The sequence below is a fragment of the Manis pentadactyla genome, chromosome 3 (assembly GCF_030020395.1).
Source record: "Manis pentadactyla isolate mManPen7 chromosome 3, mManPen7.hap1, whole genome shotgun sequence".
NCBI classification, from domain to species: domain Eukaryota; kingdom Metazoa; phylum Chordata; class Mammalia; order Pholidota; family Manidae; genus Manis; species Manis pentadactyla.
Window position 1 is genome coordinate 127,759,868 of NC_080021.1, and position 123,465 is coordinate 127,883,332.

Below are 123,465 nucleotides of genomic sequence, written 5' to 3' on the forward strand. Positions count from 1 at the left end.
GTCACTCTTAGAGGGAAATACATAGCAATACAGGCCTACCTCAAGAAACAAGAGCAATCTCAAATAAATAGTCTAACTCACATTAAAGAAACTAGAAAAAGAAGAAAAAATGAAACCCAAAGTTAGTAGGAGGGACATACTAAAGATCAGAGCAGAAAAAAATAATACAGAGAAGAATAAAAGAGTAGAAAAAATAATGAAACTAAGAGCTGGTTGAGAAGATTAAAAAAAAAAATAGATAAACCCCTAGCCAGACTTAATAAGAAAAAAAGAGAGAGTACACAAATAAAGAAAATAAGTAACAAAGAAGGAATAGTCACAACAGACACCAGATAAATACAAAGAATTATTAGAGAATGCTATGAAAAATTATATGCCAACAAATTGGGCAACCTAGAAAAAATGGTCAGATTCCCAGAAAAATACAACCTCCTAATATTGACCCAGGAAGAAACAGAAAATCCAAACCAATCACCAGCAATGAAATTGAATTGGTAAAAAAAAAAAACTCCCCCACCAAAGAATACCAGGACCAGATTGCTTAACAGTTGAATTCTACCAAACACTTAAAGTAGAGCTAATATCCATTCTTCTTAAAGTATTCCAAAAAGTAGAAGAGGAGGAAATACTTCTCAAAAAAACTTATTTTTTGAGACCAGCATCATTCTAATACCAAAGTGAGAAAAAGAAACCACAAAGAAAGAAAATAACAGACCAATCCCTATGAATATAGATGCAAAAGTCATCAACAAAATATTAGCAAACCAAATTGAAAAATACATAAAAAAGATCATCCCACATGACCAAGTGAGATTTATTCTAGGGATTCAAGGATGGTATAATATTGTAAATCAATCAGTATGACATATCACATTAACAAAAAGAAAGATAAAAACCACATGATCATCTCAATAGATGCTAAAAAAGCATTTGACAAAATTCAACATCCACTCATGATAAAAACTCTCAAAAAAATGATTTTAGAGGGTATGTACTTCAACACAAAAAGGCCATTTATTACAATACCACAGCCAACATCATCTTAATGGTGAAAAGCTGAAAGCTTTTCCTCTAAGATTGGGAACAAGACAAGGATGTCCACTCTCACCATTTTGATTCAACAAAGTACTATAGGTCCTAGCCACAGCAATAAGACAATACAAACAGATAAATGGCATCCAAATTGGCAAAGAAGAAGTTAAATTGTCACTATTTACAGACAACATCATATTATACATGGAAAACCCTAAGGACTCCACAAAAAACCTATTAGAACTAATAAGTGAATTCAGCAAAGTTGCAGGATACAAAATTAATACACAGAAATCTGTTGTATTCCTATATACTAACAATGAATTAGCAGAAAGAGGAATCAGAAAAACAACTCTGTTCAAAATTGCATAAAAAAGAATAAATACTGAGGAATATACCTAACCAACAATGTGAAAAGCCTATACTCTGAAAACTACAAGACAATCATGAGAGAAATTAAAGGAGACACCGATAAATGGAAATCTACCCCATACTCATGGATAGGAAGAAAGAATATTTTCAAAATAGCCATCTTGCCTAAAGCAATCAACAGATTCAATACAATCCCTATCAAAATACCAACAGCATTCTTCAACAAACTAGAACAAATAGTTCTAAAATGCATATGGAACCACAAAAGACTCCAAATGACCCCAAATAGCTAAAGAAATCCAGAGAAAGAAAAACAAAGCTGGGGGGATTACACTCCCTGACTTCAAGCTCTACTGCAAAGCTACAGTAATCAAAACAATATGGTACTGGCATAAGAACAGACCCATGGATTAATGGAAGAGAACAGAGAGCCCAGATATAAACCCACACATATTGTCAATTAATATACAATAAAGGAGTCATGAATATACAGTGGGGAAATGACAGCCTGTTCCATAACTGGTATTGGGAAAACTGGACAGTTACATGCAAGAGAATGAAACTGGATTGCTGCCTAACTCAATATAAAAAGTAAACTCTAAATGGATCAAAGACCTGAATGTAAGTCATAAAACCATAAGACTCATAGAAGAAAACAGGCAAAAATCTCTTGAACATAAGTATATGAGCAATTTTTTTCTTGATACATCTCAGGCAAGGAAAACAAAATTAAAAAATGAACACATGGGACTATATCAAAATAAAAAGCCTCTGTACAGCAAAGGATACCATCAGCAGAACAAAAAGGCAACTTACAGTATGGGAGAATATATTCATAAATGATTTATCTGATAAGGGGTTAACATCCAAAATATATAAATGAGTTCATAGGCCTCAACACCAAAAAATAAAATAACCCAATTAAAAAGTGGACTAAGGACCTGAACAGACATTTCTCCAAAGAAGAAATACAGATAGATGGCCAACAGGCACATGAAAAGATGCTCCACATTGCTAATCATCATGAAAAGTCAAATCAAAACCACAGTGAGATATCACCTCATACCAGTCAGAATAAGCATTATCCAAAGAGAAGAAATAACAAGTGTTGGTGAGGATATGGAGAAAGGGGAATCTTCCTACACTGTTGGTGGGAATGTAAATTGGTGCAGCCACTGTGGAAAGCAGTATGGAGGTTCCTAAAAAATTAAAAATAGAAATACCATTCAACCCAGTAATTTCACATCTAGGAATTTACCCAAAGAAAACAAAATCCCTGACTCAAAAAGATATATGCACTCCTATTCTTATCGCTGCATTATTTACAATAGCCAAGATATGGAAGCAACAATAGTTGTACATCAATAGATGAATGAATGAGAAGACATGGTACATATACACAATGGAATATTATTCAGTCATTAAAAAAATCATACCATTGCAGAGAAAAATGGAAATTTCTGACCAGGGTACTTGCCTGGCCTTAATATCACCCACTGTGTACACAGAAAGCCTATTTGCATATCTATGGGCAGCAGGATGTTTACTGGGGACAGAGTGGCTGGTCAGTCATGGGAATACCAACTCAGGGGAGGAGTGGAGAGGAAACACCCATTGTTTTCTCTGCTCAGTTCCTGGTAGGAAACTGGTCAGGCATCTACCAGTCACCACAGAGACTTACCCACAGAGTTCCTTCAGGTGCTAGGGGTGGGGAAGTAGAAAGTGGATAAGGGAAGTCTGGAAGGGGAGCCAAGAGAGAATGGAGGCTGACAGAGGGGAGCCCTAGAGCCCAGGTGCCACTAAACAAAAGCAGTAAGGAGACTGAGCCACCAGCAGGAGGCAGTGTCTAGGAAGAGAAAAGGAGAAGTGGAGAGCTTGCAGGGGCGGGGGATGGGTAGAGAGAGAAAGCAGAAGAGAGAAGCTGCACAGCCCTAATGCTACTAGAGGATTAAGCCTCAGGCTGGGGAGCAGCAAACAGGCACAAGAGACTGGGATGTCTTGGCCAACTTGTACATATCTGGGTGGATGGGACTCTACCACTTGAATTACTGCTGTGCGAATAAAGCTGGGTGAGAATGAGTCCCTTTTAACCTCACCAATTTGTTCATGTCTTTATTCAGTCTCAGAAAATTCACAGTGAACTTGCCTGGAGAGGGGAACCCCCTCCTCCTGGAGCAATAGCCATTTGCAATAACATGGACAGATCTAGAGAGTGAGAGTACTATGCTTATTGAAATAAGCCAGGTGGAGAAACACAAATACCATATGATTTCCTTATTTGTGAATGTAAATACAAAGCAAAATAGGATGAACAAAACAGCAGACTCATAGACACTGAGAAGGGACTGATGATTACCATGGGGAGGGACTGGGGTGGGTGAGTGGGGAAGTTGAGGGGGATAAAGGGACACAAAAATTCTCAGTAATAATGTAGGTCACAGGTGTAGGAGTATAGCATGGAGAATATAGCCAATGATTTGTAACATCTTCCTATGTTGACAGATAGTAGCTGAACTAATGGGATTGAGGTAACTATTGAACCACTGCGCTGTATACTTGAAACTAATATGAGTATATATCAGTAAAAAAAAAAAAAAGGAGAGAGTGCTATCAACAACTGTACACCAACAAACTGGATGACCCATATAAGATGGACAAACCCCTAAATCACAAAATCCACTGAGACTAGACCACAAAGAAATAAAAAATCTGTACAGACCTATAACTAATAAGGAGAATGAATCAATAATGAAAAACCTCACAAGGAAAAGTTCTGTACCTGATGGTTTCACTGGTATATTCTACCAAACATTTAAAGAGTTACAACTAATCATTCTCAAACTATTTTTAAAAATAGAAGAGGAGGGGGAGGAGCCAAGATGGTGGCATGAGTAGAGCAGCGGAAATCTCCTTCCAAAACCATATATATTTTTGAAAATACAACAAATACAACTATTCCTAAAAGAGAGACCAGAAGATACAGGACAACAGCCAGGCTACATCCACACCTGCGAGAACCCACCGCCTCATGAAGGGGGTAAGATACAAGTCATGGCCTGGCAGGACCCGAGCATGCCCCTCACCCTAGCTCCCTGGCAGGAGGAGAGGAGTAGGAGTGGGGAGGGAGAGGGAGCCCAGGATTGCTGAATACCCAGCCCTAGTCATCCGCACCGGGAGTGCAGACACACAGTGTGTGGTGTGCTGGATACTAGGGAAATGGGACAGTAAAACCTGTGAGCAGGTCCCTGCAGCTGGTGCCCCTGGGACAAAAGAAAAGCGAGTGCTTTTTGAAAGTCTTAAAGGAACAGGGGCCTCAAAGCTGGACAGAAGCGTCTCGGCGCACTCAGCCCAGCAGCTGGGAATCCTGGGGAACTCCAGGTGCCCTAAACCCCTGGGCATCAGCGCAGCTTGGAGGATACTCAAAGAAATAAACAGCCTCCCACATGTTCCCCCTCTGGTGTGGCCCCACCATAGCGGAGTAGCAGCCTGAGATCAGCCATGCCCAGAGCAGCCAAGCATAGTTTCCTCTGCAGCCGCCCAGGTCAGACTCAGAGGCCCTGTTGACGTGCAGCTGCCCAGCACAAGCCGCTAGGGGTCGCTGTTCTCACAGGAGAGGAAGGCCACAAACTAGCAAGAAGGGATGTTCTCCCAGCTGACACACGCACCAACTCCCCACAACTACATCTATCGCCATGAAAAGGCAGAAGAATTTGATCCAGACCAGAATAACTGAGACAATGCCTGAGAAGGAGCTTGGGGAGATAGACCTAACCAATCTTCCTGAAAAAGAATTCAAAATAAAGGTCATAACCATGCTGATGGAGCTGCAGAGAAAAATGCAAGAGCTAACCGAGAAAGTAGGGAGGGAGACTACAGAAATAAAACAATCTCTGGAAGGACTTAAAAGCAGAATGGATGAGATGCAAGAGGTCGTTAATGGAATAGAAACCAGAGAACAGGGATGCAGAGAAGCTGCCGCAGAGACAGATAAAAGGATCTCCAGAAATGAAACAATATTAAAAAAAACTGTGTGACCAATCCAAATGGAACAATATCCGCATTATAGGGGTACCAGAAGAAGAAGAGAGAAAAAGGGATAGAAAGTATCTTTGAAGAAATAATTGCTGAAAACTTCCCCAAACTGGGGGAGGAAATAGTCGATCAGACCACAGAAGTACACAGAACTTCCAACAGAAGGGACCCAAGGAAGACAACACCAAAACACATAATAATTAAAATGGCAAAGATCAAGGGCAAACACAGAGTTCTAAAGGCAGCTAGAGAGAGGAAAAAGGTCACCTACAAAGGAAAACCCATCAGGCTATCATCAGACTTCTCAACAGAAACCTTATAGGCCAGAGGAGAATGGCATGATATATTTAATGCAATGAAACAGAAGGGCCTTGAACCAAGAATACTGTATCCAGCACGATTATCATTTAAATAAGAAGGAGGGATGTATTTTAGAGGGACTGCTCTAAATGGGAGCACTCCTAAGGCTAAATAGATGTCACCAGAGAAAATAAAATCACAGCAAAGAAATCAGACCAACCAAATACTAACTAAAGGCAAAAAATAAAATTAACTACCCAGAAAAGCAGTCAAAGGAAACACAAAAGAGCACAAAATAAAACACCCAACATATAAAGAATAGAGGAGGAGGAATAAGAAGGGAGAGAAATAAAATAACATCAGACAGTGTTTATAATAGCTCAATAAGTGAGTTAAGTTAGACAGTAAGATAGTAAAGAAGCTAATCTTGAACCTTTGGTAACCACGAATCTAAAGCCTGCAATGGCAATAAGTACATATCTTTCAATAATCACCCTAATATAAATGGACTGAACGCACCAATCAAAAGACACAGAGTAACAAAATGGATAAAAAAACAAGACCCATCTCTATGCTCCTTACAAGAGACTCACCTCAAACCCAAAGACATGCACAGACTAAAAGTCAAGGGATGGAAAAAGATATTTCATGCAAACAACAGGGAGAAAAAACCATGTGTTGCAGTACTACTATCAGACAAAATAGACTTCAAAACAAAAAAAGTAACAAGAGATAAAGAAGGACATTATTTAATGATAAAGGGGGCAGTCCAACAAGAGGATATTACCATTATAAATATATATGCACCCAACACAGGAGCACCAGCACATGTGAAACAAATACTACCAGAATTAAGGAGGAAATAGAATGCAAAGCATTCATTTTAGGAGACTTCAACACACCACTCATTCCAAAGGACAGATCCACCAGACAGTAAATGAGTATGGACACAGAGGCACTGAACAACACACTAGAACAAATGGACCCAACAGACATTTATAGAACTCTACATCCAAAAGCAACAGGATACACATTCTTCTCAAGTGAGCATGGAACATTTTCCAGAAGAGACCACATACTAGACCACAAAAAGAGCCTCAGTAAATTCAAAAAGATTTAAATTCTACCAACCAACTCTTCAGACCACAAAGGTATAAAACTAGAAATAAATTGTACGAAGAAAACAAAAAGGCCCACCAACTCATGGAGGTTTAACAACATGCTCCTATATAATCAATGCATCAATGACCAAATCAAAATAGAGATCAAGCAATATATGGAAACAAATGACAACAACAACACAAAGCCCCAACTTCTGTGGGAGGCAGCGAAAGCAGTTTTAAGAGGAAAGTATATAGCAATCCACACATATTTAAATAAGGAAGAACAATCCCAAATGAATGGTCTAAAGTCAAAATTATCAAAATTTGAAAAAGAACAAATGAGGCCTAAGGTCAGCAGAAGGAGGGACATAATAAAGATAAGAGAAGAAATAAACAAAATTGAGAAGAATAAAACAATAGAAAAAATCAATGAAATCAAGAGCTGGTTCTTTGAGAAAATAAACAAAATAGATAAACCTCTAGCCAGAGTTATGAAGAGAAAAAGAGAATCAACACACATCAACAGAATCAGAAATGAGAAAGGGAAAATCATGACAGACCCCACAGAAATACAAAGAATTATTAGAGAATACCATGAAAACCTATATGCTAACAAGCTGGAAAACCTAGAAGAAATGGACAACTTCCTAGAAAAATACAACCTTCCAAGACTGACCCAGGAACAAATAGAAAATCTAAACAGATCAATTACCAGCAATGGAACTGAAGCAGTAATAAAAAAACTACCCAAGAACAAAACCCCTGGGACAGATGGATTTACCTCGGAATTTTATCAGACATATATAGAAGACATAACACCCATTATCCTTAAAGTTTTCCAAAAAACAGAAGAGGAGGGAATACACCCAAACTCATTCTATGAAGCCAACATCACCCTAATACCAAAACCAGGCAAAGACCCCACCAAAAAAGAAAACTACAGACCAATATCCCTGATAAACGTAGATGCAAAAATACTCAACAAAATATTAGCAAACCAAAATCAAAAGTACATCAAAATGATCATACATCATGACCAAGTGGGATTCTTCCCAGGGATGCAAGGATGGTACAACATTCGAAAACCCATCAACATCATCCACCACATAAACAAAAAGAAGGACAAAAACCACATGATCATCTCCATAGATGCTGAAAAAGCATTCGACAAAATTCAACATCCATTCACGATAAAAACTCTCAACAAAATGGGTACAGAGGGCAAGTACCTCAACATAATAATGGCCATATATGATAAACCCACAGCCAACATCACACTGAACAGCGAGAAGCTGAAACCTTTTCCTCTGAGATCAGGTACAAGACAGGGATGCGCACTCTCCCCACTGTTATTCAACATAGTACTGGAGGCCCTAGCCACAGCAATCAGACAAAACAAAGAAATACAAGGAATCCAGATTGGTAAAGAAGAAGTTAAACTGTCACTATTTGCAGATGACATGACATTGTACATAAAAAGCCCTAAAGATTCCACTCCAAAACTACTAGAATATCGGAATTCAGCAAAGTTGCAGGACACAAAATTAATACACAGAAATCCGTGGCTTTCATAAACACTAACAATGAACTAATAGAAAGAGAAATCAGGAAAACAATTCCATTCACAATTGCATCAAAAAGAATAAAATACCTAGGAAGAAACCTAACCAAAGAAGTGAAAGACCTATACCCTGAAAACTACAGGACACTCTTAAGAGAAATTAAAGAAGACACTAACAAATGGAAACTCATCCCATGCTCTTAACTGGGAAGAATTTACATAGTCAAAATAGCCATCCTGCCCAAAGCAATATACAGATTTGATGCAATCCCTATCAAATTACCAACAGCATTCTTCAACAAATGGGAACAAATAGCTCAAAAATTCATATAGAACTGCCAAAGACCCCAAATAGCCAAAGCAATCCTGAGAAGGAAGAATAAGGTGGGGGGGATCTCGCTCCCCAACTTCAAGCTCTACCACAAAGCGACAGTAATCAAGACAATTTGGTACTGGCACAAGAACAGAGCCACAGACCAGTGGAATAGAATAGACAGTCCAGACATTAACCCAAACATATATGGTCAATTAATATACGATAAAGGAGCCATGGACAATCAATAGGGAAATGACAGTCTCTTTAACAGCTGGTGCTGGCAAAACTGGACAGCTACATGTAAGAGAATGAAACTGGATCATTGTCTAACCCCATACACAAAAGTAAATTCGAAATGGATCAAAGACCTGAATGTAAGTCATAAAATTATAAAACTCTTAGAAAAAAACATAGGCAAAAATCTCTTGGACATAAACATGAGCAACTTCTTCATGAACATATCTCCCCAGGCAATGGAAACAAAAGCAAAAATGAACAAGTGGGACTATATTGAGCTGAAAAACTTCTGTACAGCAAAAACACCATCAATAGAACAAAAAGGCATCTTACAGTATGGGAGAATATATTCATAAATGGCAGAGCCAATAAAGAGTTGACATCCAAAATGTATAAAGAGCTCACGCACCTCAACAAACAAAAAGCAAATAATCCAATTAAAAAATGGGCAGAGGAGCTGAACAGACACTTCTCCAAAGAAGAATTTCAGATGGCCAACAGACACATGAAAAGATGCTCCACATCACTTGTCATCAGAGAAATGCAAATTAAAACCACAATGAGATATCACCTCACACCAGTAAGGATTGCCACCATCCAAAAGACAAACAACAACAAATGTTGGTGAGGTTGTGGAGAAAGGGGAACCCTCCTACACTGCTGTTGTGAATGTAGTTCAACCATTGTGGAAAGCAATATGGAGGTTCCTCAAAGAGATCAAAATAGAAATACCATTTGACCCAGGAATTCCACTTCTAGGAATTTACCCTAAGAATACAGCAGCCCAGTTTGAGAAAGACAGATGCACCCCTATGTTTATTGCAGCACTGTTTACAATAGCCAAGAAATGGAAGCAACCTAAGTGTCCATCAGTAGATGAATGGATAAAGAAGAGGTGGTACATACACACAATGGAATATTCTTAAGCCATAAGCAGAAAACAAATCCTACCATTTGCAACAACATGGATGGAGCTAGAGGGTATTATGCTCAGTGAAATAAGCCAGATGGAGAAAGACAAGTACCAAATGATTTCACTCATATGTGGAGTACAAGAACAAAGAAAAACTGAAGGAACAAAACAGCAGTAGAGTCACAGAACCCACGAATGAACTAACAGTTACCAAAGGGAAAGGGAGTGGGGAGGATGGGTGGGAAGGGAGGGATAAGGGCAGGGGAAAAAGAAAGGGGGCATTATGATTAGCATGTATAATGTGGTGGTGGGGCACAGGGAGGGCTGTGCAACACAGAGAAGTCAAGTAGTGATTCTACAGCATCTTACTATGCTTATGGACAGCGACTGTAGTGGGGTTTGTCGGGGGGACTTGGTGAAGGGAGGAGCCTAGTAAACATAATATTCTTCATGTAATTGTAGATTAATGATACCAGAAAAAAGTAGAAGAGGAGAGAATACTTCCTAACTTATTCTATGAGGCTACCACAACCCTAGTGCCAAAGCCAAAGACACTACAAGTAAACTATAGGCCAACATCTCTTATGAATATAGATGCAAAAATCCTCAACACAATACTAGCAGCAAATCAAATTCAGCAGTATAGTGAAAGGATTATACACTATGACCAAATGCAATTTATCCCTAGAATGCAAGGACAGTTCAACATACAAAAATCAATTGATTATTATCAATGTAATATCTATTACCACACTAACAGAATGAAATGGAGAAAAATATCATCATCTCAATTGATGCAGAAATGGAACTGACAAAATCCAACACCCTTTCCTGGTAAGAACACTCAATAAACTAAGAATAGAAGGAAACTTCCTCAATGTGATAAAAGCCATATATGAAAAACCTACATCATACACAATGATGGAAGACTGAAAGCTTTTCCCCTAAGATCAGAAACTAAACAAGGATGTCCAATCTTACCACTTCTAGTCAACACAGTACTGGAAGTGCTAGCCGGAGCAATCAGACAAGAAAAAGAAATAAAAGGCATCCATATTGGAAAGGAAGAAGTAAAATTACCTTTGTTCACAAATGACATGATCTTTTACATAGAAAACCTTTAAGACTCCACCAAAACAAACTGTGAGGGCTAATAAATAAATCCAGCAAAGTTGCGGCATTTCTCTGGGGGCCTATGAGGGCCACTCCTTTCTCTGGGACCTACAGGGTTTGAGTATTTAGACCCCTTTTACTGCACAGCCTACCCCTGTGACACTCAGCCATAAGTTCTCTTATAGCAAAATGACTATATTTGTCTGAGTACCTATATTTAGTACATTTATAAAATAAGTACAGCAATAGCATCAAATGATATGCCTAACATTTGGAGGAGCTAGTGAGGGGTAGAGATAAGTTGAAAGAAACAACTAGCCCATCGTATAAAGTCATTACCTACACTTTCCTACTTTTGTACTAATTTGGTGACTTGTTTCCCTCCTAGACCCACTACCATTTGTACCTTCAGATAATCTTGAATAAACTACTAAGCATAGAAATTAGCTTATAGTTGACTAAAACTAGTTCTTTCTTAAGTCCAGTGGTTTTCATCAGCATTACATCCTGAGGAGGCTTTAATTCAATTTCCCAGTATCAGTATTATGACAATATCATCAACATCAATATTATCATATGATTTACCTACATAGGAAAGTTGAATCTTATCAACAATGCCAGTGTGATGCTGTCTTGCAGGATGTCATGGTTCTTCATTAAAGAACAAATCAGTAATTATTACAGAGGAATTTGCTATGCCTTCCTAATTGAATTAGTCCATGCCCATGTACCAGATATTATTATGGACAAGAGTCATTACAGCTGACCACGACCCAGTTATTTTCAAGTCAGTTGGAGATGAAGTTAGCCACCTTGCCTCAGTTTGAAGACTTGTAGCAAGACTGGCTTCTGTTGTGTGCTGACATACAGCAGGGCTGAATTCCCAACTATAGGGATGCAGTAGGTATTCAGACTGGATCCTTTCCCTGATAAGCGTACTACAGGATAGGTATGATTCTGATCTTTCTGAGGTCAAAGGCCACCATAGCACACTGATGTAAGTTACAAGTGCCCCAAGAAACTTTCATAGGTTTAGGAGTCCATAAGTTTCCCCCACGTGTGCCCTCTGAGCCTCAGCAGCCAGGACAGAGGGTCACTACCCCATGGCCATTGTGCCTTGTACACTATAAGAGTCCAGAGGCCCTGTTGGGTCAGGGTATGGCCCTTCCCCAAAACTGGGTCCTGGAATTACCCAAAATATTTATTGAATCTGCCCGGCCCATGTCACTAAAGCCTCATCATCTTTCCAGGCTGACTCCCAACTCCTACCCCTCCCTTTTCTGTCTCTGGGCCAATGTTGGTTATTCCACCACGCAAAATGCTGGGTCCTCCTGCTAGCGCTAGAGCGGTGGCCACATCCAGGTGTAATTTGGTCTGAACGAGCCACATAGTCTCTCTTGTTCAGGGCGGGTCTGTTCCCAGGGGAACTGGAACCGACCACATGGCCCCCACTGCCATCCTGTCAGGAACCCCTGATGTTCCCACTCTAGCAGCTCTCCATCCACGGAGAAAGGGTTGTAAGTGCTCACGAAGACTGTGTCATAGTGGTGTACCAGGGCTGTACTTTATGATACCTGGGGACACTTCCAAGTATTCATTCAGAAGGTTTACAGGCACAGCAACCAGTCTGCCGGCCTGGCAGGGAGCCGCTCCTAAGTGGCAGCCTGTGTGGCGGACGTCGCCGCAAGGAGCCACGGCACTGGCACTCACGTGGCTTCCTCAGGCCTTTGGAAGCTGGACCCGGGCACCTTCTCTTCATACGGCCGCCGTGTCTCCCAGAGTGATGTCACCAGGCTGCCATTTGACCTTGTTACGTTCCTATCTACCAGTGGGGTGTCCCCCATGCTGAGTGTGAGCACACACTCATGAAGTTGTGGAAACCAGCCCCTCATGACTTTATCTTTCCCATTTGAGACGATGACTCCCACCAACCACCTCAACTGTCTGTCACCGCTGCTCTGAGGATTGACTGCAACACGGCATGTCAACCTGAGGTCTCTGCTGTGCAGAAGCTCTGAAGACTGCTCCTCCCTCTGAGGAAACACGACCCGGGGGCTGCAATGGGCTTGGAGTCTTACGGAGTCCCTTCATAGCACTGCGGGCAGTCACCATTTACGGTCCCGGGCCACTGGCAGCAGCGCCCTGCTTACCAAACAGATACCTGCGTGGAACCCACTCAGCTAACTCTATTCCACTTCTTGATACTGCACATCAGCCCGTACCACCACCCTCCCACTTGCGGTGAGGACGGGCATCTAGAGGCACCCCGTCTCTCCCTTCCTTCCACGTCATCTTTTCAGGTCAGGGTGGGAAGCACCACAAATGAGGAAGTACAAGGACAGAGCTGCTGTCATCTGTGTATACAGAAGCCACCGCCTTCCCTGTGCTTGAAGCAAGTCCTGCTTAGAATGGACGGTGGCCCTGGTGCCCACATAGCCCGCTTCCCAGTGACACCATCATGCCCTCCCCTCGTGTTCCCTCCACTCGACTTCATTTAGCCCTGCCACAAGGCCCACTACCACTGCCCCAGAACTGTTCTGTTGGGCAAGATGTGTCCCTGACTGCTCCTCCAGCCGGCCCTGTCCTTCCCTCAGAAAGACAACCACAGTCCCTGGGCCCTGCTTCCCTGGGCCCTGCACTCTGCAAGGCGAGCTGGAGCGGGGGAGGGAAGAGAGAAAAGATAAACAAGAGAGCCAGTAAATGCAAGGCCACCCTCTCCAGAGCAGGGCGGGGGCGTGAAGGGGGAGAGCGGGGCCCCTGGAGCTAGGATTGGCGGGCAGTGAGGAGGCGCCCTGTAACTCGTCAGAGGAGCAACCGTGGCAGAAGGCTCAGCACCCCCGTCAGAGACAGGGGGCTGCGGGAGGAGCCCTGGCGGGCGGGGCCTCCGCGGGGCGGGGCTTAGGGCCCTGGCGAGGAAAGGCGGCTCCAGGAGGGCCGGGAGTAGAAGAGTAGACGAGGGCAGCTCCCGGCGGGAATGCACCAGGGGCAGAACAGGAGACCTGAAGGTGCGCGGTAGCAAGGAGGCCCTGGAGTCCGGGAAGAGGCAGCCCGCTGCCAGGGCACGTGGCCCAAGAGCAGTGTCAGTGCAGGGCTATAGGACCAGAGCTGTCAGTTACTTCCCGCTATGGAGGCTTTATTCTGGAGTTGGGGAGGTATTACAGATAGGTAATCCGCGCTTGTCAGAAGTTTGCAGGCCACATTGCTTTTACGAAAGACCTACATTAGTACCAGTTTTTGCAAACTGAAAGAAATCTGAAGAGGATATTTGCTTTTATGATAAAAGGCAAAAAGTGAAATAGCCTTCAGTGCTTTGCACCTGGCAGCCAGTTACAGAAGCAATGCGGGGAGGGCGGCGCCACGAGGCTCCCTCCCCAGCACCGCACTCAGCATTCCAGCATTCAGCTGCCGGAGCCTTGAACTGAGTGCGCATTGGAGCTTTATCTCCCTTCATTTTGTGCATCCTCAGCAAGTTGTGTCCCAAAGCAGAAGAAATGCCTGAGGAGCTATTGTTTGGCTCTGCAAATGCCCAAAAATGTTTCCATGTAAATTAATGGTAATTGTTTCTTCACTTAATGCCATTTTGGCCTAGGAAAGGTTTCCTAGGAATGCTCTACTTTCAGATAGTGGGGATCCTGTGCTCCTGATTTGACCTCTCTCCTGGGGATTACCTAGCACAGCACAGGCCAGAGCTGGCCTGCCACCTGTTTTGTTACTGTCCATGAGCTGAAATGATTTGTGTTCTGAAATGGTTGAAAACAATTAAAAGAAGAATATTTCATAACAATCAGAAATGACATGAAATTCAAATTCCAGTGCCTATAAATAGTTGAATTGTAACATGACCACTACTGGACATGTTGTCTATGCCACTTTGTACTGGAAGGACAAGTTGAGGAGTTGGCACACAGACCAAGTGGCCACAAAGTCTGGGCCCTTTACAGAATCTGTCAATGCCGCTCTAGTGGTTCAGAGAAGGCGGATCTTTCCTTCTCACTTAGTGACTGCCACACACAGAAGTAAGGAAAGGGCAGGCAGAGCAGAGGATGCGGACGAGGTGGACAGCAGGAATGAGCCTGCTCTGTACCACGCTTGTCAGGAAGGGGCAGAGGAGGTGTTAGCATTCAGATCCAAAACATGGGCTGTGTGGAAACTGAGTCCTGAAAAGCAGCTTCAGGAGGCTGCTGTGTCGTTTCAGTGAGATGCAAGACCTTAGGAGCTGATGAGAGGTATGTCCAAAAGTGGACATGGTAAGCATGGATAACAGGCTGGACAAAGGGAACACAGAGAATTGAATGGAAATGGACTGCAGCTTCCAGCCAGGTTTCCACTAGGGAAAAAGGACTCACCTTTGGAAGAAGAGATTCATCTGGTTGAGATACAATGAGAAGAGATCACAGTGGACCCAGAGTTTAAACTCTCCCTTAGACAGACATGAGCTGGAAGTGAGGATGAGGAATCCAGATGCAACACAGGCAGCCCTCAACTCAGAAAGGACCACAGGGCTTGGGCAAGAGCTTGCAGCAAGGGGACTCGGAGAAGATGCCACAGAGGGGGAGGGGAGCTTGGAGAATCTGGAGGCATCAAACCAGAGACAGTGGGAAGCCCCCTGAGAAGGGTGGCGTCAGTGTCAGTTCCTTATGTATTTTGGATGTTAGCCCATAATTACTTATATAATTTGGAAATATCTTTTCCCACACAGTAGGTTGCTTTTTCATTTTGTTGATGGTTTCCTTTGTGGGGCAGAAGCTTTTTAATTTGATGTAGTCCCACTTGTTTATTTCTGCTTTTGTTTCCCTTGCCTGGGGAGACATACCCAGAAAAAAGTTATTAATGCTGATGTTCAAGAGCTCACTGCCTAAACACATGGAGACAAATGAAAACAACAACTCAATAGCCCAAAACCTGTGAGATGCAGTGAAGGCAGTTCTAAGGGGAAAGTACATAGCAATACAGGCTTGCCTTGAGAAACAAAAACAATCCCAAATGAATAGTCTAAACTGAAAATTAAAGAAACTAGAAAAAGAATAACAAATGATTCCCAAAGTCCATGACAGGAGGGACAAAATAAAGACCAGAGTGGAAAAAAATAAAATTGAGAAGAATAAAACCAGAGAAAGAACCAATAAAACCAGGAGGTGGTTCTTTGAGAAAATAGAAAAAAATAGATAAACCCCTAGCCAGACATATCAAGAAAAGAGAGAGAGAGAGAGAGAGGGAGGGAGAGAGAGAGAGAGAGAGAGAGAGAGAGAGAGAGAGAGAGAGAGAGAGAGAGAGAAAATGCAAAATCAGAAACAAAGAAGGAATAATCACAACAGACACCATGGAAATACAAAGAATTATTAGAGAATACTATGAAAAATTACATGCCAACAAATTCGACAACCTAGAAGAAATGGACAACTTTCTGGAAAAATGCAACCTTCCAAGACTGACCCAGGATGAAACAGAAAATCTGAACAGACCAATTACCAGCAAAAAAATCAAACTGGTAATCAAAAACTACATAAGAACAAAACTTCTGGACCAAATGGCTTCATTGCTGAATTTTATCAAACACTTAAAGAACAGCTAATACCCATCCTTCTTCTTAAAGTATTCCAAAGAGTAGAAGAGGAGGGAATACTTCCAAATGCATTATATGAGGCCAGCATCCCTCTAACACCAATACTAGAAAAAGACACCACAAAAAAAGAAAATTACAGGGTGGGAATATAAATTAGTTCAACCAGTGTGGAAAGCAGTATGGAGGTTCCTCAAAATGCTTAAAATAGAAATACCATTTGACCCAGGAATTCCACTTCTAGGAATTTACCCTAAGAATACAGCAGCCTAGTCTGAAAAAGACAGATGCACCCCTATGTTTATCGCAGCACTATTTACAATAGCCAAGAAATAGAAGCAATCTAAATGTCCATCAGTAGATGAATGGATAAAGAAGATGTGGTACATATACACAATGGAATATTATTCAGCCATAAGAAGAAAACAAATCCTACCATTTGCAACAACATGGATGGAGCTAGAGGGTATTATGCTCAGTGAAATAAGCCAGGGGGAGAAAGACAAGTACCAAATGATTTCACTTTTATGTGGACTATAAGAGCAAAGAAAAACTGAAGGAACAAAACAGCAGCAGAATCACAGAACCCACGAATGGACTAACAGTTACCAAAGGGAAAGGGACTGGGGAGGATGGGTAGGAAGGGAGGGATAAGGGCGGGAAAAAGAAAGGGGGCATTACAATTAGCATGTATAATGTGGAGGGGATACGGGGTGGGCTCTACAACACAGAGAAGACAAGTAGTGATTTTACAGCATCTTATTACGCTGATGGACAGTGACTGTGAAGGGGTATATGGGGGGGACTTGCTGAAGGGGGGAGCCTAGTAAACATAATGTTCTTCATGTAATTGTAGATTAATGATACCAAAATAAAAAAAAAATACAGCCCAATACCCATGATGAACATAGATGCAAAAGTTCTGAACAAAATATTGGCAAATGGAATTCAAAAATAATTAAAAAGGTCATACATCAAGAAAAAGGGATTTATTCCAGGGATGGTACAAAATTCATAAATTAGTCAATATCATACACCATATTAACAAAAAGGACAAAATCATATGATAACCTCAATAGATGCTGAAAAAGCATTTGACAAAATTCAACATCCATTCATGATAAAAACTCTCAACAAAATGGGTATAGAGGGTAAGTTCCACAACATAATAAAGGCCATATATGACAAACCCACAGCCAACATCATGCTTAACAGTGAAAAACTGAAAGCTTTTCCTCTAAGATTGGGAAAAAGTCAAGGATGCCCACTCTCACCACTTTCACTCAACATAGTACTGGAGGTCCTAGCCATGGCAATCATACAACACAAAGAGATAATAAGCATCCAAATTGACAAGGAGGAAGTTAAGCTGTCACTGTTTGCAGATGACATGATATTATACACAGAAAACCCTGAAGACTTCACCAAAAAACTATTAGAATAACTGAATTCAGCAAAGCTGCAGGATACAAAATTAATACACATAAGTTTATTGCATTCCTATATACTAACAACAAATTATCATAAAGAGAAATCAGGAAAACAACTCGATTTACAATTGCATAAAAAAGAATAAAATACCTGGGAATACACCTAAGCAATGAGGTGAAGGACCTATACTCTGAAAACTGTAAGACACTCATGAGAGAAATCAAAGAAGACACCAATAAATGGAAATCTATTCCATACTCATGGATAGGAAGAATGAATTTGTCAAAATGGCCATTCTGCCTAAAATTATCTACAGATTCAATGCAATCTCCCTCAAAATACCAACAGCATTCTTCAACATACTAGAACAAATAGTTCTAAAATGCATATATAACTGCAAATGACCCTGAATAGCCAAAGTAATCCTGAGAAGGAAGAACAAAGCTGGGGGGATTATGCTCCCCGACTTCCATCTCTACTACAAAGTCACAGTAATCAAAACAATTTGGTACCAGCACAAGAACAGACTCATAGATCAATGGAACAGACTAGAGAGCCCTGATATAAACCCAACCATATATGGTCAGTTAATATATGATGAAGGAGTCATGCACATACAATGGAGAAATGACAGTCTCTTCAACAGCTGTTGTTGGCCAAACTGGACAGCCCAATGCAAGAGAATGAAACTGGATTATCATCTAATTCCATACACAAAAGTAAACTTGAAGTGGATCAAAGACCTGACTGTAAGTCATGAAACCATAAAATTCTTAGAAGAAAACATAGGCAAAAATCTCTTGAATATAAACATGAACAACTTTTTTGTGAACACATCTGCCTGGGCAAGGGAAACAAAATAAAAAATGAACAAATGGGACTACATCAAACCCAAAAGCTTCTGTACAGCAAAGGACACCATCAGTAGAACAAAAGGGCATCCTACAGTATGGGAGAATATATTTATAAATGACATATCCATCAAGGGGTTAACATCCAAAATATATAAAGAACTCACAGGTCTCAACACCCAAAAAGCAAAGAACCCAATTAAAAATAGGCAGAGGATTTGAACAGACATTTCTTCAAAGAAGAAATTCAGATGGCCTACAGGCAGATGAGAAGATGCTCCACATTGCTAATTATCAGGGAAATGCAAATTAAAACCACAATGAGATATCACCTCACACCAGTTAGGATGGCCAACACCCAAAAGACAAGGAAGAACAAATGCTGGCGAGGATGCAGAGAAAGGGGAACCCTCCTACACTGCTGGTGGGAATGTAAACTAGCTCAACCATTGTGGAAAGCAATATGGAGGTTCCTCAAAAAGCTCAAAATAGAAATAACATTTGACCCCGGAATTCCACTCCTAGGAATTTACCCAAAGAAAATAAGATCCCTGATTCAAAAAGACATACACACCCCTATGTTTATTGCAGCACTGTTTACAATAGCCAAGACATGGAAGCAACGTAAGTGTCCATCAGTTAGATGAATGGATAAAAAAAGGTGTAGTACATATACACAATGGAATATTATTCAGCCATGAAAAGAAAACAAATCCTACCATTTACAACAACATGGATAGAACTAGAGGGTATTATGCTCAGTGAAATAAGCCAGGCAGAGAAAGACAAATACCAAATTTTTGATGATCTCATGTGTTCCACCACGCTGTATCTATTCCTACACCATACCACACAATCTTGGTTACCATTAGCTATGTAAAAACACTTAAGATTGCTTCCCAATTATTTTTTCTTCCTTTCTGATATGTATGCCTTTTATTTCATTTTTGTATCTTATTATGCTGGCTAGGACTTCCAGTACTATGTTGAACAGCAGTAATGAAACAGATTTCCTTGCCTTGTTACCAATACTAGGATGTATTTATTATTTCCTTTTAAAATATTTTATAAAAGTAACCAGTGATGCCTCTGGGCCATGTTTTTCTTTTTCTTTGTGGGATATTTTTTATTTCTAACTGTATTTTCCTAATTAATTGTTACAAGTCTATTCAGATAGTCTTTCTTCTTGAGCCAATTTGCTATTTTGTGTCTTTCTAGGAATTGTCAGTTTTAACAAAATTGTCTAATTTGTTGCTAGAAGTAGTTCAAATATTTTCTCATAAAAATTTTATTTCTGTAAGGTTAGTTGTGAGGTCTACTCTCTCACTTCTGGTTTTGATAATGTGTCTTCCCTCTTATTTTCTTGGTTAATATAGCTCAGGGTTTGTCAGTTTTTTTGGCCTTCTCCTGGAATCAAATTTTGGTTTCATCATTTATCTCTATTGATTTGTTTTCTATCTCATTGATTTCTGCTATTAATCTTTATTTCCTTCTATTTGCTTTATGTTTAATTATTCTTTTTCTAGTTTCTTATGGTGGATTCTTGGGTTGTTGCATTAAGACATCTTTTTTTTTTTTAGTATTGGCATTTAATGCAATAAATTCTCCTCTAAACACTGCTTTAACTGAATCCCCTGTATTTTTATTTGCTGTGTTTTTGTTTTAGTTGTGTTAAATCTTTTAAATTTCAATCTTCCTATATTTTCTTCAGCCTATGGATTATTTAGAAGTTTGTAGTTTAACTTCTAAATACCTGAGGTTTTCCCAGATTTCTTTCAGTTATTGATCTTGATTTTAATCCTACTGTGGACAGAACACACACTTTGCATGGTTGGTACCTTTTTTCTTAATTAATGAGACTTGTTTTGTGTCTGACATATGACCTACACTGAAAAATGTTCCATGAGTTCTTGAAAAGAATGTGTATCCTGCAGTCATTGCTGTATGTTCTACAGCTGTTCCTTAGGTTAAGTTAGTTAATAGTGTTCCAATCTTATTTATTCTTTCTGACTTGTTGCCTGGTTGTTTTTTCAACTACTGACAGTAGTGTACTGAAATTTCAAACAATTATTTTTGAATTGTGTATTCTCCCGTAAATTCTGTCAAATTTTGCTTCACGAATTTGTTGTTAGGTATGTATATTTTTAAACTTTAAATATTCTCTTGGTATATTGTCCTTTATATGGTAACGAAATGCCTCCCTTTGACTCTAGGAATATTTTTTTCCCTGAAGTCTGTTTTGTCTGATTACAGGATAAACTGGGATACATTCCTTCTAGTTATCTTATGATTATTGTCTAGTATGTTTTTTTCACAGCTATTTATTTGAACTTCAGATGCTTCTCTTACAGAAAATAAAGTTAGGCCTTCATTTTTCATCCATTCTCACAATCATACCTTTTGAATAAGATATTTAGTACACCTACATTCAATGTTTCATATGGTTGGATTTACACCTGTCAATTTGCTATTTGTTTTCTATATGTTTCATATTTTGCTTGTTCTTTCTTTATAGCCTTCTTTTGTGCTAAACAATATTTTTAGAGAACACTTAATTCATCTATTGATTTTTTACTATATTTTTTAGTTATTTTATTAATAATTGCTCTGGGGATTACAATGTTCATCTTACTTGGCCGTAATTTACTTAAGAATAATACTAACTGATATATGGCAAAATGGAGAATACCTGTTCAACTTTATTATCATTTCCTTCCCTGTCCTTTACACTATTATTATTGTCATATATATTATATCTATATATATTATAAATCTAACAATACAGTGTTATAATTCTTCATGCACTTTAATGAAGAAATTGAGAAGTGTCTTTGATACTTACTTATGGATTTCTTCCTGTGCATTAAAGGTACTATCTGGTATCATTGTCTTTCAGCCTGAAGTACTTCTTTTAGTATTTCTTAAGCCAATATGCTAGCATCTCTTAATCTTTATCTGGAAAAAGCTTTATTTTATTTTTATTTTCACAGGATCATTTTGCTAGCTATAGAATTCTTGTTTGACAATCTTTTCCTTCAGGACTTTAAATATGTTGCTCCATACTTTTATGTTCTCCACTGTTTCTGTTGAGAAGTTATCTGTTAATTGTATTATTATTCAATCGTACACCATTTTACATTCTTGCTCTCAACACTTTGATTTGGCTTTCAATATTTTGGCTATGAAGCATTTAGCTGTGGATCTCTTTGTGCTTATCCTTCTTGGGTCTGTGGTTAATATTTTTCATCAAAGTTCTGAAATTTGGTCCCTTATATCTTTAAATATTTTTTCTGTTTCTCTTTCTCCTTGCCTTTGAGACTCCCATTATATTTAGGTATATTCCATTAAATTTGATTTTGTCTCACAGATGCATAAAGCTGTCTTCATTTTTAAAATCTTTTTTCTCTTTTTCTTCAAACTGCCCAATTTTTATTGATCTATTAAGTCTACTGTTTTTTTTTTTGCCATCTTAATTCTGTTTTGAGCTTCTTCAGTAAAGGTTTCATTTTAGTTATTGTAGTTCTCCATTCCAGAATTTCCATTTTTGTTCTTTTGTATGACTTCTATATCTTTACTGAGCTTCTCTATTTGTTGAGTCATTGCTGTAATGTATTCCTTTAGTTATTTAAATATGGGCTCCTTTAACTCTTTTAACTTATTTATAATATCTGCTTTGAAGGTTTTGTCTGCTAAATCAGTATCTGGAGATAGAACTAATTGCTGCAGAATCTTTTTTTCTGAGTATGGGTCACATTTTGTTGTGCTTTTACATGTCTTGTAATTTTTTCTTACATAGCTAATGCATTATAGCAACTCTGGATTCCAAATGCCTTCTCTCTCATGCATTACTTTTGTTTGGAAACTTTGTCTCCCCAGAGATGTATGGATGCTGATGTATCTGCTCAAGTTTTTTTCTTATTTTTATGTTTTGGACCTCTTTCTCATATTTTCTGTCTGTAACTATAGCTTAGTGACCAAGCAAAGATTAATCAGAATATACTCAGTGTAAGATAAATTCTAGCTGGAATAAGCAGGCGAAGAGAGGCAACAAAGGGCCAGGTAGTTTATTTGAAAGCAAATTCCCAGGTGATGTTCCGCGGTCTGGCTATCACAGACCGGGGAAGTCACACTCAGCAGGGCAGGCAGCAAGTTTTTAAAGAAGGTAGGGGGAGGAAGAGCTTAGATTTACAGCGGCGTGGGGATTGGCTAGCTTAAGGCACATTTTTCAGGTTGGGAGGGGGCAGCAGCCGAGGACTTTGGCACATCATCAGTGTCTGATGTGCTCACCCCTCTCCCCAGTGCCTTCAACCTTACACTCCAGACTAACAAGGATTTGCCTTCTGCTGATGGGTCTGTGTGTGGGCAAGGGAGAACCTTCTAATCAGAGGTGACTTTCAAGTGTATCCTGGCTTTCACATTCCAGTAGAATCTTTTGCATTTTCTCTTTCTCCATATAAAACCATACTCTGTTGGCCAAGGACGTGCGTCTTCAGCCTCCTCCAGTCCTTCTCACATAGGCACACACCTTGTCAATCTGGGATATGTAGTTACCAAACCACCTGTTGCTATCTCACTTTTTGGAACTTCCTAACAAATTCCAAGCTTTCCTTCTCATCCATTGCTTGCTCAACATGGTCCTGGCCTGTTAGCAGAGCTGTTGGCCTTCCCTGGCCCTTGACAATGAGGTCTACTTTAACTGACAAAATTCCAAATCAAGTGTGATATCTCTGGAGGTAGAATCAAACATGATCATTTTCTTGACCTGCCCCACATTTAGAGAACTGAACTACAGTGATGGGAGGTGACAGCAGCTTACTCAAGCAAGAACATCACAGACTCTTGCTGTCTGTAGCCAAATTTCACTAGTTTCCATGAGTAAATGCTTCTCAGTTTTATGTGGATGTCTGGTGAATTTCCAAGCACTGAATAGTTTTTTTTGTTTTTTTTTTATGGTTTTGATAGTTTTCTCCAGCTTTCATAGATGATTTTTGGGGAGAGGATTTGTGGGCCTGCTCACTTTGTCATGTAAAAAACCCAAATAGCGAGTTTGTTGCAAAAATTCTGTTCTACATAGTAGTGCTAGACAATCTATTTTCATTCAACATCCATTTCTACAATATTCATTCTCCCACTCCCTGTGTGCAAGGGCTGGAAAGCTAAAAACTACATTTCCTAGAGACCTTTGCTCCCAGGGTTTTGGACTGATTGGCTTTGGCTCTGCCAACGAGATGTGATTGCATGAGATACATATGTAAGGCAGAATGGAGGCAGGTGCCATTCTCCTGGCAGTGGTGGCATGTGATGTGCAGGCTCTGGTTGTGAACTTTTGCAATGGCCTGATTCCTGGTCCCACTAAATTTCAACCAGTTTCATGAGTGTGGGCAGTTATGAACGTGGCAATATTTTTTTTGTTTTTTTACAGCCTCTTGACATCTGGATTGCAGCTGCCATGGCATGACTTTGAGGTCTAGTCAAAGTCCCACTGACTTCCATTTTTTCATTCCTTCTCAAGATTTTGCAAGCAACTAATTTCCTATATTAAATCTATTTGAAACATCTAGAGGGATTTATATTTCCTGCACTACACCCTCATCTACACATTTATCCTTTAGGGGCCTGGGGGGTGATTTAACTTTCAGACAGTGGTCCCTGGACCACTGAGGAGCTGCATCCAGACCTGACTGAGAACATCATGAAGAACTCATAGCTCCTGGACAGGATGCAGCAAATTGATGAAACTAGGCTTGTCTCCATTGGTCAGGGCTGATATGTATTTTATGTAGGCGTGGTTGTTATTTAAAGTATGCATATGGGAAAGGGGTAGTGAGAAGAGTTGTCTGTTATCCAAGTCAGATATTTCAGCTCAGGTGCCCAGACCCCAGCTGTGTGGAGCCTGGGAGGTGAAGATCCGACCCTTCTGTGAGCTTCAATCCTGGGGAGTCAGCTTCTCTTCCATCAAGACTCACATGATAGGGACATCTCCCAACACAGAAAAGGGTTCTGGTCCTATGGGCCCAGAAAACCTACAGATCCTCATAGCAGCAGTCTGGATAGAAAGATGGGAAGCCTCTCCAGAACCTAAGCTGGCACCCTGATTGTGGACTTCAGCTTCTTGGACTGTGAGAAATAAATGTCTATTGTGTAAGCTGCCAGTCTGTGGTGTTTTGTTAGGGTGTCCTGAGATAAGACCTTCTAATATCATTATTAAAGTGCAGGATTTGTGCATGTAAGATTTCCCCTCACTACCCTCCCTCCCCGTCTATTCTGCTTCCCTCTCCCTCCTGACCCACTCATCCTCCTGTAACCCAAGCCTCCTACTCCTGCCCCCAGGTGAAAACACATCCCTCCAGGCCCTGCCTAGGCAGGCCCTCAGATGCAGAGCCATGTGCCATCAGCAGAAGACATGGGGTCACTGGCCAGAGCACTGGACTGACCCCAGGTTTTGGAGTTTGACTTCCAAGTAAACCTGTGCTCAAGGGATTCTGAATGTTAAACCTTATCTGATATATAATTTGAAAGATTTTCTCACATTCTGTTCTTAATATTTTCCTTTGAAGCACAGATTTTAAATTTGATGAAGTCCAACTTACCTATTTTTTCCTTTTGCTTGTGCTTTTTGCATGATTTCTAAAGAACCATTGCTTAATCCAAAGTCACAAAGATTTATACATGTTTTCTTCTAAGACTATCATACCTTTAGGTCTTCCTTTAGGTCTTTAAACCATTTTGAGTTAATTTCACATCTGGTGTGAGGTGGGGTTCCAACTTCATTCTTCTGTGTGTGGATTTCCTATTGTCTGAGGAGTATTTATTGAAAATCAATTTACCATAAAAGTGTGGGGTTATCAAAATATCAACAGTATTCTTCAACAAACTAGAGCAAATAGTTCTAAAATTCATATGGAACCACAAAAGACCCTGAATAGCCAAAGCAATCCTGAGAAGAAAGAATAAAGCAGGGGGGATTACGCTCCCCAACTTCAAACTCTACTACAAAGCCATAGTAATCAACACCATTTGGTACTGGCACAAGAACAGACCCATAGACCAATGGAACAGACTAGAGAGCCCATATATAAACTCAAGCATATGTGGTCAATTAATATAGGATAAAGGAGCCATAGACATACAATGGGGAAATGAGTCTCTTCAACAACTGGTGCTGGCAAAACTGGACAGCTACATGCAAGAGAATGAAACTGGATTACTGTCTAACCCTGTACACAAAAGTAAACTCAAAACGGATCAAAGACCTGAATGTAAGTCATGAAACCATAAAATTCTTAGAAGAAGGCGGAGCCAACATGGCGGCGTGAGTAGGACAGTGGGAATCTCCTCCCAAAAACATATATACTTTTGAAAATACAACAAACACAACTAGCCCTAAAAGAGAGACCAGAAGATGCAGGACAGTGGCCAGACTGCAGCTACACCAGCGAGAACCCAGCGACTGGTGAAAGGGGTAAGATACAAGCCCCGGCCCTGCGGGACCCGAGCGCCCCTCCCCCCAGCTCCCGGCGGGAGAACAATAGGCAGAGCGGGAGGGAGACGGAGCCCAGGACTGCCGAACACCCAGCCCCAGCCATCCGGGCCAGAGTGCAGACACAGTACATGCCCAGGGGGCACTGGATACTGGGGGAACAGGGAGTAAGACCTCTGAGCAGGTGCTGAAGCTGATGCCCCTGTGACAAAGAAAAGCGGGGGCTTTTTGAAAGTCTTAAAGGGACAGGGACTTAACAGCTTGACGGAAACAACCCAGGTCACAGTACAGCAGCTGGAAATTACAGGGAAAACCGGGTGCACTAACCCCCTGGGCAACAGCTCTGAGACCCCTCACGGAGGCAAACAGTCAAGCAGCACCCCCATCCATTACCCCACCGGGCGCTGCGAAAGCAGAGAAGCAGCCTGAGACAAATTCCGCCCACAGAAAGGGAAATTTCTCCCTCCCGGCCAGGCAAGACACAAAGACCCACTCTACACGCAATTACCCAACACAAGCCACTAGGGGTCGCAGTTGCCCCAGTAAAGAAAGGCCAGTAGCAAGTGAAAATTTTGGCCCTCCCAGTTGACAGTCAATAGCACCTGTCAACATGAAAAGGCAAAAAAATATGATCCAGACAAGACTAACCCAGACAGCTTCAGCATCTGCTACATCTTCCCCTGAGAAGGAATCTGGGGAGATAGATTTAGCCAGTCTACCTGAAAAAGAATTCAAAACAAAAGTCATAACCATGCTGATGGACTTGCAGAGAAATATGCAAGAACTAAGGAAGGAGAATTCAGAAATAAAACAAGCTCTGGAAGGACATCAAAACAGAATGGACGAGATGCAAGAGACCATTAATGGACTAGAAAACAGAGAACAGGAACGCAGAGAAGCTGATGCAGAGAGAGATAAAAGGATCTCCAGGAATGAAAGAATTTTAAGAGAGCTGAGTGATCAATATAAAAGAAATAATATAAGAATCATAGGCATTCCAGAAGAAGTAGAGAGAGAAAAGGGGATAGAAAATGTCTTTGAAGAAATAATTGCTGAAAATTTCCCAAAACTAGGGGAAGAAATGGCCTCTCAGACCACAGAGGTACACAGAACTCCCATGACAAGGGATCCAAGGAGGGCAACACCAAGACACATAATAATTAAAATGGCAAAGATCAAAGACAAGGACAAAGTATTACAAGCAGCCAGAGAGAAAAAAAAGGTTACCTACAAAGGAAAACCCATCAGGCTATCATCAGACTTCTCAACAGAAACCCTACAGGCCAGAAGAGAATGGCATGATATACTTAATGCAATGAAACAGAAGGGCCTCGAACCAAGACTACTGTATCCAGCACGAATATCATTTAAATATGAAGGAGGGATTAAACAATTCCCAGACAAGCAAAAGTTGAGGGAATTTGCCTCCCACAAACCACCTCTACAGGGCATCCTACAGGGACTGATCTAGATGGGAGCACTCCTAAAAAGAGCACACAACAAAACACCCAACATATGAAGAAGGGAGGAGGAGGAATAAGAAGGGAGAGAAATAAAGAATCATCAGATTGTGTTTATAATAGCTCAACAAGCGAGTTAAGTTAGACAGTAAGACAGCAAAGAAGCTAACCCTAAACCTTTGGTAACCACAAACTTAAAGCCTGCAATGGCAATAAATTCATACCTTTCAATAATCACCCTAAATGTAAATGGACTGAATGCACCAATCAAAAGACACAGAGTAATAGAATGGATAAAAAAGCAAGATCCATCCATATGCTGCTTACAAGAGACTCACCTCAAACCCAAAGACGCGCACAGACTTAAAGTCAAGGGATGGAAAAAGATATTTCAAGCAAACAACAGAGAGAAGAAAGCAGGTGTTGCAATTCTGGTATCAGACAAAACAGACTTCAAAATAAAGAAAGTAACAAAAGACAAAGAAGGACATTACATAATGATAAAGGGCTCAGTCCATCAAGAGGATATAACCATTATAAATATATATGCACCCAATACAGGAGCACCAACATACCTGAAACAAATATTAACAGAACTAAAGGAGGAAATAGAATGCAATGCATTCATTCTAGGAGACTTCAACACACCGCTCACTCCAAAGGACAGAAAATAAGTAAGGACACAGAGGCACTGAACAACACACTAGAACAGATGGACCTAATAGACATCTACAGAACTCTACATTCAAAAGCAACAGGATACACGTTCTTCTCAAGTGCACATGGAACATTCTCCAGAATAGACCACATACTAGGACACAAAAAGAGCCTCAGTAAATTCCAAAAGATTGAAATCCTACCAACCAACTTTTCAGACCACAAAGGCATTAAACTAGAAATAAACTGTTCAAAGAAAGCAAAAAGGCTCACAAACACATGGAGGCTAAACAACACGCTCCTAAATAATCAATGGATCAATGACCAAATCAAAATGGAGATCCAGCAATATATGGAAACAAATGACAACAACAACAGTAAGCCCCAACTTCTGTGGGACGCAGCAAAAGCAGTCTTAAGAGGAAAGTATATAGCACTCCAAGCATATTTAAAAAAGGAAGAGCAATCCCAAATGAACGGTCTAATGTCACAACTATCAAAATTGGAAAAAGAAGAACAAATGAGGCCTAAGGTCAGCAGAAGGAGGGACATAATAAAGATCAGAGAAGAAATAAATAAAATTGAGAAGAATAAAACAATAGCAAAAATCAATGAAACCAAGAGCTGGTTCTTCGAGAAAATAAACAAAATAGATAAGCCTCTAGCCAGACTTATTAAGAGGAAAAGAGAGTCAACACAAATCAACAGTATCAGAAATGAGAAAGGAAAAATCACAACAGATCCCGCAGAAATACAAAGAATTATTAGAGACTACTATGAAACCCTATATGCTAACAAGCTGGGAAACCTAGGAGAAATGGACAACTTCCTAGAAAAATACAACCTTCCAAGACTGACCCAAAAAGAAACAGAAAATCTAAACAGACCAATTACCAGCAACGAAATTGAAGCGGTAATCAAAAAACTACCAAAGAACAAAACCCCCGGGCCAGATGGATTTACCTCGGAATTTTATCAGACATACAGGGAAGACATAATACCCATTCTCCTTAAAGTTTTCCAAGAAATAGAAGAGGAGGGGATACTCCCAAACTCATTCTATGAAGCTAACATCACTCTAATACCAAAACCAGGCAAAGACACCACCAAAAAAGAAAACTACAGACCAATATCCCTGATGAACGTAGATGCAAAAATACTCAACAAAATTTTAGCAAACCGAATTCAAAAATACATCAAAACCATCGTACACCATGACCAAGTGGGATTCATCCCAGGGATGCAAGGATGGCACAACATTCGAAAGTCCATCAATATCATCCACCACATCAACAAAAAGAAAGACAAAAACCACATGATCATCTCCATAGATGCTGAAAAAGCATTTGACAAAGTTCAACATCCATTCATGATAAAAACTCTCAGCAAAATGGGAATAGAGGGCAAGTACCTCAACATAATAAAGGCCATCTATGAAAAACCCACAGCCAACATTATATTGAATAGCGAGAAACTGAAAGCATTTCCGCTGAGATCGGGAACTAGACAGGGATGCCCACTCTCCCCACTGTTATTTAACATTGTACTAGAGGTCCTAGCCATGGCAATCAGACAAAACAAAAAAATACAAGGAATCCAGATTGGCAAAGAAGAAGTCAAACTGTCACTATTTGCAGATGACATGATACTGTACATAAAAAACCCTAAAGACTCCACCCCAGAACTACTAGAACTGATATCGGAATACAGCAAAGTTGCAGGATACAAAATCAACACACAGAAATCTGTGGCTTTCCTATATACCAACAATGAACCAACAGAAAGAGAAATCAGGAAAACAACTCCATTCACAATTGCATCAAAAAAAATAAAATACCTAGGAATAAACCTAACCAAAGAAGTGAAAGACTTATATTCTGAAAACTACAAGTCACTCTTAAAAGAAATTAAAGGGGACACTAACAGATGGAAACGCATCCCATGCTCATGGCTAGGAAGAATTAATATCGTCAAAATGGCCATCCTGCCCAAAGCAATATACAGATTTGATGCAATCCCTATGAAACTACCAGCAACATTCTTCAATGAACTGGAACAAATAATTCAAAAATTCATATGGAACCACCAAAGACCCCGAATAGCCAAAGCAATCCTGAGAAAGAAGAATAAAGTAGGGGGGATCTCACTCCCCAACTTCAAGCTCTATTATAAAGCCATAGTAATCAAGACAATTTGGTACTGGCACAAGAACAGAGCCACAGACCAATGGAACAGAATAGACAATCCAGACATTAACTCAGACATATATGGTCAATTAATATTTGATAAAGGAGCCATGGACATACAATGGCGAAATGACAGTCTCTTCAACAGATGGTGCTGGCAAAACTGGACAGCTACATGTAGGAGAATGAAACTGGACCATCGTCTAACCCCATATACAAAAGTAAACTCAAAATGGATCAAAGACCTGAATGTAAGCCATGAAACCATTAAACTCTTGGAAGAAAACATAGGCACAAACCTCTTAGACATAAACATGAGTGACCTCTTCTTGAACATATCTCCCCGGGCAAGGAAAACAACAGCAAAAATGAACAAGTGGGACTATATTAAGCTGAAAAGCTTCTGTACAGCAAAAGACACCATCAATAGAACAAAAAGGAACCCTACAGTATGGGAGAATATCTTTGAAAATGACACATCCGATAAAGGCTTGACGTCCAGAATATATAAAGAGCTCACACGCCTCAACAAACAAAAAACAAATAACCCAATTAAAAAATGGGCAAAGGAACTGAACAGACGGTTGTCCAAAAAAGAAATACAGATGGCCAACAGACACATGAAAAGATGCTTCACATCGCTAATTATTAGAGAAATGCAAATTAAAACTACAATGAGGTATCACCTCACACCAGTAAGGATGGCTGCCATCCAAAAGACAAACAACAACAAATGTTGGCGAGGCTGTGGAGAAAGGGGAACCCTCCTACACTGCTGGTGGGAATGTAAGTTAGTTCAACCATTGTGGAAAGCAGTATGGAGGTACATCAAAATGCTCAAAACAGACTTACCATTTGACCCAGGAATTGCACTCCTAGGAATTTACCCTAAGAATGCAGCAATCAAGTATGAGAAAGATCAGTGCACCCCTATGTTTATCGCAGCACTATTTACAATAGCCAAGAATTGGAAGCAACCTAAATGTCCATCGATAGATGAATGGATAAAGAAGATGTGGTACATATACACAATGGAATACTACTCAGCCATAAGAAAAGGGCAAATCCAACCATTTGCAGCAACATGGATGGAGCTGGAGGGTATTTTGCTCAGTGAAACAAGCCAAGCAGAGAAAGAGAAATACCAAATGATTTCACTCATCTGTGGAATATAAGAACAAAGGAAAAACTGAAGGAACAAAACAGCAGCAGAATCACAGAACTCAAGAATGGACTAACAGGTACCAAAGGGAAAGGGACTGGGGAGGATGGGTGGGTAGGGAGGGACAAGGGGGGGAGAAATAGGGGGGTATTAAGATTAGCATCCATAGCGGGGTGGGAGAAAGGGGAGGGCTGTACAACACAGAGAAGACAAGTAGTGATTCTACAACAGGTTGCTACGCTGATGGACAGTGACTGTAAAGGAGTATATAGGGGGGACCTGGTATAGGGGAGAGCCTAGTAAACAAAGTATTCATCATGTAAGTGTAGATTAATGATTTAAAAAAAAAATGCAGTTCCTATGTGGTGACCTCTAATGAGTTCTACACAATGATATAAAGGACATATAAAAGTGTAGGCAAAGGGTCTGTTTGTGTTTATACAGAGGATCAAAGCCTAATTTGGCTACCCCGAAAATGAACTAAGATACGATATGAAAAAGAACTTCCAACATCAGCACTCTCGGGAAGACTCATGACAGAAGATGATCAGAAAAAAAAAAACAAAAAACAAAACAAAAAAAACTTCAACAAAGATCCACACACTGTCACAGGTGTAGATGCACTCATCCCACCAGTTCCTGGACTTGCCATGGGAAAGATGAAGGAGATATCTAAGCTGGCCTGTGCATGCAGTAAAACAAAAATAGGACTGGATCTATACTGTTGGAACTCAACCAAGAATTAGGAGAAGTGCAAATTGTAGCACTCCAAAATCTTACAACCACAGACTATTTATCGTTAAAAGAACATATGGGATATGAACAGTCCCCAGGAATGGGGTGTTCTAGTTTATCTGAATTCTCTCAGACTGTTTAAGTTCAGTCGGACAATATCCACCATATCATAGATAAGTTTTCACAAATGCCTAAGGTGCCTAACTGGTTTTCTTGGTTTCACTGGAGATGGCTGGTAATTACAGGTATGCTTTGGTTAGGTAACTATATTCCTATTATGTTAATGTGTGTGCACAATTTAATTAGTCGTTTAAAACCTATCCATGCTGAAGTTACTCTACAAGAAGATATGTCAAAGAAATAATCAATCTTCCCAGGTTTTCTTCTGCCTGCTACTTCTGTAGCTTTTCTTCTTCCTACCTAATCACAACCTTTAAATAGAACTCGTGCCACATGTCGAATTTACCGAGTATCATAATTCTTCCAAGTGGTAAAGACACCTCAAGACAAATGCTGGGCATAGAAGCCACAGGGCATAAATATGCAAAGAAGTAAAAAGCTAACCTTTTCAAACGATAAGGCTTCTCTCTCACTTACCAACTTAACATTTCCCTGTATGGCCCCGGAAGATGACTGGTTAGCCAGAGACGGGTAAGATTCCTCAAGGGAGGAACAACCTAAGACAGGCACAGTCGCAGGGGGCCATCTGGTGAGAAAATGGGGAGCAGCAGAGGTGAGGCTTAGAACCTCCCCCCTCATGTTCTGAGAGAAATCTTCTGCATACATGGATGTTTATTGCCCTCGTCTAGCGCGGATTAACACATAGTCTACAGGCACACACCTGATCATCTACATTTGCTCTCTTACAACACTAAACTCTGTTTTCTACCTTTATCTCGTATCTACCTACCACTTCAGCATTTTATTAAAAATAATAATAATAGAGAAATGTGGTATCCACATATAAATCAGGTTTAAAAATCAAATGAATATTCATATTTGACCTGACTGTTTATAGTTCATAATGCATGAACAAAACCGAAAGCTTCTGTGATGACTGCCCTTGCACTGTTCACCATGTAACTTATTCACTATGTAAGAATTTGTACTCCATGAAAGAATTTGTTCATTATGCATCAGAAGATTGGAGACTGATGAAAATTGGGCTTGGGGTGGATTAATGATTGTGCATTGAGTATTGACCCCCCTATACAGAGATTTGTTGTGGTTAACAACTATTTGATCAATAAATATGAGAGATGCCCTCACAATATATATATATATATATATATATATATAAACACACTTCCAATTGTAAAATAAATAAGTAACCGGGATGTAATGTATAGCATAAGGAATATAGTCAAAATATTGTAACAACTTGGTATGGTGATACCTGGTACCTAGAAATATCATGTATATAAATGTTGAGTCGCTGTGTTGTACACCTGAAACTAATGTAATGCAATGCTGTTGTCAACTACCCTTCAATAAAAAAAAAAGAAAAAAAGAAAAAAAAAATTCTTAGAAGAAAACATAGGCAAAAATCTCCTTAATATAAACATGAGCAGCTCTTTCCTGAATGCATCTCCTCGGGCAAGGGAAAGAAAATAAAAAACGAACAAATGGGACTCCATCAAACTCAAAAGCTTCTGTACAGCAAAGGACACCATCAGCAGAACAAAAAGGCATCTTACAGTATGGGAGATTATATTTGTAAATGACATACCCAACAAGGGGTTAACATCCAAAATATATAAAGAATTCACATGCCTCAACACCCAAAAAGCAAAGAACCCAACTGAAAAATGGGTGGAGGATATGAACAGACACTTCTCCAAAGAAATTCACATGGCCAACAGACACATGAAAAGATGCTCCACATCACTAATTGTCAGGGAAATGCAAATTAAAACCACAATGAGATATCACCTCACACCAGTTAGCATGGCCAAAATAGAAAAAACTATGAAAAACAATTGCTGGCGAGTATGCGGAGAAAAGGGAACCCTCCTATGCTGCTGGTGGGAATGTAAACTAGTTCAACCATTGTGGAAAGCAATATGGAGGTTTCTCAAAAATCTAAAAATAGAAATACCATTTGACCCAGGAATTCCACTTCTAGGAATTTACCCTAAGAATGCAGCAGCCTAGTCTGAAAAAGACAGATGCACCCCTATGTTTATTGCAGCACTATTTACAATAGCCAAGAAATAGAAGCAATCTAAATGTCCATCAGTAGATGAATGGATAAAGAAGATGTGGTACATATACACAATGGAATACTATTCAGCCATAAGAAGAAAACAAATCCTACCATTTGCAACAACATGGATGGAGCTAGAGGGTATTATGCTCAGTAAAATAAGTCAGGCAGAAAAAGACAAGTATCAAATGATTTCACTCATCTGTGGAGTATAATAATGAAGCAAAACTGAAGGAACAAAACAGCAGCAGACTCACAGACTCAAGTAAGGGACTAGCAGTTACCAAAGGGGAAGAGTGGGGGAGGGTGAGTGGGGAGGGAAGGAGAAGGGGATTGATGGGTATTATTATTAGTACCCATGGTGTGGGGGGGTCATGGTGAAGACAGTGTAGCACAGAGAAGACAAGTAGTAACTGTGGCATCTTATTACATTGATGAACAGTGACTGCAATGGAGTATGGAAGGGGGGCTCGATAATATGGGTGAATGTAGCAACCACACTGCTTTTCTTGTGAAACCTTCATAAGAGTGTTTATCAATGATAACTTAGTAAAAAATAAAAAATAAATATGTGCTTATAGGAAAGTGTATATGATAGTATATGATATACACATATGCTGATAGATGACTGTTATCATACACTATAATACATTTCAATGAAAAGAAATATGTGCTTGCATATATCCTTGTGGGAGAAATATACCCTTGTGGGAGAGGCTTCTTTCTGCATTTTTTTAATGTATACATATGTTTAATTTTTTTTTTTAAATAATTATTTTTTATTGAAGGGTAGTTGACACACAGTATTACATTACATGAGTTTCAAGTGTACAACACAGTGGTAGAACATTTATATACATAATTCTAGGTTCCAGCTATCACCCTACCAGGCTGTTACAATATCTTGACTATATTCCTTATGCTATACATTACATCCCGGTTACTTATTTATTTTACCATTGGAAGTCTGTCCTTTTTTTTTTTTTTTTTTTGTGAGGGCATCTCTCATATTTATTGATCAAATGGTTGTTAATGACAATAAAATTCTGTATAGGGGAGTAAATGCTCAATGCACAATCATTAATCCACCCCAAGCCTAATTTTCGTCAGTCTCCAATCTTCTGAGGCATAACAAACAAGTTCTTACATGTAGAACAAATTCTTACATAATGAATAAGTTACATAGTGAACAGTACAAGGGCCGTCATCACAGAAACTTTCAGTTTTGCTCATGCATTATGAACTCTAAACAGTCAGATCAAATATGAATACTCATTTGGTTTTTATACTTGATTTATATGTGGATACCACATTTCTCTCTTTATTATTATTATTTTTAATAAAATGCTGAAGTGGTAGGTAGATACAAGATAGAGGTAGAAAACATAGTTTAGTGTTGTAAGAGAGCACATGTAGATGATCAGGTGTGTGCCTGTAGACTATGTGTTAATCCAAGCTAGACCAGGGCAATAAAACATCCACGTATGCAGAAGATTTCTCTCAGAACGGGGGGGTGAGGTTCTAAGCCTCACCTCTGTTGATCCCCAATTTCTCACCTGATGGCCCCCCTGCGACTGTGCCTGTCTTAGGTTGTTCCTCCCTTGAGGAATCTTACCCGTCTCTGGCTAACCAGTCATCTTCCGGGGCCATACAGGGAAATGTGAAGTTGGTAAGTGAGAGAGAAGCCTTATTGTTTGAAAAAGTTAGCTTTTTACTTCTTTGCATATTTATGCCCTGTGGCTTCTATGCCCAGCATTTGTCTTGAGGTATCTTTACCACTTGGAAGAATTATGATACTCGGTAAATTTGATATGAGGCACGAATTCTATTTAAGGGTTGTAATTAGGAAGGAAGAAGAAAAGCCATAGAGGTAGCAGGCGGAAGAAAACATGGGAAGATTGATTATTTCTTTGATATATCTTCTTGTAGAGTAACTTCAGCATGTATAGGTTTTAAGCTACTACTTAAATTGCACACACACATTAACATAATAGGAGTATAGTTACATAACCAAAGCATATCTGTAATTACCAGCCATCTGCAGTGAAACCAAGAAAACCAGTTAGGCACCTTAGGCATTTGTGAAAACTTATCTATGATATGGTGGATATTGTCCAACTGAACTTGAACAGTCTGAGAGAAATCAGACAAATTAAAACAACCCATTCCTGGGGACTGTTCACATGCCATATGTTCTTTTAACAGTAAATAGTTTGTAGTTGTAAGACTTTGGAGCGCTACAATTTGCACTTCTCCAAATTCTTGGTTGAGTTCCAACAGTATAGATCCAGTCCAATTTTGTTGTTTTACTGTATGCACAGGCCAGCTTAGATATCTCCTTCCTCATTCCAATGGCAAGTCCAGGAACTGGTGGGATGAGTGCATCTACAGCTGTAGCAGTGTGTGGATCTTTGTTGGGGTTTTTTGATGATCATCTTCTGGCATGAGTCTTCCAGAGAGTGCAGATGTTGGAAGTTCTTTTTCATATCGTATCTTAGTTCATTTTCGGGGTAGCCCAATTAGGCTTTGATCCTCTGTATAAACACAAACAGACCCTTTGCCTACACTTTTATATGCCCTTTATACCCTTGTGTAGAACTCGTTGGAGGTTACCACACAGGAACTGCCCTTTTTTTTTTTTTTTTTTTTTTTTGCTATCACTAATCTACACTTACATGACGAATATTATGTTTACTAGGCTCTCCCCTATACCAGGTCTCCCCTATGAACCCCTTTACAGTCACTGTCCATCAGCATAGCAAAATGTTGTAGAATCACTACTTGCCTTCTCTGTGTTGTACAGCCCTCCCTTTTCTCCTACTCCCCCCATGCATGTTAATCTTAATACCCCCCTACTTCTCCCCTCCTTATCCCTCCCTACCCACCCATCCTCCCCAGTCCCTTTCCCTTTGGTACCTGTTAGTCCATTCTTGAGTTCTGTGATTCTGCTGCTGTTTTGTTCCTTCAGTTTTTCCTTCGTTCTTATATTCCACAGATGAGTGAAATCATTTGGTATTTCTCTTTCTCCGCTTGGCTTGTTTCACTGAGCATAATACCCTCCAGCTCCATCCATGTTGCTGCAAATGATTGGATTTGCCCTTTTCTTATGGCTGAGTAGTATTCCATTGTGTATATGTACCACATCTTCTTTATCCATTCATCTATTGATGGACATTTAGGTTGCTTCCAATTCTTGGCTATTGTAAATAGTGCTGCAATAAACATAGGGGTGCATCTGTCTTTCTCAAACTTGATTGCTGCGTTCTTAGGTTAATTCCTAGGAGTGCAATTCCTGGGTCAAATGGTAAGTCTGTTTTGAGCATTTTGATGTACCTCCATACTGCTTTCCACAATGGTTGAACTAACTTACATTCCCACCAGCAGTGTAGGAGGGTTTCCCTTTCTCCACAGCCTCGCCAACATTTGTTGTTGTTTGTCTTTTGGATGGCAGCCATCCTTACTGGTGTGAGGTGATACCTCATTGTAGTTTTAATTTGCATTTCTCTGATAATTAGCGATGTGGAGCATCTTTTCATGTGTCTGTTGGCCATCTGTATTTCTTTTTTGGAGAACTGTCTGTTCGGTTCCTCTGCCCATTTTTTAATTGGGTTATTTGTTTTTTGTTTGTTGAGGCATGAGAGCTCCTTATATATTCTGGACGTCAAGCCTTTATCGGATGTGTCATTTTCAAAGATATTCTCCCATACTGTAGGGATCCTTCTTGTTCTATTGATGGTGTCTTTTGCTGTACAGAAGCTTTTCAGCTTAATATAGTCCCACTTACTCATTTTTGCTGTTGTTTTCCTTGCCCGGGGAGATATGTTCAAGAAGAGGTCACTCATGTTTATGTCTAAGAGGTTCTTGCCTATGTTTTCTTCCAAGAGTTTAATGGTTTCATGGCTTACATTCAGGTCTTTGATCCATTTTGAGTTTACTTTTGTATATGGGGTTAGACAATGGTCCAGTTTCATTCTCCTACATGTAGCTGTCCAGTTTTGCCAGCACCACCTGTTGAAGAGACTGTCATTTCGCCATTGTATGTCCATGGCTCCTTTATCAAATATTAATTGACCATATATGTCTGGGTTAATGTCTGGATTCTCTAGTCTGTTCCATTGGTCTGTGGCTCTGTTCTTGTGCCAGTACCAAATTGTCTTGATTACTATGGCTTTATAATAGAGCTTGAAGTTGGGGAGTGAGATCCCCCCTACTTTATTCTTCTTTCTCAGGATTGCTTTGGCTATTCGGGGTCTTTGGTGTTTCCATATGAATTTTTGAATTATTTGTTCCAGTTCATTGAAGAATGTTGCTGGTAGTTTCATAGGGATTGCATCAAATCTGTATATTGCTTTGGGCAGGATGGCCATTTTGATGATATTAATTCTTCCTAGCCACGAGCATGGGATGAGTTTCCATCTGTTAGTGTCCCCTTTAATTTCTCTTAAGAGTGACTTGTAGTTTTCAGAGTATAAGTCTTTCACTTCTTTGGTTAGGTTTATTCCTAGGTATTTTATTTTTTTTGATGCAATTGTGAATGGAGTTGTTTTCCTGATTTCTCTTTCTGTTGGTTCATTGTTAGTATATAGGAAAGCCACAGATTTCTGTGTGTTGATTTTGTATCCTGCAACTTTGCTGTATTCCGATATCAGTTCTAGTAGTTTTGGGGTGGAGTCTTTAGGGTTTTTTATGTACAGTATCATGTCATCTGCAAATAGTGACAGTTTAACTTCTTCTTTACCAATCTGGATTCCTTGCATTTCTTTGTTTTGTCTGATTGCCGTGGCTAGGACCTCCAGTACTATGTTAAATAACAGTGGGGAGAGTGGGCATCCCTGTCTAGTTCCCGATCTCAGAGGAAATGCTTTCAGCTTCTCGCTGTTCAATATAATGTTGGCTGTGGGTTTATCATAGATGGCCTTTATTATGTTGAGGTACTTGCCCTCTATTCCCATTTTGCTGAGAGTTTTTAACATGAATGGATGTTGAACTTTGTCAAATGCTTTTTCAGCATCTATGGAGATGATCATGTGGTTTTTGTCTTTCTTTTTGTTGATGTGGTGGATGATGTTGATGGACTTTCGAATGTTGTACCATCCTTGCATCCCTGGAATGAATCCCACTTGGTCATGGTGTATGATCCTTTTGATGTATTTTTGAATTCGGTTTGCTAATATTTTGTTGAGTATTTTTGCATCTCCGTTCATCAGGGACATTGTTCTGTAGTTTTCTTTTTTGGTGGGGTCTTTGCCTGGTTTTGGTATTAGGGTGATGTTAGCTTCATAGAATGAGTTTGGGAGTATCCCCTCCTCCTCTATTTTTTGGAAAACTTTAAGGAGAATGGGTATTATGTCTTCCCTGTATGTCTGATAAAATTCCGAGGTAAATCCATCTGGCCCGGGGGTTTTGTTCTTTGGTAATTTTTTGATTACCTCTTCAATTTCGTTGCTGGTAATTGGTCTGTTTAGATTTTCTGTTTCTTCCTGGGTCAGTCTTGGAAGGTTATATTTTTCTAGGAAGTTGTCCATTTCTCCTAGGTTTCCCAGCTTGTTAGCATATAGGTTTTCATAGTATTCTCCAATAATTCTTTGCATTTCCGTGGGGTTCGTCGTGATTTTTCCTTTCTCGTTTCTGATACTGTTGATTTGTGTTGACTCTCTTTTCTCTTAATAAGTCTGGCTAGAAGCTTATCTATTTTGTTTATTTTCTCGAAGAACCAGCTCTTGGTTTCATTGATTTTTGCTATTGTTTTATTCTTCTCAATTTTATTTATTTCTTCTCTGATCTTTATTATGTCCCTCCTTCTGCTGACCTTAGGCCTCATCTGTTCTTCTTTTTCCAATTTCGATAATTGTGTCATTAGACCATTCATTTGGGATTGCTCTTCCTTTTTTAAATATGCTTGGATTGCTATATACTTTCCTCTTAAGACTGCTTTTGCTGTGTCCCACAGAAGTTGGGGCTTAGTGTTGTTGTTGTCATTTGTTTCCATATATTGCTGGATCTCCATTTTGATTTGGTCATTGATCCATTGATTATTTAGGAGCGTGTTGTTAAGCCTCCATGTGTTTGTGAGCCTCTTTGCTTTCTTTGTACAGTTTATTTCTAGTTTTATGCCTTTGTGGTCTGAAAAGTTGGTTGGTAGGATTTCAATCTTTTGGAATTTTCTGAGGCTCTTTTTGTGGCCTGGTATGTGGTCTATTCTGGAGAATGTTCCATGTGCACTTGAGAAGAATGTATATCCCGCTGCTTTTGGATGTAGAGTTCTATAGATGTCTATTAGGTCCATCTGCTCTACTGTGTTGTTCAGTGCTTCCATGTCCTTACTTATTTTCTGCCCAGTGGATCTATCCTTTGGGGTGAGTGGTGTGTTGAAGTCTCCTAGAATGAATGCATTGCAGTCTATATCCCCCTTTAGTTCTGTTAGTATTTGTTTCACATATGCTGGTGCTCCTGTGTTGGGTGCATATATATTTAGAATGGTTATATCCTCTTGTTTGACTGAGCCCTTTATCATTATGTAGTGTCCTTCTTTATCTCTTGTTACTTTCTTTGTTTTGAAGTCTATTTTGTCTGATATTAGTACTGCAACCCCTGCTTTCTTCTCACTGTTGTTTGCTTGAAATATGTTTTTCCATCCCTTGACTTTTAGTCTGTACATGTCTTTGGGTTTGAGGTGAGTTTCTTGTAAGCAGCATATAGATGGGTCTTGCTTTTTTATCCATTCTGTTACTCTGTGTCTTTTGATTGGTGCATTCAACCCATTAACATTTAGGGTGACTATTGAAAGATATGTACTTATTGCCATTGCAGGCTTTAAATTCGTGGTTACCAAAGGTTCAAGGTTAGCCTCTTTAGTATCTTACTGCCTAACTTAGCTCGCTTATTGAGCTGTTATATACACTGTCTGGAGATTCTTTTCTTCTCTCCCTTCTTGTTCCTCCTCCTCGATTCTTCATATGTTGGGTGTTTTGTGCTGTGCTCCTTCTAGGAGTGCTCCCATCTAGAGCAGTCCCTGTAAGATGTTCTGTAGAGGTGGTTTGTGGAAAGCAAATTCCCTCAGCTTTTGTTTGTCTAGGAATTGTTTAATCCCACCATCATATTTGAATGATAGTCGTGCTGGATACAGTATCCTTGGTTCAAGGCCCTTCTGTTTCATTGTATTAAATATATCATGCCATTCTCTTCTGGCCTGTAGGGTTTCTGTTGAGAAATCTGACGTTAGCCTGATGGGTTTCCCTTTATAGGTGACCTTTTTCTCTCTAGCTGCCTTTCACACTCTTTCCTTGTCCTTGATCTTTGCCATTTTAATTATTATGTGTCTTGGTGTTGCCCTTCTTGGATCCTTTCTGTTGGGGGTTCTGTGTATTTCTGTGGTCTGTTTGATTACTTCCTCCCCCAGTGTGGGGAAGTTTTCAGCAATTATTTCTTCTAAGATACTTTCCATCTCTTTTCCTCTCTCTTCTTCTTCTGGGACCCCTATAATACGGATATTGTTCCTTTTAGATTGGTCACACAGTTCTCTTAATATTGTTTCATTCCTGGAGATCCTTTTGTCTCTCTCTATGTCAGCTTCTATGCGTTCCTGTTCTCTGATTTCAATTCCATCAATGGCCTCTTGCATTCTATCCATTCTGCTTATAAACCCTTCCAGAGTTTGTTTCATTTCTGCGATCTCCTTTCTGGCATCTGTGATCTCTTTCCGGACTTCATCCCATTTTTCTTGCGTATTTCTCTGCATCTCTGTCAGCATGTTTATGATTCTTATTTTGAATTCTTTGTCAGGAAGACTGGTTAGGTCTGTCTCCTTCTCTGGTGTTGTCTCTGTGATCTTTGTCTGCCTGTAGCTTTGCCTTTTCATGGTGATAGGAATAGTCTGCAGAACTGGGACGAGTGACGGCTGGAAGGACTTCCTTTCTTGTTGGTTTGTGGCCCTCCTCTCCTGGGAGAACAGCGACCTCTAGTGGCTTGTGCTGCGCAGCTGCGCGCAGACAGGGTTTCTGCTTCCTGCCCGGCTGCTATGGAGTTAATCTCCGCTGTTGCTGTGGGCATGGCCTGGCGCGGGCAGCTACTCCAAAGTGGTGGAGTCGCGTTGGAGCAGGAGCTGCTGGGAGGCTATTTATCTCCGTAAGGGGCCTCCCTGCTCCCTGCAGCCCAGGGGTTAGGGTGCCCAGAGATCCCAGATTCCCTACCTCTGGATTAAGTGACCCGCCCTGCCCCTTTAAGACTTCCAAAAAGCACCCGCTAAAACAAAACAACGACCACAAAAAAAAACAAGAAAAAAAATTTTTTTAATTAAAAAAAAAAAATGGTGGTCGTTCGTTTTTCTTTATTCTCCGGTGCCCGCCTCAGGCCTCTGCTCACCGGTCTTTCTGCCCTGTTTCCCTAGTATTGGGGTCCCTGTCCTTTTAAGACTTCCAAAAAGCGCTCGCCAAAACAAAGCAGCAAAAAAGCAAAAAAAAAAAAATGGTCGCGCGCTTTTCTTATGTCCTCTGTCGCCCAGCCTCCAGTGCCTGCTCACTGTTCTTGCTGCCCTGTTTTCCCAGTATCGAGCGCCCTGCACTCTGGCCCGGATGGCTGGGGCTGGGTGTTCGGCAGTCCTGGGCTCCGTCTCCCTCCCGCTCTGCCTGCTCTTCTCCCGCTGGGAGCTGGGGGGAGGGGCGCTCGGCTCCCGCGGGGCCGGGGCTTGTATCTTACCCCCTTCGCGAGGCGCTGGGTTCTCTCAGGTGTGGATGTGGTCTGGATATTGTCCTGTGTCCTCTGGTCTTTATTCTAGGAAGGGTTGTCTTTGTTATATTTTCATAGATATATGTTGTTTTGGGAGGAGATTTCCGCTGCTCTACTCACGCCGCCATCTTCCGCCCCTCCCCCATATGTTTAATTTTTTATTTTATTCTCTCTGACAGAAATGAGCACTTTGGGTTAAGACCTTGCTTATCAAATTAAAAGCTACAACAGACTTTCTCGATTTATATTTCTAGTATTTTTTTTGTAACTATAGTACAATATTACACCCAGGAAGGGTTATTGATACAAGCCACCATCTAACTCAGATGCCACGAGCTTTACATGTACTTGGTGTATGCTAGTTCTGTGCAATTTCATCATGTGTTTGCATGTCATCTGTCACGGCAAGATACAGAATATTTCCATCACCACAAAGGTCTCTCATGGCCTTTCCTATCCTTTACCCCATCCTTAGCAACCACTAATGTGTTCACCATCTCTTTAATATTATCATTTCAAGAATGTCACATAAATGGAATCACACATTCTGTAACTTTTGGAGACTGGCTCTTTTCTCTGTAATTCTCTGGAGATCCAACAGGTTGCTGTCTGTATCCACAGCATGTTCCTTTTTATTGCTGAGCAGTATTTCCTGATATATGTGTGCCAGTTGGTTTTTCTTTTAACTGTCAAGCTGATGATGAAAGACATTTTGGATTGTTTCCAGTTTGAGGGTTTTACAAATACAGCTGCAACGAACATTTCATATATGTTTTTATGTGAGCACAAGTTCTCAACTATCTGAGATAAATGCTGAGGAATGAAATTGATGAGTCCTATGACAACAGCATATTTGGTTTTAAAATAAAATGCCAAATAGTTTTCTAGAGCAGCTGCACAATTATACCTTTCCAAAAGCAGCATAAGTGGCCGTTTCTCCATATCTTGGCCAACATTTGTCACTGCCATTATTTTTTGTTTGTTTTAGTTTTGTTTTTGCTACTTCAGCCATTCTAACAGGTTGTATATTCTTTAAAACTGAAATTTTGAACATGTGCATATTACCTAAACATAGTAACAGTATTTTAAAAAATTAGTGCTTCTGGGCACTAGAGGGCGCCGCCTACACAAAGTTATTATTCCATAGTAATCATTATAATACGAAATGACAAAGAACCTAGTACAAACCAAAATACCAGAAAGAGGGCTAAGTGAAACTGAAATCACCAATATTCCTGTTAAAGATTTCAAAATAAAAATTATAAACATGCTCACAGAGCTACAGAAAATATTCAAGACCTCAGGGAGGTCTTCAAGAAAGAGAAAGTTTGAAAAATACAGTATACAAAATGAAACACACAATGGAAGGATTTAAAAACATATTAGATGAGGTAGAGGAGACAGTAAATGAAACAGAAATTAGAGAAGAGGAATACAAAGAAGCTGAGACACAGAGAGAAAAAAGGATCTCTGGAAATGAAATAATATTAAGAGAACTATGTGACCAATGCAAATGGAACAATATTCACATTATAGGGGTACCAGAGAAAGAAGAAGAAAGAAAAATGGATAGAAAGTATCTTTGAGGAAATAATTGCTGAAAACTTCCCCAATCTGGGAAGGAAATAATTTCTCAGGTCAGGGAGGTGCCCAGATCTCCTAACACAAGGGACCCAAGGAAGATAACACCAACACATATAATAATTAAAATGGCAAAGATCAAGTACAAGGACAGAGTATTAAAAGCAGCCAGAGAGACAAAAAAGATCACATACAAAGGAAAACCCATCAGGCTATCATCAGACTTCTCAGCAGAAATCTTACAGCAGAAGGGACTGGCATGATATATTTAATGCAATGAAGCAGAAGGGCCTTGAACCAAGAACACTCTACCCAGCAAGATTATCATTTAAATTTGAAGCAGGGATTAAACAATTTCCAGATAAGCAAAAGTTGAGGGAATTTACCTCCCACAAACAACCTCTACAGTGTTCTTTGGAGGGACTGCTATAGGTGGAAGTGTTCCTAAGGCTAAATAGGTGTCACCAGAGAAAATAAAACAACAGTAAAAGAAGTAGACCAACTAATTACTAAGCAAATGCAAAATTAAATCAACTACCCACAAATTCAGTCAAGGGATACACAAAGAGCACAGAATATGACACCTAATATATAAAGAGTGGAGGAGGAAGAAAAAGAAGGGAGGGGGAAAAAAAGGAGCTTTCTGATTGTGTTTGAAATAGTGTACTAAGTGAGTTAAGTTAGACTGCTAGACAGTGAAGAAGCTACCCTTGAACATTTGGTAACCATGGATCTAAAGCCTGCAATGGCAATAAGTACATACCTATTAATAATCACCCTAAATGTAAATGGACTGAATGTACCAATCAAAAGACACAGAATTACTGAATGGATAAAAATACAAAACCCATTTATATGGTGCCTACAAGAGACTCACTTCAAACCCAAAGACATACACAGACTAAAAGTGAAGGGATGGAAAAAGATATTTCATGCAAACAATAGAGAGAAAAAGGGATTTGCAGTACTTGTATCCAACAAAATAGACTTCAAAATAAAGAAATTAACAAGAGGCAAAGAAGGGCATCACATAATGATAAAGGGGTCAATACAACAAGAGGATATAGCCATATGCATAACTATATGCATGTTATAAATATCTATGCACCTAATATAGGAGCAACTAATTATGTGAAACAAATACTAACAATTAAAGGAGGAAATAGAATGCAATGCATTCATTTTAGGAGACTTCAACACACTAGTCGCTGCAAAGGGCAGATCAACCAGACAGAAAATAAGTAATGAAACAGAGGCACTGAACAACACATTAGAACAGATGGACCTAACAGACATCTATAGAACATTCCACCCAAAAGCAGCAGGATACACATTCTTCTGAAGTGCACATGGAACATTTTCAAGAATAGACCATATTCTAGGCCACAAAAAGAGCCTCAGTAAATTCAAAAAGATTGAAATTGTACCAACCATCTTCTCAGACCACAAAGTTAGGAAGCTAGAAATAAATTATGCAAAGAAAACAAAAAAGCCCATAAACACATGGAAGCTTAACAGCATGCTCCTAAATAATCAATGGATGAATGACCAAATAAAAACAGAGATCAAGCAATATATGGAGACAAATGACAAAAATAATTCAACACCTCAAAATCTGTGGGATGCAGAAATGGCTGTGCTAAGAGAGAAGTATATTGCAATACAGGCTTACCTCAAGAAGAACAATCCCAAATGAACAGTCCAAACTCACAATTAATGAAACTACAAAAAGAAGAACAAATGAGGCCCAAAGTCCATAGAAGGAGGGACATAATAAAGATCAGAGCAGAAGCAAATAAAACCGATAATAAAATAATAGAAAGAATGAATGAAACCAGGGGCTGGTTGTTTGAGAAAATAAAAAAAAATAGATAACCCCCTAGCCAGACATATCAAGAAAAAAAGAGAGCGTATGCATATAAACACAATCAGAAACAAAGAAGGAGTAATCACAACAGACACAATGGAAATACAAATAATCATTAGAGGATACTATGAAAATTTATATGCCAACAAATTGGACAACCTAGAAGAAATGGACAACTCTCTAGAAAAATACAACCTTCAAGATTGACCCAGGAAGAAACAGAAAATCTGAACAGACCAATTACCAGCAATGAAATTGAACAGGTAATCAAAAACTACCCAAGAAAAAAAACTCCGGAACCAGATGGCTTCAGTGCTGAATTTTATCAAACTGTTAGTGAAGACCTAATACGCATCCTCCTTAAAGTTTTCCAAAAAGCAGAAGAGGAGGGAATACTTCCAAACTCATTCTATGAGGCCAGCATCACTCTAATATCAAAACCACACAAAGGCACCACAAAAAAAGAAAATTACAGACCATTATCCCTTATGAACATACATGTAAAAATACTCAACAAAATATTAGCAAACCGAATTCAAAAATACATCAAAAAGATCATCCATACTGATCAAGTAGGATTCATCCCAGGGATGCAAGGATGGTACAATATTAGAAAATCCATCAACATCATCCACCACATAAACAAAAAGAAGGACAGAAACTACATGATCATCTTCACAGATGCTGAAAAAGCATTCAACAAAATTCAACACCCATTCATGATAAAAACTCTCAACAAAATGGGTATAGAGGGCAAGTACCTCAACATAATAAAGGCCATACATGATAAACCCACAGCCAACATCATACTTAACAGCGAGAAACTGAAAGCCTTTCCTTTAAGTTCGGGAACAAGACAAGGATGTCCACTTTCTCCACTCCATTCAACATAATACTGGATGTCCTGGCCACAGCAATAAGACAACACAAATAAAAGGCATCCAGACTGGTAATGAAGAACTTAAACTGTCACTTTTTGCAGATGACATGATATTGTACATAAAAACCCTAAAGAATCTACACCAAAACAACTAGAATAAGTCAATTCAGCAAAGTTGCAGGATACAAAATTAATACAAAAATCTGTTGCATTCCTATATACCAATGATGAACTAGCAGAAAGAGAAATCAGGAAAACAACTCCATTTACAATTGCATAAAAAAGAATAAAATACCTAGGCATAAACCAAACCAAGGAGGGGAAAGACCTATACCCTGAAAACTACAAGACACTCATGAGAGAAATTAAAGAAGACACTGACAAATGGAAATGCATCCTGTGCTCATAGAATATATTCAAAAATGACATATCCAACAAGGGGTTAACATCCAGAATATATAAAGAACTCACATGCCTCAACACCCAAAAGCAAATAACCAGATTAAAAATGGGCAGAGGATATGAACAGACACCTCTCCAAAGAAGACATTCAGATGGCCAACAGACACATGAAAAGATGCTCCTCATAACTAATCATCAGGGAAATGGAAATTAAAACCACAATGAGATATCACCTCACACCAGTTAGGATGGCCAACATCCAAAAGACAAGGAAGAACAAGCGCTGGTGAGGATGTGGAGAAAGGGGAGCCCTCCTACACTGCTGGTGGGAATGTAAATTAGTTCAACCATTGTGGAAAGCAATATGGAGGTTCCTCAAAAAACTCACAACAGAAATACCATTTGACCCTGGAATTCCACTCCTAGGAATTTACCCGAAGAAAACAAGATCCCTGATTCAAAAAGACATATGCACCCCTATGTTTATCACAGCACTGTTTACAATAGCCAAGATATGGAAGCAACATAAGTGTCCATCAGTAGATGAACGGATAAAGAAGGTGTGTGTGGTACGTATACACAATGGAATATTATTCAACCACAAGAAAACAAATCCTACCATTTGCAACAACGTGGAGGAACTGAGGGTATTATGCTCAGTGAAATAAGCCAGGTGGAGAAAGACAAGTACCAAATGATTTCCCTCATTTGTGGAGTACAACAACAAAGCAAAACTGAAGAACAAAGCAGCAGCAGACTTACAGACTCCAAGAAGGGACAAGTGGTTACCAAAGGGAAGGGGTGGGAGAGGGCGGGTACGGAGGGAGAAGGGGATTGAGGGGCATTTTGACTGGCACACATGGTGTTCTGGGGGTCACGAGGAAGACAGTGTAGCACAGAGAAGACAAGTAATGACTCTATAGCATCTTACTATGCTGATGGACAGTGACTGCAATGTAGTGTGGGGGGACTTGATAATATAGGTGAATGTAGTAACCACAATGTTGCTCATGTGAAACCTTCATAAGATTGTATACTAAAGATACCTTAATTTAAAAAAATAATAAAGAAATAGGGTGAAGCATGATATCAGAATTCATGTCTACTAGTCAAGTATTTTGTTCCTAGCAGGCACAGCCACCTAGAAGTTAAGTGACACTCAAAGCATAGACAGGTAAATATCTTTCGTTACTGTTGTCTTCTCATGCTTTATGGAGATGGGAAAATTTTATTAAAAAATTTCAAAACAGACCCAAAAGTCAAGAGCGTCAGGTAGAAGTATGTGTACCCACCCAGCTTCAACTATCTCCAACAACTTCTGCTTGTTTCATATCCCCTTTTCTCCTGGAATATTTTTAGACAAATGCCAAACATCTTTTCAGGTGTATCTATATCTAAAAAAGCATTTTCTTATGTAATCATACCTAAAATTAATAATAATTCCTTTATTGAAAAATGTTGAAGGAAAAATAACTTTCCATGCTTTCATTCAAACCACAGCAATTCCACTTTTCCAGTGGAAGTAGGGAAGGCCCAGTTCCACAGTGGCAAGGAATTTCTAGTTTCTTCCCTCTCCTAACATTGTATCATGCTCAGTTTCATGTAACCCTATTGTCTTAATTGTAGGAGTTGGGTGATTTTTATATGTCTTTAAAAACACCTTCCTTATACATCATTTACCTTTATGAACACTGATGCAACAATCAACAGAATACTAGCCAACCAAATTCTACTGAATATTAAAAGGATTATAAACCATGACTAAATGGGTTTTATTCCCAGAATGCAAGGATAGTTCGACATGTAAACATCAATCAATGTAATACAGTAAACTAACAGAATGAAGGTGGAGAAAAACATATGATCATTTCAATTAATGCACAAAACCATTTGACAAAGTCCAACACCCTTTTATGATAAATATACTGAACAAATGAGGAATAGAGGGAACTTCCTCAACATGATAAAGGCTGTATAAGGAAAACCCACAGTGAACATCATACTCAGTGTTAAAAGACTGAAATCTTTTCCCTTAAGATAAGGAACAAGACAAGGAAGCCCACTTTTACCACTTCTATTAAACCTAGAACTGGAAGTTCTAGCCAGAGCAATTAGGCAAAAAAATGAAATAAAAGGCATCCAAATTGGGAAGGAAAAAGTAATAGTATCTTTGTCCATAGATGAACATGATGTTATATGTAAAATGCCCTAAAAATTCCACACCAAATAAAAAAAAAGAACTTTAGAGATAATAAATTCAGCAAAGTTGTAGGATACAAAATCAATGCACAAAAATCAGTGGCATTTATATATCCTAGCAATGAACAATCTGAAAAGGAAATTAAGACAGCAATGGTAGACAATAGCATTTTAAAAATACCTAGGAATCAACTAAACCAAGGACGCAAAATAATTGTAGACTGAAAATTGGAAAACACTGCTGAAAGAAAGTAAAGACATAAATATGGAAAGACATTCTGTGTTCACGGACTGGAGAACAGTACTGTTAAGATGACAACACTATACAAAGAACTCTACAGATTCAATACAATCCCTATCAAAATCCCAAAGCAATTTTTGCAGAAATAGTAACATCTATCCTAAAACTAATATGGAATCTCAAGGAACCCTGAATATCCAAAGCAATGTTGAAAAAGAACAAAGTTGGACTCACACTCCTCTACTTCAAAATTTACTGCAAAGCTACTGTAACCAAACTGTTGTACTAACATAAAGAAAGATGTATAGACTAACGGAATAGAATAGTCCACAAATAAAAACTCACATATAAGGCTGATTTTTCACATGGGTGCCAAGGCCATTCAGTGAGTAAAGGATAGTCTTTTCAACAATGGTGCTAGAAAAACTGGATGTATAATGTAGGCAAAAGAATGAAGTTGGATGTTTACCTTACCCCATATATAAAAATCAGCTCAAAATCGTCCAAAAACATAATTGTAAGTACTAAAACTATAAAACTCTTAGAAGAAAACAATGTGGGGAATCTTCATGACACTGGATTTGATAATGATTTCTTAGATATAATACCAAAAACACAGGCAGAAAAAAAATATACAAACTGTACTTCATCAAAGTTAAAAACTTTTATGCTTCTAAGAATACTTTCAGAAAGTGAAAATAAAACTTTCAGAATGGAAGAAAATATTTGTAAATCACATCTGATAAGGGATTAACATCTGGGATGTATAAAGAACTCCTACAGCTCAACAATAAAAATATAAATACTCAATTCAAAAATAGGCAAAAGACTTACAGACGTTTCTCTAAAGAAGATCCACACAATGTCCAATAAGCACATGAAAAGATGCTCAAATAAGCAGTCTTTAGGGAAATATAATTAATCAGAACCACAATGATATACCATTTCATACTTATTTGGATGGCTATTTTTTTTTAAATGGAAAGTAACAAGTGTTGGTGAGAATGTGAAGAAACTGGAACCCCAGCACATTGCTGGTGAAATGTTTCCATATGATCCAGCTATCCCCTCTTAGGTATATACTCAAAGGAATTGAAAGTAGAGACTCAAACTGATATTAGTACACCAATGTTCAAAACAGTGTTATTCATAATTACCAAAAGGTGGAAACAACCCAGTGCCCATTAGCAGATGAATGAATAAAACAAAATGTGGTTATCCCCATACATGGTATATTAGGCCATAAAATGGAATCAAGTTCTGATACTTGCATTGTGCTAAGATGTAACAATTGCTGCTCCCAAAGCTGTCCCAGCTGAGCTGACTACACCCTCCACATGACGGGCATGAACTGAGTGGGGCTGGTGAGGCGTGGTTCAGACCGCAGTTAAGTTCAGCTTCCTCTGCTGCCCCACTTTGCTTTCTCTTTCCTTCCACAGATCTTGGTCCCTAATAGGCATCTTTCACCCCAAACTTCCCATTTCTGAAGAACTCAACTGGTAACAGACCCCAAGTGGATCTGGTCAACACCAGAACACACATGCATGCATACACACACACACTGCACTGCACCGTGAATTCACCCCCTGCTCCAACCTCCAGCCATGCTCATTGATGATTCCACCTTTGTCTCTCTGGGACAGTCTTTTCCACCTTGCGCGCACACCCTTCAGGACCCAACTTACTGCTACCCACACTGCAATGTGTTTCTAGTCCTCCAGATCCAGTGTTATCCCTTGCAGGCTCCTGCATGCCCCATCTGCATTATGGTAGCTGAGTTAACTGGTTAAGTCTCTTCTCTGCAATGTGAACCACTGAGGCCCATGTCCTGCCCCACCTAGGGAAGGCTGGGGGTCAGTCTGTGGACTCACACAGACCTGGGTTCAGATTCTGGGTTTCTCCCATACAAGGTATGTGACCTCTTTGTGCCTCAGTTTCCTCTTCTATAAAATAAGAATAATGGATCTGCATTGTGAGGCTTGTAAGAGATGGTGAATGCACGCGAAGTATTTGGCATCAGGCTTAGAGCAGAGTAAATACTGGGGTCTTCACTGCCATCATTACTTGTCTGAACCAAGGCCTGGCACAGAGTTAATCAAATGAATGACATTTGGGCCAAAGACTCATCTGATGCTATACAGCAAGAATATGTGGGGGACACCAAGCCATTCACTGTGCTGGCAGCTACACCACGTACATGGAGGTTGTGCTTATCCAACAGGAGACGGCTTTGTTCCTTGGCCCACAACTGGGTAGCCATTGGCAGAGAGGAAACAGGATTCAGGGAGGGCTCACGTGGGCATGCAGAGCTTGAGGGGCAGCAAGGAAGAGAGCTGAGAGGCTGACAAAGTAGCCACATCCAGGCCACCTGTGGGCACGAGCATTCTGCCCCTTGCCCAGGACAGGAGAGAACCCAAGTCTTTGCTTACAAAGGCAGAGTGGGTTCCTGGGAGGACTTCACTTCCCTTTGCCCTCAGGATAAGGGTCACCCTGTCGCTCTTGGTGAGGGCATGGCAGGCATTCCCTGGCATCCTTCCCACCAGGGCTGCCTCTGTCCTTTAATGCATTCCTTCCTGGCAAGAGGTCTGGGCGTGGGGGATGAGGACAGCCTCGTGTTCACCAGCCAAGTCCTGACCCTGACGGCTGGAGCCCCTGGTGAGGGCCAGACTTTGGAGGCCTGCTCGAGGTCCCTGCCCTTCTGGAGCTGACATTCCAGAGAGAAAAAGGTGCCAAGACAAATGAGCACAGTGTACAGACCACAGCAGAGGGTGGCCAGTGACTGTACCAAAGGTGGGGGGCACAGCCAGGAAGACAGAAGGGCCACTTCTCCAGCTGGGCAGGGCTTGGGAGCAGCTGCCATATTAGGCTTTGCCTCTGGCAGAGGGCTATAGTGTGGAGGTTTGTGACCTCAAATCCACACATTACTCATAACCCTCAGGGAAAGGGTGTTAGGTGAGGCCTTTGGGAGGGGATGAGGTCATGAGGGTATAATCCCGTGATGGGAACAGTGACCTCAGGAGGCCCCAGGGAGCCCCTCAGCCCTCCTGCCATGGGAGCACACCCGGGGGAACAGGTTCTCACCAGACGCCTAGTCTGCTGGTGCCACAATGCAGGCTTCATGCCTCCAGAACCCTAAGAAATAAACATCTGCTGCTTATGAGCCTCCCCATGTAGTATTGTTATCCCAAATGTACTAAAACAAAGGGTTTTGAGCAGAGTGGTATGGGTCTGTCTTGGTTCTAAGGACCCATCTGCTGCTGAGAGAGTAAAGTTAAGTAAGTGCAGGGAGTAGTTGCAGCAAGGCCAGAGGGAAGCCGACTGCAATAGTCCAGGCAGGAGGTGATGGGGCCTGGGCCAAGGGTGGGGTAGTCGGAGGGCAGGAAGCTGAGGCTGGGTCTGTCTGTGATGAGGCTGACAGATCCAATGAGGCTGATACTGAGGATTTTTTCCTGAGAGCCTGTTTCTTCATTTGTAAAACAGCTCAATGTTGGAGGCCCAGTGGGAGCCCAACAAGGGGTGGTCCTGCTTCTCATCCTTGCTTGTCCCCCAGTCTGGCACCCTGATGACGACCTGTCCCTTATCTCCACTCAGGTGTCACCTCCTCAGGGAATCCCCTCCTGATGCCCTTCCCAACACCTGTCACAAATCACGTTTTCTCCTGCAAGCTCTAACCTGGACAACCAGAGCCACTGTCCCTTAGCAAGCCTAAGGTGGCAATGACAGGCCCTCTGCCCTAGTGGCTAGAAGAACCTAAAGCTCCATGGCCGATGTCTACATCAGATTCGCACAGCATTTCCCTCTCCTTCCTCGGGCCAGCCTCACATGGTGTGGTGTGGGGGTGGGGGTTCCAAGTCTGGACAGCGTAGGTTGGAAGGGGGGATTGCCCGGAGACTGTGTGACCTTCAGCGAGCTACTGTTTTCTTAGTGCATCAGTCCTTCCTCCTACACTAACCTCCCTCAAACAAGCTTGCTCCTTCCCCCTTTCTATAGGATCTCTCACTCCGGCTGACCCGTGTGCCCAGGCCTGAGGGTTTCCCAGGACTTGGACTCTGTGCTAAAGGCAGGACAGTCCCAGGCAAACGAGGCTGGCTGGGTATCCTACTCCTTTGTGGATGGACACCATAAAAATTGTTTAACTTCACAAATAAAATTATGCACATGCTCCTCATAGAAATGAAATATTAAACTACTAAAGGAACCAGGGCTCCTTGGAAAAATCTGATTCCAGGTGCAAGACATAGAGTACAACTTATATTAGAAAGTAAAGAAGTGCTAAAAATTTATGACATGTTGAAAGGACACAGAGCCAAACTGGAAGAGCGCCCACTGGCCAAATGCGCCACTATTTGAGCATCTAATGGACTGCACCTCCATTAGGAGCGTAATGGATTGTAACTCAATGAGTAGAGTAAAAATCCATGGATCCATACGCTAAAGAATGAAACATCCTTCAGGGTGCAGAGCTAGTAAGTGCAAAGCTTCTACGTGGAGAAGAACGGATGGAAGAAGCAAGAAATAGCACGGTAACAGCTCCTTTAGGCAGGGAGTAGCAACGAAGACCAGCAGGCCGAAGCAGGAGCTACGGGATGCCAGCAGTCGGAGCGCCTTCTCAAGGGACGCTCACCGCCAAGGTAGAGGTCAGCCCGCCTACCCTGCACAACCGCGCACTCCGGAGGGCTACGGTCACAAGCCAGCAAGGGGGGCTCGTCCAGACAGGCGTCGGGCCGGGGCGCGTCGGTACCCATGCGCACTGCCCCCAAGTCGGGCCCAAACCTCCCGCACCTGCACCCATTTCTGCGCCTTGCCCCGCAAAACCTACGCAGCACCTGACCAGCCCCCAGACACATCCTGAGCAGGCCGCTCCGAACCCTCGCAGGCTGCTGCTCTGCGCCCTCCTCCAGCACCGCGGCCCTCCTTCCGCACGCGGGCCAAGTCCTCAGGGGGCCCGGCGCGCTGCCCGCAGAGTAACTCCCACATAACACAGAGACCTCTCTCACGCCCGCCTCGCAGGCTAGGGCGGACGGCACCGGAAGGTACTAGAGCTTCCGGTTCTGCGACGGCAAAGGCGCGGGCCAATCATGGCCCGGGGCGGGCAGCGCGAGGCCCTACGGGCCTTGGTGGGCTCACGGGAGGGACTACGACCCCGACAGTGCCCCGCGCGGTGGCAGCGGAGGCAGTGGCCCTGGAAGGAGCGACCCCGTCCAGGCCGCGGGCCAATCACAACCCGGAGCTGGAAGCGCGGCGCACGACGGGACTTGTAGTCGCGCTGGCGGGACTACGGCTCCCACAGTGCCCCGCGGGGCGGGGCGTGTGATGCGGCTGCGCGGCGGCGGCCGGGCGCCGTCGGGCTGGGCGGCGGCGGCGGCGAACGAAGCCTGGCCTGAACCTCGCTTGGAGCGGCGCGAGCCGGCCGCGGCTACCATGTCGGCTCCGTCTGAGGAGGAGGAGTACGCGCGGCTGGTGATGGAGGCGCAGCCCGAGTGGCTGCGTGCCGAGGTGAAGCGGCTGTCGCACGAGCTGGCCGAGACCACGCGCGAGAAGATCCAGGCGGCTGAGTACGGGCTGGCGGTGCTGGAGGAGAAACACCAGCTTAAGCTGCAGTTCGAGGAGCTCGAGGTGGACTACGAGGCGATCCGCGGAGAGATGGAGCAGCTCAAGGAGGTAAGGAGCAGGGCGCGCAGTGCCCGGCCCACCACGACCCCCGACCGCGGGCTGGGCCGGCTGCGGTGGGCGGCGCGCGCGGGTCCTGGCCCTGTGGGTAGGGGCTGCGGTGGGGTTTGTCTCCAGCCCGCGTGCTCCTGCGGCCCTCCTCGGGCGCGGTGGGATAGGGTACCGTGCGGTGCGTGGCTTCTCAGCGCGGGGCCGGCAAGTGGAATTGATGCAGGTGACAGGCTGGGAAAGGCCAGGCCTGGGCCTCCCTTACTTCCAGACACATCACTTCCCCTTCCTGGGGCTTCCAGCGTCTCCGGTGAGCGCTCGAGGCAGGGAAAGACCCGGTACAGGGGCTGGCCCTGCTCTTGGTTTTCGAGGCCGGTGGAGCGTCCCCCATGGCCCTCCCCAGGCTCAGCTGCTAACGCCCGATGACTTCTCTGGGACGCAGTGCTTCCCCACCCACTTCCTATCCTGGCTTCTCTCCCAGGCTCGGGTGGCAAGTCTGTGGGTGTTTGTCAGGGAAGGTGCCAGGTGGCTTCCACTCTGGTGAGGAGGTCAGACCCCCAGGTTGCCTGTGGGGTTGCGGGAGGCTGGCTGGGCAGTCCTTCTCTGAGGCATTTCTCCTGGGTGATTGATTGAAACTCACATTTTCTCCCAGTCCTGGCTGACTCCCTAGCCCTGTTGTAGGGGTTGAGGACGGAGAAGTTGCTTTCTGGATGGGATACTCAGGTTTGGACCCTGGCCCTGCCTTTTGCTGTTGATGTGGCTGTGGACAGGGGTCTTAGCTTCTTCCTCTGCAGCACTGCCTACCGAGAAAGGGTTCATATGAGGGTTGTATATTATTTGAAAAATCCAGGCACAGTATCAGACATGTGGCCTGTTGGTTTCTGTGACAACACGCCTCCTCCTCACCTGACTCTTTACTTGTCCAGGTGGGCTTTTGGCCCTTGGTCTCAAGTTCACCGTGCTTGCTACATCCCTGACCGCCCAACTTCTGGCACCTCTGCTCCTGGTGGCCTTGCATGTGCCTGGAGTGTTCAGAGCCTCCATGCTCACTGAGACCAGCAGTGCCCCCTTCTGATAGTGAGAACAGAATGAATAAATCTATCAGGTGCTTAAATCTTTACCTGGCAGATAAGTGCAAGTGCTTGGTTAGCACCAGTGAGCCACTGGCATTGGGTGGAGGGGTACAGGTGGCAGCTCATCTGACCCAAGGTCCTGTCACCTGTCAGCATTGGCCCTTCCTCCAAGCCAGTCTCGGCTGGCACTGGATTTACAAGAAGGGGAGTATGACACGTGACCCCTCCTACAAGAGCCCCTCTGGGGGTGTACCCTCGCAGAAGGAGGAGGTTGTGAGAATAGGTCACCAAATGCCCTGTGCTCAGTGTGGTCCCCCAGGCCTCTCGAGTGCACTGTGAGCCCACAGCAGTAAGCATAGTCCCCCTTCCGGTTCACAGTCTTGTCCCCCGTGGGAAGGGGCCAGAGTGGACCCTCACAGACGAGCTAGTCCCTGAATAGGGGCCTTGCAGCTGTCAGCTCTGTACTATCACAGACGTGACTGTTTTGGCCAGGCCAGGGATCTGGCTTGGTTTTGTGGGGTGTGTCTGCAGGGTGGGTCCCAGGGAATTAGGTGGAAGGTGGATCAGGCCATAGGTGCCCTTCAGGCGCCTGCCTGCTTAGTTTGATGTCACATCTTGGCCCCCATATGCAGTGGCCATATAGTCTGGGGGAACACACTGCCCCTGTCCTGATCTTAGGTTTCCCAGTTGCCGGTGGAATAAGAATGGTCCAGCTGGAAATCCCAGCAGAAGCAAGAGGAGGGAGCATCAGAGTCTCAGTAGATGTTGCCAAGAAGCCCTGGCCCATGTACTCCCACACATGCCAGCATGCCAGCCAACCCCTTTAATTTCATTAACGTCATACAGACATTAACCCTAATTTTAAAAACAGATTTAAGGAGGTAGTATTTGATGGGCCTTTTTTCCTCCTGTAAGAGGTAAACCATCTTTGTTCTTTTAAAATTGGCTTCTTCAACTAAAGTGGTTTCAGTTACTAACAGTGATGCTTCAAGCAGAGGTGCCCACACCCTGCCCAGCCTTTGTAGATGAGCCCTTCTTTGGGAGGGGAAGCTGGCTGGCCGGTCCCAGGTAAGTGGGTGGTGCCAGAGCTGAGGAGAGCCCTGTGGTGGGTGGTGGGTGGTTGGGTGGTGGGTGGCTGTGCTGGCCATTTCTCACTCAGTAAGTGCATGTGTGTCCTGCTGACGTGCTGTCGGGGATGGGGTGAGGGAGGCGCCCACCAGCCTATTTTGCCTAACCATTTGCTAGTGATTGAGCCTGGTTTAATAAGGGCCCCATCCAACCCTAGTCGTGCTTGTCCCCTCTCTGCTGTGGTGGGGGAGAGTATCAGATGGACTTTAGTGATAGCAGGTGGTACCAGGAGTGGGTGACCCTCATGGGTGGGGGTGTGGGGGCTGGTGGGCAGGCCAGGGCCGGGGTCCTGGTAAGGAAGCAGGGAATGCGGTCTGGATGCCCTCCTGCCTTCTGTGCCGCCTCGGACCCAGTCTGCGGAGCTGCAGTGTGCCACACTTAAGTGCTTACTTAGTACCTGCTGCCTGGTGTCATCATTCTTTCCCACCACCTCACTCCGGCCTGGGTTCCCTCCTGCTGTCCCTGCCCCTGTCCCACTGTCTGTAGCTGAGCCATGGCCTGGGGCCTCCGGCCTGGCCTGGCCAGCACCGCTCCCCTCATCCCAGCCAACCATGCCTCTCCTGGCTCCTGGGAGCCCCGCCTGCGCTTCTGGGCCTGGCCACCTCTGAGCCTTCCTTGCTGCTCTAGACTTGCCCAAGCCCAGCACCTAGTGCCAGGCCCTCCCATCCTGCAGGCTCAGCCAGGGCAGGGCTGCTGGGGCAGCTGCTCCATCCCCTTGCTGCCTCCCTCTTGTCAACTCCCAGAGGGTGGGGAACCGAGGCAGGCCCTGTAGCTTGGGACTTGTGGGAAGGGATCCTCAGGCACCAGGTTCCCGCCCAACTTCTGGGCTGTGAGCTGCCTTAGTTTCACAAAGGAGGGCAGTGAGGCTGCCCCACAGGCGAGCTGCTCCAACTTCCTCCTACGCCAGCCCTGGGGACCCCACTGTGGTGTGTCTGGTGCAGCTGGGGCAGCTAGGCACAGAGAAGCTGAGTCACACAGGGCTGTGTTCCAGGTGGCCTGTCCTCAAGGAGCAGGCACCTGCTGAGGAGGGAAGGTGCTCAGAGGCCTGTGTGCGAGGCCCAGCTTCCTCGGGGCAGGGTTCCTGATTCTGGAGAGAGCCCACAGGGGTTCCGTGAAGCAGACAGCCGGTGGCACCAATGGGCCTGACTTGGGGTGGAGGCTGGGGTCTGAGAGGTCCTGGTGGCCCTGAGGTGACCCTGCCCCCTAGGGGTCCAACATCCTAGAGAGGCAGCTACAGGCATCTAAAGGTTGTGGCCATGTAGCCCATGGTGGCTGCGCTAATGGGCAGCCCCCCTTTCCCACCTTTCAGGCGGGGGTCCTGAAGCCATCTGGAGCTCTTCTGTTAAGGACCCAAGGCACCCTGTCATCATGTTCCCTTGTGTGGGGCCTGGGGGGCAAGCAGCTGTGCACCTCACATCCTCAGGGTGTGACCTTGCACATGGGACTGGCTCATAAGGCCAGGGCACAAGCAGGGCAGAGGGAGGCTCGCCCTGCACCTGTGCTGTCCTGGGTGGGTCTTCATGCCCTGGCTCTGAGGGTGGCTGGCACCCTGCCTATTCCTCAGGAGCCTGTGGCCAAGGACAACCAAGACAGCTTCCTGCGGTGCAGTCACCACAGCCATAGCACCTGCAGTATGCAGGTGAGCGGGTAGTGGCCAAGGCTGTCCATGGCTGAACAGTCTTCTGGCAGGCCTTATGGGAAGCCCCCCCGGGGGGACTCTGTGGCCCCTCAGGCCCAGCCTTCCCTGGAGGGAGAAGGCAAAACAGTCTAGCTGTGTAAAAAGTGGACATGATTTTCCCTCCTCAGTTGGGGCAGCCATCCCACTTCCCTACATCTGTGCACGGGGAGCAGCTCTACCACACCCAGTAGGGCAGGGACTTGATTGCCCGAGATGGTGAGGTGAGGGTGGCCAGAGGCAGCACTGGCTAGGACCTTGCAGGCTCTGATAGGCAAGTCTCTGCCAGCCCAGACCCCATGTTGTCTGGTGTTCAGAGTGTTACCCTTGGACGTCCCCCAGACCAGACCAGGGGAGAGCCCATTGCGGCTGCCTGGCAGTCACCCCAGCCAGACTGGGCCTTGGGAAGTGGACAGAGAGGTGGGACGTGGGCTGGAGCGAGCATCCCGGTACAGGTAGCATCTTCTACCTTATTTGGGAGTTTTTTGCTTGGGGGACTTGTCTCTTCCCCATTTATTTATTTATTCATTCACCTTTCAATATATTTGTAGGAGCTGAGGGATGTTTGCCTTGTATTTTATATTTGGGTTACAATCCCATACTACTTCATTTTGTTGTTCAACTTGCCCCGACTTTGGCCCCTGGCAGCCCTTTCGTTTGGCTGCTGTGCCCCTTGACAGCATCCCTGTGATTATCCCCCTCCTCCCTCCTTCCTCTCTCGCCCTCCCTCCCTTCCTCCCTTATTTTCTCTCCAGTTCCCTCCCTCCTGCCCTGCCTCCCTACCTTATTATTTCTCCCCTACTCCCTCCCTCCTCCTTTCCTTCCTGTATTCCCTTTCCTGTTGCGCCCTTCCCTGCCCTCCAGTGCTATGACATGCTCCAGGCTCATCCTGCAGGTTCCCTGCCCTGGTCCTGGAATCAGCCCTGTTCCCCTGATTGGAGAACAGTGTTAGAAGTTAAGGTCTGGGCACCAGGTATGTGTTGCTGCCCGAGTCTCACTGCTTCTCAGAGCCAGAAGAGATGTCCCCCAGTCCATGGGCAGTCATCTACAGCAAGACCAGATGAGCTGCCTGCCTGTACATGGAACAGAACGTGAGTTCATGCCAGTGTCTCCTGCTCTGACCCATCTGCTCAGTCCCCGTGCTCGTGCACAGGAGTGTCAAAACCATCACTCTGCATCCTGCTGGAAATAGTTTGTCAACTAGAGTGTGGTGCTTATGTGCAGTCCTTTGCCTGTGGTGTTAGGCACTCCCTTATCTCCAAATGAGTTACCTAAGCAAGCCCTTCAGGGAGGTGGTTTCATCCCCTTGTTACACAGCTAGATTGTTTTGCCACATTCTGCATTCTGTCCTGGAACCCCCAAACCTCCTAAATAACTGTCTAAAATGTGTGTATATTAGGGTTCACTCTTTGTGCTGAAAGTTATCTTGGTTTTGATAAGTGCATAGTGTCATTTATCTGCCATTATAGGATCATACAGTTATTTCATGGCCTTAAAAAAATCCCCTGTGCTTTACCTGCTCGCCCCCCACCCCATGAGTCCCTGGCGACTGCTGATCTGTTAATGTCTCCATGGCTCTGCATTTTCCAGAGCGTCACATAGTTGGGACCATACAGTGTGTAGCCTCATCTGACTGGCTTTCTTCACTCAGCAGTATGCATTTAAGGTTCTTGTGTGCCATTTGTTGGTTTCATAGCTCTTTTTGCTTTTTCATCTCAGAATAATATTTCACTGGATGTACCACTGTCTGTTTATCCATTCAAAGTAGGCATCTTGGGTGCTCCCAGTTTGGGCCGATGATTAATAAAGCTGCTATAAACAAGTGTCTGTGCACACATAAGTTTTCAACTCATTTGAGCCAACACCTAGCAGTGCAGTTATTGGATTGAATGGTGAGAGTACGTTTAGTTTTCTGAGAAACAGCCATACTGCCTCCCCGCGTGGCTGTGCCTTCTGCATCCCCACCAGTAGTGAGCTCCTGTAGTTGCACATCCTCTCCAGCAGCTGGTGTCGTGTGTGTGGGTTTTACGCATCCTAGTAGGTGTGTGGTGGTATTTCACTGTTTCAGTTTGCATTTCCCTGCTGACATGTGGTGTTGAGCATATTTTCACAGGCTTATTAATTGTATGTATATCTTCTTTTGTGAGACTTCAGTTCTGATCTTTTGCTCACTTTAAAATTTATTGTTCTTTTTTTTTATTTTGGTATCATTACTCTACAGTTACACGAGGAACATTATGTTTACTAGGCTCCCCCCTTCACCAAGACCCCCTCACAAACCCCATCACAGTCACTGTCCATCAGTGTAGTAAGATGCTGTAGAATCACTACTTGTCTTCTCTGTGTTGCACAGCTCTCCCCATGCACCCCCACATTATACATGCTAATCGTAATGCCTCCTTTCTTCTCCCCCCTTAACCCTCCCTTCGCACACATCCTCCCCAGTCCCTTTCCCTTTGGTAACTGTTAGTTCATTCTTGGGTTCTCTGATTCTGCTGCTGTTTTGTTTCTTCAGTTTTTTCTTTGTTCTTATACTCCACATATGAGTGAAATCATTTGGTACTTGTCTTTCTCTGCCTGGCTTATTTCACTGAGCATAATACCCTCTAGCTCCATCCATGTTGTTGCAAATGGTAGGACTTGTTTTCTTCTTATGGCTGAAAAATATTCCATTGTGTACATGTACCACGTCTTCTTTATCCATTTATCTACTGGTGGACACTTAGGTTGCTTCCATTTCTTGGCTATTGTAAATACTGCTATGATAAACATAAGGGTGCATGTGTCTTTTTCAAACTGGGCTGCTGTATTCTTAGGGTAAATTCCTGTAAGTGGAATTCCTAGGTCAAATGGTAAGTTTATTTTGAGCATTTTGAGGAACCTCCATACTGCTCTCCACAATGGTTGAACTAATTTACATTCCCACCAGCAGTGTAGGAGGGTTCCCATTTCTCCACAACCTCGCTGACATTTGTTGTTGTTTGTCTTTTGGATGGTGGCGCTCCTTACTGGTGTGAGGTGATTATCTCATTGTGGTTTTAATTTGCATTTCTCTGATAACTAGTGATGTGGAGCATCTTTTCATGTGTCTGTTGGCCATCTGAATTTCTTCTTTGGACAACTGTCTGTTCATCTCCTCTGCCCATTTTTTAATTGGATTACTTGCTTTTTGTTTGTTGAGGTGCGTGAGTTCTTTATATATTTTGGATGTCAACCCTTTATCAGATCTGTCATTTATGAATATATTTTCCCATTCTGTTTTTGTTCTATTGATGGTATCCTTTGCTGTACAGAAGCTTTTCAGCTTGATATAGTCCCACTTGTTAATTTTTGCTTTTGTTTCCCTTGCCCGGGGAGATATTTTTATGAAGAAGTCGCTCATGTTTATGTCCAAGAGATTTTTGCCTATGTTTTTTTCTAAGAGTTTTATGGTATCATGACTTACATTCAGGTCTTGTATGCATTTCGAATTTACTTTTGTGTATGGGGTTAGACAGTGATCCAGTTAAATTCTCTTACGTGTATCTGTCCAGTTTTGCCAACACCAACTGCTGAAGAGGCTGTCATTTCCCCATTGTATGTCCATGGCTCCTTTATCGTATATTAATTGACTATATATGTTTGAGTTAACGTCTGGACTCTCTATTCTGTTCCACTGGTCTGTGGGTCTGTTCTTGTGCCAGTACCAAATTGTCTTGATTACTGTGGCTTTGTAGTAGAGCTTGAAGTTGGGGAGCGAGATCCCCCCCCCACCTTATTCTCCCTTCTCAGGATTGCTTTGGCTATTCAGGATCTTTGGTGGTTATATATGAACTTTTGAACTATTTGTTCCAGTTTGTTGAAGAATGTTGCTGGTAATTTGATAGGGATTGCATTGAATCTGTACATTGCTTTGGGCAGGATGGCCATTTTGACAATATTAATTCTTCCTAGCCAAGAGCATGGGATGAGTTTCTGTTTGTTAGTGTCCTCTTTAATTTCTCTTAAGAGTGCCTTATAGTTTTCAGGGTATAGGTTTTTCACTTCTTTGGTTAGGTTTATTCCTAGATATTTTATTCTTTTTGATGCAGTTGTGAATGGAATTGTTTTCCTGATTTCTCTTTCTATTAGTTCATTGTTAGTGTATAGGAAAGCCACAGATTTCTGTGTATTAATGTTTTATCCTGCAACTTTGCTGAACTCCGATATCAGTTCTAGTAGTTTTGGAGTAGAGTCTTAAGGGTTTTTATGTACAATATCATGTCATCTTCAAATAGTGACAGTTTGACTTCTTCTTTACCAATCTGGATTCCTTTTATTTCTTTGCTTTGTCTAATTGCTGTGGCTAGGACCTCCAGTACTATGTTGAATAACAATGGGGAAAGTGGGCATCTCTGTCTTGTTCCCGATCTTAGAGGAAAAGTTTTCAGCTTCTCGCTGTTCAGTATGATGTTGGCTGTGGGTTTTTCATATATGGCCTTTATTATGTTGAGGTACCTGCCCTCTATACACATTTTGTTGAGAGTTTTTATCATGAATGGATGTTGAATTTTGTCGAATGCTTTTTCAGCATCTATGGAGATGATCATGTGGTTTTTGTCCTTTTTGTTTATGTGGTGGATGATGTTGATGGATTTTCGAATGTTGTACCATCGTTGCATCCCTGAGATGAATCCCACTTGGTCATGGTGTATGATCCTCCTGATGTATTTTTTAATTCGGTTTGCTAATATTTCGTTGAGTATTTCTGCATCTGTGTTCATCAGTGATATTGGTCTGTAATTTTCTTTTTTGGTGGGGTCTTTGCCTGGTTTTGGTATTAGAGTGAACTGGCTTAATAGAATGAGTTTGGAAGTATTCCCTCCTCTTCTATTTTTTGGAAAACTTTAAGGAGAATGGGTATTGTGTCTTCTCTGTATGTCTGATAAAATTCTGTGGTAAATCCATCTGGCACGGGGTTTTGCTCTTGTGTAGTTTTTTGATTACTGCTTCAATTTCTTTGCTGGTAATTGGTTTGTTTAGATTTTCTCTTTCTTCCTTGGTCAGTCTTGGAAGGTTGTATTTTTCTAAGAAGTTGTCCATTTCTTCTAGGTTTTCTAGATTGTTAGCATATAGCTTTTCATAGTAATCTGTAATAATTCTTTGTATTTCTGTGGGGTCTGTTGTGATTTTTCCTTTCTCATTTCTGATTCTGTTGATGTGTGTTGAATCTCTTTTTCTCTTAATAAGTCTGGCTAGAGGCTTATCAGACTATTATTTGGGATGGTTCTTCCTTCTTTAAAGATGCCTGGATTGCTATATACTTTCCTCTTAAACTCCTTTCAGTGCGTCCCACAGAAGTTGGGGCTTTGTATTGTTGTTGTCATTTGTTTCCATATATTGCTTGATTTCTATTTTAATTTGGTTGTTGATCCATTGATTATTAAGGAGCATGTTGTTAAGCCTCCATGTGTCTGTGAGCCTTTTTTCTTTCTTTCTACAATTTATTTCTAGTTTTATATCTTTTGGTCTGAGAAGTTAGTTGGTAGAATTTCAATCTTCTTGAATTTACTGAGGCTCTTTTTGTGGCCGAGTATGTGGTCTATTCTGGAGAATGTTCATGTGCGCTTGAGAAGAATGTGTATCCTGTTGATTTTGGATGTATAGTTCTGTAGCTGTCTCTTAGGTCCATCTGTTCTAGTGTGTTGTTCAGTGCCTCTGTGTCCTTACTTATTTTCTGTCTGGTGGATCTCTCCTTTCGAGTGAGTGGTGTGTTGAAGTCTCCTAAAATGAATGCATTGCATTCTATTTCCTCCTTTAATTCTGTTAGTATTTGTTTCACATATGCTGGTGCTCCTGTGTTGGGTGCATATATGTTTATAATAGTTATATCCTCTTGTTGGACTAAGCCCTTTATCATTATGTAATGTCCTTCTTTATCTGTTGTTACTGTCTTTGTTTTGAAGTCTATTTGTCTGATACTAGTACTGCAACACCTACTTTTTTCTCCCTGTTGTTTGCATGAAATATCTTTTTCCATCCCTTGACTTTTAGTCTGTACGTATCTTTGGGTTTGAGGAGAGTCTCTTTTTAGTTTGTAAGCAGCATATAGACGGGTCTTGCTTTTTTGTCCATTCTATTACTCTGTGTCTTTGATTACTGCATTCAGTCCATTTACATTTAGGGTGATTACTGAAAGATAATGTACTTATTGCCATTGCAGGCTTTAGATATGTGGTTACCAAAGTTCAAGGGTTGCTTCTTTAGTATCTTACTAACTTAACTTGCTTGTTGAGCTATTATAAACCCAGGCAGATGATTCTTTATTTCTCTCCCTTCTTATTCCACCTCCTCCATTCTCTATATGTTAGGTTTTTTATTTTGTGCTCTTTTGTTTTTCCTTTGACTGCTTTTGTGAGTAGTTGATTTTATTTTTTGTCTTTAGTTCATATTTGGTTGGTCTCCTTTCTTTCTATGGTTTTATTTTCTCTGGTGACATCTATTTAGCCTTAGGAGTGCTTCCATCTAGAACAGTCTGTCTCGAATACCCTGTAGAGGTGGTTTGTGGGAGGCAAATTCCCTCAACTTTTGCTTGTCTGGGAATTGTTTAATCCCTCCTTCATATTCAAATGATGATCATGCTGGATACAGTATTCTTGGTTCAAGGTCCTTCTGTTTCATTGCATTAAATATATCATGCCATTCTCTTCTGGCCTGTAGGGTTTCTGTTGAGAAGTCTGATGATAGCCTGATGGGTTTTCCTTTGTAGGTGACCTTTTTTCTCTCTCTTGCTGCCTTTAATACTCTGTTCTTGTCCTTGATCTTTGCTATTTTAATTATTATGTGTCTTGGTGTTGTCCTCCTTGGGTACCTTGTGTTGGGAGTTCTGTGTGCTTCCATGGTCTGAGCGACTATTTCCTCTCCCAGTTTGGGGAAGTTTTCAGCAATTATTCCTTCAAAGACACTTTCTATCCCTTTTTCTCTCTTCTTCTTCTTCTGGTACCCCTTTAAGGCGGATATTGTTCCATTTGGATTGGTCTCACAGTTCTCTTAATATTGTTTCATTCCTGGAGATCCTTTTATCTGTCTCTGTGTCAGCTTCTCTGCGTTCCTGTTCTCTGGTTTCTATTTCATCAATGGCCTCTTGCATCTTATCCATTCTGCTTTTAAGTCCTTCTAGAGATTGTTTTATTTCTGTATTATCCCTCCCAACTTTATCCATTAGCTCTTGCATTTTTCTCTGCAACTCCGTCTGCATGGTTATGACCTTTATTTTGAATTCTTTTTCAGGAAGATTGTTTAAATCTATCTCCCCAGGTTCCCTCTCAGGGGATGTCTGTGTGATTCTGGTCTGGATCAAATTATTCTGCCTTTTCATGGCGATAGAGGTAGTCGTGGGCAGTTGGTGCATGTGTCAGCTGGGAGAACAAAGTCCCTTCCTGCTTGCTAGTCGCCTTCCTCTCCTGCGAGAATGGTGACCCATAGTGGCTTGTGCTGGGCAGCTGCCTGCCGACGGGGTCTCTGGGTCTGGCCTGGGCAGGTGTGGAGGAGGCTCAGTGCGGCTGCTGTGGGCGTGGCCGGTCTCAGGCTTCTGCTCCGCTATGGTGCGGCCGCCTGGATTGGGACCAAGTGGGAGGCTGTTTATCTCTGTGAGGGGCCTCAGAGCTGCGCTACCGCCCAGGGGGTTAGGGCGCCTGGAGTTCCCTGGGATTCCCAGCTGCTTGGCTGAGTGTGCCGGGATGCTTTCTTCCAGCGGTGAGGCTCCTCTCCCTTTAATACTTTCAAAGAGCACTCACTTTTCTTTGTCCCAGGGGTGCCGGCTGCGGGGACCTGGTCACAGGTTTTACTGTCCCGTTTCCCTAGTTTCCAGCACCCCACGCACTGTGTCTGTGCTCCTGGTGCAGATGGCTAGGGCTGGGTGTTTAGCAGTCCTGGGCTCCCTCTCGCTCCCCACTCCGACTTCTCTCCTCCCACTAGGAGCTGGGGTGAGGGGCGCTCGGGTACCACTAGGCCGCGGCTTGTATCTTACCCCCTTTGCGATGCTCTGGGTTCTCCAGGTGTGGATGTAGTCTGGCTGTTGTCCTGTATCTTCTGGTCTCTCTTTTAGGAATACTTGTATTTGTTGTATTTTCAAAAATATATATGGTCTTGGGAGGAGATTTCCACTGTCCTACTCACACCGCCATCTTGGCTCCTCCCCTCCTCTATTGTTCATTTTTAAGAGTTTTTCTCTCTTTGGGTAGAAGTCCTACTTTGCTTCTCTTTTCATTTTCTTACCAGTGTCTTTTATAGAGGAGAGTTTTTCATTTTAATGCCATTTTGCTATCATGCTTTCTGTGTTAAGATCTTCATCAGCATACACGAAAGTAAACTCAAAATGGATTGAAAACCTCAGTGTAAGACCTGAAGCCATAAAATTTCTAGAAGGAAAAATAGACAGTACTCTCTTGAATATAGGCATTGGTAATTTTTTTTCTAGATATGCTTCCCTTGGCAAGGGAAATAAAAAGCAAAAATAAACAAGGGAGCCTCTTATGAGACTAAAAAGGTTCTGCACAGCAAAAGACACCATCAACAAAACGAAGAGAGCCTACTGAGTGGGAGAGCTTATTTGTAAATAATGTATCTGATAATGGGTTAATATCCAAACTCAACACCAAAAAAGTAAATAATCAGATTTAAAAATGGGCAGAGGACCTGAATAGACATTTTTTCAAGGAAGGCATACAGATGGCCTCCTAACAGATACATGAACATCCTCCACGTCATTAGTCATCAGGAAATGCAAATCTAACACAGAATGAGATATCACCTACACCAGTCAGAACGGCACTATCCGAAAGACAGAAAATAATCTGTGCTGGCGAGGATGTGGAGAAAAGGGAACCCTCCTACACTGTTGAGGGGAATGTAAATTGGTGCAGCCACTGTGGAAAACAACATGGAGTTTCCTCAAAAAATTAAAAATAGAAATACCATGTGACCCAGTAATCCCACTTATGGGAATTTACCAGAAGGAGATAAAAATGGTAATTCATTAAGCTATATACACCCCTGTGTTTACTGCAGCATTATTTACAATAGCCAAGATATGAAGCTACCAAAGTGTCCGTCAGTAGGTGAATGGATAAAGAAGATGTGCATACATACAATGGAATATTATTCAGCCATAAAAAAGAAGGAAATCTTGCCATTTGAAGCATGAGAGAGGGATCAACTTAATGAAATAAGTCAGGCGAAGAAAGATAAATACCATAGGTTTCACTTATATGTGGAATCTAAAAACTAAACATGAATAAACGACAGAAAATAGACTCATAAATACAGAGAACAGACTGGTTTTGGGGTGGGGGTATGGATGGAGTGGGATTAAAAAGGCAGTATTTGTAATACAAATAGTCACAGGATGAAGGCGTATTCTGGAGAACACAGTCACATTACAGTGTCTGTGTGGTGACAGGTGGTGATCATGTTTCCTGCGGTGAGCGTTCCTTAATGTGGAAAGCTGTCAAATCACGATGTTGTTCTCCGGGACCAACATGATGTGGTCACCTGCACCCAATGAGATGTGCACCAGACCCAAGACCACAGAGATTGCTCTTTTGTGTTGTTATCCAGAAGCCTGTGGTTCTGCACTCTGCATCCTGGCCCACGACCCATTTTGAGTTTGCATTGGTGGAGGGAGCAAGGTCTGTGCTCAGATGCTCTTTTTTGCACGGGGACAACTGGTTGTCCCTGTGTCTGGGTCAGTTGGCTATGTGCGCACCTGCTCCTGGGCCCTGTGTCTTGCTCTATTGATTATCCTTTTCCTGCTGTCTTGATTATGTGTTACTGGTTTCTTAGAAATCTTTTTGTGTCGCTGACAGGTCTTACCCTTGAGCTCCGTGGTTTGGTTGTAGGCCCAGGACTGGTGGGCTTAGTCCTGCTCACCATGACTCAGTGTAGTCCTTTTTTTTTGCAATCTTCAGAAAAAGTAGTAGAGGGCACATGGCTAGGAGGGACAGTCAGCAGTGCATTGGTTGGATTCTTGGTAGAAGGTGAATGTGGCCCTCCTCTGTCCCTAGGCCCTGTTAGGTTGGAGGAAGGAAAAAGAAGGACATGCAAACAGAACAGAGATGCCATAGGGGGAGAACAGACCAGACCCCAAGGTCTGTGCCTTATATTGAAAGGGGACAGCTCTTCTTGAATTCCATCCTGATGTGCCAACTAAGACCCAGATGTCAGCCTCCTCCCTATTGGAAGGAAAAAAGTTTCTAGTTGTCTATTATGTCACCTTTAGCCAATCACCTCTCCACACCCCCTAGGATAGCTTGCCCACTCCTCCCCCTCCTAATCCCTTATAAGCCCCCTCCTCCCTGACCAGGTGTGACTTCCCTGGCCTGTAATACCCAGACCGCGGAACATCACCCTGGAGTGGCATTCGAATAAACTACCTGGCCCTTTGTTGCCTCTCTTTGCCTGCTTATTTCAGCTAAAATTTATCTTACAGGCCCCATCCCTAAAGTGGTCATGAACAGAGCCCTCCTGTGCTTGGGCTAACTTAACTTCTAGAAACCAGCCTGTAGTCTGCTTACCTTGTTCATTTTATTTGACCTCGCGGCACTTAAGGGAGGGCTGTGTGGTCAGTCACAGTCAGACCTGGGATCACACCCCTTCAGGCAGGCATGAGCTGCTGCCCACAAGCAGGGGCCAGCTGCTAGGTCCCTCTGAAAGTGTGTGTGATATTGATATAATGAGTTATAAGAAATAACATATTTGGTCATTCATATGACCACATATATCTTGCCCAGGTGTATTTGGTCTTCATCCACAGTTCCTGAAAACACTGCAGAGTCTTGAAGGTAAAATGGGTGTTTTGTCATGTTAATGAGAGACTTTTGAACCCCCACCCCCACTCCAGGGTGGGGGCTGGAGGCTGAATCAGCCAGTGGCCAATGATTTATTTAGTCAGTCATGACAATGCAGTGAAGCCCCCACAAAAACCCCTAAGAGCTTGTTGCTCTTTCTGCTCTGCTGTGCTCGGTCGTGTCCTCATTCTCCGTCTGAGAGAGCTTCTAAGCTTGGGGAGCCAGAGCCCCTCCATATGCTGCCAAGCCAGGCTCCAAGCTCCATGAGGATAGGAGCTCTTTCATTTGGGAACTTGCCCTATGTAGCTCTTCATCTGGCTATTAACTTGTTGTAAGTCCAGGGAGAGGAAATCCTGGGGCAAAATACCTCTAAAAACCAAAATCAGTCAAAGGGAGAAATAAAGTTTAAAATCCTTCTTACTTAAAAAAACTTCTTATTTAAAAATAAAGTTTAAAATAAAGTTTAAAATTTCTTCTTACAAACTGCAGACCGGCCCATCTCTCCCTCTTGCTCCAGCAGCAGCAAACCTGGCCCTCCCCCTCACCTCTCAGGTACAGATAAGCCCTCCTTGCCCAGGTAATTACCAATACAGAGATGAACTTCTCTCCACCCCTGAGGATATGCAAATGCACTAAAGCCAGGCGAGATATTCTGGAAATGTTACAATTTTACCTACACTTGTATTCTTTATGCTATCCTTTATTAAACTAGTCAATGGTAAGTGTTAAGAATTTCTGAGTTGTGTAAGCTACTCTAGCAAATTAATCGAACCTAATGGGGAGGTCTGTAGCTGGTAGATCAGAATCACAGGAAACTGCAGCTGCGATTGGTGTCTGGAGTGGGGGATGGAGAGCAGTTTAATAGGACAGAGCCTTTAACCTGGGAATCTGGTGCTGTCTCCGAGCAGATAGCGTCAGAATTGATTTGAGTTCTCCAACACCCTCCTGGTGTTGGAGAATTGCTTGGTGTTAATATGTGTGGGAAGACCACCTCCCACATACTTACACACATTGGAATTGGGTCTGGGAACTCAAATGGAGTTATACTATTACTGCTGTGTAATATTGTTATTGTTATACATATATATAAAAACACCATAGCACTTAGTGTCAGAGGAACGGGAGTCACAGGTGACAGTGTGAAGCTGTGCCCATTTGGGTTTCAAGTGCCTCCAGCATTGTTTCAGGTGCCTGCCACCCTCCAGAATCCCCTTTACAGCCTGCTGGCCCCTGCTTTGGTGCTGGGGCTGTACTCCACCCCACATCTGCCCTCCTCTTCCTGGCATTGGGACAGGTCTGCAGAACCCAGGAATCTGTGGTCAGTGCAGGTGGTGCCCTGCACACACTCGCTACACCTGCGTGCAGGGCCTGATGGGGCAGTGAGGGTGCTGGGAGCACTCAGGCCCTGCCGTGGCACCTTCCTTGGCTGTGGCTTGCTGGTGGCTGCTGGGACGGAATGGTGTTGGGGCTGTTGTGACGGGGCACACCAGGGACTCAGGCCAGCACTGTGGCAGAGGGGATATGTGCAGCACAGGGTGTCCCTCAGGCCTCACCCACTGGTGACATCGAGGTAGGGGATGAGGCTGGATTCCAGACACCTGGCTTTCAGCACCGGCTCCCATCTGGCTCTCCCTGGGGGGTGCTGCTCTTCATGGGCAGGCAGTGTCCTTGGTTCCTGGGGCACCCAGCATTGACCCTGCAAGGGCAAACGTGACATACCTGACGTGGACACTCACCCCTAAGATCTTCCCCAGCCCTGGCCACAGTCACTGACAGGCCTGTCCCCAAGGCCACAGGACTCCGGGTTCTGCAGGAACATGACCTGATGTCAGGTGTCTGACCACTTGCTGATGTAATGGTGTGCCTTCTTGAAACAGGGCTGATAATATAGGGCTGCCTCCTGGCCCTTTCCCTGCCCAGCTTGGTGGTACCTGCGGCCTGGGGCAGATGGGAGCTGGCAGCTGCACCAGCTGCAGGCCAGCGAATGCAGGTTTGCATTGGGCAGCCACCTGCTGTGGAACTCAGGTTCTTCCCCAGACTGGCCTCTGTGTCTGTCCCTGGGTAGAGGGGCGGAGTCTGTGGGGACCACCACCAGCCCTAGGGCTCAGCTGGCCAGAAGCCTGTCTGCTGTTACTGAGGCAATTACATATAATCTTCTCTAAATGGTTCCCGATTCTGGCCAAATCCCTCCTGCCCGGGAGGGGATTCCCAGTTTTCTAAAAGCAGCTTAGTGTTTGGACGCTGCTCAGGGCAGCTGGGGTTTGTGGTTGGCGATAGGATAGGATGGGGTGGGGGTGACAGTCACCACAGCCAGACTTTGTCCCTGTGCAGATGCCGGCCCTCAGGCCTCGTTCTTCTGATCCCCGCAGCCAGTGTGCAGGTGCTCCAAGGGGAAGCAGAGGCCAGGCGCACACAGTGGAAAGGGCCGGCAAGTGAGGACAGTAGTTACACATGTGCCCCTCCCAGGTCTTTGGAAGGCGTCTGGACTGAGGTGGGCTCTTGGCACACTGCTGATGGGTGAGGTTGGTCTGCCAGGCAGGGAGTGTGTGGGAGGCCCCATCCTCTCGTGCAGGGATGTGTATGGCCTTCCCAGGATTTCCCCGGCTGCCACGAGGCTGTTGGGGCTCCTTGGGGCCCAGCTCCACCCCTCCCCACCTACCCAGCTCTGAGAATCACTTTGCTAAAAAGAAAAGAAGTGGTTCTGGGGGTGAGAAGCCCTGTGGTGTCACTTGAGCAGTCACCTGGCCTCCCTGAGCGCAGTGGCTCACCTGGGTGGGTGGGTGGGGCAACTGCTGAAGGTCTCATCTGCAGGCTGTTGTAAAAACCTGATGAGACCTAAAGCCACCTCTTTCTCCTTGGGGTATGAGCCAAGCCTTCTCAACGCACCACCGGGGTCTGCTCAGGAATACCCAGAGCAGGCTGGGTAGGAGGGAGCCTGGGAGCTGCGCCGGACCCAGTCCAGGGGGCATGTCCTTCCTGTCCTGTAGCCCATCCACAGGCCAGGTGTGGGTCCTCTGCTCCAGCCCTGCACCCCACTGAGGAGGCACGCACGGCTCAGGGCCAGGCTTGGGGTGTCCCCAGGCTCACCAGTGCTTGCTGCCCTCCCTGTGAGAGGCACTGCCTCGTCCTGCCACCCTGGCTGGACTGTGTATCTGGGGCTTGTGCCCTGCCCCCAGCCCTTTTGTGCCCACAAACTGAAGTGCTAGTGCTCCAGCCCTAGGCATGGACTGAAGGAATTCTGGCAGGACAGCATGAGGTCCCACAGAGTCTCTGTCTGCACCCCCTGCTCTCCCTGGGCTGACTGCTCTTCCCTTGCTTCCCACCCCTGACGAGCCCTGGGAACGGTGGCTCTGGGATGTGGCCCAGTGGGGACCTGGCAGGGATGTTACAGGGCTCTGTGCAGCCCTCCAGAAGGTTCTGTAGGAGAGCTCAGCTTCACTCTGAAGCTTCTCCCTGGAGGCTTCTAGGAAGCTGCTCCCATCCCAGCCACCCTCACCTGCTGGTGGGGATTTGGGCCAGTCACTATGAGGCATTGCTGAGCCCTCTTCCCCAGGCTGCCCTGATCAGGGTGGCCACTGACTGCTGCCCTGGTGCTTCTGTCCTGTAAGCAGCCCTCTTTCTTTCTTTTTTTTTATTAAGGTATCATTGATATACAATCTTATGAAGGTTTCACATGAGCAACACTGTGGTTACAGCATTCACCCATATTAACAAGTCTCCCCACACACACCCCATTGCAGTCATTGTCCATCAGCGTAGTAAGATGCTGTAAAGTCACTCCTTGTCTTTGTGCTATACTGCCTTCCCCGTGCCCCCTCCTATTTTATGTGAAGCAGCCCTCATTTTTAAAGTGGGGCGTAATTGACCTGTGAGAGATGCAGAGCTGTCTGCAGTCCTGTGGCTCTCCACCCTCATGCCTTCTGGCTCAGCTGCTGGCCGCTGCTGCTCTAAGCATGTTATGCTCCAGGCTGTGTGTGGATGGACGTGGGCTGCATGTGTCAGTGGCTGGCTTCTGAGCAGTGTGTCTGTGTAGGTGCCTGAATCGCCAACACCTCCTGGTGGACGTTGGGGTCTGGCTCAGGGAGCACGGCCTCAGGGGCCTGCATTTGAGCCTGTATGGACCATACCTTCCTCTCCTGTGTTTGGGACAGTTGCTCACAGCCACCCAGGTGCCTGGCAGAAAGGCCAGCCCCTCCTGGGCTCTGCTGCTTCAGAGAAGCACCACCCAGTGGTGGTGGCCAAATGCCAGCTGGGGATCACCTCCTGGGATCCTGGAAAGTTGGGTGGGGCCAGCATGACCAGCCTTAGCCAGATCTGGGAATTAAGAACCACTGCCCAAGTTGGCTGAAACATTCCAGATTCCTGGCCCTGGAAGGGCAACCTGCCAGTGTGCCCAGTATACCTGGGAACAGATGTTTCGGCTCCCCAGGTGATTTGGAGGTGTGGGCAACTGAGCCATGGGTTATGGGCGCAGGCCTGGTTCTGCTTGCTGACCTCTGCCTCATCTTTCCTGCCTTCACTGGCAGTCTCATGTGGGCAATGATGTGGAGGTGCTGGTTCTCACCAGGGAACAGAAAGAGCAGCACAGTGCACAGGCCTGGGGCATTGCCTGCCCACCCACCGTGTCAGAGCTGGGAGCAGGCAGCTAGGCCTTGAAGCCACTCCATTTCCTGTGCTTGGGAAGAGCCCTTCGTGCCACAGGGCCTTCTTGGGAAGTCTTTCTAGGTGTGTCTCTGTGGATTGCCAGCTCCAGCCCTTCTCGCCCCTTTCCCACGTTGACTGGCTATTTGGAGACCCTCCTTTGTGAGAGCTTATTCGGACCACAGCCAGTTTTCTGCGGGGTGCCAGCCTTGTCCATACTGTCAGGTGGGAGTCTGACACTGACACTAAAGAAGGCATCAAGTGCCAATGTGCCCTTGCCTCGTGGGGCCTTCTTTTCTTCTGCTGTGACATGAGAACTTGAGTTCTGAGATCTTGGAGGTAGGCATTAGATGAAATGGTATACTTCAGGAGACTTACAAGTGGTATGTCTTACTGTTACTAATTTTTTTAAATGGGAGGAGATCTCACTTTTATCTAGGATAAAATCAAACACACACAGTAAAAAGTGTTAACAGGCATGGGGAGAAATCAAAGCCACACTCTGCTGGTTAAATGAAAGGTGGCATGGCTGTCCTGGCAAGCAGTTTGGCAGTTCCTCAAAGTGTTAGAATGGCCCAAGCGGGGGAGAACGTGCAACCAGCAGTGCACTTCCCCCCGTATGCCCGAGGGAGCATGAACATGTGCCCAGGTGTTCACAGCAGCACCGTTCAAAACAGCCCCGAAGTAGATACCACCCAAATGTACCACCAAATGCTGGTATGTGCCACATGAATGGGCCGTGAGCCATGCTCACGCAGAAGCCAGTCATAGAAGACCACAGGGTGTGTTTCCCTTTCTGTGAAATGTCCTGAATAGGCACATCCACAGACAGAAAGCACATTGGTGGTTTTCATGTCTGGGGAGGGGAGCTGGCAAGGGACTGCTAATGGGGATGGGCTCTGTTGGGGGTGCTGAAAATGTGGAATTAGATAGTGGTGATGGTCACATGCCCTGGGAACACACCAGACCACAGAATTGCATGTTAAAGGGTGGATGTTGTGGAGTGTGAATTACATCTTTAAATTTTCAGGGGAGGAAATGGGGAGTCTTTTTGTTTGCTCAGTGGTCTGGGGAAACTTCACCCCAAAGGATTGGGGGCCCTTTCCTCATTCTTAACTACTGTGGGCCAGGTCGCAGAATCCCTGTGGCGACTGGCACCTTGCCTCCTGCTCAGTCTTTTCAGCACATGTATCCTTCCTGTGAGTTGAGCTGATGTTTTTTTATGTCAAGATTATAAATGTAATTACTTTTCTTAGTATGTATTCCTCATGTAACAATTTACCTTGGGGGGATTGGAGATCTCTAAAAGACCTTCTTAGAGATGTTTCTCAGTGTATTTTCAGGATAAAATCATCACTGGCAAACAGCATGGAATTAATTCATCCTTTTTTCTGGCCTCTGTTCAGTGAGTGTGGTGAGAGGTCCCTTGCCTCGTCCTCTTTAGGGGAGGCTCTCCAGTGCTTGTCTGTTATTTACTTGTGTATCCTGCTCTTTGTTAACACTTGCTCTCAGATTCGTCTGGGTAGATTCACTGTAGATGCTCTTTGTCTGGAATTAAGGAAGTCATACATCCATTTTTCCAGAGCATCTTAGTGCAGCTGGTGTCTTCCGTTAAAGTTGTATTGGTGCTGCTGGCTTTGTCTCCTTGGATGTGTGGGTGAGTCTCAGGTGGCCTGCCCTGTTGGCAGAGGTCTCCCCAGACTTACATGCTGAGTCTGTGGAGCTGCTGGAGGGGATGTGCGCCTCTTGAGCCTGCCTCGTGCGGGGGCTGCATGTGGAGCACTTTGGGCCTGGCTAGTTTTTCTCTTATGTTTGGGAGTTTGTTGTGTCACTTCCACACAGCCTGTTACGTTGTTCTGGCTCTGTTTGTGTCATGCGTGCGTGCATGTGTGTGTGTGTGTGTGTGTGTGTGTGTGTGTGTGTGTGTGTGTGTGTGTGTGTGTTCAGTGCTGCCCTCCCCCAGCACAGCACCGTCTTGTGGTGACCCCACGCTCTTGACAGATTTTTCTGTTTCTGTTTGTGTTTATTCAGTTTCCTGTTTGTTCTGTGAGCCCTCTGGGATGCACGTGGTATTGAGCTGTTTTCGTGTGTTTGGGTGTGTGCCAATGCATTTTTTATTTTTATTTTTTTTGAGAGGGCATCTCTCATATTTATTGATTAAATGGTTGTTAACAGTTAACAACAATAAAATTCTGTACAGGGGACTCAATGCACAGTCATTAATCCACCCCAAGCCTAATTCTCATCAGTCTCCGATCTTCTGAAGCACAACGAACAAGTTCTTACATGGTGAACAAATTTCTTACATAGTGAATAAGTTCTTACATGGTGAACAACAGTACAAGGGTAGTTAGTCATCATAGAAACTTTCGGTTTTGATCACGCATTATGAACTATAAACAGTCAGGTCAGATATGAATATTCGTTTGATTCCTATACTTGATTTATATGTGAATCCCACATTTCTCCCTTATTTTTATTATTATTATTTTTAATAAAATGCTGAAGTGGTAGGTAGATGCAAGATAAAGGTAGAAAACAGTTTAGTGCTGTAAGAAAGCAAATGTAGATGATCAGGTGTGTGCCTATAGGCTAAGTATTAATCCAAGCTAGACAAGGGCAACAAAACATCCACGGATGCAGAAGATTTCTCTCAAAACAGGGGGTTGAGGTTCTAAGCCTCACCTCTGTTGATCCCCAATTTCTCACCTGATGGCCCCCCTGCGACTGTGCCTGTCTTAGGTTGTTCCTCCCTTGAGGAATCTTACCCGTCTCTGGCTAACCAGTCATCTTCTGGGGCCATACAGGGAAATGTAAAGTTGGTAAGTGAGAGAGAAGCCATATTGTTTGAAAAGGTTAGCTTTTTACTTCTTTGCAGATTTATGCCCTGTGGGTTTTATGCCCAGCATTTGTCTTGAGGTATCTTTACCACTTGGAAGAATTATGATGCTCGGTAAATTTGATATGAGGCATGAATTCTATTTAAGGGTTGTAATTAGGAAGGAAGAAGAAAAGCTATAGAAGTAGCAGACGGAAGAAAACATGGGAAGGTTGGTTATTTCTTTGACATATCTTCTTGTAGAGTAACTTAGGCATGTATAGGTTTTAAACTACTAATTAAATTGCGCACACACATTAACATAATAGGAATACAGTTACATAACCAAAGCAGACCTACAATTACCAGCCATATCCAGTGAAACCAAGAAAACCAGTTAGGCACCCTAGGCATTTGTGAAAACTTATCTATGATATGATGGATATTGTCTAACTGAATTTGAAGGGTTTGAGAAAAATCAGACAATTTAAAACAACACATTCCTGGGAGCTGTTCACATCCCATATGTTCTTTTAACAGTAGATAGTCTGTAGTCTCAAGATTTTGGAGCACTGCAACTTGCACTTCTCCTAATTCTTGGTTGAGTTCCAAAAGTATAGATCCAGTCAAATTTGTTATTTTACTGTATGCACAGACCAGCTTAGATATCTCCTTCTTCATTCCAATGGCAATTCCAGGAACCAGTGGGATGAATGCAGCTACAACTGCAATAGTGCCAGGATCTTTGTTGACGTTTTTTGATGATCATCTTCTGAAATGACTCTTCCAGAGCATGTTGATGTTGGAACTTCTTCTTCATATTGTATCTTATTTCATTTTCTGGGTAGCCAAATTGGGCTTTAATCCTCTGTATAAACACAAACAGACACTTTGCCCACACTTTGATATGCCCTTTATACCATTGTGAAGAACTTATTGGAGGTCACCACACAGGAACTGCTTTTTTTTTTTTTTTTTATAAGAGAAAGGAATATTATCAGAAAAATGTACTTCCATAGCTGATCATCTGACACCCTTTAAATGGTCAAAATTAAGGATATTTAAAGCATGCATTAATTGTTGATTTACAGTTAGTTTTATCCTATCAGGGAGTAATCCCCCCCTTTTTTTTGTTATCGTTAATGTACAATTACATGAAGAATATTATGTTTACTAGGCTCTCCCCTATACCAGGTCCCCCCTGTAAACCCCTTTACAGTCACTGTCCATCAGCATAGCAAAATGCTGTAGAATCACTACTTGTCTTCTCTGTGTTGTAGAGCCCTCCCCTTTCTCCCACCCCCCCCTTTATGCATGCTAATCTTAATACCCCCCTTTGTCTTCTGCCCCCTTATCCCTCCCTACACACCCATCCTCCCCAGTCCCTTTCCCTTTGGTACCTGTTAGTCCATTCTTGGGTTCTGTGATTCTGCTGCTGTTTTTTTCTTTCAGTTTTTCCTTTGTTCTTATACTCCACAGATGAGTGAAATCATTTGGTATTTCTCTTTCTCTGCTTGACTTATTTCACTGAGCATAATACCCTCTAGCTCCATCTATGTTGCTGCAAATGGTAGGATTTGTTTTCTTCTTATGGCTGAGTAATATTCCATTGTGTACATGTACCACATCTTCTTTATCCATCCAATCATCTACTGATGGACACTTAGGTTGTTTCCAATTCTTGGCTATTGTAAATAGTGCTGCGATAAACATAGGGGCGCATCTGTCTTTTTCAAACTGGAGTGCTGCGTTCTTAGGGTAAATTCCTAGGAGTGGAATTCCTGGGTCAAATGGTAAGTTTATTTTGAGCATTTTGAGGAACCTCCATACTGCTTTCCACAACGGTTGAACTAACTTACATTCCCACCAGCAGTGTAGGAGGGTTCCCCTTTCTCCACAGCCTCGCCAACATTTGTTGTTTTTTGTCTTTTGGATGGCAGCCATCCTTACTGGTGTGAGGTGATATCTCATTGTAGTTTTAATTTGCATTTCTCTGATAATGAGCGATGTGAAACATCTTTTCATGTGTCTGTCAGCCATCTGTATTTCTTTTTTGGAGAACTGTCTGTTCAGTTCCTCTGCCCATTTTTTAAGTGGATTGTTTGTTTTTTGTTTGTTGAGGTGGGTGAGCTCTTTATATATTTTGGACGTCAGGCCTTTATCGGATCTGTCATTTTCAAATATATTCTCCCATACTGTAGGGTTCCTTTTTGTTCTATTGATGGTGTCTTTTGCTGTACAGAAGCTTTTCAGCTTAATATAGTACCACTTGTTCATTTTTGCTGTTGTTTTTCTTGCCCAGGGAGATATGTTCAAGAAGAGGTCACTCATGTTTATGTCTAAACGGTTTTTGCCTATGTTTTTTTCTAAGAGTTTTATGGTTTCATGACTTACATTCAGGTCTTTGATCCATTTTGAATTTACTTTTGTGTATGGGGTTAGACAATGGTCCAGTTTCATTCTCCTACATGTAGCTGTCCAGTTTTGCCAGCACCATCTGTTGAAGAGACTGTCATTTCACCATTGTATCTCCATGGCTCCTTTATCAAATATCAATTGACCATACATGTTTGGGTTAATGTCTGGAGTCTCTAATCTGTTCCACTGGTCTGTGGCTCTGTTCTTGTGCCAGTACCAAATTGTCTTGATTACTATGGCTTTGTAGTAGAGCTTGAAGTGGGGAAGTGAGATCCCCCCTACTTTATTCTTCTTTCTCAGGATTGCTTTGGCTATTCGGGGTCTTTGGTGTTTCCATATGAATTTTTGAATTATTTGTTCCAGTTCATTGAAGAATGTTGCTGGTAATCTGATAGGGATTGCATCAAATCTGTATATTGCTTTGGGCAGGATGGCCATTTTGACGATATTAATTCTTCCTAGCCATGAGCATGGGATGAGTTTCCATTTGTTAGTGTCCCCTTTAATTTCTCTTAAGAGTGACTTGTAGTTTTCAGGGTATAGGTCTTTCACTTCTTTGGTTAGGTTTCTTCCTAGGTATTTTATTCTTTTTGATGCAATTGTCAATGGAGTTGTTTTCCTGATTTCTCTTTCTATTGGTTCATTGTTAGTGTATAGGAAAGCTACAGATTTCTGTGTGTTAATTTTGTATCCTGCAACTTTGCTGTATTCCGATATCAGTTCTAGTAGTTTTGGGGTGGAGTCTTTAGGGTTTTTTATGTACAATATCATGTCATCTGCAAATAGTGACAGTTTAACTTCTTCTTTACCAATCTGGATTCCTTGTATTTCTTTGTTTTGTCTGATTGCCGTGGCTAGGACCTCCAGTACTAAGTTAAATAACAGTGGGGAGAGTGGGCATCCCTGTCTAGTTCCCGGTCTCAGAGGAAAAGCTTTCAGCTTCTTGCTGTTCAGTATAATGTTGGCTGTGGGTTTATCATATATGGCCTTTATTATGTTGAGGTACTTAACCTCTATTCCCATTTTGCTGAGAGTTTTTATCATGAATGGATCATGAATTGTCAAATGCTTTTTCAGCATCTATGGAGCTGATCATGTGGTTTTTGTCTTTCTTTTTGCTGATGTGGTGGATGATGTTGATGGATTTTCTAATGTTATACCATCCTTCCATCCCTGGGATGAATCCCACTTGGTCATGGTGTATGATCCTTTTGATATACTGTTGCATTCGGTTTGCTAATATTTTATTGAGTATTTTTGCATCTACATTCATCAGGGATATTGGTCTGTAATTTTCTTTTTTGGCGGCGTCTTTGCCTGGTTTTGGTTTTAGGGAGATGTTGGCTTCATAGAATGAGTTTGGGAGTATTCCCTCCTCTTCTATTTTTTGGAAAACTTTAAGGAGAATGGGTATTATGTCTTCTCTGTGTGTCTGATAAAATTCCGAGGTAAATCCGTCCGGCCTGGGGGTTTTGTTCTTGGGTATTTTTTTGATTACCATTTCAATTTCTTTGCTCGTAATTGGTTTGTTTAACTTTTGTGTTTCTTCCTTGGTCAGCCTTGGAAGGTTGTATTTTTCTAGGAAGTTGTCCATTTCTTCTAGGTTTTCCAGCTTGTTGGCATATAGGTTTTCATAGTAGTCTTTAATAATTCTTTGTATTTCTGTGGAGTCTGTCGTGATTTTTCCGTTCTCATTTCTGTTTCTGTTGATTTGTGTTGATTCTCTTTTTCTCTTAATAAGTTTGGCTAGAGGCTTATCTATTTTGTTTATTTTCTCAAAGAACCAGTTCTTGGTTTCATTGATTTTTGCTATTGTTTTATTCTTCTCAATTTTATTTATTTCTTCTCTGATCTTTATTATGTCCCTCATTCTGCTGACTTTAGGCCTCATTTGTTCTTCTTTTTCCAGTTTCGATAATTGTGATGTTAGACTATTCATTTGGGATTGTTCTTCCTTCTTCAAGTGTGCCTGGATCACTATATACTTACCTCTTAAGACTGCTTTTGCTGCGTCCCACAAAAGTTGGGGCTTTGTGTTGTTGTTGTCATTTGTTTCTATATATTCCTTGATCTCTATTTTGATTTGTTCATTGATCCATTATTTAGAAGCATGTTGTTAAGCCGCCATGTGTTTGTGAGCCTTTTTGTTTTCTTTGTAGAATTTATTTCTAGTTTTATACCTTTGTGGTCTGAAAAATTGGTTGGTAAAATTTCAATATTTTGGAATTTACTGAGGCTCCTTTTGTGGGCTAGTATGTGGTCTGTTCTGGAGAATGTTCCATGTGCACTTGAGAAGAATGTATGTCCTGTTGCTTTTGGATGAAGAGTTCTATAGATGTCTGTTAGGTCCATCTGTTCTACTGTGTTGTTCAATACCTCTGTGTCCTTACTTATTTTCTGTCTGGTGGATCTGTTCTTTGGGGTGAGTGGTGTGTTGAAGTCTCCTACAATGAATGCATTGCAGTCTGTTTCCCCCTTTAGTTCTGTTAGTATTTGTTTCACATATGCTGGTGCTCCTGTCTTGGGTGCACATATATTTATAATGGTTATATCCTCTTGTTGGACTGAGCCCTTTATCATTATGTAATGTCCTTCTTTATCTCTTGTTACTTTCTTTGTTTTGAAGTCTATTTTGTCTGATATTAGTACTGCAACCCCTGCTTTCTTCTCACTGTTGTTTGCCTGAAATATGTTTTACCATCCCTTGACTTTTAGTCTGTGCATGTCTTTGGGTTTGAAGTGAGTTTCTTGTAAGCAGCATATAAATGGGTCTTGCTTTTTTATCCATTCTATTACTCTGTGTCTTTTGATTGGTGCATTAAGTCCATTTACGTTTAGGGTGACTATTGAGAGATATGTACTTATTGCCATTGCAGGCTTTAAATTCGTGGTTACCAAAGGTTCCAGGTTAGCCTCTTTAGTATCTTACTACCTACCTTAGCTCGCTTATTGAGCTGCTATATACACTGTCTGGAGATTCTTTTCTTCTCTCCCTTCTTATTCCTCCTCCTCCATTCTTCATATGTTGGGTGGTTTGTTCTGTGCTCTTTTTAGGAGTGCTCCCATCTAGAGCAGTCCCTGTAAGATGCCCTGTAGAGGTGGTTTGTGGGAAGCAAATTCCCTCAGCTTTTGCTTGTCTGGGAATTGTTTAATCCCACCATCATATTTAAATGATAGTCGTGCTGGATACAGTATCCTTGGTTCAAGGCCCTTCTGTTTCATTGTATTAAATATATCATGCCATTCTCTTCTGGCCTGTAGGGTTTCTGTCGAGAAGTCTGATGATAGCCTGATGGGTTTTCATTTATAGGTGACCTTTTTCTCTCTAGCTGCCTTTAAAACTCTTTCCTTGTTCTTGATCCTTGCCATTTTAATTATTATGTGTGTTGGTGTTGTCCTCCTTGGATCCTTTCTGTTGGGGGTTCTGTGTATTTCCATGGTCTGTTCGATTATTTCCTCCCCCAGTTTGGGGAAGTTTTCAGCAATTATTTCTTCAAAGACACTTTCTATCCCTTTTCCTCTCTCTTCTTCTTCTTCTGGTACCCCTATAATACGGATATTGTTCCTTTTGGATTGGTCACACAGTTCTCTTAGTATTGTTTTGTTCCTGGAGATCCTTTTATCTCTCTCTATGTCAGCTTCTATGCGTTCCTGTTCTCTGGTTTCTATTCCTTCAATGGCCTCTTGCATCTTATCCATTCTGCTTATAAATCCTTCCAGGGTTTGTTTCACATCTGTGATCTCCCTCCAGACCTCATCCCTTTGCTCTTGCATTTTTCTCTGCATCTCTGTCAGCATGTTCATGATTTTTATTTTGAATTCTTTTTCAGGAAGACTGGTTAGGTCTGTCTCCTTCTCAGGTGTTGACTCTGTGATCTTTGTCTGCGTGTAGTTTTGCCTTTTAATGGTGATAGAGATAGTTTGCAGAGCTGGCAGGAGTGACAGCTGGAAGAGTTTTCCTTCTTGTTGGTTTTGTGGCCTTCCTCTCCTGGGAGAACAGCGACCTCTAGTGGCTTGTGCTGGGCAGCTGCGCGCAGACAGGGCTGCTTCCTGCCAGGCTGCTATGGAGTTTATCTCTGCTGTTGCTGTGGGCATGGCCTGGCTCCGGCTGCTACTCCAAAATGGTGGAGCCCTGTTGGAGGGGGAGCGGCCGGGAGGGTATTTATCTCCGTGAGGGGCCTCCGTGCTCCCTGCTGCCCAGGGGGTTAGAGTGCCCAGATATCCCCAGATTCCCTACCTCTGGACTAAGTGTCCTGCCCTGTCCCTTTAAGACTTCCAAAAAGCACTCGCCAAACCAAAACAACAACAGCAAAAAGTTAAATAAATAATTAAAAACAAACAAACAAACAAACAACAACAAAAAAAAACAGCTCGCTTTTCTTTGTCCTCAGGCGCCGGCCTCAGGCACCCGCTCACCGGTCTTGCTGCCCTGTTTCCCTAGTATTGAGGTCCCTGTTCCTTTAAGACTTCCAAAAAACACTCGCCAAAAAGAAAAAGGAGAAAAAAAAATGGCCGCTCCTGTTTCTTTGTTCTCCAGCGCCGACCTCAGGCACCCGCTCACCGGTCCTGCTGCCCTGTTTCCCTAGTATCCAGGGCTCCGTGCATGCACTGTGTCTGCGCGCTGGTCCGCGTGGCTGGGGCTGGGTGTTCAGCAGTCCTGGGCTCCCTCTTCCTCCCTGCTCCGAGTCCTCTCCTCCCGCCGGGAGCTGGGGGAGGGACGCTCGGCTCCCGCGGGGCCGGGGCTTGTATCTTACCCCCTTCACAAGGCGCTGGGTTCTCTCAGGTGTGGATGTGGTCTGGATGTTGTCCTGTGTCCTCTGGTCTCTATTTTAGGAAGAGTTGTCTTTGTTATATTTTCATAGATATATGTGGTTTTGGGAGGAGATTTCCGCTGCTCTACTCACCCCGCCATCTATCTTCTTAATTATCCCAATACATTTTTAAATAGCTTTTATTTTTTTATTTCTTATTATTTATTTATTTATTTATTATTTTGGTATCATTAATCTACAATTACAGAAAGAACATTGTTTACTAGGTTCCCCCCTTCACCAAGTCCCCCCCACATACCCCTTCACAGTCACTGTCCATCTGTGTAGTAAGATGCTGTAAAATCACTACTTGTCTTCTGCGCAGCCCTCCCCTTTCCCCCTCCATTATACATGCTAATCGTAATGCCCTCTTTCTTTTTCCCCACCCTTATGCCCTCCCTTCCCACCCATCGTCCCCAGTCCCTTTCCCTTTGGTAACTATTAGTGCATTCTTGGGTTCTGTGATTCTGCTGCTGTTTTGTTCCTTCAGTTTTCCTTTTTTCTTATACTCCACATATGAGTGAAATCATTTGGTACTTGTCCTTCTCTGCTTGGCTTCTTTCACTGAGCATAATACCCTCTAGCTCCATCCATGTTGCTGCGAACGGTAGGATCTGTTTTTTTCTTATGGCTGCGTAATAGTCCATTGTGTATATGTACCACATCTTCTTTATCCATTCATCTACTGATGGACATTTAGGTTGCTTCCATATCTTGGCTATTGTAAATAGTGCAGTGATAAACATAGGGGTGCATCTGTCTTTTTCAAACTGCAGTGCTGCATTCTTAGGGTAAATTCCTAGAAGTGGAATTCCTGGGTGAAATGGTATTTCTATTTTGAGCATTCTCAGGAACCTCCATACTGCTTTCCACAATGGTTGAACTAGTTTACATTCCCACCAGCAGTGTAGGAAGGTTCCCCTTTCTCCACAGCCTCGCCAACATTTGTTGTTGTTTGTCTTTTCGATGATGGCGATCCTTACTGGTGTGAGGTGATATCTCATTGTGGTTTTAATTTGCGTTTCTCTGATGATTAGTGATGTGGAGCATCTTTTCATGTGCCTGTTGGCCATCTGGATTTCTTCTTTAGAGAACTGTCTATTCAACTCCTCTGCTCATTTTTTAATTGGATTATTTGCTTTTTGTTTGTTAAGGCGTGTGAGCTCTTTATATATTTTGGATGTCAATCCTTTATCAGATCTGTCATTTATGAATATGTTCTCCCATACTGTCGGATACCTTTTTGTTCTATTGATGGTGTCCTTTGCTGTACAGAAGCTTTTTGGCTTGATATAGTCCCACTTGTTCATTTTTGCCTTTGTTTCCCTTGCCCGGGGAGATATGTTCATGAAGAAGTCACTCATGTTTATGTCCATGAGATTTTTGCCTATGTTTTTTTCTAAGAGTTTTATGGTTTCATGACTTACATTCAGGTCTTTGATCCATTTGGAGTTTACTTTTGTGTAAATAGCTTTTATTTTATAAGAACAGTTTTAGATTACAGAAAATTTGTGGAATACACAATTTTTTATTTTGTTCTGCCATCGTGTACATGTGGAATGTCTTCCATTATCAGGTTACTGTGATATCACTGCGTCCCATTGTTCTGCTGTGCTGTTTTACAGAGGGGGTGCCCTTCCACCTGCTGTTGGTCTTCTCACCTTTGATGTAAATTTTGATCACCTGTCTGCGTGCCTTCTGTCACAGCATTCAGGGCTAGACCTTTTGGGTCAGTGAACTGGGTGTGGATAGAGCCCTTAGCCTGTCAGTGCTGTGAAGTCCTTACCTCTCTGTCCCGTCCTTGAGCTCATACCTGTTTCCCTTCTCAGCTTGAGCCCCATTGAGTTGACAAGGCTCCTGTGGACGCCAGCTTGCTGCGGGTCCCACCCTTCGCAGCCCTCAGAGGCACCGGTCTGCCTTGGTGGCAGTAATGGGTGAAGCCATGCAGCTTGTGCTGGGGGCATCCGTGTTGGAGGCCCACCCTGTCGATCAGTGTCTGTTGAGCTTGGACTGTGCCATGGCCTTGCATTGAGCTGCTGTCCTTCCTCGTGGCAGCAGTGGGCAGTTACGCACCCAGCTGGGTAGTGAGCACTGCCCCCGAGATGATGCCTCTTGGGGTTCTGGCACACACCTGCCCTGAGGAGCTACTCCAGGGGCAAGGTGCTGGTGCGAACACCACTTAACTGGAAGGGAAGTGAGCGACGCCTGGGGGACAGTGAGGCTGCAGTGCTGGTGGTCAGTGATCCGTAGTCAGGACCACTGATGAGCCATGGTGTGACCATGCCATTTGTTCTGTGGTTGCCCTGATGCCATGCTTTGGAGTCCCTCCAGCTGGGACAGAGCTGGGTGCTGGAAGTGCTGCTGTGCATGGGGCAGGAATTCCAAAAACAAAGGGCCAAGAGTTCCAAACCCCAGCATCCTTGAGCAGACTGCTTCCCGACTGGCCTCACCTCATGGGATTTTCTCCTGGCATAGTGTGTGTTGGCTCTTTCAGGCCAAACTGGTGTCCGTAGAACCACCCTGCCGCAGGCCTGGCTCCCGCCACCACTCTGGCCATGGTTGTGGGCTGGCTGCGGTCCAGAGCTGGGCCAGCCCGCCTGTGCAGGTCTGCCTCTTGTGCCTGGTTGGTGCGTCAGAGGTGGGGCCAGCCTCTGCAAGCCAGGCTGATGACCAGGGCTGATGGCGGGGATGTCCACACCTGTGCTCCACTGCTGCAGGACAGACGCACCTCCACATGGGGCACTCGCCCTTCCAGGAGTGGCACAAGAGGAAGTGGCACCTTAGTACCAGCTTGGCGTTGCACACCATGGCTCAGTGAGGGGAGGGCTGCCAGTGCCGTGGGGCTCACACCAGCATTCCTGCCCTGTGGGGGCTGACAGCTCCCATGGCCAGGAGGAGGGGGCCTCCTCCAGGGCTCAGAGGCCTGGTCTCAGGACCTCCTCCCAGCCTACCTTGTCCTGCTTCTGGGCCTTTCTAGTCCATTTCTGCACTGGAGCCCCCATCCTTCTGGGCTGGGGTCCAGTGTACCAGGCCCAGGGATGGCCCTTGTGGCACACACTACAGCTTCCCATGAGGAACCACAGGGAGGAGGTTCTGGCCAGGCCAGGGCTCCGCATACTGCTTGAGGCCACATCCGGCTCTCAGCCTTGTTTTGCAAATAATGTTTTACTCGCTTTTACTGCTATCTCTCTGTTGCTTTCACAGCACAGAGTTGAGAGTCTTGCAGCAGACCCCACGCCTGTGTGACGGTTGTTTTTATGTGCCACCCTGGCTGGGCTGAGGGCGCTGGATAGCTGGGGAAGCATCGTTTCTGGGTGTGTCTGTGTGGGTGTCCCTGCAGAGGTCAGCGTTTGATTCACTGGGCGGGCCTCACCAGTCCCTCAGGCTGAACAGAAGAAAGCTGAGCGGGGGCTGCGCTCTGCTAGAACTGGGCCAGCACCCTCTGCCCGCAGCACCAGTGCTTCTGGCTCTCGGGCCTCCCGTGGTCTCGGCTTGCACATGGCGGTGGTGGGCCTTCTCAGTCTGCCTGAGCCCAGTCCTTGAATAAATCTCCCGTGCAGCCTTATGTGTGTCCTCCGGGTTCTGTTTCTCCGAGGAGCCCTGGTGAGCACAGCTCTCTTCCTGTTTGCCTCCCCTCAGGCCTCGTCCCAGCTGGATGCCCCATCAGAGACACCTGTGGGGAAGGAGTGCTGCAGCCTCTCCAAAGGCGCCTTCTTTCCTTGAGAGGGCCTGTGCCCTGAGCTGGATGGTCAGGGAAAGGCAGATGAGACCTTCTGCCTGAGAAGTCCACACTCTCCCCATGGGCACCAGGCTCTCAGTCCCCTTCTGGTTGACCCCTGTGTTTGCCCGGGACCCACCCAGTGGCTCTCTCTGAATCCCAGGCCTTGTGCTCATGGACTCTTGCCAGCCCATTCCAAATTTCCCATTTAGGTGTGTTCCAGTATAGCTTTACCTGCAGAACCAGACTTGGGCCAGACGTGGCAGGTGGGGCCACTGTGTACCAACTGTCCATGTCTGGGAGTGCTTCAGGTGGGCAGTGAAAGCCTCTGGTCTGTAGTTGCCATCTCTGCTTCTCTGGCTTGCCTTTGTCACCAGATCTTGGCCTGGTCAGCGCAGTGGGGCCCTGGGTCTGGACAGCAGAGCATGGGCCGGGTGTCTGGGGCCTCCTGTGTGCCATATCCTTCTTGGGGCTGTTGGGGGTCTGGGCATTTAGTACCATCAGAAATGCCAGCTGTGGGGGCCTTGGTGGGCCCCCACCTCAGGGGAAGCCAAGGTTCTGCTTGTTGCCTGAATGCACTGTCTACGGGAGCCCCACCTTCACAGGGGAACCCTGGTGGCTCCATTGTCTCCAGTCCAGCATGCCCTAAAGTCAGGCCCCATGCTCCACTCCTGCTGTGAGCCCCTGGACAGGTGCCCCACGTCCTGGGCTCACCACCCTTGACACCTGATCCAGGCTGCGTTCGCCCTCCCAGAGCCCCCTGCTCTGTCCACACTCTTCCAGTGCCTCTGAGGCCCCCACTCCTGGCACGCCACATCGTTGGTGCCCTCCACACCTGGCTTTGAAATCTTTCCCTGGGCCCCCTCGTTTGGCAAACCCACCACCTCTGGCCCTGGCCTAGGTTTCTGAGCTAGCAGGTGAACTTGAAGCAGGCTGGCTGTGACCTCATGCCTGGACTTGCCCAGCCCGGGCAGCCCCAGGGGGACATCAGGGCAGTGCCACCGCCACCTAGAAGCCCAGACAAGTGTGCTGTGGTTAGAAGGCTGTCAGCCAGGGGGTTTTGTGGGTGGTGGTAGGTGGAGGCCCAGGCTGGATTCCTGGTATGCCCTGGTGGAGGCCCTCAGATGGACAGCAGCCTGGGGGGAACACAGTCAGCCTGTGAAGGTGGCTGGGACTAGTAGGCCCACAGCCAGGTGTGCAGTCAGGCAGCACATGCTGTGCTCTGAGCACATATGGGGTGGGCGGGGCGGGGAAGGCAGGTGAGCTTTGAGCTGGAGTCAAGGCCGTGCAAGGTGGCGTGCAGATGGGTAGCTGAGTGACTGGGCATGATCTCCGTCCAGCCTCTCGCCCTCTGTTCTGGGCGCTGGGATATGTGCGCAGGGACGAGGCCCCCTAGGTTTACTCTTCCTGGGATTGGATAGGATGCTAGTTGATCAGTTCTCTATGGGTACACGCTCCTGAGAGCAGCCTAATCTAGAAGACAGAGGTATCCGTGACCCTGGCAGCCATGGCACACACTTGTCTGTATTGCCTGGAGTCTTTTGTGACTGGAGTCATGCAGCACAACTGCATTTGGCCTGACTTTCCACCCAGTATGATCTCCGTGCATCTGTACCATGCATGCCACTGTGTGCTGCTGAGTGGCATTCCATCGTGTGGAACCTCTGTTGTGCCACTGCTGGCTTATCAGTCCCTTTCAGCCCATGTGGTTGTCTTGTTTTGGCTGTTACAGATATGCTTCCACTGCTCTAGGGTAAATGCCTAGGAGTGACTGGCTGTGCTCTGCCTCACATACCTGCTTAGCTTCCTCAGAGTCTGCCCATTCTTTTCAAAGTGCTTACACCATTTTATATCCCCACCAGCAGCAGGGGCTGCCCCGCGCCCGAGCCAGCCTTGTGGGTCAGGGTCTTAAACATCCCTGTAGCTGTGTGGTGGGGCCTCGTTGGAGCTGTTGCGTGTGACTCCCTGGTCACTTATTTGCATGACTTGAATGTCTTCTCTTTTGATTCTTTCCCATTTACCCTCTAGTGTTCAATTATTTTCCCATTGTTCATTAGTTTTTCCTTGGCAAGTTTTGAGAGTTCCTCTATTCTGGCTATAAGTCCTTTATCAGATGCATGATGTGCACATTCTTTCCAGTCTCTGACTTGCCTTTTCGTTCTCTCTCTCCTTGTGAAAAGAGTTCTGGACCTTGGCTATACAACAGTGTGAATATTTGTAACACTTGCGAACTGTGTGCTTAAAAAATGGATCAGATGGTAAATTACTTTCAGCTTTCTGTGTCCTTATTTTTGTCCCATATAAGTCTCATAAACAGCATATAGTTGGTTGGGTTTTGGGTGGGGATAGTTTCTTATATCCAGTTTGAAAAGCCTTTTTTAAAATTCTGATCACTGTAACATGCGTTCGTGTCTTCAAAATCATGTGTATTTATGTTTCTCAACAAAGTGTGTGATAATGAATTTGGATTGCCAACACACCCATTATTAATTTTAGTCGATTTTTAACCCCCACCCCCACCCCGCAACTATGCACTACTCCTTGCCTCTGGCAGCCACTAACTTGTTTACTGTGTTTTTGAACTTTGACTTAGTGGGGTTTGTTTGTTTGTTAGGTTCCACATTAAGACAGACTCTAGGTGTTTTTCTGTGTCTGACTTACTTAGCATAATGCCCTTGGGGTCCATCCCACAGCCACTCAGCCCTGGTTTAGCCTTTTTTCTCTGTGTGTTTCTGTTGGGTAATCTTAGCCGATTCTCCGAGTTCACTGCCGTCTCTTCTGCGTCTCTAACCTGTGATGGGCCCACCCAGGCCCCTCAGGAGCACGCTGCATCTCTTGTCAGTCCCTGCCTGTGTGTTCAGCACCAGTCTGCTCCACAAGCTTGAAGAAATCCGTCCTCCGCACCTTGCCCCGCCCTGGTCTGGCTCCCGGCCCTGTGGGACAAGCTTCCCTGCCCCTTCCTTCACCTGCCGAAGCTCCAGCTGGATTTCACCAGCTTGGGAGATGGTGCTGGTACTCCTATGTGTTTTCTTGGCTTTTTTGGGATATAGTTTGATGCTTTTATGTTTTGCTGTAAAGCTTTGTGCCAAGGACCAGAGAACATTCACCAGGCCCCAGTTTGGCTGGGCCTGCAGTGTTCCACCTGCTGCTTGGGGCCTAGGGGCACCCTCTGGTGGTGGGAGCTGGCGCTGCTTTCAGTCTGTGTGAGCGATGGAACTGTTCTCTGTCTCTCTGGGCGGCCTTTTTGCAGTGGCTTCCTCACAGGCCTGCACTGGCAGCTCCTCTGTGTGCCCCTCTGCCACTTTCCCACCTTGTGCCCTGCTTCCAGAACTGCTGCCTCTCAGGCCTGCTCGCTGCCTTGAGCCTGTTTCTGTATGAAGTTCCTTCTGGTGGGGGGTATGAAGTTCCTGTCGTGGGCACACCTGTGCCCTGCCCTCACTACCTGGTGTTGAGTGGCATGAAAACCATTGCTTGGTCACATACACTAACAGTTATTTTTAGTTTTCCACCCAAGAGGTAGACCAGTCCCTGCTGCTGTGTTTTGGCAGGAGATGTAGGTCGCCACCTCTGATGTCTGAAGAGCCAACAAGTGCTTGTGCGCCAGGCTGGAAGCTGGGCAGAGGTGAAGATTCAGTTCTGAGGCCAGCAGGCCTGGACTGGCTCTTGCATGTGTGTGTAGTGTGCACACATCCACATGCATACATGTGTGGCACAGTGTTTAGCCACCTTGCCTCAGGACAGTCTCATGGGGACATAACGCCTTGTGAAATGTCCGCACTCCGGCTTGAGGTTCATGAGTGGCTCAGCTCTGGTTGCCCAGTTAGACTTGTCTGCAGGTTTGGAGAGACACCCTTGAGTTGGCCCATGTTTTCCAGAGCACCTGCCCAATGGGTCAGGTCCTTTCTGTGTGTTTGGAAACCCGGCAGGTCTGGCAAGCCCAGGGCTGGTATGCAGCTGGGGATTGGGCTGTTGCCTGGGGTGAGGCAGGTCCTGGGTAGACACAGATTTGTGCCTTGGTCTTTTCCTGAGACCAGGTTGGAGGAGGAGGAACACAGAGACAGAAATCCCAGAGCTGAGCGGACTTACTTTGAAAAGAAGCCAGCATCTCCCCAGGGTGGCCTGTGTGTATGAGCAACACCCGCCCCGTGCTCAGAGGGAGACCTGTCAGCCTGCCCAGACCTTGCCTCTCGTAGCCAGTGCTTTGCTGACAGAGACCCGTCATTTTCTGCGTTTTGTTTTTTTTGTAGTAGAAACTGTCTTGCTCAGTAGCATCCTTATATACAGCTTTGTACATTTTCCCCATTGTTTTCTTGGGCTCACTTTGCAGACTTCCTGTGAAATACTAAATGAGTGGAAATGCTCCTCTTTCTCTCAGGAAGTAAGAGTATCAACTTCCTTTTCCTTAGGAGCCTTATAAAGAGACAGGGTTCCCTACATGGGGCAGTGGGAAGGGGACAGTGCAGAAGACATACCCGCAGGCCTGTGGTGCGGGGTCTTGGGTCCTAGGCAGTGCAGAGTGAGGAGACAGGGGAAGCAGAGGTGCTGGCCTGGCCCCTTGCTGGCTTGATGGGAGGCCAGGGATGCCCAGGACCTGAGGTTTGGGGAGGGGGCAACCCCTCTCCTTCTGGTACTGTCAGTGCTGCACCCAGGCCCTGGGCAGGCAGGTGGGGGTCTCCCAGCTGGGGCCTGTGTGCTGGCCTGTTGACTAGTCCTGCTGTCCTCACTTGGGCGGGACGTGGGCTCCCACCCTCCAAGGCCTCCCCAGGTGCAGGTGTCAGGTGTCTCCCAGGACAAGTGAACAGAGGGTCAGGATCAGGCAGTGGAAGGGTGCCTCCCTGGGCCTCAGTTTCCCATCTGGAGTGTGGTGGAAAGGGTGCTCTGTGGGCTGTGGGACCGCCCTAGTGTCAGGACCTGACTCTCAAGAGGGCCACGCTGCGGGTCTGCACTATCTCAGCAGCCCGATCAGCCTGCCTAGTCATTACCTGCCCCTGCGGCCTGGCCCCACCCACTCGGTCACTGTCCGCCTCTTTGGTCCCGCCCCCGTGGCCCCGCCCACCTGGTCTCTGGTCCTGGCTCCCCACCACCCCCACCCCCGAGCCCTGGCGGTGTGCTGAGGTGTGTGCTGAGGTGTTTTGCATCCTCCTGTGCTCCTCCCGGTGGCCCCTCAGGAGACCCTCTCACGGTGTCTGCTTTCCACAGGCCTTTGGACAGGCGCACACGAACCACAAGAAGGTGGCGGCGGACGGCGAGAGCCGGGAGGAGAGCCTGATCCAAGAATCGGCGTCTAAGGAGCAGTACTACGTGGGCAAGGTGCTGGAGCTGCAGGCCGAGCTGAGGCAGCTGCGCAACGCACTGGCCAACGCGCAGTCTGAGAGCGAGCGCCTGGCCTCCGTGGCGCAGGAGCTCAAGGAGGTACCACGGGGCTGGGGAGCCCTGCCACACCACCCAAGCCCACCCGCCAGCCCTGCTGTCCGGGGGCTCCTGCTGCCGCCCCGACTCCTCCCTGGCAGCCCGCCTCTTGTGGGTGCAGGTCTGAGTCTGCCTGCCTGCCTGCCCCGCCCCAGTGGGCCTGACCTAGTGGTGAGGGGTGGGCAGGTGCCTGGCGTCCCCGGAGAAGAGTGGAGGCTGGGCTCTGTCCCTCCGCCCCTGGGAGGGTGTTCCTAACCACAGACAGCCACAGGCAGGATAGTGGGAGCCCATGGGAGCCCCATCTCACCTGGGGCCTCAGAGGCCCCACAGTTCTCATCTAGAGGGTGAAGTGCCTGTTCTGGGCCATGAGGAGACCTGCTCTCTGCCCTCTGTTCTCTGGGGTGACAGGAGCAGATGAGTGGGCAGTTCTGAATGGCCAGGCCAGCACTGAGGGTGACACATCAGACCTGAGGGAATGTGGCAGGCAAGGTTTCACAGGGCTGGGAGAGGACACTCTCAAGATTTAGGGCAGAACCTAGGGGCTGGCATCAGTGGGGAGCAGTTGCTGGGGGTCAGAGGTTTCCAAGGCCTAACCTAGGAGGAGCTTGGCATCCCTGGGAGACTGGGACACCAGCATGTGTCACTCCTTCCAGGAGGCTCTGGTCAGTGGGAAGAGGGGCCATCAGGAAAGGAGCTCAGTGGTGCAGAGCTGCCATAGAGCAGGTCTCGGTCAGAATTGCTGCTGCTCCTGTTCTCCCACTGCGACCCACTGTGCACCTTCTGTGCCCTCCGTCACTGGTTCTGTCTGAGCATACCCTTCCACAGGCCTTCTGTGGTTCTCGGTCCTGCTGCATCACTGAGCCAAGCCCCTCCGTGGCCTCCTGCATGTGGCTCATACCCAAGGCTCAGGCCTGATGAAGGCTGGACTCCAAGAATGTGACTCCATACACCACCCCAACACCATCCCCATGAGTGCCAACCTACTCTTTGGCATGCCTCAGCAGCACAGGCCTTGCAGGGTCATCCAGGAGACTCCCCTTCCGTGAGGAGGGCTTCTCTGCCCAGTGTCTGGTGCCTCTGACCCATCTTACCAGCCCCATTTCTCTCTGACAACCAGCTCAGATGTCTGTTCCCCATGCCCAACTGTCCAAGAGTACCCCTTGGCCTCCATGGTCTGATGCATGTAGCAAACACTTTCAGTGGTGGGATAGTCCAACTGCCCCGTAACTCACCCTGTCCAAGACCCTTTAGGCATCGTTACTTCCCTCATATTGTGAGTGGGAAATCAAGGTGCAGGTCTGGCTACAAGTTGAATGTCCCTGGGCTGACAGTGTAGTGTCCTGATCTCTGACCTCTGCACTGTGTGGACAAGCCCTGCCAGCCTTCATCCTTGATCCTTGCTTGGGTCCCATTTTGCAGATGGAGAAGCAGAATTCCAAGGAGCCAGGCATGGCTACCACTGGCTGGAGGCAGATGAGATCCTTTTCACGTGCTGGTCTTCCTGCCCTAGTGGGTCCTGGCCTTGCCACCCCCAGTGGCCACCATATGTTTTGGGCTCTATGCAGGCCCAGGAGTGAGTGACAGAGATGTCCCACCAGGAGTCCTCCCTTTGGCCCCCCATGCCAGGAGCCAGGAAGTAGCTTATTTCTCGCTGTGGTGGCATCTGGGCCACCAGGAGTCTGCCGGAGGGAAGCTGGGCATTTGGTCACAAGCTGAGGTGACTGGTAGGTCAGGAGCAGTAGCGCTAGGTGCCAGGGTGGGCTCTGTGCTGTGGGTTGGACAAGCCACCACAGGACACCTGCCAGAGCCATGGATTGGAGGTGGTGGCTGTCACATGGACAGAGAGCCTGGAGGCTCGGAGATGGACCTGGGTGTGCAGAGGAGGCAGCGGGGGTGGAGCCCTTCAGGGGAGGAGGCCCTGAGGGAACGGATCCCCCAAGGAAGCATACATCCCTCCCAGGGAGCAGGGCTGGACCCAGCTTGCCCAGGGTGTGACATCTAGCAGCCCCAGGAGATCAGGGAGATTGGCAAGGGAGGGTCTTCAGGGGCAGGGTGGACACCCCCAGAGTGTGCTCACTGCCCCCCAGCCTCTAAAATCACATCTGGGAAGCACATGCCCCACTGGTAGTGGATACTCCTTAGACTCTCAATGCCTGCTTAAAGGTGCCCCGGCCCTGCGCAGGCACACTGCTCTGGACTTCTCTTGGCAGCCACAGCTGTGGGCACTGGGCCTTCCTAGATGCCAAATTCTAGTTTATAGCTTAATTTTAACAGTGTAACCAGCCTTGCTCACTTTGTGGCTACAGTGTGCATAGTAGCCCTAGAACCTTCTCCATCCACATGGAAGTGGCAGTGCCTGACCTATCCTGGGACCCTGGTCAGACTGCTCCAGTGTCTACCTTGGGACCAGGGGTTCAGCCTGGGTGGCCACCTGTCACCTCCCTGGAGCCTAGTGGGAGAAGGGTGGCAGGAAGTGCAGCTGAGGCCCACACCTGTGGGCCCAGCAGGGGAGAACCCTCTCCTTGCGGGCCCTGGCTCTTGACTCCTACACTATTCTGATCCCAGGGTCCCTCCCCTGATGCTCCGTCCTGTCCCTTGTCTCCTTGCTCCCCACAACCCCCTGCTGCCTAGGGCCCCTGTGGGCACAGCTCAGGCTGCAGGACCCCATCATCCAGGGAAACACACTGCTGCTCTGGAATCTTGTGGACAGGGAGTATCCCCCGTCTATCTGGGGGCCTGGCACACCCACCTTGGGCTTTAGTCTCTCCTGGGGTAGATGTGGAGAACAGGCAAAGGCCTGGCTCGGCCCAGGTCCTTCTCTGCCAGAGCATCCTGCCCCATATCTCCTCTGCTGGCCAGAAAAGGCTGCCCCCTCTGGTGAGGCCCACTGCTCTGTCTTCCACGGGCCTGTACGTGCTTCCTCGCCAAAGGGAGCATCTTCCCCCACTCCCTGCTCAGGTTGCTGGGGGCGAGGCCATGATGTGCTGGATGGACCGGCATGTGAGGGCAGTTCTCAGAGGCACAGGTGAGGGTGGCCGACTCAATAAGGTACCTCCTGGGTCCCAAGGCTGGCTCTTTTTGTTGACAGGGAACATGAGGTCTGGGGTTCCAGGGGAGGGGACAGGTGTGCCCAAGTCCATCTGGCTGCACCCTGTGGGGTCTGGCCTCCACAACTGCTGTGGCTGCCCTCATAAGGACTGCCGTCAACAGGCATGCCCAGGAGAAACCAAAGCCCTCCGGGGCCAGTCAGAGATTGTCTGAGCCTGTACTGGGCATGTGCTGGGTGGAGATGCCTAGCCCCACACGGCAGGAGCCTGGTCGGGGTGAGAACCAAAGGGCCGGCTTGGTTCCCATTGCATCAGCAGACAGCATCTCACCCACAGTGTGGTGTGCAGGCCAGCTCGAGAAGTGGTTTGGGTCGTTTCACTGCCCACAGAGCTCGCTGCAACCTGCAGGGACCTGCAATACCTTGTCAGCCAGGGAGCAAGGTAGGAAACGTTCCCCAGAGCCCACATGGACCCTGCGACCTGCCTGTCTGCCCCAGTCCCAAGCTGGGAAGGTGGCATCTGCCCCAAGTCTCTCCATAGCCCAGAGGGCCTCCTGGGCCTGTTGGTCCTGATGTGTGAACCTGTGGGGAGGTGATAGGTTTCAGGCCTCACCTGGTGGCCATCGGTCAAGGAGAGAGGGAGCAGTTGGCCAGGGACCAGTGGGGCACCCATGGGATGGGGGAGGCTGTGTGCAGGCAGCAGGTGCTGGAGGGGGTGAGGCAGGCACAGGTGGAAGGCAGTGGAGCCAGTGAGAGGCTCCAGCCGGCTGAGTGGAGCAGCCTGCAGTGTGGGGTGGTGGGTGGGTGCGCATGGGCCCCTCGCCTGCCCAGATGGCGGCATTGCTTCACCCTGCCGAGCCAGTGTAGGCCTGTTGTGGCCTCTCTAGGGGGTTCCACCAAGGTGATGGTATGTCTGTGGCAGGGTGCCCAGAACAGCTGGTGCTCAGTGTAAGGGTGCCAAGCACCGCATGGTACAGGCTCACAGTGTCTGTGATAGGCCCCTGAGGCCGAGGATTCACATGGCTGGGCACTCCTGGGAACATCCAGAGAAGGCAGGTCCACTGAGACTGGAAGCAGACTGGTGGTGGTTAACTGGCACGCTGTTTCTTTTAAGGGATGAATCTTCTGGAACGAGATAGAGGCACACGCCCTGAGTACACTGAAACCTCTGCACGTGTGCTTCCCAAGGCACGCTCACAGCAGGTGCCCCGCCCTCAGTAAGCGTGGCCTGAGCTGTGCCAAGCAGGTGATCTCCAAGGCCAGGAGGCGGGGGTCCCTGCACAGTCCGCCCAACCTGTGGCCTTCACATCCTCTTCCATCTACCACAGGCCACTTGTTCTTTGAGGGGAGTTGTTGAGTTTTAAATACAGCCTGCTCAGAGGGATGGGAATGTGATGTGCTCCTGGCTACCTCCCGGCTAACCTCCCGCGTCCTCCCATGCTGAGTGGGCAGGGTTCCCACAGGGGTGTCTACCTAGTGGACTGAGCTGCAGGCAGAGCACCCCTGCCCACCTCACCAGGCAGAGGCTGTGACACAGTTACAGATCTCATGTGGGCATGATAGCGGGTGTGGTGGGTGGGTGCGTGGGGGGAGAGGCAGTTACAGGGAACAGCACCCACGAAGTGTGACTGGGCCAGGGAAGAGTGGCCATGGCAGCAGGTGTCCCAGGTCACCATCAGGCAGGTGGTCCCCTTGTAACGGAGGATTGTGGTCTTTTGGAAGCCCTTCCACTGACTGGATGAAGACCCCCACCTATGGATCATGATGTGTCCTACCCATAGGTTATGATTAAATGTTAATCTCATCAGCAGTACCTGCTTGGTGGCATCTAGACTGGCATTTGACCCAATGTCCAGGTCTCAAGACTTAGCCAAGTCAACATGAAAATGCCACCACGGTGGGTCCGACTGGGAACCAGGGAACCACCGTGTTGAGGTTGTGGGCAGTGGAGGTCATGTGGGCTTCGTTAGGGATTCCGGCTGCCCCTCCGGATAGGTGCAAGTGAGTGAGTCTGTGCCCTCCTGGTGCCAGTCTCACTGTATGGTGTGTGTACTTCTGACTGGTGAATGGGGTTCGCTTTCTGGCAGCCTTGTTCTTCTCCAGCGGTAACTGGGTATCTACCTCTGGCGCAGAGCCGGCCTGGTTGCACTGCCGCAGGGCCCAGCAGCAAGCGCAGGCCATGAGCTCGCAGGCAGGCATGCCCCCCACTTCCTGTCGCTTTCCCTTTTCTCTTGTCTTCCTTTTTGGTCCTGTTTCCCTTTACCTGCCCTACGTTACCGTTCCATGTGTGCTGCGTGGAACCTTATGTACAGCCCACGTGCAGGGAAGTGGCTGTGAGAAACCCCCGCAGCAGTGGGAGCCGGCATGCTGCAGGCAGGCAGCCAGCAGGGGTCCCGGCCAGTGGTGTTGGCCCCGGGGGCCCCAGATTTCTGCGCGTGTGCAAGGAGGCCGTGTGGAGCTGTGGAAATGGGCTGCAAGGGGGACAGGTTTGTCTGGGGGCGATTCTGTCCCCAGGGAACACTGGCCATGTTTGGAGACACTGTCAGTTGTTAAAATGGTGACGAGCTGGATGGCTCCATATCCTGCACCGGGTAGGACAGCCCTGGAACATCACAGGCTGAGTCCGAGGGGTCTGGGTGGCAGTAGTCTGGGCATTCCAGCCTGCTGCATGGCACCCGCCAGGCTGTTCGTAGGCACTGCATCCCCAGGCAGCAGATTGCTGAGATAACTCACCTTCCAGCAGGCTCCAGTGTATTCAGACTCATAGCCAGCCCAGGTCAGCCTCACCCCACTCCCCTCTGCTTCCTGTCTGTGGGTGTGCCTGTCCTGGGTGCCTCACGTATGTGGGATCGCGGTGCATGACCTCTGGGTCTGGCTTCTCTCACCCATAGTAGCATTTCTGAGGTTCATTGGTGTTACCGTACATGGGCACATGATTCCTTGTTAGGCTGAGTAACATTCAGGGTGTGCACATGCCACATGCTGTCTATCTGTCCACCAGTGGGTGGGCTGATTCCACCTTTGGCTGTGAGCTGCCTGCACCCTAGTGTGGACATGTGTTCTTGTTCCTCCGGAGGGCATGCTGAAAGGGGCTCTGCTGGGACAGAGGTGACTGCAGAACCATGGAAGAGCTGCCCCGCCAGCTGTCCATCCACAGAAGAGCTACTCCCAACCCTTCTACAGATGAAGAAAGCCTGTGTCCAAGCAGACTGACACTTACCCCACACACCTCACTGCCTGGGGCCCTCCCCTCCACAGCCACCCTGTGTGCCACGGCAGGCCAGGGCTCTCAAGTCCCTGCTGGGTGGCCACCAGGGTGGGCCACTCACACCTTCCTTCCCCCGGCAGATCAACCAGAACGTGGAGGTTCAGCGGGGCCGCCTGAGGGATGACATCAAGGAGTACAAGTTCCGGGAGGCACGCCTGCTACAGGATTACTCGGAGCTAGAGGAGGAGAACATTGGCCTGCAGAAGCAGGTGTCCCTGCTCAGGCAGAACCAGGCGAGTATAGGGCGTGGTCCTCGCCGTCTGCCACCACCTTGCGTGGCGTCTCTGTGATTAGGAAGGCCTCCATACCCCCAAACTAAGGGCCTGGCCCCTCTAGCCTTGCAAAACAAGGCTGTAGTGTCAGCTGACCCTTGGCCTGGCCAGGGTGTTCCAGCAGCAGAAATGAAACACAATGCAGAAGGTGGTGACAAGATGACACTGAAAGCCTCAGAGGCCGGGCCTCCAGCTCCACCCCCTCAGGTGCCAGCAGGAGTCCCAAGACTACTGTGGCCCGTGGGACCCTGCAGCTCCTGCTATTCCCCTTTGCCCCACTTCCTCAGGTTTGCCAGTCCCCTTTGTTCCTGTGGCCCCAGGCCTCAGGGTAACCCTCCAGGTGAAGCTGTGCAGGCCTTGAGCAGTTTGGAGGGCACAGCCCCACGCCCTCGGGGAAGCCCTGCAATGGGCGGTATGAGGAGGGACCCCCCACCCCATGATGGGGCAGGGGCAGGAGGGCCCCCATGATGGCACACCAGGGGTCCTGGGCACACAGCCCCTCGAGGCCTGCCCTGCCACTGACCTCAGCAACAGCTTTGCAGGGCAGCACTGGGGCCCTTCCCAGGAGCCCCCTCAGTGCGTGGGCCCTGCACCAGGGACAGCAGAACTGCCGTGGGTGCAGCCAGCATGGAGCCACTCAGGACGCAGCCCAGGAGCTCCTCCTCTGGCTGCATAGCAGGCCCGCCAAGGAACGGTGCTCATCAGTGTCACCATCACACATAGGTGTCCTGAGGGAAGCTGAGGCCATGGGCAGCTCGTGGTGGAGCCTGAGGGGCTCTCCCTGGCACTCTGCTCCCCTGGCACAACCCAGAGACCTGCTCAGTCCTCACCTGCAAACGTGGATTTGGCAGGTGCGACTCTGGATTCTGCCCCCCACTCCCATTGGGTGTCTTGGATCTAGTGCCATCTCCATGGGTGCCTCAGGCTGTTTGTCTTGGAATATGATTGGAAAGGTCATAGCATATTTCCAGATTCATGTTTCATGTATCCTAAGATATTTAATAACTGTTCTTACTTCAGTGGTTTGTAGAAGTTGGTACACAGGTGGTGGTGGCACCCCAAGTAACCTAACACACTGGCAGCGTGGAGTGGCCGCTCTCACTCCATGCGGTGTGCAGCTCTGAGCAGTCTCACACCTTGGGGCAGAGCGTGTCCTGCATGTCCGCCTCTACCTGGGACCTCCAAGCATGTCCCCATGGCTCGGTCTCAGCAGAGCATTCCCCTCTCTGTGTCAGGTGGAGTTTGAGGGCCTCAAGCATGAAATAAAACGACTGGAGGAGGAGGCTGAGTACCTCAACAGCCAGCTGGAAGATGCCATCCGGCTCAAGGAGATCTCGGAGCGGCAGCTGGAGGAGGCACTGGAGACCGTGAAGACTGAGCGGGAGCAGAAAGCAAGCCTGCGCAAGGAGCTGTCCAACTACATGAGCATCAATGACTCACTCTACACCAGCCACCTGCACGTCTCCCTTGACGGCCTCAAGCTCGGCGACGACGCAGAGGCCCTGGCCAATGGCTTTGAGCATGGCGGCTTGGCCAAGCTCCCACTAGATAACACGACCTCCACACCCACTAAGGATGGCCTCACTCCCCCCTCACCCAGCCTCGTGTCTGACCTCCTCAGCGAGCTGAACATTTCTGAGATCCAGAAGCTGAAGCAGCAGCTAATGCAGGTGAGCGGCAAGCAGGGACCCCACCCCCAGGGGTCTCATTGCAGCCCTGTGCTGGGCCCATGCACACCGTCTGCATCTCCACTCCGGTCCTCTGTGGCATTGGCTGGCTTCCAGGACAGCGCTTGCCCAGCTGGCACCTTGCTGATGCCACGTACCTTGCTTGCATCTTGATCCCTGCGATGTTGCCAGAAGTGGTGGGACCGTGGCATTACAGACGGAAGTCCCAGGGTGTAGGTTCCTGACCACGAAGGTCAGGAGGTTTGGGCCTGCCCCAGGTTTGCTCATGCCCCTCCACAGAGCCTGCACAGTCTCTGTGCTTTGTCCTGAGGACAGGGCACATCTGGGTTTCTGCCCTGGACTGAACAGCACCCTAGGGTCTGTGCCGCAGCCTCTTGGTTTGCTGTGCATCTCTGAGGAGGGGCCCCCAAGCCTCTGGGTATCATAACACCCCCCACCTGTGTCACACACATACCAGCAGTGTGATGGCTGTGGTGTGGGTGGGGCTCGCTGATGGGACACTCACGTGGTCCTCCATGGGTCAGGCTGCTAACGGGCCCTTTCTGTGCCTTTGCAGGTGGAGCGCGAAAAGGTGGGTCTGCTCGCGACACTGCAGGACACACAGAAGCAGCTGGAGCAGGCACAGGGGTCCCTGTCAGAGCAGCACGAGGAAGTGAGCCGCCTCACTGAGAACCTGAGTGCTCTGCGGCGCCTGCAGGCTAGCAAGGAGCGGCGGGCAGCCCTGGACAGCGAGAAGGAGCTCGACAGCCACGAGGATGGTGACTACTATGAGGTGGACATCGACGGGCCTGAGATCCTGGCCTGCAAGTACCGTGTGGCCCTGGCAGAGGTTGGCGAGCTCCGGGAGCAGCTGAAGGCCCTACACAGCGCACATGAGGCTGGCGAGGCCCAGCATGCAGAGGAGAAGGGCCAGCTCGAGGCCGAAAACCGAGCACTCACCGAGAAGGTCGCCCTGCTGGAGAAGGCTAGTCGCCAGGACCGGGAGCTGCTGACCCGGCTGCAGATAGAGCTGAAGAAGGTGAGTGACATCGCAGGTGAGACCCAAGGCAGCCTGAGCGTGGCCCAGGATGAGCTGGTGACCTTCAGCGAGGAGCTGGCCAACCTTTACCACCACGTGTGCATGTGCAACAACGAGACACCTACCCGCGTCATGCTGGACTACTACCGCGAGGGCCCAGCTGGCGCCGGCCACAGCAGCCCTGAGGCCCGCGGGTGCCACTCACCTGTGCTGCCCAAGGGGCTGCCGGCTGCAGAGGGCGGAACCGGGGACAGCAGCTCCTCACCCAGCTCCACGCTGCCTTCGCCCCTGAGTGATCCGCGGCGGGAGCCCATGAACATCTACAACCTTATAGCCATCATCCGCGACCAGATCCGGCACCTACAGGCAGCCGTGGACCGCAGCACGGAGCTGTCGCGGCAGCGCCTGGCCTCTCAGGAGCTGGGCCCCGCCGTGGACAAGGACCGGGAGGCGCTCATGGAGGAGATCCTCAAGCTGAAGTCTCTGCTCAGCACTAAGAGGGAGCAGATCACCACACTGCGCACAGTGCTGAAGGCCAACAAGCAGGTGTGGGCGCCTCCCCAGCCCGGGCCTTGGGGTGGGGGCACTCAAGCCCGCCAAGACCTCCGGGGGCAAAGGCATCTCGCCCCACCTGGGCCCCTGGGGGCAGGTGTCTCGCCCCACCTGGCTCGCCCCACCTACCCCCATATCTCTGTCCCCAGACGGCCGAGGTGGCCCTCGCCAACCTGAAGAGCAAGTACGAGAACGAGAAGGCCATGGTGACCGAGACGATGATGAAGCTGCGCAACGAGCTCAAGGCCCTCAAGGAGGACGCGGCCACCTTCTCCTCACTGCGCGCCATGTTCGCCACCAGGTGCGTGGGGCCCGGCACTGACAGTCAGGGACTGCGTCCAAAGCTTGCAGGCAGGTGGCAGGTCCAGCTTCCTGGGTCGGGGTCCCAGTGCCCCACCTGCCCCTGCCAGTTGGCCAGTGGGTGGCAGCTCTTTCCTGCCTGAGGGCTGGGCAGAGGCAGGCTGCAGCCAGGATGCCTCTGGGGGGCTGCTTTGGGGCCAGTTCTGGATGTTTCCACCATTGAGGGGATTTTGGTGCCCCCTGCCAGCCAGTCGGGCAGGTGCAGGGACTGCCCCTGGATGGTCCTGCGTCCTGGTTAAGGGTGGGATCTGGGCAGTGGGGGAAGAGGGGTGGAGTCGAAGGAGGTGGGTACCAGGCTGCTCCGGAGGCTTCCTCGTCCCTGGCAAAGTGCTTGGCAAGGCCTCACTGTCGCCTCAGCATTTGGCGTTTGCCTCATTTCCTCAACTCACATCACAGAAGACCTGATCTCCTGGGCAGAGCTTCAGAGGAAGGCCTGGCCAGGGGCTCAGGGAGGGCGTGCTGCTGCCCCTCCACCAGGCTCTGCTCCCTCCCTTAGGGACAGAGCCTGAGAGGGTGGTTCTCTCTCCCAGCTGCACACTGGGTGGGGCACATGTTACAGTTAAGCAGATGCTGAAACAGGGCTGTTGGCGGAATCAGTGCATGCCCTTCCTGGCCTCTCGGCACAGTGGCCAAGCAGCTACTGCGTGCACATGCTGGACTGGGACGTGGCTGAGCCTCCCCTGGGGTCACCGCACACCTGAGGGCCAGGTGCCACATGCTTCCAGCCCCCTGCCCCGGGCCACCCGGGGTTGGAGCATGGGCTCACTTCCAGCCTTGTGAGCAAAGGACCCTGTTGAGACCCTGGCCCATAGTGTGGGGGTGCACCTGGTATTCAGCCACACATCATCCTCTCGTATCCTTGCAGGTGTGATGAGTACATCACACAGCTGGATGAGATGCAGCGACAGCTGGCAGCGGCTGAGGACGAGAAGAAGACACTCAACTCGCTGCTGCGCATGGCCATTCAGCAGAAGCTGGCGCTGACACAGCGGCTGGAGCTGCTCGAGCTGGACCATGAGCAGACCCGGCGGGGCCGCGCCAAGGCCACCCCCAAGGCCAAGCCCAGCACCCCGAGTGTAAGTCACACCTGTGCCTGTGCCAGAGACAGGGCTGAGGGTGCCGGGCTTGCTGCCCAGGTGCTCTGCGGTGAGAAATACCATATTTACTGCGATTAGGGCCGCGACTGCAGCTACCCTGCCACACACACCTGCCTGCTTCACCTCAACTAACCGGCAGCAGTGGGACTGCTGTGCTAGGCTGGCCCTAACCAGGACTAACGCACAGAGGGAAGGATTTAGCCGAGGCAGCAGCTGCCCCACAGGTGCTGTGAGCTTGTCTGTCTTCATCTTGGGACCACCTTCACAGCAGCTGTGCTTTTGCGGCTGGGGTCAAGGTGGGGTCACAGCTGTGTGTCCTGCAGAAACAGGCTTTCTGGGGCCTGGGTATTGTCAGCCCCTATGTCAGGGGTCAGAACCTGAACTGAAGCTTGCATGTTCCCCTCATGTGTCTAACCTGTCCACCCTGTGCCTAGAAAACAGGCTCTGGCCCAGGTCCCGGTGCAGCCTCAGAGGACGTGCTGTGCTTGGCAGTTTGCAGTGAGAAATATACTTCGTGGTCTGTGGCATCTTACTGCAAATCATGTTCAGGACAAAAGCATAGAGTTCCTTCCCTCAAACCCAGGGAACGCTGTGCAGTGTCCATATCCCCCCACCAGGCTCAGGCACAGGCACGCACTGGGCCTTGATCACACGGGCTCTGCAGGGGCATACCTGGCCACCCCAGACCCAAGCTCAGCGGGCTAGCTCCCCTTTACAGGATGCACGTGAGGGTCTGGTGGCCTGTGTAGTGACAGACTGGTGGGCCCGAGGCCTGAGGTTTTTCAGTGAGTAAGACTTCCAGGTGCCTGGCTGACCCCTTCCTTGTGGGAAGCCCAGCTTGTACTTAGGGTGTCCTCAGCTTCCAGGGCGGGTTTCTCTGCCCTCTGCCCCTTATCAGGACTTCTTTCCTGAGGCTTCAGACCCCAAGAAAGAGGGCTCTGGATGCCCCCACCTCCAGCCCAGCCTGAGCCTGAGCTGCCAGTGGGCCAGGCTGAAAGGGGCACCTGCAGCTGCCCTCATGGGCCCAGGGCCAGTTCAGGATTCACCGCAGGAGGAGTGTGGTCCTCTGTCATGCAACTCCAGGAGTGGCCGCAGGCAGGGGGGACAGCCAAAGGGCACCCATTCCTGGAGGCTGCGTCCACAGCAGAGCCGTGGTGGCAGGCCTGTGAGTGAGTGCTCTGTCAGTATTCTCTCTTGTCACCCCGTGGGGACCACCAGCATAGGGCTGTGGTCTTGGTCCTGTGGGACCCCTTGCCACATTTCTCCTTGGGCACTCCCACGACAGGGTGCCCCCTCCACTCTGCCCCGCTCCTGAGTGGCCCCAGTGCCCGTCAGACTCCAGAGGCTACAAACCACCTTGGGTTTCGCAGACTGCCAGGGGGGAGGGAAGGGGGCCGTGCCGTGCGTGCCCCTCCGCATGCCTGTCCCCACGCCGCTGCTTTGCTGATGAGGTCTCAGCTTCCCCTCCCCCGACCTGAGAAGGGGCCAGGCTGCCCCCCTCCCTAAGCAGGACTTCTGGGGGCATGGCTGCCTGGCCCTGCATGCCGCACCCCTGCTCTTGTGCTGGCAAGGCGCTCACAAGGCGCCCAGAGCCTGCCCCTAACACTGCCGACTAGCGTGCCCGGGCCCTCGTCCTCACAGCTGTGCGGGGCTCCGGGTGTCTGGCGGGTGACTGTTCTAATGCTGTGTTGTTTTCTCCTGTTTCCAGCTGTAGACTAGCTGCCAGGAAGACTTGGCCGCCGGCCCTGTCTGCGCCCTCCCTTCCCCTCCCGTGGGCCCACGCGGAGGAAGGAAGGGCGCCTGAAAGTCCACTTAGAAACGCTTTTGGATGTGCCACTGCAATTCTTTTCAAAATAGCATTCCCTGAGTGTTAATGGCAGAGGAAAAAGCTTTAATGTTGAGAATGCTGCCAGCTGCTGCTTGAAAAGGCGCTGACAAGTGCTGAAGAACCTGCCTGGACAGGACCTCCAGGCTTGCTTAGGAGCCCACTAGAGGCGTGCCGCTGGGGTCTAGACCCCTACAACAGATACTTCTTATCCGATCAACTTGCGCACTTTTTGATACTTTGGTACTTTTTGCTTCCTAGTCCCTTGCATAGATGGTCTCCGAGGCCAGGGTCTGTCTCGTGGTCCTGTCCTGCTCCGTCTTAGCTCCCACTGTGTTGATCTGACATCAGCACGTGGCACAGACGTGTCCTCCTAGCGTGTAGCTCTGGACTGTATATACAAAGGCTTGGACCCAGCAAGGAGCTCAGTTAAGTGTATGCACGCTGTGGCTCAGCTGCCTTTCAGATTATACGGCATTGTGATTCATGTTTGAAATTACAGATTTTAAATGCCATGTTCATTAAGAAATCCAGGGTATTCCAATTCTGGGGTTTTTCATATTGTATTATTATTATTCTTAGGAATAGTTCGACGTAACAAGAAGAAAACTTGACCTTTGCTCTGGTTAAACAGTAAAAGGCACTTGAGAACAAAAAGAAAAATTATTGAATGAGTAGTATTACCTATAAATTCCAGAATTTTCTGGGTTTTGGGACATTGTAAAGCATGACTGATTAACAGAATTTTATACAACTGTACCAGTGAAATTCCAAATTGGAATTGTGTTGTTACTCTGGTTGTTGTGCCAAATGTGGTACACTTAGGAAACCCTCCAGCTGTCTATGTTGAGGGTGTTCTGCCTCAGCGCCTTTGTTAGAAATCATTGCCAGTAGTGCCTTCATCGGGTAGGGGAGGTGTCCCAGCACAGTGTGTTCTCTTCACCAGCAGTGAGCAGCTGGTTGGGGTGCTGTGTGGCCCAGCAGCTGTGAGAGGGCGCACACCTTCACCCCTGACCCTGGGCATCTCCATTGAGGGAAAGAAACAATTGTGCAAAATTCTGTTAGTCAGTGATTCCTTACCCTGCAGATCCTTGCAAATTCAGGGGCTGAGAAACAAAATGGACACAAACCTTCAGTGTGCTTTGGGAACCAAATGGACTTTATAGGGCAAGCTAAGCAAGTGGTTTGAACAACATGCCATGTTTGTGGAGAGCGGGATGCAGGGGAGCCGGCACTGTCGGTCTCATGCAGTGGGGTGAGGGCTAGCCATAGTATTCTTTGCAAATGTGAGGAGAGAGAGTATATGTTCTCTTGCTTGGTGTAACTAATCACTGTTGATTTCAGGAAACAGAATTGGCTAAAGCTCCTTAGCAAGCTAGGTCTGTTTCCTGCCTGCTTTGCTGAGTGAGGCTATACGGATAGTCCGATTGGTACCTGCAAAGGAAGGCAGAAAAGGTGTCCTCCTTCCTCCAAAATAAAGGGCAAATTACAATAATACAAGTAACAGGAATGAAAGAATTCTGTTTCCTGGAATAAGCATTTCTTACTCCTAGTTGTAGGGACCTCTATTTTTACCTTCTATTACAGTGTCAATTCACAAGAAATAATGTTACATTTGCCGTATCTTCATCTGTATGGGGTATTTATTTGCAATGATGTCTGAGTACTGTATTTTTTTCTGTGCATTATCTTAGTGTCAGAATGTTGTCTTTATTTTAAGATCAATGCATGTTCTCCTGCCAAGGAACCTTTACACAGACCCCAAAAAAACAAAGACGCCTTCCAGAGTCTGAGAAAAGGAGGCAGAGCATAGAAATGAATAGGAAGGAGAAATTATTTGCAACGTGGAAAACAGAGAAGTTGTGCAAACGTCCAGAAAGCCAGTGCGCAGAGAAACAGTGGGCTGGTAAAGAGTCCCGAGGCAGGACCAATGAATAAAAGACAGTGAAAAGCACAAGGCTCTTTCTTGTGGCTGCCCTGCCCCTGCCCTGGGTGACTGCGGTGCCCTGACCCCGCCCCTGGGTGACTGCGGTGCCCTGACCCTGCGCCTGGGTGACTGTAGTGCCCTGACCCCACCTCTGGGTGACTGTGGTGCCCCGACCATGCCCCCGGGTCACTGTGGTACCCTGACCCCACCCCCAGATGACTGCGGTGCCCTGACCCCGCCCAGGTGACTTCAGTGCCCTGACCCTGCCCCCAGATGACTGTGGTGCCCTGACCCTGTCCAAGTGACTGCAGTGCCCTGACCCCGCCCAGGTGACTTCGGTGCCCTGCCCCTGCCCACGGATGACTGCGGTGCCCTGATCCCGCCCCCTGATGACTGCTGTGCCCTGACCCCGCCCCTGGGTGACTATGGTGCCCAGACCCCGCCCCCAGGTGACTGCGGTACCCTGACCCCACCTGGGTTGTGTGATGGTCATGAGCATTCCTAGGCCTTTTGGGGTGCATTGGCAGTCTCCTGAGTGGGAGGGGTCAGTTGGTGCTGAAAGGCCTCGCATTCAGCCCTCCCCCCCAAGAGGGAGTGTCCCCTTCCCACCCCTCCATATCCAGGCAGTGGCTTTCACCCAACCCGCACCCTGGCAGGTTACCAGAGCAGAACAACAGCTCCATCTTGGAGATGAGCCTTTGGTCACCCTCTTTGGTGGTTGACTTGTCCTCTTTGAGCCTCAGTTTCCCTCTCTAGGTTGGGGAGGATAGTTTTTTGCTCAAGTCCTGAGAACCCAGCCGGCAGCATGTGTTCAGTGGGTCACTGTTGCTTATGTTGTTCTTGCTGCCATCATGACCATGGTGCAGGATGCCAGGCCACAGAGCTAGGCCTTTGTGCTGTGGGGAGTGTGGTTTTAAATCAACTTCATACCAAAGCATAATCCAGGAAAGTGCACACTTCATAATGTATAGCCAGATGCACATGCTGAAATACCTGTGTAGCCAGCAGCCATGAACCTACCTGGGCCCTTCCCCAGAGTGCTCTTTGGGGCACACTTTAACAGGGTGCCCCTGTCTGCCAGCCCTGGGAAGGAACTGGGCTGCCTCCTGCCTATGGGGGCCTCCCAGGAGAATAGACATTCTGACATGAGCTGACATGGGGCTTTGTCAAGATGGGCTCCCATCAGCCTCTGTGCTCAGAGCCATTTGTGTTTGCTCTGTGTCTACTCACCTCTCAGCTGTATACAAACAGAGCTGGAATGATGTCTTTCACTTTGTTAGATTACTGTGGACCAGCACACTAGCTCTTGTGAGTTTACCTTGCTTATCATCCATGACCTGCCTTTGTAAGCCCTGGTCCCTGAGGTGAAGGGGTCTCCCAACCAGGGCTCCTAGGCAGGAAAAGGCAATGCCATAGTACCTCCCCCACAGAAAAAAGTCTACCTGCATGGATACTGTGAGCACAGCCACTCATGGGCCTCTTCTGGAGGAGAGACAACTAGAATCAGTCACACCCCAGGATCCCTTTTGCTCATCTCTCAAGTAAGAAATCAAGATTTGGCTTATTTACCCTAAAGTGTTTATTAAGCACATACACACATGGATGCAACATGAGTGTCCACTGGCTGGATTTCTGCAAACCAAACACTGTGCAGCCACCATCCAGATAAGCAAACAAGGGCAGCCCTTCCAAAGCCCTCATGCTCTGTGTACCTACTTCTCCCAGGGAAAAGTTTCTGAGTCAGTGTAGTCACTTGTGCCTATTTCTGTACTATATATAAATGGAAGCATACAGTGGGGACCCAGAGCTTGATAGACTTACCAAACTGCATTGATTTCTTGCACCATGATCAAGCTATGTATTTATAGGTGTCTTCCTTCAGATTCAAAGATATAAATCAGTTAAATATAAAAGAATGGAAAGAGATATTCCATGCAAACAGCCAAAAGAAAATGAGTGGCTTCAGTAATACCAGACAAAATAGATTTTGAGACAAAAATTGTTATGACAGGAAAAGAACATTTATATATATATATATATATATATATATATATATATATGATGATAAAAGACTCAATTCTCCAAGAAGAAAATATAACAGTTACAAAAATGTATGCACCAAATTACAGGGCCCAAAAATACTTTTAAAAAATTGCCAGAATCAAGAGAAATAGATAGCTCTACAACAATAGTTGGAGGCTTCAATAACCTACATTCAATAATACAACATTATCAACATAACAAAAAGAAAATAGAATACTTGACTAGAGCTATAAGCCAGCTAGACCTAATACATTTGTAGAACACTCCAACCAATAAAAACAATACATTCTTCATTAGTGAACATGTAACATTAACCGGGATAGACCAAAAAAGAAGTCTGAATAAAGAAGATTGAAATCATACAAATTATTGTCTAATGACAGTTGAATAAAATTAATGAAATGTGTGAAATTCACAAACGTATGTTAAACAATATACTTCTTAAAAGTCAGTGGGTGAAAGATACCAAGAGGGAAGATAGATCTCAAATCAATAGCCTAATTTCCCACCTTAAGGAGCTAGAAAAGAACAAACTTAGCCCAAAACAAGCAAAGGAAACAAAATAGTAAAGATTAGAGTGGAGATAATGAGGGGAAAAATGAGGAAAATCAACAAAACCAAAAGTGGTTTCTTGAAAATGATCAGCAAAAATAACCAACCTTTAGTCCAAGAAAAAAAGACTACTAAAGTCAGAAATGATCATGGAAAAACTAGTGATTTTACAGAAATACAAAGAATTACAAGATTACTATGAACAGTTATACAACAAAAAATTGGATAACCTAAACCCAACCCAAGCAGAGAGTAGTAAATACGATTAGAGCAGATTAATGGAATAGAGACACCAGTATAAAAAATCAACAAAACTGAAAGTTTTCTAGGAAAGTTCTGCACATTGACAAACAGCTAGACTGACAAAAGCAGATGACTCAAATTAGTGAAAAAACTACATATGATGATAATGGGGATGTTACTAAAGACCTTACATAAGTAAAAAGGATTGTAAGACAATATTATTATAGTGCCAACAAATGAGATAACCTTGATGAGATGGCAAATCACTAGAATCACACCACCAAAACTTACTCCAAAGGAAATAATTTTAATAGACCTATAACAAGAAATTAGTAATAAAGAAGTCATCACTTTGTTCTAACAAGTAAAAAACTGAAGCTGAAAAACCAATAACCCTCCTTACACCCATAAAAGAAGTGAGATCACAGAGCAAACCACTGTAAGCCAAGGAGACAGATACACAGAATCACAACTTAGAACAGTTGTAACCAGTACCTGGGCAGGACACCCTGACCTGTAATTCACAGAGTGCTGGAGGCTCAGTGTGGACAAGGCTAAAAGAAAAAACTCCAGTCATAGGGGAACCTTCACCTCCAGGAGGTCTACCAGGTTCTCACAGTGAAGATGGCAGACAAATCCCCTCAGGGGTCCAGCAGCAGAAAGGAACAAGTATAGCCATTTTGAAATACCCTAGAGCATTCTATTCATGTCCAGGCCTGCCCTCAAGACTGACTATACTATACCATATCCAACCTGGAGGATGGGAAGTGTCCAATTCTGGTCCCCTCTGACCATACTTCACCACCAAAGGGGGTGAAAAGAAATACTATTTGGCTTAATGAAATGAAACATACACACACACTTTTAAGAGACAGAGGAAGCATCAGAACTAGATTTAGATACGACAAGAATGTTCAAATATCAGACCAGGAATTTAAAATAACTTTAATAAGCATATGACATGGCAAAGGTCAATAATGGAAAAGGTAGACAACATGTAAGAATAGAAGAGTAATACAGGCAGAGTCAAAATAATCTAAATTTCAATGCTAGAAATTAAAATATCATAACAGAAATAAAACCTTTGATAGGCTCACTTAGGACATCAAAGAATCTGAGCTTGAGGATATGTCAATAGAAACTTATAAAACTGAAGCACAAAAATAAAAAACCAGGGGAAAATGGAAAAGAATATCCAAGAAATGTGGAACAATTACAAAAGATAAGAATGCAAGCTGTGAAGTGCTATGGAAGAAGTAAAAATTTTGTTGAAAAATGAAATGGAGCTACTCTGAGGCACTGTGGAAGAGCTAAAGGCCATGAAGGAAAAGGATGTACCCTTGTGAGGAGCACAGGAGGAAGCACGAGAATGTGAGTTGTGAGGTGCTGTGGAGGAGGTAAGAGATTCTTTGCAGAATGAGACAGCAGCTCTGCCAGGTGCTCTGAAGGAGGCAGAGGTCATGGAGGAGAAAGACGTACTCCTGCAAGATGCACAAGAAGAGGCAGCATGGATCAGAGATGGGAAAGCTGGCTTCCCAGACAGTTCATTCTTCCTTAAGGCAGCAATTACAAAATGAACATGAGGCCGCAGAAAAGCCACTTCCTCTTCAATTGGCTTATGGCCACGCTTTGCTCTGTATGGCTCAACCAGGGTGATTTGCCATCCTTCCCCATAGATAGCAGATGTATGCTGAGCTTCAACAGGTGTTATAGGAGTTGGCATGAAAAATGCCATTTATAGTCCAGAGACTTATGGCCCAAATGAGGAGGCTTTTACAGCAGGAATGAAAAATGTGCTTCAAATGGCTCTCCTATCCCGTTTTGGGACCCTAGTGGCCAGTCGTGCCCCTCACTTAGGACAGCCCATAAGTGAGGTTACTCATATGGTAGCAGACTTCGGAGAGGCTGAAACAATGAGAGCACCAAAGGAAATAAGGTCTGCTACTCAGAGGATGAATTTAAAGGGCCCCGTGAAGGTCATGTGGATCCAGATGGGTTGATATAGTAGGGGCAGAAGCAGAGAGAAATTGGATGGGACGTCAGGTAGAATCTTACTGGAGCTGTGGCAACAACTGAGACCAGAGCAGTGGTTCTGACTGCTGAGGACCAAGAAATGGGTGCCAGAGCCAGAAGTCTGGCCTGTGTAGCTGTAAGACTTCCTTGTAGAGAGTGAGCCAACCTCATCTGAACCTGCATGGGAAGATGACTGGGGGATACAGTTTGACCAAAGGGAGGGTTGAGAGACCTGCCCTGAGGCACCAGCAGGGGACCAGAGGCCACATGTTGAAATATCGATTCATTAGTTCACAGTGAACATACAACATATCCTGTCTTTGGTAGACAAAGGACCTGAATGTTCACGGATTTATGGCAACCCTGAGCAGTTCCCTGGGACGCCCACTGTTATAGATGGATGGGGGGCATAAGGCTGTTAGAATGAAACAAGTCCAAATATCACTGGGAATAGGGCATCTACCCCCAAAGGAGTGTACTCTGTATAATCTTTCCCATCCCTGAATATATTTTGGGGATAGATATCCTGCAGGGTCTATGGTTGCAGAACACTGCAGATGAGTTCAGACTGAGGATATGGGTGGTAAAGGAAGTTCTGAGGGGACATGCTAAGCACCCACCCATAGTTTAGCCTGAGCCTCAGGAGGTAACTAATACCAAACAATAAAAATTGCCTAGAGGGCATAAAGAAATTGGAGAAACCCTCCAAGAAGAGGAGAAGGTGGGCATTATAAAGTCCAAAAGCCCATTCAATTCCCTGGTGTGGCCAGTAAAAAAGCCTGATGGCTCCTGGCATATGACTGGATTACAGAGAAACTGAATAAAGCCATACCCCCTATGCACGCTACCACCCCCTCTATTGCACACCTGATGGATACCCTCAGCCATGAACTAGGGACATATCATTGTGTTATGAATCTTGCTAATGCCTTCTTTTCCATTAACATTGAGCAGGAAAGTCAGAAACAATTTGCCTTCATGTGGGAAGGACAGCAATGGACTTTCACCATCCTTCCACAGGGATACCTCCACAGCCCCACCATCTGTCATAGACTTGCAGCCCAGGACTTGGCTACATGGGAGAAACTGCCAACGGTGCATCTGTACCATTATATTAGTGATGTCATGCTCAAGTCCTATTCTCTTTCAGATCTAGAAGGTGTAACATCTACAGGAGAATGGATGGGCTGTGAACAGCACCAAGGTTCAGGGACCTGGTTTGTCTGGCAAATTCTTGGGGGTCGTCTGGTTAGGTAAGACCAAAGTTATACCAAAAGCAGTTACAGACAAAGTCCAGGCCTTTCCTACCCCTACAACTGTGGCATTGTTGCAGGAGTTTTGGGGTCTTCTAGTCTATTGGAGAGTGTTCATCCTACACTTGGCACAAATTCTGAAGCCCTTATACCGTTTGATATGAAAGGGCATGACTGGGGTAAAACACATACATCTGCCTTTACTGCTGCAAAATGGGCAGTCAAGGCCATGCAGGCCTTAAGTGTGATAGACCCATCAAGGCCCTGTGAGCTGGATATCCATGTGACCAAAGATTATGGCTGGGGTCTCTGGCAGCAGCTTGAACGAACTTGCCAACCTATTGGATTCTGGTCACAACTCTGGAAACAAGCAGAGGTACAATACACCTTGAGAGAAAAACAATTGGCTGCTGTGTATCACTCTTTGCTGGCTACAGAACCCATCCCTGGAACAGCTCCAATAAAGGTAATAACCACCTATTCCATCATGGGGTGGGTACGAGACTGGACCCAAAAGCCACAGGGTGGTGTGGCACAGATTCCTACACTGGCCAAATGGGTTGCATACCTACAGCAAGGTAGTGCTCTCTAGTATCCCCTTGAATGAGGAACCCCAACACTTACTGGGGCCAGTGACATATAACAGCGAAAGGTAGGAAGAATTTACTTAAGAGCCACTAGTAGCAGAGAGCCCTTATCAAGAAGGAAGAGCCCCTATACCTGAAGATGCTTGGTACACAGATGGCTCCAGCCATGGGCAGCCCCCAAAGGGGAGGGCCATAGCATTTCCTAAGACTGAGACATATGGATAGAGGCCAGAGAGGGAAAGAGCAGCCAATGGGCTGAGTTGCAGGCAGTATGGCTTGTGATCAGCCAGGAGCTTTCCCCTATAGTTGTGTGCACTGACAGCTGGAATGTCTAACGGGTCTTGACCCTGTGGCTACTGACATGGTATCATGCCAACTGGTTGCTTGGTCACTGACCCTTTTGGGGACAAGAGTTGTGGCAAGACCTATGGGCCTGTTGTCAGATTAAAACAGTTGCAGTATATCATGTGACAGGTCATTTGCCCCTGGCACCGCCAGGAAATGATGAAGCAGACACACTGGCCCAGGTACATTGGCTATAAGGAAAGCCTACCTCTGATGTGGCCCAACTGTTATATCAAAATTTGTTGCATGTGGGACAGAAGACAATGGGGGCTGTAGCCCATCGGTAACGCCTGACTTGACCTTTGAAGAAGTGAGGAGAGTCCAGCAGGGAGTGTATTGTAAGCTCTAAAAGTGATTTACACTGACTCCCACAGCAACCTGGAATGAGAGCTAAGGGGCCGATACTCCTCGTCAGGTGGCAGATAGACTATATTAGGCCTGTACCCATGTCAGTAGGGCACCAGTAAGCTATGACTTGTGTAGACACAGCTACTGGAGTTCTGATTACTTTTCCTGTGCATTGTATAGACTAGTGGACAAATAAAAGAAGTCTGGAGCATCTCTTTGCTGCTTATGGCTGGCTGTAGGTAATTGTGAGTGATCAAGAGACCCACTTTACTGGACATGCACTACAAGAATGGGTGCAACAATTAGGGATAAAATGGAAGTTCATGTACCATATAATCCTACCAGGGCAGGCATGGTAGAGAGGTACAATGGTTTGTTAAAATCTGGCCTAAAGTCAGACACCAATAGTCTATGGGGCTGGGCATTCTGCTTATGGACAGTGCTATGGTGTCTGAATGAGAAGCCTTGGAAGATGGCATTGAGCCCTGTAGACAACAAACATTGCTGCCTCCCCTATACAACTGCAAATACAAAATGATGAGTCATTGAAGCTGAGGTTTGGCCATGAGAATAACATCTTGCTGTCACCACCAACTGAAATAACCCCCAGAGACTCCATTGAGTGGACATGGCCTTGAACCTTTCGACACATGGACCAACAATGGCTGGCTCTCCTGGCACCTTGGGGACAAGGCCTGGAAGCTGGCCTCCTGTGTAGTCCTGGAGTAACAGCAGAGTGACCCCCAAAGATCACAGTAGTATATCCTGGATGGCCAGAAGGGTAGGAGCATCCTACCATGGAGTTTTGTTTTATCTTTATGGTATGCACCTCCAGTAGCACTATATATAGACCCCTCAGTAACCCCCATAGGGAGAGGGGTAGAGGTATGGTATACCAGACCCAGACAGGACTCCCTTCTTGCCACTGTCCTATCACAGGACCACTCTCTTGCATGCATCCTACCTGATGGACAAGATTTGCCTATGTTAGTGTCATTAAAATGTGTTATTGCCCTTAAGGTAATCTCTAACGTCTTTGTGGTCTGGGCACACACCCTAGCAAAAGCTGCTACTCACAAGGTGTGCATGGAGCTCCCTATCAGTACCACTACTGGCCTCCCATGGAAAGTGTGAATCATGAACTGGGACTGGTTTGAATACAGTTGGGATGACCATTTGGTGGCAGTTGATCTCCTCAGACTTGAAGATTATTATAATTTTTGTTACAAGGTTCCAGCTTTCTCACACTGGGACCATTGCAGAAGATTGATTCTCCCATAGAAAATGCCTGTCATGAACTCATCTGTGTAGAACTGGTTTGAATACAGCTGGAATTACCACTTGGTGGTAATTGATCTCCACAGGCTTAAAGATTATTATAATTTTTGTTACCTGTATCATAATGTTGTTATTATCTGTATGCTGCTGTTATCCTCTGTTACAATCTGGTTACAATGCTCCAGCTTTCTCACACAGGGACCATCACGGAAGTTGAGTACATGTAAACTGTGAGTCCAGAATCCTGGAGGGGTGCAGTGTGGGGAAAATGGAAGTTCCTATGGCCAGGATCCTCACCTGACCGTAAACTGCTTGATGATGTAACTGGCCTACTGCTAGGTGACTGCTTCCACACCGGTGGGCAATTAGCTATTATTGACTGAGTCACTATATAAAGAGCTCTGCCCAGTGCTCTGGGTGGAGGCAGAGATGGAGGAGGTTTACAGACCTGCAGACTGCTGGATGCAGATGTGATTCTAGTGCTTGACCTACTGCCATGAGAATAAAGCCGGTATAAATCCTTTTGCCCCAAGAACGTTCCCTTGTCATTTCTCAGTCTAACTGAATCCATAGTGAACTTGCCTGAGGCTGAAACGCTCAGAAAAAACACCATCTGCTTTTACATATTGTCTGCCCTTTCCATTAGTTCCTTTATATTAAGCATAGTTATTTTAAATCCCTGGTTTGATAATTCCATCATTCCTGCCGTATATGATTGTGATTCTGATACTTGCTCTGCCTCTTTAAACTGTGGTTTTGCCCTTTATTATACCTTGTAAATTTTTGTTGAAAGCCAGACAAGATGTACTGGGTAAAAGGAATTCCTGTAAACAGGACTTTAGTGGTGTAGTATAAACTGTGGGAGGGGGCAGTGTTCTATGATTAGGTCTGTCTTTTGTGAGCCTGATGACCAGGGATCTGACATTCACAATTAACTGTTTCCCCCCCTTAGGTGGAATAGGATGGCTAGGGAGAATAGAGTTATTTCCCTTCCTCAAAGGCTGGTTAGACTGTGATGAAACCCCAATAGGTCAGGTTCTAGTATAATGGTTTCTCCTGAGGCAGACCTTTTTAGAAGGAACAGAATGCTCCATATGTTTTAAAATGGTTATTTCCTCTTCCCCGGCTGGGTTTTTCTCCAGTATTCACTGTGAGAATCTGCTGGACCTCCAGGAGCTAAACTCATGAAAGCAGGGAGGTTCTGAATGACTGGGTCCCCAGAAGCTTCTCAGACATGTCCACCTGAGCCACCAGCAAACCACCAGTTACAGTCCAGGTTTTCCCACCCAGTACTAGTTCCCACAGGTGCTGATCTTTTTTGAGGGTTTCTACTCCAATAAGTTGTAATTCTGTCTGCCTGACCTACCAATTTTTCTGGCAGCAGTTTGACCTGTGACCTCACTTTTATAGAGCTAAGATATGTTGATTTCCAATTTGTTCAGCTGTTCATTTGTTAGAACAGAGTGACAACTTCCAAGCCTTTTACATGCAAGATAAGAAACCCGAAATCCCCTATATATTTTTTTATTTTATCATATGTACATCACAGTGGTTCAACACTCCCCCTCACCCTTGCGTCCATCCCCCATTCCCCCTCCCCCTCCCCCTTCTTGGTAACCACTAGTCACTGCTTAGTGTCTGTGAGTCTAATGCTGTTTTGTTCCTTCTGTTTTGTTTTGTTTGTATATTCCACAAATAAGTGAAATCCTGTGGTATTTGTCTTTCTCTGCCTGGCTTATTTCACCGAGCATAATACCCTCTAGATCCATCCATGTTGTTGCAAATGGCAGGATTTATCTTCTTTTTATGGCTGAATAATGTTCTATTGTGTATATGTACTGCCTCTTCTTTATCCATCCATCTACTAATGGACATTTAGGTTGCCTCCATGTCTTGGCTTTTGTAAATAATATGGAGATACACATAGGGGTGCATGTATCTTTTCAAATCAGGGATTTTGTTTTCTGGAAGTAAATTCCTGGGTCAAATGGTATTTCTATTTTCAGTTTTTTGAGGGACCTCCATATTGCTTTCCACAATGTTTGAACTAATTTACATTCCCACCAGCCCTGTAGGAGGGTTCCCCTTTCTCCGCATCCTCACCCACATTTGTTGTTCCTAGTCTTTTCTATTTTGGCCATCCTAACTGGTATGAGGTGATATCTCAATGTGGTTTTAATTTTCATTTCCCTGATAATGAGCGATGTGGAGAATCTTTTCATGTGCCTGTTGGCCATGTGTATTTCTTCTTTGGAGAAGTGTCTGTTCAGGTCCTCCACCCATTTTTTTCATTGGGTTATTTGATGTTTGGGTGTTGAGGCATGTAAATTCTCTATATTTATAATTTTATGTTAACCCCTTGTCGGATATGTCATTTACAAATGTGTTCTCCCATCCTGTAGGATGCCTTTTTGTTCTTTGCTGTACAGAACCTTTTTAGTTTGATGTAGTCCCATTTACTTTTGCTTTTGTTTCCTTGCCCAAGATATTTCCATTGTTGCCCTTGCACAAGGAGATGTGTCCAGAAAAAGTTGCTCATGTTTATATTCAAGAGATTTTTGCCTGTTTTCTTTTAGAGTTTTATGGTTTCATTACTTACATTCAGGTCTTGATACATTTCAAGTTTACTTTTGTGTATGGAGTTAGAGAATAATCCAGTTTCATTCTCTTACATGTAGCTGTCCAGTTTTCCCAACACCAGTTGTTCAAGAGGCTTTTGTTTCCCCATTGTATATCCATAGCTCCTTTATCATATATTAATTTGACCATATATGCTTGGGTTTATATCTGGGTTCTCTATTCTGTTCCATTGATCTATGGGTCTGCTCTTGTGCCAGTACCAAATTGTCTTGATTACTGTGGTTTTGTAGTACAGCTTGAAGTTGCGGAGCATAATCCCCCCAGCTTTGTTCGTATTTCTCAGGATTGCTTTGGCTATTCAAGGTTTTTGATAGTTCCATATGAATTTTAAAGCTATTTGTTCTAGTTTGTTGAAGAATGCTGTTGGAATTTTGTTTGGGATTGCATTGAATCTGTAGATTGCTTTGGGCAAGATGGCCATTTTGACAATATTAATTCTTCCTATCCATGAGCACAGGATGTATTTGTATTTATTGCTGTCTTCTTTAATTTTTCCTATGAGTGTCTTGTAGTTTTCAGGGTATATAGGTCTTTCACCTCGTTGGTTAGGTTTATTCCTAGGTATTTTATTCTTTTGATTCAATTGTAAATGGAATTGTTTTCCTGATTTCTCTTTCTGCTAATTCATATATATAGGAATGCAACAGATTTCTGTGTATTAATTTTATATCCTGCAACTTTGCTGAATTCAGTTATTCTAGTATTTTTGGGGTGGATTCTTTAGGGTTTTTTATGCACAATATCATGTCATCTGCAAACAGTGACAGTTTAACTTATTACTTACCAATCTGGATGTCCTTTATTTCTTTTTGTTTTCTGATTGCTGTGGCTAGGACCTCCAGTACTATGTTGAATAAGAGTGGGGAGAGTGGGCATCCTTGTCTTGTTCCTGATCTTAAAGGAAAAGCTTTCAGCTTTTGGCAGTTAAGTATGGTGTTGGCTGTGGGTTTGTCACAAATGGCCTTTATTATGTTAAAGTACTTGCTCTCTATACCCATTTTGTTGAGACTTTTTATCATGAACAGATGTTGAATTTTGTTGAATGCTTTTTCAGAATCTATGGAGATCATGTGATTACTGTCATTCTTTTTGTTTATGTGGTAGATGATGTTGATGGATTTTCAAATATTGTAACATCCTTGCATCTCCACTTGCTCATGATGGATGATCTTTTTATTTTATTTCATTTTGTTATCATTAATCTACAATTACATGAAGAACATTATGTTTACTAGGCTCCCACCTTCACCACGTAACCCCCCACACCTCATTACAGTCACTATCCATCAGCATAGAATCACTACTTGTCTTCCCTGTGTTGCACAGACCACCCCATGCACCCTCTACATGCTAATTATACATGCTAATCGTAATGCCCCCTTTCTTTTTCCCCACCCTTATCCCTCCCTTCCCACCCACCATACCAAGTCCCTTTCCCTTTGGTAACTGTTAGTCCATTCTTGGGTTCTGTGATTCTGCTGCTGTTTTGTTCCTTCAGTTTTTCTTTATTCTTTTTCTTTTTAAGGACATTATGTTTACCAGACTCCCCCCTTCACCAAGTCCCCCCCAGAAACCCCACTACAGTCACTGTCCATCACCGTAATAAGATGCTATAGAATCACTACTCATCTTCTGTGTTGTTAAGCCCTACCTGCACCTCCCACATTATACATGCTAATCGTAAGGCCCCCTTTCTTTTTCCCCACCCTTATCCCTCCCTTCCCACCCACCCTACCCAGTCCCTTTCCGTTTGGTAACTGTTAGTTCATTCTTGGGTTCTGTGATTCTGCTGCTGTTTTGCTCCTTCAGTTTTTATTTGTTCTTATGCTCCACAGATGAGGGAAATCATTTGGTACTTGTCTTTCTCCGCCTGGCTTATTTCACTGAGCATAATACCCTCTAGCTCCATCCATGTTGTTGCAAATGGTAGGATTTTTTTTCTTCTTGTGGCTGAATAATATTCCATTGTGTATATGTACCACTTCTTCTTTATCCATTCATCTACTGATGGACAATTAGGTTGCTTCCATTTCTTGGCTATTGTAAATAGTGCTGTGATAAACATAGGAGTGCATCTGTCCTTTTCAAACTGGGCTGCTGCATTCTTAGGGTAAATTCCTAGGAGTGGAATTCCTGGGTCAAATGGTATTTCTATTTTCAGTTTTTTGAGGAACCTCCATACTGCCCTCCACAATGGTTGAACTAATTTGCATTCCCACCAGCAGTGTAGGAGGGTTCCCCTTTCTCCACAACCTCGCCAACATTTGTTGTTGGTTGTTTGTCTTTTGGACGGTGGCAATCCTTACTGGTGTGAGGTGATAACTCATTGTGGTTTTAATTTGCATTTCTCTGATG

At 45.7% G+C, this 123,465-nt stretch overlaps 1 protein-coding gene across 3 annotated transcripts; it reads left to right on the top strand.

Annotated features, from left to right (window-relative positions):
- The first annotated feature begins 55,919 nt into the window (after positions 1–55,919).
- On the top strand, positions 55,920–117,766 carry BICD2 (BICD cargo adaptor 2). Of its 3 annotated transcripts, none has more exons than XM_057498428.1 (8): positions 55,920–56,262; positions 94,546–94,758; positions 101,150–101,302; positions 102,577–103,011; positions 103,586–104,593; positions 104,749–104,900; positions 105,825–106,035; positions 115,614–117,766. In XM_057498428.1, the coding sequence occupies exons 1-8, from the start codon at positions 56,023–56,025 to the stop codon at positions 115,914–115,916; spliced, it is 2,715 nt and encodes a 904-aa protein (XP_057354411.1). In that variant the 5' UTR covers positions 55,920–56,022; the 3' UTR covers positions 115,917–117,766. The 3 variants fall into 3 exon arrangements, with proteins under 3 accessions (XP_057354411.1, XP_036752740.2, XP_036752742.2); XM_036896845.2 differs by lacking the exon at positions 115,614–117,766 and adding an exon at positions 107,765–109,838 and having other exon boundaries at positions 55,921–56,262; positions 105,825–106,105; XM_036896847.2 differs by lacking the exon at positions 115,614–117,766 and adding an exon at positions 107,765–109,838 and having other exon boundaries at positions 55,921–56,262.
- The last annotated feature ends 5,699 nt before the right edge of the window (positions 117,767–123,465 follow it).

Excerpts from the sequence above, each read along its gene's own strand:
- BICD2 (XM_057498428.1), top strand. The coding sequence starts at position 56,023 with ATGTCGGCTCCGTCTGAGGAGGAGGAGTACGCGCGGCTGGTGATGGAG. Across the intron at positions 94,759-101,149 it reads TGGCGCAGGAGCTCAAGGAG|ATCAACCAGAACGTGGAGGT; the intron begins GTACCACGGGGC and ends TTCCCCCGGCAG. Across the intron at positions 104,594-104,748 it reads TGCTGAAGGCCAACAAGCAG|ACGGCCGAGGTGGCCCTCGC; the intron begins GTGTGGGCGCCT and ends CTCTGTCCCCAG.